This window comes from Oculina patagonica, chromosome 10 (genome assembly GCF_052425735.1).
Source record: "Oculina patagonica isolate OP01 chromosome 10, crgOcupat, whole genome shotgun sequence".
Classification (NCBI taxonomy): domain Eukaryota; kingdom Metazoa; phylum Cnidaria; class Anthozoa; order Scleractinia; family Oculinidae; genus Oculina; species Oculina patagonica.
Window position 1 is genome coordinate 22,325,012 of NC_135767.1, and position 137,475 is coordinate 22,462,486.

The 137,475-nt window shown below is 40.1% G+C and overlaps 5 protein-coding genes, 1 long non-coding RNA gene and 2 pseudogenes across 10 annotated transcripts in view; 2 read left to right on the forward strand and 6 right to left on the reverse strand.

Moving 5' to 3' along the window:
- Window positions 1-40,026, reverse strand: part of LOC144628871 (uncharacterized) — a 76,294-nt gene extending 36,268 nt beyond the window's left edge. The window contains exons 1-3 of one of the 3 annotated variants that reach the window (XM_078486975.1): window positions 39,560-40,026; window positions 638-791; window positions 1-188 (exon numbers count right to left, since the gene is read on the reverse strand). The exon at window positions 1-188 is cut by the window's left edge and continues 288 nt beyond it. In XM_078486975.1, coding sequence (XP_078343101.1) covers window positions 1-188; window positions 638-791; window positions 39,560-40,018 — 801 coding nt within the window. In that variant the 5' untranslated portion in view covers window positions 40,019-40,026. Of the gene's footprint in view, window positions 189-637; window positions 792-1,445; window positions 1,879-37,363; window positions 37,840-38,394; window positions 38,549-39,559 lie in introns of those variants that run through there. The other 2 variants (XM_078486976.1, XM_078486977.1) reach the window with 2 other exon arrangements.
- Window positions 4,647-17,067, forward strand: LOC144628899 (transmembrane protein adipocyte-associated 1 homolog). 2 transcript variants are annotated; one of them, XR_013566297.1, is made up of 11 exons: window positions 4,647-5,037; window positions 6,245-6,380; window positions 6,863-6,961; window positions 7,302-7,374; window positions 7,874-7,956; window positions 8,687-8,809; window positions 9,495-9,555; window positions 10,081-10,183; window positions 11,066-11,149; window positions 15,033-16,974; window positions 17,018-17,067. XR_013566297.1 is itself a non-coding variant. In XM_078487015.1 (10 exons), exons 1-10 carry the CDS (start codon window positions 4,919-4,921, stop codon window positions 15,148-15,150), a joined length of 999 nt encoding a protein of 332 aa, XP_078343141.1. In that variant the 5' UTR covers window positions 4,647-4,918; the 3' UTR covers window positions 15,151-17,067. The 2 variants fall into 2 exon arrangements, 1 of the variants encoding a protein (XP_078343141.1); XM_078487015.1 differs by having other exon boundaries at window positions 15,033-17,067.
- On the reverse strand, window positions 31,603-34,711 carry LOC144628887 (protein bark beetle-like). The gene is given in 6 exon segments (XM_078486998.1): window positions 31,603-32,069; window positions 32,564-32,594; window positions 32,596-32,749; window positions 32,751-32,830; window positions 32,832-32,959; window positions 32,962-34,711. Coding segments are annotated over 6 exon segments (2,319 nt in total). The 5' UTR covers window positions 34,616-34,711; the 3' UTR covers window positions 31,603-31,797.
- A 7,211-nt stretch (window positions 40,027-47,237) lies between the features above and the next one.
- On the forward strand, window positions 47,238-56,476 carry LOC144628900 (transmembrane protein adipocyte-associated 1 homolog). Its single transcript, XM_078487016.1, has 10 exons — window positions 47,238-47,581; window positions 49,609-49,744; window positions 50,971-51,069; window positions 51,401-51,473; window positions 51,871-51,953; window positions 53,028-53,150; window positions 53,773-53,833; window positions 54,744-54,846; window positions 55,469-55,552; window positions 56,310-56,476. The coding sequence occupies exons 1-10, from the start codon at window positions 47,463-47,465 to the stop codon at window positions 56,425-56,427; spliced, it is 999 nt and encodes a 332-aa protein (XP_078343142.1). The 5' UTR covers window positions 47,238-47,462; the 3' UTR covers window positions 56,428-56,476.
- Window positions 56,477-59,393: 2,917 nt separating this feature from the next.
- On the reverse strand, window positions 59,394-83,496 carry LOC144667352 (protein bark beetle-like; annotated as a pseudogene). Its single transcript, XR_013573302.1, has 15 exons — window positions 83,487-83,496; window positions 82,085-82,563; window positions 81,465-81,588; window positions 80,424-80,926; window positions 79,225-79,474; window positions 75,559-78,357; window positions 72,412-75,080; window positions 71,582-71,725; window positions 66,396-66,554; window positions 65,164-65,370; window positions 64,020-64,847; window positions 63,743-63,837; window positions 62,204-62,320; window positions 61,983-62,097; window positions 59,394-59,674 (listed from the first exon to the last, which is right to left on the reverse strand). The product of XR_013573302.1 is annotated as a protein bark beetle-like (transcript).
- Window positions 60,454-61,479, reverse strand: LOC144628924 (uncharacterized). The gene is made up of 2 exons (XR_013566300.1): window positions 61,317-61,479; window positions 60,454-60,956 (listed from the first exon to the last, which is right to left on the reverse strand). It is a non-coding gene; the product is annotated as an uncharacterized LOC144628924 (long non-coding RNA).
- A 6,267-nt stretch (window positions 83,497-89,763) lies between the features above and the next one.
- On the reverse strand, window positions 89,764-119,218 carry LOC144667354 (protein bark beetle-like; annotated as a pseudogene).
- Window positions 119,219-122,813: 3,595 nt separating this feature from the next.
- Window positions 122,814-137,475, reverse strand: part of LOC144667355 (uncharacterized) — a 19,585-nt gene continuing 4,923 nt past the window's right edge. Inside the window, exons 5-28 of the mRNA XM_078528740.1 lie at window positions 137,343-137,416; window positions 136,605-136,796; window positions 136,172-136,356; window positions 135,278-135,419; window positions 135,004-135,102; window positions 133,953-134,112; window positions 133,280-133,541; window positions 131,988-132,015; window positions 131,526-131,731; window positions 130,973-131,115; window positions 130,546-130,689; window positions 130,214-130,409; window positions 129,679-129,827; window positions 129,062-129,256; window positions 128,811-128,968; window positions 127,994-128,111; window positions 127,305-127,394; window positions 127,037-127,132; window positions 126,660-126,749; window positions 126,327-126,479; window positions 125,876-126,128; window positions 125,530-125,699; window positions 123,972-124,844; window positions 122,814-123,136 (exon numbers count right to left, since the gene is read on the reverse strand). Of these exons, the coding sequence (XP_078384866.1) occupies window positions 122,814-123,136; window positions 123,972-124,844; window positions 125,530-125,699; window positions 125,876-126,128; window positions 126,327-126,479; window positions 126,660-126,749; window positions 127,037-127,132; window positions 127,305-127,394; window positions 127,994-128,111; window positions 128,811-128,968; window positions 129,062-129,256; window positions 129,679-129,827; window positions 130,214-130,409; window positions 130,546-130,689; window positions 130,973-131,115; window positions 131,526-131,731; window positions 131,988-132,015; window positions 133,280-133,541; window positions 133,953-134,112; window positions 135,004-135,102; window positions 135,278-135,419; window positions 136,172-136,356; window positions 136,605-136,796; window positions 137,343-137,416 (4,499 nt within the window). The remainder of the gene's footprint in view (window positions 123,137-123,971; window positions 124,845-125,529; window positions 125,700-125,875; window positions 126,129-126,326; window positions 126,480-126,659; window positions 126,750-127,036; window positions 127,133-127,304; window positions 127,395-127,993; window positions 128,112-128,810; window positions 128,969-129,061; window positions 129,257-129,678; window positions 129,828-130,213; window positions 130,410-130,545; window positions 130,690-130,972; window positions 131,116-131,525; window positions 131,732-131,987; window positions 132,016-133,279; window positions 133,542-133,952; window positions 134,113-135,003; window positions 135,103-135,277; window positions 135,420-136,171; window positions 136,357-136,604; window positions 136,797-137,342; window positions 137,417-137,475) is intronic.

The following is a 137,475-nucleotide window of genomic DNA, read 5'->3' on the forward strand; positions in this document are numbered from 1 at the left end:
TACTGTCACGTGGTCAAGTGTGGGCAGAAAGTTGTTGCCCTTTATCGCTTCATAGGCCTGGGATACGTCCACGTACTGAAGAGATGAAGTCTTTTTTGAACTGGAAAAGTCGACCCCCTTCCAGAAGACTTTGCTTGAGAGCAACTTTGCGAGACTGTGACATTCTATTCCAATATCCCTCCGGTGATCTGAATGATAGGAAAGAGAGAGAAATTAGCACAGCGTATTAAGAACAAAACAATAATACCGTGTTCTATATCACATAGAGCTTTGTTCGTGCTGTACTGCGAGAATCAAACTGATTTAGGTTAGTTTGGTTGACCAGACATCAAAAACTCGGTTGAAACTTAACATTTGGTTTCATCAAGCTTTTCCAATCCACCGTAAAAAAAAGATGGCGGCTTTACATTTTACCACAATACCTTGCGAACCTAACACAGCCAATAGGTTCATAGAAAGCCATATTTTTTTTCTACACAGTACGTTCAAACAAATTGAATTGAATTGCATTTTTGACATGAGTTTAGAGGGGATAAATATAATTGTCGGGCATCAGAATATTTAATTAATAGTTTTATTTTGCCAGTAGACTCCTGTTCTGACTAATTATTAGTCACCTCCTCTCGGTTTGACTTACCGCAATTCTCGACTCCGATTCCCGGATGTTTGCACAATAGTAAACTCTTCTCAGTCCCCTTGCAGTCCACCTCGTCCAACCAAGTAGGCCCGGTTCCCCCGCCGTGTGTGTAGAACCTTTTGGCTCCCAGAAAACCCAGCTGTCTGCAAGCAACCTGTGTTTAACGAAAACAAAATGAGCAAAGCCGTCTTAAGTGGGAAAATGTACCCCCCCCCCCCCCCCCCAACCATCGTATCTTCACTTCTCTCCGCATTTTGGTTGTGGTCGACGCTACAAATTTAATTCTACATTGTGGCTTTGATACGCTCGAAAAGAGGTAAGGTGAAGAATGTCATAACACATTTTGTTTAACGCTTAAAGGAGTAATATAGCAACGTACTTCAATTCCAAGAGGAATGGCAGAGTAGGTGGGGGTGGGGGTGGGGGGTGGACATTCTCCCACCTTGTACGATTGTGGGGGCGTGGCGGTTAGCCCTTCGATGCACCACATATGTAACTTGCAAAATAATGACTCGTAAGCGAGGATGCCAACATACAAATTCCTCTACTGGTCTTAGTACCTTTGTTCCCCGGGCTTTGTTCTTATAGAACTGTTGAAAAGATTCGATTGCATCTGCAACACAGCTCCCAGTATTTGTGATATGTGCCTTGGTTGAATTTTCTAACGAGTTCCGAATTGACTTTAACTTAAAAGTCGATTAGTATTGTATACATCATTGATCCATTTTCTTTTTCTCTTAACCTTCATGTTTGATATTGCATTATAATTGTAAGGAGAAATTAGACAGGAATCACGCATTCCACTTACCTGGGCATCTTTTATGTCAAACGAATCACGGCACACAGTCCCCCATTTTCCTCTTACAAAAATCTCCAACCGACCAACGCGGTAATTTTTTCCGCCGCTAAGACGAATTCCATCATTGTACGGCGCTGTAACGTTCAAATCGTCCACATTCACTGATGTATTCGTTGGTATTTTGCTAAAGACGATTCTGCCAAGCGAGTTTCCTTTCGCTTGCAGGGAACCTTTCACTTGCAAAGCAACTCCAGCTTTAAAATGCAATTGGACACCTGGTTGTATAGTTAGAGTGGCGTTCTCAGCCACAACAAGGTCTTGAGATACGACATAAGCTGATCCGTTTAGTGTTAGAGTCGTATCGACTGTGATATCTCCTCCGAGACTTGCGCTTTCGATGCGTTGCATGACAAGTAGCAACAGAAGCAGGTAAATAATTCTACGTATCACTGGTAAATAATTTTCCATCTCTGAGAAATAAGCTGTGGATCCTGAAAAGGAGGATATTTTTTTTAGCGCTGTCTTATTAAATCAGTGATGGTCTCTCCTGGTTAAAGTTTCTAAAGAATGTAAGAAGTGTGTATTCTTGTGAGTTACTTTACGTCAGTGAACCAAGCTGTTACACAACTTGTGTTGACATAAGTTAGCTCTTTTGTTGACAAAGTAAATAAACATTGCAAGCTTTTGTTCTGACATTACAGTACATGTGTGTTTTTAATTTAATGTGAGTGTTAAGTAGCTTTAGGTCAAACGGCGGACGGGAGGGGGGGGGGGGGTGGGGGGTGTACGGTACTCCTATTCTTTGATGCTCTAACAGTAAGGTTGTTGAGTGCAACCCTGGCGCGCGAGTGTGATTTTGGATTTCTCGCCAGTTTATTAGTTTATTAATGTATAACTAAGGGTATCTATTCGACAGTTAATTTCAGCAAGACACCTTGTCACATATGCCACATTTAGTTCACATGTTTTAAAATTGTTTACATTGTGGAGGGGCATTAATTCCCCTGTTCCAGTGATAATACTCTTCTTAAAAATTAAACACTAAGAGTAAAAAATAAAAAATCAGGGCAGACGGCAACGTACAAACGTGACGAGAAACAGAAGATCGCATAGTGGATATAACTGAATGATAAGGTTAAATATAAACCAAGCAAGCCCAAGTGATGCGCGAAGAGTCGAGTGCGGATCTGCAATAGTTATAGTGTAATTGGTTTATATCATACAGCAAACCCCGACTCCAAATGAAGGGGCAAGTACCTCCTCACAACCTCGAAATATCACTGCCCTTGCACTGTGCATTTGGCAGCATTCACCTGATGAACGATCGTAAATACTTCTAAGAATCGGTTGATCTGAGCTTGAATTTCTGGTTAAAATTAAGAACATAAGTTATACTGAAGAATAATACTCACCAGGCACGATTTCTACAAACAGTGTCCGTCCACGATCTAATTAACTACATCTAAACACTTTATAGTAAAACGTGTTTAAACAATGTCTTCTCCTGACCTTTGGTTGTAAGGTCACGGTATTATGTAATGATATTTGTCTAAGAAGCCGTTTCTGACGTCATAGATGCCAGAACAGTCAAGGACCCGTTTGCTGTAACGTTGCACGCTTCGTAGCACCTTTCATCTCAATTGTTTAAATTATAATTGCACAACCTCTTCTAAACATGAATTAATATAAAGATCTCAATTAAAACCATGGATAGTTACTATCCATGTTAAAACAGACCGCATTTTGACAACACTTACAAGAATCGTTTGCCAAGATTCCAGCACGAAAAGCGGCCTTAATGAGCTTAAATTTCTGTGCTGTTATTCTTAATAAATTATATTGCAGGCAGTTCCGTTTTTTAACAAACGTAGAAAGGGAGCATTGGCAGCCAATAGTAGTTTGGATGTTCGATAAAACACTTCAGATCTCGGCCACATCGGTATAAGGTCAGCGGCTCCTTCTTTTTCCATTAGAACCTTATCATAATTAGGAACGCATTGATTTTATAACAAGTAATAAACTTGAGTTTTATGACTTATGCCCAGAAAAGCGCGGGGCAATTTAACGGCCTTGAAGTTCAGTACGACACGGTATTAAAATTAGCGACGACAACTGACAGTTGGGCGAAGTGTGACAAGATAAAATGTATACAAGTGTAAAAAGAAAAAATAACTGATAAACTTTTATAAAAATCTTGTACTTACAGGAAAGATCGCATTAAAAACTTGTAACCTTTGACTTTTCCGTATTTTTTGTTCAGGTTATTAAACACGGAACAACCTTTGTGTTTCGGAACCCCCACTGCATACTCTATAGTTCAAGTTTGAAGTGATAAAATGTTACTAAATAAAAACAGAAAAAAAGAAAAAACTGAAGAAATCAAAACTCGACCATTAAACTTACTAATTTTGATGTTCAGATGATGTACAAAACTCACTTTCAGTCCGGTTCAAACCCAAGGTCTATCCTCTTCCATGCCGTCAGTTTAGAATGCAATGACCGCCCTCACTCAAATTTTCCAGTTCAGAAATGTTTCATTGTCTAGCAACAACGCGGAATGTTTGTGTTTTTGCCACCTAACTCACGTATTCAACAAATCCTCTCTTTCACGTGTAAACTGATCTACTCGGAAATGACGTTTGTTTTGCCATTAAGAGGAAAACTAGGAAGTATATCAAATATATAGGAAATTAGGGATATATTAAACAGACAATAATTGGTCCTATTAGTACAAGCTCCTCTTGTCCTACAATACCGCAAACAAAGAAAGATTAAAATCCACTTTATAAGACTCCCTCTACCAACTATGCTTGGGCCTTAGAATGACACTTATAGGTAGGTTTATATCCAGGTTTCTCCCCAAATAAACACCAATACTTCTATCGCCAGGCGGAACTGCATGATTTTCAAGCATAACATTTCATTTAGGCCAATAGACCAATTTCGATATATTAAAATTCAGCCTAAAACAATAGACCTCATTACGAGGCTCCGGGACCCAACTATAGAGTTTGTGGGGTTTATTCCCCGGAGCCTCGTAGTGATGTCTATTGTTTTAGGCTGAATTTTAATATATCGAAATTGGTCTATTCAGTCCAATTTTTATTCGACTTAAATTGCAAAATGCCTAAAATTCCTCGGCCTCATGATATCAACTAGTTCCCAGGTTCCACTCCTGCAAATCTTGCCCGTCCACCCGTGAAGACTTGGAACGAATCACGCGATCAAAACATGACCCGGCAATTCGAGAACAGTCGATCGATGCCTTCGAAAACATCTCGATTTCTTGGTAAATCATGTTCCTGAGCTTTCCAAATGCAGTGATGGCTTAAAAGAAATTGTAATCGAAATGTTTCCAAGAGATCTGAGGGGTTTGGCATGGTTGTATGACTCGATCTTAGCGCGTTTTTACAGCCTTTTGTTCACGATGGCCGATCTGTAAACAAACATTGAAGGATTTCCAAGATCGCTAAGTGATTGAAATGATGTTTGATCCAGCTTCCACCTATTTTCCTCGTAATGCATCAACGACGGGCGTTCCAGCGGACGACATTGTTCCAAACTTCTGCCAAAGGATATTATATGGGACGATAAACGACAGGTAAGAATTATAGACAAAACTGCGAGTAATCAACTGAGCTGCCGAAACTTGCAGCGAGTAAAGACAGTAAAGCTGCCTGCTTCCTTGCTTATCGTACATTGAATTCGTAATTGTTGTTGTTTATTCCTCTGCCGTTCCAAGCTAACAAAAAGGACGAGAAAAATATAGGGTACATTGAACGAGATTCAAACAGAGAATAGACAGCAAGCATGACAATAAAAGGTGATTGCATCAGACAGTCCTATCGTACGAAAATCGCTCATTGGCAACTTACTATGTAAACAACAAAGTGAAAGTTTATAGCCGGAAGTCCGTCCGCAGTATCCATAGTTAGTTAACTATGCAGTATCAGAGTATTCCGTAACAGAATCGATCGCTCAGATATCTTCAGTATTGGATACTTAAAACTCTCGGTAAGTGAAGCTGTATCAATCAATGTGATATATCTTCAGTAAACGAAACCTGGAATGGGAGCCTGAAGCAAAGACAAGTTTACATAAAATATTCTGTTTGTGTAGATGTAGGTGACACCCTCCTCGGTTGATTAGCAGTGAGCCAAGGGGGCTGCAGGCTCTCTGTTGTGCTTGTATTTGTTAAAAATTACAATCAACCATCTGTCAAGAGTTTGTTGTGGTTGTGAGGCAAGGTTGCTACCTTGCTGAAACATTTGTGCCCCCTCCCCCCCTCCCTACTGAAATTTCTAGTTCTGCCCCTGACATGTCAACCCTTGTCACTATTAAGGCCGATCTACATGGTATGATTTTGTTGCATGCGACAAGCTTACGACATGCCTACGACAGTCGTAAACGAGTTGTAGGTTTGATTTACACGACACAATTTGTGTTGTAGGCCTGTTGTGAGGGTAGCAAAGGGCGTGTTGTCATCCCATTTCACGCACAAATATTAACCAAATTCACGTGTCAGGTATACTTGAAACAGCAGAATTCACGAATCCCGTGCCTTTTCTAGCTATTTTCACGCGTCACGGTCTAATTTTTGGCCTGTTATCACGCGTCACGTTTTAATTTTTGGCCTTTTCACGCGTCACACATAAACCCTTTGCTACCCTCTGTTGTAAGCATGTCGCATGCGACAAAATCATACAATGAAGATCAGCCTCTATATATACCCTTCCCTCCTCCAATGCAAGATATAGCCCAGAGTCAAAACACAAATAACTGTGTAATAAAAATGCTTTTCTCTACAGTGCCATCAGGATTTTCGATGTTATTCTCGTTATTCCAAACTTCCTCTTCCTGATGTTCCTCATGTACAGACTTGGAATGAATCATGTACGACTTTACAAAATAAGATGTCCTATTGTGAAGACTGTTTATTTCATGGTATGTATGCATGTATAAATGACAGAGTCGGTTGCATTGATAAACCAGGGTTTTCAAAATGATTTAAAGTAGCAGGAGATTATTTTGATAGTAGACGGCACCGGGGACCAGAGGCCCCCATTATGTGGGGGTATGGGAGCTCCCGACAACCTGTTCCCATTATGATATGGGTGCTTATATAGCGTATTTACAAAGCTCGTGATCAATGCGCTTCACAATTCGAATCTATGGGATGAGACCGGACATCAGCATATAAGGCGCCTATGGCAGCCGCTATCCGTCCATGTATATGATCTCACCCCACCACCCAACCCATGGAATAGAACAGACCACAACACCGGGAACTTCATGCCCTACTCATTCCACAGGTTAGGGTCTGGATCTGCCAGTGAATGGTGTTATGACCAAATTTATGCTGCAACCAACTTGACTTTATTATTATATTTAATATATGTTGTGTATTTGTTTGTTTCTACTTGTAGGTATTCTTTGTTTGCATTGTTGGTATAGTGAGGTGTTTTGTCTCAATGCTTTTGACATCCATCTTAAATCAACACCACAAGGACTCTCTGCCAACAAAGGTACCAGAACTCTCCATTTTTTTTAATATGTACATTTAATATATACAGTGGAACCTCGATTTACAGAACCTCTATATAATGAAGTCCGCGACATAACGAACAACTTTTTTCGTCCCAGTAATAGCAAAATGTATGGAAAAGAACCTATTAAATATAATGAAACCTCGATATAACAAACACATTTGCCAGTCCCTTGGCCCTTTGTTAGCAGTTTTAATCTTTTTTTTTTTGGCTTGTAAATATCAGTGTCTTTAAAATTACATATTGATCTGATAAAATTATAGCTTCTTCTGAAGCTACATGTATTTAAGTATTTTCTATTTTATTTTACTTTTTCCAGATTTTGTGGCTAGTTTTGGGTTGCTGCTTGTTAGGTGTGGAATTGAGTGTTATAATATTTGGAGTCTGGGCAGGTATGTTGGCAGTGATCTTGCAGTGCGACAAACCTCTTGAGTATAAATCAAGGCTGTATGTTAATTTGTTCTATAAAAGCGGAGCTCCCAGTGGCCCAAAGGGCTGCAGAACAGAGCCCCATACCCATAAAAAATTAAAAGACCCAATATTGCTTTTGGTTTAAGGTTATGGTAAACGTCAGCTTACATATTTGATATTGGACACTGATCCATGTCATGGTCAATTGACAGCTGTCAAAACAAGGTATCCACTGACCAGTATCACATGACCATATCGCAGACTCACATATAGAACTTATCAAGGTCGAATGTTTTTTTTTAATTTACTGCTGAATAAGTAAGGGTTTACATTGGATCACGGGCTCAAGTGGTATCATGTTTTATTCTGTTATCAGTCATTCAATTCAAATTTACGAAAAGGGTGAAGTAAATAACTGGGGAGCCCTGCTTTTAGGCTTGACTAAATCTATTAAATATATTTTGCCTTTATTCACTACAGGTAACATGCAAGATGGCAGACAAGGTGTAAGAAGGGTCCTGTGTGTAGCGTCAATATGTGCCATAGCATATTCATCAGCACAGGTTTGTTTGTCATTGTCAGTGATCTTGACATGGTGACAACGAGTTGACCCCATTTGCCGTCATAATCACCATCATCATCATCATTGCAATTAACCCCAGTCATTACATCTTCATTGTCATCTGATCATCATCACCATCTCATCATCTCTCACCATCATCATCTTTTCATTGTTAATAAATCAAACACAAGATACAGTGTTTCATCACTTCTCCAAACACTGATAAGAAATAAGGAACTTCAAGTGTTGGATATGTGATGAAACACTGTCTCAAGTGTGTTGAATAAAACTGGGGAGAAAATGAAGAGATCAGTAGTATTGCTAACATCTACCCTCAGTTACTCCTTTCATTGGGTGGGGGGGGGGGGGGGGTTGAATGGTCCTTCAAAAAAATGCATGTCTGACAAAATTTTAGCCCTCTCAGAGTCTAATTTTATCTTGCAAGGCTAAAAAGATCTCCAGCTCACAGAAAAGATTTCAATCTCGGCATCTCACAGTTTCTCATTTACTATTCGTCAACCCTTTCATTCCAAAGACTGTGATAAAAGAAAAATAATCATCAAAAAGGGATTTTGTCTGTTAATGTTGGTAAACAAGGGGTTTCTTGTTATTTTGTTAAAGGTTATTCAGCTTTCCATTTATGCAAGACATGGTTGAGAACTAGAAGAGAAGCCTTATTCTCTAAATTACACTAAATGTTAAAAAATATTCCGCTTTGCCCCATTTTTTAGGCCACCCTTGAGTTTGTCAGATGTCCAGGAGTTAATGGCCGAATTTATGGCAAAGCAAAATATGATTTATATGGACATGGTGGATTGCTGTTTATGTCATCAACCTCACTGTTTTTGGCTATGGTAAGTAAGCCACGCTCTATGCACTTTAGGAAATGTGGGTCAGGTGCACTTTTTTCCCTGAAAGGTGCCAATTACATGGCCAAAAGTATGGATCCCCAGTGAATTTATAATACCGCGCCTCAAAAGCACAGAAGATGCTCAAAGGTGGAGTTGAAGAGATCTGGGAATATAAAACGCTCTTAGCTAGCAACTGTCAATTAACCAAGGAAGTAAAGTATAATTAAGTAAAATAACAATACAGTCATGCAATATTTTAATGTGGTACTTCCAAAAGCGTTTGATCTCAGTTCCCTTCATCCCCACTGTTTTCTGTGCCTTTGAGGCGGGATAATTAAATGGGGACGAAGAGTTTAATTTTACCTAGTCTCCCACGCAGTTGTTCTTTGGGGCGATCGTGTTAAACTCCCCTATTAGAACGACTGCGTGGGAGGCTACGTTTTACCTGAACTGTTTCTTCGTTTCCGCCATTTTGAATGAATCCGGTGCGCGCGACGCAAAAAGAGGTCTGGGACCAATTATTTCTTCAAATGCTATCCCATGGGAACTTTCGTCAGAACGCGGAAATAAACAATCCCCATAAGTATTGAAGTCCCCAAAGGCGCCTGGATAGTCGAAATCTTGAACTTGTGTTTCGTTGAAGAGCTTCTTGATTTCTCTTTAAATTGTCGATATTTTGTTTTTCAAGGTTTATTTCGTCATCGTAATCTTGCCTTGCACGAAGTTAAGAGAATGTTGTATCATACCAGGTAAGCTGGGTTGTCATTTGTTATGTGTAAAATAATAACTAGCAAATATAAAAAAAATAATCATAGGACAAGACTTTACGACACTACCAAAGATTGACAAAGAACTGGCAGAAAAATTTCCCCCGGGACGACTTGAAGATATTCTGACCGAAACTATGCCCTCACAGTTTCTACTAAAAGGATGCCGCAATTGAAAAGAAGCCTTTTTTTCCCAAAAAAATATCATTTTCAAGTGCGCACGTTAACCTGCTACTAAAAAGTTTATAAATGACAAAGAAACATTTGTGCGAATCGTGCCCGCGGCTCAATTTTATGTTCGCTTTCTAATTCTCCCAAAGTTTTTCCAGGCGCTTAGCCAACGTAGCAGGCGCCGTAGTTTCGAGCGCGCGTATGGGCAACGCAAAAGGCGTGAGGGGGCAACTGTGGCGCGCGTTTAAGCATGTAATTACATTTTATTGTTGAGTTTTTTGTTTCTATGTTTGTCTTTTTTTAATTACAATGTATGTGAACAAATTCTTGTTTCAGCGAGGAAGTCGTTTTACGTGTACTGTGCGGTTCTGTGCGTTGTCAACCTACTCCAGGGCTGTGCAAGCCTTTTGCTGTATACAAGTGTTACAGAAAGTTTGTGGTAGGTAGAACACAGGTGACCAGAGCGTATAATAAGAGTTTGTTTTTACAGTATTTAAAATTTAGCGTACTATGAGAGTACGTAATCTGGAATTGAGTTTCCTTTGAAAAGCCACAACAAACTTTAAAAATTTACCTTAAGCTATTTTTTTTTTGTCTTTCGAGTTCTTCCTAATGCCATGCGCGCGATTTTTGTTTCAACACATCTAAAGGCCGTGACAAACGATGACACATTGTTACAGACAAATTGTTACTCGTGACGTTTCTTGGGAAAGTAAACACGCGGGACACAAAAATATGTTTTGTTTCCATGCTGTGCAAACCAGGAAACATTTCAGTGTTGGGGATACAAAATGTTTCTGCAAAAAACAGAAACATTATTTTTTGTCGTGTCTCGGACACAAACTGGTGTTGCGCGCGCGGCTAAACAGGGAAATATTTGTGCCCACAACAATAATGTGTCCTTGTTTGCAAACAGCGGTCAAACGCAGCCCGCGTGTGCAGTTACTGTGCAATTCCCGCCAAAATTATCCATACAAAGTCTTAAATTTTCCGAAAACTTTCGCATAAAAGCCAAAAGTTAACGCCGTTCCTGGAAAGTTAAGATTTATACGCCGATTATGGATTGGAAATTCGATAATTCATCTCCACTGAGTGTCCCAGCTTGAACTGTTCTTTCACCGTACTATTTCTTTTCATTTCTTGCAAAAGTTTGCCCACTGCGTTTGACCGCTGTGTGCCTTGTTTGGCAGGGCCTTAAGAATACATTAAACTAGTTCCTTGATGCTTGGTGGGGCGTTTGTAATCAAACAGTTATTTGTAGTACACACCATTCCCTTATTTTTTTCGATTTTCCAACCTTATATCTTCTTTTTCATTGCAGCCTTTTGGATTTCACCATGTTCGTGTATTACACTCTCTTTGGACCCATGGTGTATTGGACATTTTTAAAGGATTTCTTTAAAACGTAAGCGCTCTTTTCTGACTCTTTTTAAGCCTAGCAGGATAATTGGGCTAGCCTCCCCTCATGACTGATAAACGATTCAAAACTAGCAAAATTCTTCCGATCTAGAAGACAAACAGTTCGTTTTGCGGAAATTTTGTTGGGTTTTATTTTAAAGCTTCGTAGTTATGGACTGAAGAGCAAATCAACCTTTTTTTTTTTTTTGTCTCATTTACTAAACCCAGGTTAAAGTAAATGATGTGACATGAACGGAAAAATTAAAGAATCATTTTGAAGGAAACTGAAAAACATTACAAACAAAACCAACAAACAAGATTTTCTCGGGAGCGCGGTACTAGACTGCGAATACAGAATACAGCCGCCTCAAGGGCGGATCCAGGGGGGGTGGATTGGGTGGCTAGCCACCCCCCTTGATCCACCAGAAAAATAAAAATAAACATATTAAAATAGAAAATAAGGACAATGTCCATCCACCTTTCATAGTCAGGCGGCCGTTCAAAGTTAAGGAAGGCCATTTTTCCAAAATAGGAGATTTTCAAAAGGCCTGTTTTATGGACTTCTGACTTAATGTAACAAAACATGTGTGTATAATTTTAAAAAAATTAGATTCATTTTAACTTTCAAGAGTTGTTTTAGCCTTGCTGGAATGATTTTCTTCTCCATTTACATCTTTTTTAGCGAGTTTTCGTACTGTTTTTTCGCATTGAAGCGATTTCAAAAGCAAGCAAAGTCGCCAAAGTTGTTCCCAGGCCACTTTGCCAAGGGCTAAAAATTTTCACGCACGTGGGTGAGCAAAAAACGCATATCTGTTCTTTCCTGTAAGTTCCTGGCTTGTCAACTTTAAATTTTAATCACTGTTCATTTCATAAAGAGTAGACGTTCTCTCCGAAATATAACTCAAGGTAAGTTGAAGAAAGAATATTTTGCCAAATTATCAAGGAAAAACAGTGTTTTAATAACTTAATTGACAGCTGTATAAAGCTGCTCAGAATCGCGGAAATCACGTCTAAGAGGCTTCAACTTTTCAAAATTTTCTGAGGGGGGCATGCCCCCAGACCCCCTAGGGGGAAGGAGCCTTTGGCTTCACTAAATATGGGCCACAGACCCAAAATGAGTTGCACTCCACTTTCAACAAGCAGCTATTTCAAAAAGAAATAGTGTTTCGTTTCCAGATTGCGGAAGGGTGAGAATAGTGTAACACTTGAGGAGATAGGTTTGTGGTTTACTTTAATTTAGAGAAGGTCCTAGTGTATGTTGAATTTGCCGAATTTATGCACGAGTGAAGAATGAAAAGAAGAACTCCATATTCAGTAGTAACTTAAATTCTCATTTAACACCTACTGTCCATTTTATGTAAAGGAGACATAAACTACGTCCTGCTGCAGTTTGGCTTTCAAGAGTTCAAGTAACACATAAATGTTTCTCTTTATAGAAATAGCATGTGTCTTTCTCTTCAAATTAAGTTAAGTGAAGGCAGCTTGCCTTTATCGTTTTTACTCATCCAGTGAAAATTAAAAGGTTTTTTTTATTTCTGCAGAACACTTTTTGCTTAAAAATGGCACCAGATAGCATAACTTTGAATGTTACATGAGTGGAAAAATAACTTACAGAAAATATTTAAATACATTCCTATCAATGTGGGGAAACATCGGCAAACCACAATAGTAAAATGCAAGATCGGAGTAATGCAATTAATTTAAATGGTTTATTTTTTGAAACAAACAATCCTAAAATAAATCAGTTCCATAAATAAAGTGTTCTGTGACTTCTGATTTCTGGTGAAATGCTTAATCGTAGATGAAATTATAACCTTTTGACAAAAAGCTTGAGGTATATACTTCTCTGAGTTGATCACATGCTCAAATAAAATAAATGCCAAATTCAAGACAAACCAAAACCCTGGTCGACAAGAACAGAGATTGAAGAGATAAGCACGCTGTTTCGAAGCCATTTCTTCAAAATCAAATGCCTGTTGTTACTTTACAAAGACACGTAAACAACCAGGGCAAATTAATGTAAAAAGCTATAATACACAGATTTTTAACCGGGATTTTTAATTAAGCAAAATTCAAGTTTAAAGAAAGTTTTATGTTATATATAGTCATACTAGGATTGTATTTTGCTCGATCCGCGCTGCACGCTCTCCCGGCAAATATAAAATTATCTCCACAGAATAAGACACAGCCAAGTTTCTTCTGTTGTCAGTGTAACAGCCTTGCATTGGTAACACTGATAATAACGATTTGCATTTTTGTCGATACTGTGGAGTTTCGATCAGACCGCTATGGCTTTGAATCATCCAAATAATGTTTATATCATTAATTTAATCTCAGAAATCTGCTCCAGCAGTTGCAACGGTAGTTAATGTTGAGCGTTACATCAACTAAGGAGACGAATTTAGTTCGACACGGCAGTTGCACACCTTGCTGTACGATACTGTCCATACAAAATTTAAATTTGAACAGAACTCGACTGTCTTCTTTTTCGTTCTCAACTTTCCGTGCAGACTCGAATGTTTTTGCGACGCACGTGACACTAATCACGCAATTCCGGGTACATCCACGCGAGAACCCACGCAATTTTGTGTGTATTCGCGCTGTTTGTGACGTCGAAGATGCCGTGAATTTTCCTGTACAAATAGAATAGGGCAATCTCCCACATTTATACATTCCTCTGTTACATGAAGTGAAATTACCTTTGTAACTCACCTGCAAATATGCACTTCTCTTTGTAGCGCACTTAAGCTCTACCGTGCGAGCAAACACGAGATACGCCAAGTCATCCCGTTTTTCTTTGTGCTTGCAAACACTGCAGGTTGGTGGAAATCTACTTCCGTTTCAGAATAATATTTTAACGCTCCGAGAGCTTTCTCTAGTTCTCTTACAATACATCGCTTTAATCAAACTTAAAACCATTGCAGTCGTTAGATATTTCTGTTTGCAACGAATCTTAATATTTTTGGTCATGCTGAGGAATATATTTCCGATATTTGAAGAACATGTTTTTACGAAATTAATTGCCATCGGTCATACGTATTTACTTTGTGGTTACGACCGTTCTTGTGATTCGATAGCAGCCCCCCGTGCGAGCAAACACGACAAGTCATCCCGTTTTTGTTTGCGCTTGCAAACACTGATTGGTGTAAATTTACTTCCGTTTCAGAAAATCGCTAGAATGTTTACTTAACAATTAAACGCTACGAGAGCTTTCTCTAGTTTTCTTACAATACATCGCTTTAATCAAACTTAAAACCATTGCAGTCGTCAGATATTTCTGTTTGCAACGAATCGCAATACTTTTTGATCATGCTGAGAAATATCTTTCCGATATTTGAAGAACATGTTTTTACGAAATTAATTGCCTTCGGTCAAACGTATTTACTTTGTGGTTACGACCGTTCTTCTGATTGGATAGTAGCCCCCACTGTGTAAATAGTTCACATCGAAGCCAAAATAATACCGTATCGTTTCTGAGGAAACGAAACAAAAAACTGCCTAAAAGCCCGAAACCCCCCACCCCCCCCCCCCCCCAGCATAAAAAGCAAACCGGGGCTTGAACAATAAAATTATAGTAAACAAAAATATTGATAAACAGCCACCCCCCTTTGAGAAATCCTGGATCCGCCCCTGCGCCTCCCCCGCTTCGACGGGCTTGTTGTGTTCGGAGCGCGGAGAGGCGGCTGTATTCGCAGGCTAGCGCGGTAGTGGCTCGCTATGCAGATCAAACGTCGCGAGATTTAATTCCTCAGTTCATCAAGTTGAACCCCAACCAACACCAATAAATTTGTAAGAATTCTAAATTACCCCCAGTAATTTCTATCATTGCTGCATATAGTTGGGGTATACATGCATTACTGAGATTTTTTTATTTATTTTTTTTTTCACAGCACGGATTTGTATCCAGTACTGAGAGTAGGTAACGATCATCCACATTACTCGTACTCATACCTCCCGACTGAAGATGGCGGAGTGGAGTCTGAATCCGATCATGAAGAATACGCATAACTTGAATGTAGCCAACACGGCAGTTTTTAGAATTTACCCGATACAGTCGGCTCGATTTGAGTCAGAAAATCAGCCCAATTTTCGATTCGCGTCGATTCTCATTCACGCAATTCAAATCAGGACAAGAAAATCAGGCCGACAAATCGTACTCCCAGAAAGTATGGGCTGCTTACTTGACTGGGAATTATCAAAATTTAGAAAACTTAAAACTTTTCTGTGTTATTAGAGTGGTTTTTAAGGTTGTTATGAAACCAAAACCAGTTTGTTTACTGTTGTCCGTCAATCTATACCGTAAAATTCCGGTTATAATCCCAGGGCTTATACAACTTCGAAAGGGGTTTTGGGTGGGTTTATATAAGCGGAGGGGCTTATTTCCGGGAAGGCTTTTAGCCCACTTTAGCACTGTCAACGGGCAGAGGGGGGTTTATATCCTGGAGGGCTTATACTGATCGGATGTACTTTTTTGTTTCCAAGTAGATGGGCCTATACCCGGGGGGGCGCTTAAGCGGGGGGAGGGGATTATAACCGAAATTTTACGGTATACGAATTTGTACAGTTGAATCCCGGTAACTCGAACCTCCCGCTAACTCGAACCTTTCTCAATTCCCCTCCAGGTCATTTTCTTATAGTTTTACCCTCAACAACTCGAACTCCCGATAACTCGAACCTTTTTCGATCTCCCTTGAAGGTTCGAGTTATCGGGATTCAACTGTATACAAAATTTTTACCGTTATTTTTACCTTTATTTTTATTGATAATTATACTTTATAACCGAAATTTTACGGTATACGAATTTGTAGACAAAATTTTTACCTTTATTTTTACTTTATTTTTATTGTTTATTATACTTCGAATACAAGGTTGATGAATTGCAGTTCAATTAAGATAATTTATTATGAAAACATTATTAGCTGCATAAACCTTTTCGTTGTTAACTAAGGCCAATGCGACGTTTCGCGCGAAATTTAGAATGTATTTCACACGATAAATGTTAGGGTTACCGAATGTTCATTGTACGTAACCGTGTTAACACCTAATTTTAGAAATGTTGACCTTGTAAAAAGCATAAACCATGAACGATAAGACCGAATGGCATTCTGGGTAGACAGCTGAGTAACACCGTAGAATTCCGGTTATAAGCCCTGGGCTTATACAACTTCGTAAGGGGTTTTGGGTGGGCTTACAAGCGGAAGGGCTTATATCCGGGAGGGCTTATAAGCGAAATGAAAAAATCGTTTCGAAAAGAGCCACGGGAGTGTTAATCGAAATACAGTTGAATCCCGGTAACTCGAACCCTCAGTAACTCGAACCTCCCGCTAACTCGAACCTTTCTCAATTCCCCTCCAGGTCATTTTCTTATAGTTTTACTCTCAACAACTCGAACTCCCGATAACTCGAACCTTTTTCGATCTCCCTTGAAGGTTCGAGTTATCGGGATTCAACTGTACGTTTTAAGTTAAAAACGCATAATAAAGCAACATTTAGCCATGTTCAGTTCTGTCATCCGGTAAAGGGGGGCTTATATCCGGCGGGGCTTATAATTGGATGTATTTTTTTTGTTGTTTCCAGGTAAATGGGCTTATAACCGGGGGGGGGGGGGGCTTATAACCGGAATTTTACGGTATTTTTTGGGACCTCAAGAGCATGATTTATGCAACCTGTAGTATCAAAGTGTTTATTCTGTCACATGTAGGGATTATTTTTCCGATATCGCAGTAAACAATTGGGCTGCATCCTTCATGGTTTATGCTTTTCACGGGTCAACTTTAAGTAATATAAACTGTGAACCAATCAGGGTTCACGTACGTTATACGTACTGTAGATGTTTTTGATGCTGGGTTTGTAAATACGCTTTATTTTACTAGAGGTTTATTGTAATTGCTTCTAAATAAATCAAATAAAGACATACTGAAAGTCTTCTTTGTCGCTGTTAGTAGGGAAAATCTTTGCCTCGTGGAATCCCCTTCTCGAAAACTTAAATGTACCGTAGCTATCATTTCGTTTTCGTTTCCTCTTTAGCCCGAGTATCAGGCCTTCCTGAGGGTCGGGCGGAGGGGGGAAGGGAAGAGAGGACGCTTCTTCCTTTTCGCTCTTTTCCTTTAGAAAAGTCTGATACTAATGAAGCCCTGTTTTTTTTAGGCTTCTTTTCCCGAATTGCCTAAATCGGTGGGCACACGGTGGGGATAGTACATGAAAGGATCAGATCTCGGTTATGTACAGAACTGGACTTGAGCAGTTGTGAAAGAAAAGCTCGAAAAACTAAAGCTAAAAAACTAAAAAATAAGAAACCTTTCTAAAAACTCTTCTTTGGGCATACATTACGAACTGGCAAAATGACCAGCTCACAGTCGGCTTGTTAACTCAGTTCGTGGGAGCACTGCACCGGTGTCGGGAGGTCATGGGTTCGAATCCCGTTCAAACCTGATTTTTTTTTCGCAACTGCTTAATAATATTGCGTACACTCGAACTGCGATCATAGGTAGACTTTTTCTGCTTCGTCAGGAGGCATCATTTAGAGAGCTGTTTGGAACTTGCCTGGTAAGACCCTTTCTCAGGGGCACCTTTCTGTCGCTCCAACGTTTTCCTCGCCGAATTTTTTTCCACAGTTTCGCCTTTCCCTAACCCCTACTAACTGCCACTAGGTCTCCGAGGATGGTAAAAGTCAATCAAGTACCAAAGTTTAAAAAGTACAGTTATCTTTTCAGCATTCGCTTTATTTCTTGTGGCAGGATTGTTGGTCACATTGAAAAGTATTCCCATGAGTTGTAGTTGTTTACCTGAGTATAGTCGTTTCTGCTTTCAGTTAAAGCGTGTTTAGCCTTATTATTATTTAACTCATCATTATCTTAGGGCCTGTTTACATGATTCCGGAATGACTTTCATTCCGGAACGAAACTCGGAATGAAGTTCGTTCTGCGTTTACATGACAGAGTCGACCAGTTCAATCAAAGTGCATTTTCAGATCAAAACAAGATGGCGCATGTTTGGCGCAAACATGTTTTTGAGGCCATTAACGGCCGTATCTGCAATTGTAACACGTAATTTGATCATAGAGCTGCTTCTTTGGGCTAAACAGTAAATGCTATTACGTTTGTTTGCTCTGAATTCAAACTGTGAAGTCCGTATGCGGTTTCATTAGTTGGGATTTCAACTCAGAATGAAATTCGTTGTGTTTACATGATACCAGAATGAAATTTCATTCCAGAACAAAACTTTCACTACGGAATGAAAATCGGAATGAACTCATTCCGGAATGACTTGACTTTCGTCTCGGTATCATGTAAACAAATACAGAGATATATGGGGATGGAATGAACTCGTTCCGGAATGAAAGTCATTCCCGAATCATGTAAAGAGGCCCTTAATCTATCTATGCTATTCTGCCATATTAAGAGTTAACACGAGGTTTTCCTTTTCAATGCCGTCCTGGTCTCCACTCAAGCCGTTCTTCAAATCTTTCATTTCCAAGTCTTCACCCTTTAAAGTGGAGGGACGGGAGTCCGCGACACTTCCGGTCATTACTGCGAGGCGAGAATCCCGTATGGGCGGAGCCTGATGGGCGGTAGCCAGATTAACTTTGTGTCTCCACTTCCGAGACAGGATGACGAGTACAAGAAGAACAAGGATTAAGACAAAGATCCCGCCAATTGAAATTCCCATGATAATCATAGGTTTCTTGTACCAGCTCTCCGTGGGCACAGAAACTGGAACCTCTTCGGTTGTGCTGCTCGTTTTGTCTGCAAGACAGAAAATGGCAGTGTTATAAGATCACATGTTTCGTAAGTTGGCTGCTGACCAGGTAATGATTGTTTTACACATTGGATCTTGGGCTCGAGTCATCTAATTTGTTTTTTTTTTCCCCTGTGTATGGTCAGTACATTCAGTTTTAAATAAAGTGAAATGTAAAGAACCGGTAGCACCGCTAAGTCTAAGTATATATGTCTATATGTGGCGCTTCACAGCGGTCAAACGCAGCGCGCGTGCGCAGTTCATGTGTAATTGCCGCCAAAATTTTCCATACAAAGTCTTAAATTTTTCGTAAACTTTTGCTTTAAAGCCAAAAGTTAACGCCGTCCCTGGAAAGTTAAGGTTTATACGCCGCTTATGGATTGAAAATTTGATAATTCATCTACACTGAGTGTCCCAGCTTGAACTGTTCTTTCACCGTACTATTTTTTTTTAACAATTTCTTGCAAAAGTTTGCCCACTTTCGAGTCAAAAGTTCGAAGCGGCGTAAACCGGACGTGACGTCAATTTCTGCGTTTGACCGCTGTGAAATGTGGCGCCAATGCAGTCACCGTTCACAGCGGTCAAACGCAAAAATTGACGTCACATCCGGTCTTTGCCGCCTCAAACTTTTGACTCGAAAGTGGGTAAACTTTTGCAAGAAATTGTTAAAGAAATAGTACGGTGAAAGAACAGTTCAAGCTGGGACACTCAGTGGAGATGAATTATCAAATTTCCAATCCATAAGCGGCGTATAAACCTTAACTTTCCAGGGACGGCGTTAACTTTTGGCTTTAAAGCGAAAGTTTTCGGAAAATTTAAGACTTTGTATGGAAAATTTTGGCGGCAATAAACACATAAACTGCGCACGCGCGCTGCGTTTGACAGCTGTGTGCAGTCACCGTTGTGAAAACAGCTATTTGGACAGCGGGTAACTGTAAAAGGCAAAATATGGCAATCAAACCTTTAGGAAAAAGAATCACAAAACACCCGCTATAAGAATCGCTTATTGTTCGTTCCATTAAAAATGTATACTCTTCGATGTTCTACTGAGCTACCATAAATAATTATAAGGAATGCAACATGATTTTTTTGCGTTCACCGCCTGTGTGGCCGGCTCATTCCGTTTTGGACTGTGTTCATCGCCGACCGGTTAGCTCAGTTGGTAGAGCGCCGGACTGCCATGCGGGAGGTGTCATGTTCGACTCTTAGACCGGACCAACACTCAGGGTCTTAAAATAATTGAGAAGAACGTGCTGCCTTTGTAATTACATCTGCAAATGGTTAGGCGTTCTAGTCTTCTCGGATAAGGACGATAAACCGTAGGTCCCGTCTCCTGCATCTTCAGTGTTACAATCAATAGTAAGAAGTAGGACACGAAATTCCCGGTGTTGTGGTCTGTTTCTATTCTATGGGTTGGGTGGTGTGATGAGATCATATGTACATGGACGGATAGCGGCTGCCAAAGGCGCCTGATATGCTGATGTCCGGTCTCATCCAATAAAATTGTAACTGGGAAGCGCATTGAGCTTTGTAAATGCGCTATATAAGCACCTATATCATTCATTCATTCATTCATTTTACTTACTAGTTGTCGTGCAGACGAAAGGATACAGACTGTTGCATGGAACAAGGAATTGAATTCCGCTGTGTGTCATCACGGTACAATGCTGGCTAGTCTTCGCCCCACCATTTTGCTCTTCCTGTCCAAGTAATAGATAAGTTTTAGTTGGTTTCCTCTACATAACTAAGCGTAATACAATAAATAATGACATTTTATAATATACAAACACATACCAAGTCGGCTGCAGTGGAAACCCATATAGGTACAGGAGGATTTCCATCTGGTCTTGATGACTTTACTGCCAGGTTAATAAATGCCATATCATCTGGCATAGACGGCGATGCCACATGTCCTCCGTAGTACTTTAGATACAAGTGAAATACAGAATTTAAATGATTCTTCTGCGTAATATACCACAAGCCAATTATGTGCAAATGTGTATGCGTTCAGTTAAAGGGACTGTGTCACGAGTTTTAGCCAAATTTAGGCCTTGGAAATGACCATCATTTTCTGTGAAATATAAACACTACCTCTAACAACATTAAGGGAACATTTCAATAACACAGCAAATTCAAAAAGGTACGGATGGCCAAAAATGACGAAGATTGAAACGGATTGCGATATGGGATTTTGAAATATTGTTGGGCTGAACAGTTTTCAAAGTTAAACTCGTTTGCTTGTAATTTGAATTTATAACTCCCGGGTGATAAAGTTGGTGGCAGTGAAGTTATGATTTTGTCATTTAGATCCATAGAAGTAATCTCTTTGCAAACCTTAAGTTTCATAGCGCGTATTTGGCAAATCGTAATAAAATAAACCGTGACATAGTCAGCCGTGACATAGTCCCTTTAAAGGTCATTCTCACCTAAAAGAAATCATCTTGGTTGATGTTAGTCCGAAGCACAAACTTAAATTTGATCAGCTTAGGAGAATTGATTACTAATATTGGCTTTAATTCTGCCTCTTATTTGAGGCAAGCGTGGGCCGAGTGGTTTCGGGTGCTGGTGCTGTAATCCGGAGGTGCCCGGTTCAAAACCTCCACCCTGCCACTAGCTGGATTTGTTTCTCGGTAGTCTCGAGTTCAAATCCTCGGTCACGCTTTGTATATAGCTATTTGGTCTTCAGTCTGGCTCTGCCAGTTGCGATATGTAGCCATGTTATGTTCATTTAAAATATTTTTTTCTTCTGTTTCAGTGGCATGCCTGTAAACTAGCTATCTCGAAGCTAAGGGCCTCTATTAAACAACATTTGCATTTAGCCACCTTCAACATTTTCCTCATTTCCTGCCCCAACAAAATGTGAATGTCAAAGTGATATTTTTAATGGAACATCACGGGAGCATGTGCAGGTACTCCAAACATAGCATTCACATGGTGCCATTCAGTTTCTTTTCGGCCTATCTGACTAGGAGCCTTTTCCATTCGTGTGGAAAAATCGGTGAGAAGTTGCCGGCAAAGGTAACTTAGTAACATTTTTTTAACAAGGACACTTGTACGGGACAGGTGTGTGCCATTTAAAATACTTGCCAGTGGAAAGGATCCTTCCATTTTTTTTTTTGCCATCTTAACAGCCGAGTATTTAATGAGAAGTATGGAAATAGTGTTCCGGCCTCAAGAGTCCTCATGGGCCCGATGAGGATAAGTAAGTAAGTAATGGTAATAGTGCGAAAAAGCATTCCGGTAAAAAAGGAAAAAAGAGAAAGACCTTGGTAGGTATTCTTTTTTTTAGAAATGTCCCAGTGCGTCTGAAACCACTGACTCAGTGAACTACAAACCTGGCAATAATCCTTTGCTTCCTTAAACGTCCTACTTCCACCTCTAAACACAAAGCAGATTGACTCTACATTCAGCCAGTCAGCAGGACAGCCAACTAAAAATATAGAAGTAAGATTGATTGGTCAGTTGTAAATCAACTCATCAATTCTGGGCCGTTTGACTACGACTGTACCTAGAAGTCCCGGCCCTATGCCCACTTAGGGCTTTGGCCATAAGTCAGTTCCTAGAAGTTAAATGGCAATCGTCAAGTTTCTTTCTATTCTCTGTTGTACTTACTGGATAAAATGTTTTTAGGCGGCAACTTTCTGAAAGGTTTATATTCCACACTAGCCAGTGTGTAATCATCCTCTTTCTCGTAAATTCGCGAAATAACTGAAGACTCGTTTCCTACTCCCCACCAGTTTAATGTTGCATCAATCGGATCAAAAATGGCTTGCTTCGTGGAACTAAACTCATAAACATTGGACGGATTCTTGAAGTTATTTCTGCGGTATTTCATTGGTCCGTTGGACTTGATGGTCACACCGAAGTTCTGTCCAAGACCTTTGTTGAGATAAAAAGTGTTTAATTCACACTTCTGCTCTTTAAAGAATGTGCTGGAAAAGTTATACTCGATGGAGTGCAACCCTGAATTGTTGTAGAAGAAATTATTTACTATCTCGCTTTGCACCTCAGAAAGTTTAATGACACTTCCCTGAGCAAGGTTACTTCCAAACGTATTGTTTACGATGTAAACGAAGCTGTTATTACGTTTCAACTCTTCGCTCTTTTCTAGAAGTATTGTTCCATTTGCATTATTGGAGAACGTGTTGCCGTATATCAAACTTCTTGGTAAGCTTGTTCCGTCGCTTCGCCCTAACTGCGCTTGAATTCCACCTAAGCGATTTCCAGAGATGAAGTTGTTGGCGAGCGTGAAATTGTTGTCCTGTATATCCATTAAAATAGCACTCTTTTGAGGCTCGTTTGAGGGAGAAGCACGCGTGTCAGTGATTTTACAACGCTCGGTGGTGAAGCTTGGTCGTGCATCGCTTCCATCGGACACAGAAGTGTAGCTTATCGCTTGATGGATGTTGTTACTGAAAACACTGTTGGAAATTCGGTGTTCTGCAGAAAAAAATGAGATTTAGAATAAATACTTGTCAAGGACGAAATGACAAATAAAGAGACAGTGAGTAAATATAAAGAAAGCACAAACTTTAAGAAAGCAGCAGCAGTTGTATGTAGTTATGTTGAACTAAAGTTTTGGAACAAGGTAGTTACGCCTTACTTTGTAGCTTTCCCTCCAATGAACTACTAACTGGGAAGCTGAACGTATGACAGTAACAGTACTCTGTTAGAGAAAATTTGCTGTTTGTAGCTAACGAGAAACACAAAAGAGGCAGCGGATAGATTCAAAGGTATACCGTGCATAGAAGATAGTTTACCTTTATGAGTACAGCGTCTTAATTCTAAATTGTCGATATTCACATAGTTTCCGGACCAAAAACTTGTCCATTTTTCGTATTCTCCTTCCAACAGCAGTCTGTACTCATCAACATCACTGGGAAGGTCAACAACAACTTTCCTCCAACTCCAACTCCAACTCGATACTTTGATGTTTTTTGCTTCCCAGGTTAACTTTTGTTCAATGTTAGGATGTCTCCCTATGAAAAAGGAAAGAACAATAAAAAAGACATCCATATGTTCTTTGAATTTTCTTTCCATATTTAAGTTCTGTCGCCCCATTACCAAATGTGCTTAAAATGGCTTCTCAGTAATACTGAGAATTATTAAAAACTAGCAATGGTATATTGCATTTCCTGTGTTTTGAACTTTTAAGCAGACAATGGTATATGAGCTCATGTACCATTGACCACAAATACCGTAAACTTCCGGTTATAAGCCCCCCCGCTTATAAGCCCCCCCGGTTATAGGCCCATCTACCTGGAAACAAAAAAATACATCCGATTATAAGCCCCCCCGGATATAAGCCCCCCTCTACAGGATGACAGTACTGAACAGGGCTAAATGTTGCTTTATTATGCGTTTTTAACTTAAAAACGTATTTCAGTCAACACTCCCGTGACACTTTTCGAAACGATTTTTTCATTCCGCTTATAAGCCCTCCCGGATATAAGCCCCTCCGCTTATAGGCCCACCCAAAACCCCTTACGAAGTTGTATAAGCCCAGGGCTTATAACCGGAATTCTACGGTATGGGAGCTTAAACGCGTCAACGAAAACAGCCGGGGAGCTTAAATATTGCAATTCTTTGGGCGTTTTTAATAAAACAATTTTTCCACTCGAGCTTGTTGGATATGAGATCGTTATAGCCAACGTTGGCTACATACCATCTCATATCCAACGCGCGCTCGTGAGATAATTGTTAAATATCCTAAGGGCGATCTATCTGCACGCAGACTTTAAGGACTTTTAAAAGCCCTAGAGTCTAGCTCCTACGTAAAAACATTCACTGCGTGTCCAGGCGTTCTATTTCTACTTTACGTACTGAGTGAAGTTGGATCATAAATTGTATTTGCTCGCCGTCCCCTGCGGGTTTCAATGCAAAACTATAAGTATTAAAAATTGACTAACCTGTTTGTATGAAAAGTGACAGTCTTGCTCTTCCTTGATTTCGATAAAAGAACACCACGGAGCATAACTTGGACTGTTTTGTGATACGAGGACTGATGATTGCAGCGCGTCCATCCACTCTTTGCCAGTAGTTTTCGTTACCGATGTAAAGCTGCTTTCCTGAAATAAAAAAAAAATATAAGATTCTCAGACTCATTAATAATTCATGACGTTATAAGCTAACCAGAGCGCCCCATTCGGGTCAGGTGGATGAGTTGGAAACTCAAAAAAAAAACTCAGTTGAAAATCACTAGTGTTTCATCACGTTTTCATCACTAGTGATAAAATTGTTCTTAATCTACATAGTCAGGGAGGCAAGCGTGGCCGAGTGGTTTAGGGCGCTTGTGTTGTAAACTGGAGGTCCCCAGTTCAAGACCTGCCCTTGCCACTAGCTGAATCAAAGCTGAATCAAAAACCCTATTGACCACATATTTTTATATCTGGTAAACTTCGGTAATGCTCTCTCTACGCAAATTTCTTCTTCCTCGATTGTTTTCGGGAAGCAAAACCTTCCTTCGGCCATGGCAAAAACAATATGTAAATCCAATCAAGTTCACAACGCTTTTGGAATACAAATTTGGTGCAACGCGAAACTATCGGATAATTTAGAAAAAGAAACAAAAGCTCACAAATACAATGAATGCCGACTGAATACAACAAAACACGCATACAAGGCATGTTAAAGAAAAATGGGAAAAAATACAACACTGCATAATTTTGTATTGTTTCTTTAGAGAAGTCATTTCAAAAACTCGCGCATCGTGTTTCATCACGATTTCCAAACACTCGAAAACAAATGAAAGCACTCGGCTGAAGCGGCCTCGTGCTTCCATTTGTTTTCTCGTGTTTGGAAATCGTGATGAAACACTCGCACTCGTTTTTAAATTATTACTTCTGCGAAAATAGAATATACGGCAATGTTCATATTGCAGCGGTTGCAGACTGTCAAAGAAACCCACAAATTTCTACTGCCAGAACAAAATCGAACAAAAGCTTAGTAGCAAAAGTAGTTCTGGGTAATACTGATGCACCATGAGATAATTTGTATCGCTTCGATCGTCTCCCTCTGTGGCAGTAGTCATATAATCGTTCGCGATCGCTGCGGTCTGCGACCGATCAACCGGATAGAACACGGGCGATCGAAGCGATCGCGATCGCCCCGATCGTCGCAGACGTCTCTGTAATGTTCTCATATGATCGCCCCTATCGCAAGCAAACTTTTTGAAGCGACAGAGGCGACAGAGACGATCGGGGCGATAATATGAGAACCAGCCTTTAATGCATGGAATGCTACTAATCAGACCATTGTCACTATCTCTAAATGTCCAATCAGACTCAATCCAAGCCAAACTATTTGCGTGACATCGCATATTTTATTTAAGTCTAATTTCAAAAGGCGAATATAAGAATGCGACAATTTGATTGGTCAAGAATCTTTGGGTTATGTCGTTATATTCACCTCGCTTGGAGGTGAATAAAACAATTCAGGGCTTGGTTACTAAGCCACGCCAACTTTGCCATCCAGGCAAGTAAACATGGCGGCATTTGATGAATGAAATTTTCGTTCATTCGAAAGAAATCGCGTCAAGTCCGGAGAATTCAAAACAGTTGGAAGTTTTAAAATGTCTATCAAGGCTTTTGAACCGAAAATATTTTCAAGAGATGGTTCTCAAGGCATTAGAATTGGTACTAAGGAAGTTGGTTTCGCACGCGGTGACAAGAAGCTCAGTGGCAGATTAATTGACAAAAAAATTACTCAGTTCTCTTCAGATCAGAGCTACTCGACTCATTTTAAGACGATTTACACAATTGTCTAGAAGTCGCCAACGATTAAACAAAGGTACTAGATATCTGTCTTTTTTGTAGTGTTTGTTTTGTTTCGTTTTATTGCTTAAACTAAAGTGTAAATTCTGCTGATGTACAATCGGTGAATTAATCTTGTTTACACGCATTCAAGCGAGCATTTGTGTTTGTTTTGTTTCCGTGTTTTAGTTCTTTAGTTCTTAGCCTCCCAAGCCGAAGGAGCTGCAAGTAGAGGGGAGCAAGGCGAGCTGTATAGGATAACAAGGGAACTCTCTAGAAAATGTTAGGGAGAATGCGATGCTGTGAAAGACAAGGATGGGAAGAGAATCACAATCGAAGATAAACAGCTACAAAGATGGGCAAAGCACTTTAGAGAGGTCCTTAATAGACCAGATCCAGCAGAGCGGGCTTGTATAGCACAGCCCTTAGGAGACAAATTGAATATCGATTGTTCTCTACCAACAAAGAATGAGATTTTAAAAGCAATCAAGAGTCTGAAGATCAACAAGGCGCCTGAAATAGATAACATAACAGCAGAAGTACTGAAAACTGACATCCGCTTTGCAACAGATTGGTTATACGACTTATTCCAAAAAATCTGAAATGCCGAGACCATACCTGAAGATTGGTGCAGGGGACTGATCGTTAAACTCCCCAAGAAGGGGGATAGGACACAATGCACGAACTTGTGAGGAGTAACACTCCTTTCGGTACCAAGCAAGATCTTCTGTAAAATCATTCATATGAGACTCAGTGATGCCATAGACACCATCTTAAGAAAAGAGCAGGCAGGCTTTAGACCAGGGGTAGGATGCATAGACCACATTTTCACGCTCCGGAATATCTTTGAGCAGTGTATGGAGTGGAACACCAAGGTACACGTGAATTTCATAGACCTGCAAAAGGCCTTTGATAGCATTCACAGAGACACCTTATGGAATATCCTGCTAGCCTATGGGTGCCCAGGGAAGATTGTCAGCATCATCAAACTTTTCTACAATAATTTCACTTGTAGTGTTATCCATAAGAAGAAGCTAACAGACTGGTTCAGTTTCAAAATCGGGGTGCGCCAAGGTTGCGTCTTCCCATGTTATTCTTAGTAGCCATTGACTGGATAATGCGCAAGACAATAGGCAACAAAAGACGGGGCATCAGATGGACACTGACGTCTTTGCTGGAAGATCTAGACTTTGCCGATGATGTGGCGCTAGTGTCTTCTACTAGAGATCAATTACAGCGAAAAACATCAGACCTCTCGGTAGCTGCCAAACAACTGGGCTTGAACAACAGCAGGAATAAGACCAAGACAATGCAGCTTTCAGATACACCATTACCAGTGGAATTGGAGAACGAAGATTTGGTGGTAGTAGAGGAATTTACCTACCTGGGAAGTGTTATGAGCAAAAGCAATGCCACGGTAAAGGACATTTCCAACCGTCTACAGAAGGCCAAATCATCATTTTTCCAACTGAATAAAGTATGGAGGTCGCCAAACATCAGTGAAAAAACCAAGATAAAGATCTATAACAGCAATGCCTTGTCATTGAGTACTACTGTATGGTGCAGAATGCTGAAAGGGTTACCCAAAGAGACAGCCAGAGACTATCAGGTTTCCACACTTCATGCCTGAGAAAGATATGCAGGATATACTGTCCCCAGAAGATCACAAACAAGGAACTCTATCAAAGGACAGGACAACGGGACATCACCATGGTAATAAAACAAAGAAGATGGAGGTGGCTTGGGCATGTTATCAGGAAAGGCCGAGATAGCATAACACGAACTGCATTAAGATGAACACCGGATAGTGGAAGAAGGAAGAAATTACGTCCACGAGAGACTTGGAGGAGGACGATCAAGGCAGAAATGAAAACAGCAGGGAAGACGTGGAAAGAACTTGAGAAGGCAGCCATGGAAAGGGAGCAATGGAAATCTCTGGTCTCAGCCTTATGTGCCTCCTAGGCGCGAAGAGGATTATGTTATGTGTTTAGTTCTTTATTTTATAGTTCTTGATATTCACCTTTGAAAATTAGATTAAAACAATTATTCGCCTCAAACTCAGTGAATCTCGGCGACTAGTCGGGGACTAGTCGCCGAGATTCACTTCGCCTTCGGCAAATAATTGTTAAATATTAATCTTAAGCGAACCTTTTTCTGACAGTTTATTCTTTTCATTTGTTAAAATGGAAAATAGCGTCATGACGACTCCAAAACGTCGTTCGTTTTTATTTTTACATGCTTGAGAATCTCAGTTACCATAATTATTGACGTACCATATGAGTAGTCCGACGTCTGTGAATTACTATATGTAATTTTCCATGTTGTTGTGACGCCAAGTCCATTGATTGACATGTTGGCGAATGTCTGCCAGCCACAAAAACCTGCCTGGAATGTACATGGCATATCTGCCGAGCAACAAAAAAGGGTTAGTAAATAGTAAAGATGGTAAATTTTAACAATGACACGAGCATGGGACAAAGAAAAAATCTGAGTCCCCGACGGGAATCGAACCCATGGCCTTCCAGATACCATTAATGGGCGCTCTAACCAACTGAGCTACGAGAAACTCGTGGTGAGCATTGTTGAACAATTCATCTTCATTAAAAAGGGGTCAGTAATGTAAGTTCTACGTTCTATCACAACGACACTCTGTAGTATAAAATTGGACATTGTTTCACCGAGAAAAGTGGGTTCGATTATTGTTTGAAATCAAAAGGAGCATTAAAAATATAAAGGAACTCACCACTAATATTTACGTCTTCGACCTGAATGACCACTTTAGAATTCACATCACCACTCCACTTTAGCAGAATTATATCACTTGGTATGTATAACTGTTTACGCACGAGAGCTGTTATGTCTTTACTTGACTTGCCCACGATCGAGTTGGAATTCGTACTGCGGCTGGAGTCAAAGACCATTAGCATCTGTGAACCCTTGAAGAATAACAGAGTGAACTTGATTCCTTGCCCTTTGGGAACGGTTAGAACTTTTTTACATTTTACCTGTGCCATTGTGTTCTGCAGCATCGGGATGTCAAAAAAAAGAATTGTTTGATTCTGAACATTAACAACCTTTTCTTTATTGCATAGAAATACTCGTCCATAGAAGACTCGAGGGACACTTTCCTCACTTGGTTCTTCAAAGGAAATGCCTCGTTGGTTCCTTGACGATTCAGAACTCTCCAGTAGAATGCTGCGTCGTGTTTGTACAATGCTTATTCCAGTTTCTCCAGTGTTAACAAATGTGCTGCTATTCAGATGTACATCAGTTCTTGGAAAGTGAATTCGTAAGCCACCGAAAGTACAGTTCCTTATAACGATGGATTCAATCCTTGGTATATTTGTTATTGCTTCTATTGCTGGGACAGCCATTCCATGGCGATTGCCACAGTGTGAAAACTCAACGTGATGCAATACCGATTGAGTTTGGGACGCGTTCACTTCTTTGGAGGATATAAAACGAATACTTCCCCAGGGCACACCTTGACATTTTACTGCTGATAAAGTACTGCTATAGTTAAACGCTCGCTGCTCATTGGGGCATTCATGTAAAAATGTTTCGCTGCCACTGCAACGAAATTCCATCAGCCAAGTCCCATTAAGATTCCTAGTAAGTCTTTTCGCGTTACTTTTGACAGCAACTGGTGGGCCATATCCAAGCTGTCTACAGACGACTTCAGTGGTGTTCCATGCGAGCATGTTGCTAGAAGCAGAGACTGCTTTCCAAGACTTTTCATGAAACACTTCCGCTCTCCCCTCCCATGGCAAGTCCCCATCTACAAGTCGCACAGGTAAACTTGAATCTTTGTTACTCCCTGTTGGCTCCTTGACTGTGAATTTAACTGGCTTTGCAGACGTTCCGTGAGCTTGGAGCGCTCCGGCGACAAGAATGCTCATTCCAGGGCTTACCTTGACCGTGACTCCTGCTTCTATGGTTAGCGTGACGTTGTCCAGTACTGCCAAATCTGACATCACGCTGTATGGACTGTGAGGGGATTTAAGTGTTACGGACTCGAATAATCGCCCTGAAAGAACGCTTCCATGTTGCTTGAAATCGTGTTGTTTGACTGCAGTTAAAGTTGGGTCATCATCTCTTAGCAGGAATGGCCAATCATCGGCGATAGCAAAGTCGTAATTGTCATCAAAATCCGATATCCTGTCACGCACTTCACTTGCGATCGCTGTGCCCCACCAGTTGTGTGACACGTTCACAATGTCACGCGAAGATATAGCCGGGACCCGAACACAAAGTTCCCTGAGGTATTTGGAGTTATTAAACTTGTTAAAGCGGAACTTTGTTTCTTTGTGATACAGGATGCCTGAAAGAACTATCATGCACGAATCTTCTGAAACTAAGGACTGTGTTGACGATATGAGGGATGTTTCTGGATAAAGTGTTGTTACTGAAATGTAAGTTCTTTATTCTGAATCGATGGGCGGATGACCATGCACCACTTGGAGCAGTAAGACACTCCCTGCTCTGTTTTGCGCGAAAGTGTTGTTCATGAACTTAGCGCGTTGGTCCAAACGAAGGGCTTCTATTAAGCTCTTACTTCCGCAATCGTTGTCATTAAACACGTTGTCTGCTATGGAAATGGGGACGTAAGCAGCTGTACCTTCAAGAAGCACACAGCGTCCTGAATTGTACTCGAAGTCGTTGTCTTTGATGATTAAGTTATTTGCTTCCCTGTCGAATGTTTATCACTGCTTTATCTGGGCACTGATTGGCTAAGAACTTGTTGCCACTGACAACCACAGCCGGTCTATACTGTGAGCCTGAGAGGGAAGCAGTCCCAGAAGCGATAACAGAAAAGCCTTGATTTTTGTTAAAAGTGTTATTCAGGAATATCCAAGAAGTCCTGTCAGTTCCAGCCAGGATTTCAACAGTAGGCCCATGGTTGCGAAAGAAGATGTTCGACTCGAACTGTAAGGTGAGAGGTTCGTTTCTATACCCATTGTTATAACACCATATGGCTCCCTTCTTGTTCCAAGCGAACGTACTGGCAGTGACGAACAAGCTTAGAGACATACCCCTATATTGGCCCTGGATATAGAGACCCCGGTCTCCACTGTTTGTGATACTGGTGTTTACAATGCGGATGGTGCTCTTGGTGCCGGTGTGAATATACATGCCCTGAAGAAGTGATGCGTTGATGGCACAGTTCTCAATTGTAAATTCCTTGGAGCCTAAGTGCATAGGACTTATTACAATTCCTTGCTTGTTCTGTTCTAGATTTATTGAGGTGATCTTGACGGACATTGATACCACGCGGCGCAAGTTTTATTCCGAATTCCTTGGAGTTGGTAATGTCCGTGTCAGTAATGCTAAGAGATTTTAACAAGTTTCCTCCAATCAGGACACCGCCTTTGAGGCTGTTGGTAATCTTAGATCGAGCTATGTTGATCTCTCCTCCAAGGTAATGAACTTGCTCACTCTCTATTAAAAATGGAAAAAAAAGACAACTCAATGTAAATGTAAATAGTCGAAGATCCTTTCCGATCATTAAGAAGTGTACCTAGTTATGTCTTTCTATTTGGCCTTGATACGATGTTCCTAAGGTAAACGAAGGAATTCTGGCAAGAAGGGTGATGTCGTAAATTAGGTAGCATATATCTAATTTATAAAAAGTGGCCACTTGCGAAGCATTCCGATCGGCTAAATTCTGTTTCATTTACGATGGAAAATCCCTGTCATGGAAAGCCACAAACATACGATCAAAACTGCAGTCTCTCGCAGGTTGGGTCATAGCCTAGTTGGAAGCAAGGGCTGCACGAACAGATAAACAGGAATGAAATATGCGGGGAGGAATTTGGTGCACGACGGTGTACCAATTAAAGATGAAGTCGGGGCTTCAATGGGTAGACATTGTTTGCATTTGTTAAGATTAAAAGAGATATATGAAAGGAATAAATCAACAAATAATGACTAACCTTTTACTGTATACACCAGGAAGTTGATTGCGAGATTCCATGCTGTAGCGCTTGTAGAGATCAAACACAACCGACGATTTGTTCGAGTTAAAGACAGGACGATCCTGCCACGGTAAGGACTCGATCTTCCATGGAGAACCAACTGATGTATTAGCACCATCGTACACGTGCAAGAAATGGGAGTAATGATACGAATGAGGTATAATACAGATCCTGAATGACGAGTTTGTAACCGGGCTCTGTCTCTATTATATGCTGACACCTCAGTGTTGAAGCTATATTCCAGTCTCTCTAAAGTAAAGTGGAATACTTTGTTGGCCAATAGGAACGTTTTGTTCTCTGAGCAGGCGTGGAAGGTCTTGTAGACATCTGGGCTCGACAATACAGCAGAGAAGAAGTATTTAGTTTATCCCAGGTACTCTCGAAGTAAACAAAACCATTGACGTCGTTTCTTGTCAAGTTTGCGTCTGTTAGTGTTAGGGAAGGAGAGCGTGACAGAACTCCGTGGGATTTAGTGTGTGATATGATAGAGTGGGGCATCAAGGACTGGTTGTGAAACAAGCTCTGATATACCACTTGTACGCCAATACCCACTGAATTGTTTATGAATACGTTACTTATATTATGATGGAAGAAATCAACTTTGAAAGCTGCACCAGGAATTTGGATATCAGTACGATATGCAAACCCAGCATCGTGTATTTCCAGGTGATGTAACGAACTTTTATGGTTTGACATTGCCAGATGAAGCCCGACCCAGTAGTAATGCTGACAGTAGACTTGCACAGTATATCCCCGACAGGTAGGTCCGTAACTCCAGGTATTAGCACTGCAATTCATTATATCGCTATCAATGTTCCCATCGCAGACAACGTTGTGGACGAAGCCAGGCTCTTGTGCAGAAGGAGAATGTATTCTGTACTGGTAATAGTACAGATCGAGTTGTTGGCAAATTATTCGTCCTTCGTTTGTGAACGATCTTCCGTAAGGCAAACACATCGGCCACCATGTATCGTTGACCAAAAACTCCACTCTTCCTTCCCAGGGTCCAGTTCCTCTACCTAGACGGAATCCTCCTTGATGTTGCTTCTTCACAAATCTCACTTTTTCATTTTCAGTTCCATCGACAATAAGTTTACCTTGTACAACCATGGCTGACCTGGAAGGAAACTCTAACGTGACATTTTTCGGTATGACCAACGACCCATTGGTCAGGATAATGATGTCATCTCGAACTTCGTAAGGTGAGTCAGCGCTTGACAAGGCCAGTGATCTATCTACGATTCCACCAATACTTGCACCTCTCAGAAAGCAGGATGGTCTTGGTACACTGATACCTATTGCACTTGTCTTGTTTGCTGAAAGAAGGTACGGTAAGAAATCCACTGGAGATAATTGAACCCTGTGTTGAAAGTCAAAAATTCTGTCCACGATTTCGCATTCTTTTGTTGTTCCCCACCAATTAAATTTAGCGTCAACAACTCGCCGGTGATCATGACGCAATGTGGAGAGCTGGAAAGCGAAGTCTGAGTTTTCCAAAATGTTTTCGCGCAAAGTGAAACTACCTTCTTTAAGAACAATAACTGCACGAGTTGTCGAGCGTCGAAAGAAAGCTGGAAAAAGGTCTTTTGTGGCAACTTCGTTGTCTTCAAAGGTATTATTTGTCATGATAGCAGAACGCGTTTCAGGGAACGAACTGTAGTCAATGTAAAGAATGTTTTCAGCGCGGTTCTTCGTGAAGACGTTTTTGTCTATTTTCACGTTAACAGGGTTACTTTTGTAGTTTGCACCACAGTTGTTGTTGTCGATCAAAGTCATTACTTTATCCGTGTTGTTCATGAACGTGTTTGATTCAATAACCGCTTCTAGGCCAAGAAAACCGGTGCAGAAAATGTAAAATGCATTAACTTTGTTCTCTTCAAAATTGTTGTTCCTCACGATAGTCTCTACTCTTCTCGGTTTCAAAGACGACGAGCTCCAGGTGCAAGAGTCTGGAGACAAGAAGATGCCTCCTTTGTTGTTTCGCATAATCTGGTTCTTCGTTATTGCCATGGTAACGTTAACCGCTGACTCGCTCCAGTACTGGCACTCAGGGCCTAGCTTGACTCCGTATTGAGTATTGCCGGTTATTGTGCTCTCTTCCAGACCAAAGTGCGTGAATTGATGTCTTGGTGGGGCGTTCCAGTGGGGACTTCTGACATCGAACAAGCTTATACCATACCTCAAATTGGATTTTGCCGTGCAATTAAAGAACTGATGAACTCCCGCCTGGTTTGATATGCAGCAACCGTCTTCTTTGTTGTTTGACAAGTTAGAAAATCTGTAGTTGGACGACACTTTGCCATCGTAAATCTTAACCCCACTGTGTGTGTTCAAAACTGCAGTGATGTTTCGGAATTCAACCTCACCGACACCATTAGTGATTGCAAATCCGTTGTAAGCGTTTTTAGTGAACGCGGAGTCCGTAACGTTGCTATTAAGAGCAGTGCGCCGAAGATACAATCCATTGTAAACATTTCCTTTGGTAGACAGTCCGTGAAGATTACATGACAAGAAACTGCTGTCCAAGATTCCAAGACCGTTGGCGCTGTTGTTAATGAAGTGGGTATCGGTGGCTGTTATTGTTCCAGAGATACGTTCAGCAGTCATACCTTCTCCTTTATTTCGAAAGACATAAGTTGTGGAAATAGTTGTCTTTCCCGTAAAGTCTTTTAAGGTGATGCCTTTCCCTCGATTATCATTAAATGTGCAGTTGGAGATCTCGAGAGAGGAAACATCTAAAAAATAACAATCATGATTAACGTTACAAATATCGCGCACTTACTTCTTTTTTTTTGTGGGGTCGTTTTTTGAGACTTTCTATAAAAAGAATGAACTTTGCCTTTATCTCCCATTGACGATCAAAAGTGCGCGGTCAACAAGCTGCGATTTGACAAGAGCTAACATATCTACCTGTCAAAGGAGCAAAACTCTCTCAACTCTCTCTTGCTAATTTGAGCCCCGGGACAGGGGAAAAGAAGATTTTCGACACCATTCGGGAAACCCTTTCCCTACCAAAACATGCGATTTTCCGTACCCTAAAAACAGAAAAAGCAGATACCCTAGTTCGAAGCAGATCCTATCCAAGAGCTTTGGTTTGTGTTTACATTTGAAAAGGGCTCCAAATTCTCGATGATAATTAAATTGAACATGATACAATAGTTTCTTTCGAGAATTCTTTCTTTAGTATGCTTCAGGGATTTCAGCTGACTCAGATGCAGTGCCAGTGCACTATAGTGTTGGCGCAATTGGTGGCCCAATTCGTACGAGTGTTTACACTTTCCTCATCTTGCGTTTGATCAGTTGCAGAATTTCGGAGTAGCTTGGAAGTGATCACGGTGTTTAATCTTCAATCGCAGGAAAACTATAAAAAGTTACGCAACAATGTATTTGTAAACTGTACAATGGGATACCCGTATTTACTCGAATATTAATTTTTTATCGCGGTGCTTATTCGAGGGCGGCGCTTATTTGAGGGCGGCGCTTATTTATAATTGGGACGCCACAAAGAACAACTCTTTAACAGTAATTAAAAATAGCGTGTTTTCATTGTCAGTATTCGTCTCTTGTTGAAGAGAGAATTGGCGCTAGCTGTCCTGGCAAAGCTCGCGGCCTTCATGATCACAACTACGTATGGTAAGAATGTTGGGTAAAAAAACTAATGCGCGAGCAGTAAAAGAATCCCTTTGAACTGCAAAACATCGCTTTTTATGGAAAGAAATGTCCAAGTTTGTTTTGGTGTTGCACAATAGTGCTGTTTTTATTAAAACGGAATTTCTCGAATAAGCGTCGCATCGGGACTGCAGCGCTTATTCGGGGGCGGCGCTTATTAACTTTTTTGTCCCAAATGCGGCGCTTATTCGAGGGCGGCGCTTATTCGACTAAATACGGTAGAGGATTAAAATTCAATACAACGGATTGTTTTGAAAATTGCGACTGGACAATGCAAAACTTATCCGAAGCGCGTTCTTCCTACCTTGATCGTCCGTGATAAGGAATATCAGTCTGGCATCTTTGCTCCCCGCACTGAATCGAAATCTTATGTAGAGTTCGTGACCAGAGCTTGAGGATGGCGTGACAGCCTGATTGGCACCTGTCCACTGGTTCACAAGCGTGACTTCAGTGTCGTTTTTAGTGTTTCCGTCGTGGACGTGAAGCTCAAACTTTTCACCGGTCAAGGATTGATAATGCACGGACAAATGGCGCCCTGGCTGAGTTCTAATGATCTATGGAATAAAAGTTAGAATTGACTTTCTATTAACTAAACAACGATAAAAGTCATTATTTTGCAAAGTATAAAATTTTTAAATCAGTCGAAGTGTACCTTTAAGTTATAGTTAACCTTATGCAGAAAAACGCAGAAAAACACCAGACAGGTAATAAAAAAACAAATCCATTGTCAAGATTCGGAAAGACAGCTCTCAGGGATACTTGAAAAATTGAGGCTAAACTTTTCAAGATGAGCACTTTCGTGACGTAACGCTAACATAACCCTCTTTGCCAACTAAAGATCGCCTCAAATGATGCCCTTTTAAATGCGGAAGCCGTGGCTTAAAAATGGATCATGTTTAGTGGTTAGTGCATATAGTTCAAAACGACTGTCGACATGCCTTGATCTTACGAATACTTCTGAAGTGGTTAAAAGAAAAAAACTTTTTTGGTGCGGGGTGGGAGGAGGTTATTTCTGAGGGAGGCATCCTGTCACACTTTGCGGGGGGATATAAAATGAAACAGCGCTAGTTTACACAACAAAGGTCTTACCTTGGCGCATTCAACATTCGTTCTTGCTTTACCAAATGCTTGAAAAATGATTGGAAATGTGATAGCATTCACATCTACAGTGCAAAAATCCACGGGATCAGGCACTACTTCGCTATATGATAACCCGTCTCCGCTTGTTGTGTTATCCACTGCTGTGTTCTCAATCTTAATTGCCTTTGATCTGCCTTTTATCCGGATGCCCGCAAATCGGTTGTCTCTCACACTGCTATCACTAATGGTCAGCGGAGAACTTATGTTGTCGGACGTCACTCCATATACAGAGCTCTTTACTGTCACGTGGTCAAGATTGGGCAGGTAGTTGCTGCCCTTTATCGCTTCGTAAGCCTGAGATATGTCCACGTATTGAAGAGATGAAGACTTTTTTGAACTGGAAAAGTCGATCCCCTTCCAGTAAACTTTGGTTGAGAGCAACTTTGCCAGACTGTGACATTCTATTCCAATATCCCTCCGGTGATCTAAAAAATAGGAAAGAGAGATATTTTAGCACAGCGTACTCACTCAGAACAAAACAATAATATCGTGTTCTATGTCACAATGAATTGAACTTTCATTGCGGTTGGTTGCATGAGCTTTGTCGTGCTCTACTGCGAAAATCAGACTGTTTTAGATTAGTTTAAGTTTGGTTGACCAGCATTTTTAGCCAGCATCAAAAACTCGGTTGAAACTTAACATTTGGTTTCATCGTGCTTTTCCTATCCACCGTAAAAAAAGATGGCGGCTTTACATTTTACCACGATACCTTGCGAACCTAACACAGCCAATAGGATAATCGAAAGCCATATTTTTTCTTCAAAGTACATTCAAACAAATCAACTTAAAACATTATTTCTCAATAGAAAAAGAAGATGGTCGAAAAAGTGAGACCCACGGCATTTTCGCTGCCAGATCTCAAAAAGTCTCATTGACATGAGTATAGAGGGAATAGGCATCAGAACATTTATAAGTTTTATCTTGCCAGTAGACTCCTGTTCTTACTAATTATAAGTCACCTCCTTTCCTGTTTGACTCACCGCAATTCTCAACTCCGATTCCCGGATGTTTGCACATTAGTAAACTCTTCTCAGTCCCCTTGCAGTCCACTTCGTCCAACCAAGTAGGCCCTGTTCCCCCGCCATGTGTGTAGAACGTTTTGGCTCCCAGAAAACCGAGCTGTCTGCAGGCAACCTGTGTTCAATGAAAACAAAATGAGCATAGCCGTCAAAACAACAAATCTACACCGAGGGGAGGGGGTTCATTTGCCCGCCTGATATGATAATGGGGGGCTTGTGTTAGCCCTCGTTCACCAAATTTGTGTAACCTGCAAAATTAATTAACCGTTGGCACGGATGTCAGCATACAAATTCCCCTTACTGATCTCGGCACTTTAGTTCTTACAGCAGTGCTAAGGAGTATTTGTAAAATGTGTCTTTGTTTAATTTTATACGTTTCTAAATGACATTAATTAAAAATGTAAAACTAAATGCAAGGCTGCCAGATCGGGAAAGCTAAAAAGGCTATTAAATTTCAAAAACTAACCTTCTTCAGGGGCTGCAAAAAGCTAAGTAATTACATATTTTTATAAGCGTTAAGTCAAATTTTGTAACCCTCTATTAATTTCCATTTTAACTTAGCTTTTTTGCGTGAGTTTCTTTAGGTCAGTTTTGTCTAACCGAAATATTTGGCAACAAAATTAGCCTTTTTTGCTGTCCGATCAGCCTTACATTTGGTTTTACGTTTAATTCAATACATCCTCGGAGACCCAGGGGCGGTAAGTGGGGCGAAACGAAGGAATAAACCGGGCAGAAATCGTAGCGACGAAAGTTTTCAAGAACGGCACGAAGTGCCCCATCCTCGGAGACCCAGGGGCAGTTAGTGGGGCGAAACGGAGGAATAAACCGGGCAGAAATCGTAGCGACGAAAGTTTTCAAGAACGATTTCTGCCCGGTTTATTCCTTCGTTTCGCCCCACTAACTGCCCCTGGGTCTCCGAGGATGATCTACGCCAAGATCCGGCATCACTTCGCTGCCGTTTGTGCAAGTGGGCCTTACATTATTCAAGAGGTAATATTATTAAATTTAAACGTGGATCAATACTGTATACCTCATTGATCCATTCTCTATTTCTCTTAACCTTCATGTTTGATATTGCAATCTAATTGTAAGGAGAAATTAGACACGAATCACGCATTCCACTCACCTGAGCATCTTTTATGTCAAACGAATCACGGCACACAGTTCCCCATTGTCCTCTTACAAAAATCTCCAGCCGACCAACACGGTAATTTTTCCCGCCGCTAAGACGAATTCCATCATTGTAAGGTGCTGTGACGTTCAGATCGTCCACATTCACTGATAGGTTCGTTGGTATTTTGCTGAAGACGATTCTGCCATGCGAGTTTCCTTTCGCTTGCAGGGAACCTTTAACTTGCAAAGCAACTCCAGCTTTAAAGTGCAATTTGACTCCAGGCTGTATAGTTAGAGTGGCGTTCTCAGCTACAACAAGGTCTTGAGATACGACATAAGCTGATCCGTTTAGTGTTAGAGTCGTATCGACTGTGATATCTCCTCCGAGACTTGCGCTTTCGACGCGTTGCATGACAAGTAGCAACAGAAGCAGGTAAATAATTCTACGTATCACTGGTGGATAATTTTCCATCACTGAGAAATAAGCTGTGGACCGCGAAAAAAAAGATAATATCGTTAGCGTTGTCTTATCAGATCAGTGATGGTCCCTTCTGGTTAAAGTGTCTAAAGAATGTAAGAAGTGTGTATTCTTATACGTTTCTTTACGTCAGTGACCCAAGCTGTTACACAACTTGTGTTGACATAAGTTAGCTCTTTTGTTGAAAAAGTAAACAAACATTTCAAGTTTTTGTTCTGACATTACAGTACATGTGTGCTTTTAATTTAATGTTTATCCGAAGACGGGTGTTAAGTAGCTTTAGGTCGAACGGCGGAGGGGAGGGGGGTGTACGGTACTCCTATTTTTTAATGCTCTAACAGAAGGGCTGTCGAGTGCAACCCTAGCGAGTGTGATTTTGGATTTTTCGTCAGTTTATTAGTTTATTAATGTATATTTAGGGTATCTATTCGCCAGAGAAATTTCAGCAAGACAACTTGTCACATGTCATATTTAGTTCACATGTTTTGAAATTGTTTACATTCGCTGTTTTCACCGTTCCCATAATACATCTTGTTTACCCCCCAAAATTTTTGCATAAGCATTGTTTTCAATTTCTCTTGGGATTTACAATGACGTACAATCGTCCCAAGAGAAATTGAAAACAATGCTTATGTAAAAATTTTGGGGGGTAAACAAGATGTATTATGGGATCGTGAAAAAAGCGAATTGTGGAGGGGCATTCATTCCCCTGTTCCAGAGATAATACCCTTATAAAAAGTTAAGAGTGTGTCCGTGAGAGAACAGGGCAGAACCAGGCAACAGGTGATACAGCTCAAATCACCGATTTCGCCCAAACTTAGCATAAATGTTGGGTATGGTGAGCTATTCACTGTGGCAAAACACCAGCTCAAAATATTTTATTCCCTTCAAGTTATGACACCTTTTGCAAAAATAGTCATTTTTCACTAATTTATGCATATTTAATTAGCTGACTTTGATTGACCAGTTCCACAAGAAAAATAGACTTCTGAAAATAAAATTCACTGCATTATATTCTGTGGTTATTAGGCTTTAAGTACAATAATTCACTTCAACCGTCCGATTTGATTTCTTCTCCTCAAACGGTCTTTTGGAAGGTACACATTTCGTACTGTTGGAAATAGCCTTTAACTAGTGCCCAATATCTCCCATGAGCAACACCTTATATACATTATTCTTACATGGGTAATGAAATCCATCATTAAACTTCACAAAAATGCCACAAAATCTTTGGGGACTTCAATATTTTATTCGTACTGAGGAGCTAAACACACGTGACTTAACGATTTCTTGCTGTTTCATCAAAATTCACCGAAACACAGAAGCCATTTATTTGCCTCAATTTGGCACAAAATCGGTACGAAATAGCTAATCAAGCATACATCTATCGATAACAATCAAAATATTGGCGAAGAAAAGGCAGTTTGGGCATTTTTCGGAGCGTTTTCAGAGCCATATAATTCGGCAATGTTGTGATAGCAAATGTAAAAATAGCAGCGAAAGATTTTCTTCACAAGTTCGCTCAATTCAACATTTAGGCACATCAAAGTTAGGAAACAAGAAAGTAATACTACATACATGCCACTTATCGACACTCAGATGCTTTCTTTTGAAGAATTTGTTCTTCCTCGCTGCACTTCGATCCTTCGATCGATCTCAATTGACATGTACTGTTGCTTTGAGGCGCGCTGAACTTAGCCAATGCATCGTGGTTCATTCTTCGTGAAACGTGTAAACAGGTTGTCAATAAAGTCATTTAAAGAGCTGTTCAAAGTTCATGGAAGGACACTTCTCTCAGCCAGTTTGCATGAAATAAATGTAACTGGAAAATAAACAGCGGCCATCTTGAATTTCTACCTTTGAGCCTGCCGTTTCAGTCAGCGGTACGGCCGTTCTAGTCAGGTACGTTATGTATGGGGAACTATTATGTCCCCAATATAGTAATTAACTCTATACTCTACTTGCTCTACTGCTTGATACTATACTCTACTTGCTTCATGTACCCTACTCGCTTGATGTATTCATTTGCTTTTCCTCCGCGAATGTTCGTTTTCAGGTAGAATGCGTTTGTGATGAAAATGAGAATATTTTAAATTTGGCGTAGGGAAAAAATTTCCTCCGCTACAGCTTGATGTGTATACCGCAATGTGATGCTGAACGAACTCTATGGTGCTTACCATTTGTTCGAGAGAACCGGTTGGAATGACCACTGAAAAATGGAAAGGCTTCTTTCCAAAATTAGCAAACCAACCGAAATAGATGTCGCTTACCATTTGTAGCTCAGTTTCCTGTTATTTTTTTTTCCGTTGGTGGGAGACCTGATGCATGGGAGACTAGAACTGGGAACTGAACCTTGCAAATAGTAAGAAAATTTCTGATGTTCCGTCAATTTCCAAAGAGATTCTCCGGAAAAAATACTGTTCCATTTGACTTTCACCGAAACAGAGTTCTTGATTTTTCAGGGTGCCACCCTGAAGAAGGCAGTATTGCCGAAACGTCGGAGCAGTTTTATACCGCCATTTAGCGTCATTTTGGAACACAAACAATTATTTTGATTTGGTTGCCGTGCATGCCAACCGTTGAACAGAAAAATCAAGAACTCTGTTTGCAAGGAATTTCCGGGGTTTTCGGTTGAATGGTTCGCATTTCGGAAAGTCAACGGGCGCTTTCCATTCGACCAAAAATTTCGGGAATTTCGAAACAAGAGCGAATGGTACAGAAATTTCCTGGGAAAGTTTCGAGAAAATCCGGAAAGTGTTGACTTTCCGAAATACGAACCATTCAACTCAAAATCCCGGAAATTCTAGGAGCAAAATCAAATGGAACTGAAAGTTCCCGGAAATTGTTTTCGAAAATTTTGGTCTACCCGAGTGCGAGGTTGTCCTGTTTTCCGGAAATTTTGGAAAAACAACCATTTTATACTCAGCCCAAGTTCCTTCGGCAGAAAATTTAGCGATTTGTGCAGCAGAAAGCAGCTACATGTGCTTAGAAAGCATTCTTGAAACTCCAAATAAAAAATTAAGGTTAACTCGTTTTTTTTTTCGTTGTTTTCTTGCAGGCGGCAGCAAAGAAATGTACAAATATTTATAACACGCGTTCAGGCTACGCCATTGTTTTGCTCATTAAACTTTTTGAGTTGGCGACGTTTTCGTTGCTTGTGTGGCTTTTGAAAGGTCCCTGTATTCGTGGCCACGATGTTATTAATGGCGTTTCTTCAGTGCTCGGAATGCTTTTTATTAATCGGGCGGGGCCTGGGCCCGATTCATAATCTGTGTCAGATTTTGTCGTTTTTTTGTCGGTAAATCGTTCCAGAACCTCGCGGCCCACGAAGAATGAACCACGATGCATTGGCTAAGTTCAGCGCGCCTCAAAGCAACAGTACATGTCAATTGAGATCGATCGAAGGATCGAAGTGCAGCGAGGAAGAACAAATTCTTCAAAAGAAAGCATCTGAGTGTCGATAAGTGGCATGTATGTAGTATTACTTTCTTGTTTCCTAACTTTGATGTGCCTAAATGTTGAATTGAGCGAACTTGTGAAGAAAATCTTTCGCTGCTATTTTTACATTTGCTATCACAACATTGCCGAATTATATGGCTCTGAAAACGCTCCGAAAAATGCCCAAACTGCCTTTTCTTCGCCAATATTTTGATTGTTATCGATAGATGTATGCTTGATTAGCTATTTCGTACCGATTTTGTGCCAAATTGAGGCAAATAAATGGCTTCTGTGTTTCGGTGAATTTTGATGAAATAGCAAGAAATCGTTAAGTCACGTGTGTTTAGCTCCTCAGTACGAATAAAATATTGAAGTCCCCAAAGATTTTGTGGCATTTTTGTGAAGTTTAATGATGGATTTCATTACCCATGTAAGAATAATGTATATAAGGTGTTGCTCATGGGAGATATTGGGCACTAGTTAAAGGCTACTTCCAACAGTACGAAATGTGTACCTTCCAAAAGACCGTTTGAGGAGAAGAAATCAAATCGGACGGTTGAAGTGAATTATTGTACTTAAAGCCTAATAACCACAGAATATAATGCAGTGAATTTTATTTTCAGAAGTCTATATTTCTTGTGGAACTGGTCAATCAAAGTCAGCTAATTAAATATGCATAAATTAGTGAAAAATGACCATTTTTGCAAAAGGTGCCATAACTTGAAGGGAATAAAATATTTTGAGCTGATGTTTTGCCACAGTGAATAGCTCATCATACCCAACATTTATGCTAAGTTTGGGCGAAATCGGTGATTTGAGCTGTATCACATGTTGCCTGGTCCTCTTATGGACACACTCTTAAAAACTAAGGGTAAAGAATTTAAAAACTCAGGGCAGAAGCTTGATGAGGAAGAAAAGAATGCATGGCAGATATAACTCATTGTACTGAATAATATGGTTGAATATAAACCAAGTGTGCGCGTCGAGTCGATTCCGGATGTGCAGTAGTTATATGGCAAATCATTGAAATACAGTAAAATGAGGTCGGTTCATGAGTTATCATGCAGCAAGCCCCAACTCCAAATGAAGGGGCAAGTACTCGGAACAACACTACCCTTGCATTGGTAGCATTTGACCGATTAATGATATAATGCATTAATGCGGTAGAAACTCTAATTCAGTTTATCTAAGCTTGAATTTCCGGTTAAAATTACAAACTGAAGTTAGGGCCGAATCGCACTAGCGGACAAATTTTGTAACAAATGGTAGATTTCATCATTAATGAGTCACTTGTTGCAGAACACAAGTGCGATTACGTTTTTCGAGACCTACAACTTGTCCAACATTTTAGGAAAACAAAGAAGCAGCTGTCTTATGATTGGTCCGCGTTGCACGCGCGATACATTTTGTCAAACAATTGCAAAAACAAGTGCGTACGACTTGTTGGACAAGGGCAAATTTTGTCAAAACGGACAAATCATCAAAGGGGCCGAAGTCCTGCCTCGAGGCAGGACATTTCATGACAAGTCGCATTCCCATGCCCTCGTAATGCCAGATAACAATACGTTGTTGATTGGCTATTGTGTTTGGCCCAAACTGGACCTAATAACAACACGCACACCAAAATGTTTGCGATAGTATGCACCGTGATGTGGCTCTCACTATCATAATTCAGCCGCAAAATCTTTCCGCGATAGGCAAGGCATGTTTATAAGCGAAGTATTTGCCCAATGTAAGAATGAGAAAAGAAAAAGTTATCTTGAGACGACTCATTATTCCACTGCATGAGAACACGCGTGCTCTAAATGCAAATTTTTTAAGAATTTTTTTACCGCGTGGTACTGCATATTAAATGTTTGCCCAAGACGGCCGTGCTGAGAAATGTACAGGGATGCCAGAAGCACGTGCAAAGCTATTGTACTAATAATTTCACCTTTTGTCCTCTTCAAGATGTCTCTGACTTGTCGCGACAATTTTGTTTTTGTCAAAAATGTCATGACATTTAAAACTTGTCCGCTAGTGCGATTCGGCCCTTATACTGAGCAATTCCAAAGGTCTTTTAACATACTCACCGGGCACGGTTTCTACAAACAACGTCCCTCCATGATCTAATTAACTACATCTAAACAGTCTTTATAGTGAAACGTGTTTAACAATTGTTTTCTCCTGACCTTTGGTTGTAAGGTCACGGTATTAATATATACCTTAAGGTATTAATGATATTTGTCTAAGAAGTCATTTCTGACGTCATAAATGCCACAACAGTCAAGGACCCGTTTGCTGTAACGTTGCACGCTTCGCAGCACCTTTCATCACGATTGCACAACCTCTTCTAGATATAAGAAGATTCCAATTGAAACAGACCGCGTCCGGACGACACTTACAAGAATCGTTTGCAAAGATTTCAGCCTGAAAAGCGACCTAATTAAATGCGAATTTTTTGTGCTGTTTTTCTTAGAAATTTATATTGCAGGCAGTTCCGTTTTTTGACAATCGTGAAAGGAAAAATCTTGCAAGCCAACAGTAAATTTCAACAAGTCATAGTATTGTAGCTTTTTAAAAAAAAATTATCATGTACTTCTCAAGATGCAGTTTTGAAAAAAAAATTGCGACAGTATCGGTATGATGTTTCCAAAGCCTGATCAAAAAGACAGTAGATCTCGGCTGTATAAAGCCCGGGGTACAAAGTCGTCGGCTATCCCTTCTCTTTTCATTGGAACCTTCAGTACTTTTATGACTTTTGCCCGGGAAAGCGCAGGGAAAGCGCGGGGAAATTTAACCCTCAAAGTTCGGTACCCCAGTATTAGAATTCGCGAAGACAATTACAGCTGGGCGAAGTGTGACAAGATAAAATGTTTACAAGTGTAAAAAGGAAAAGAAAACCTTAAGCTTTTTAAAAACCTTGTTACTAACAGTAAAAATCGCATTAAAAACTTGTAACCTTTGACTTTTCCATATTTTGTTCAGGTTAACACGGGACACCTTTGTGTTTCGGTACCCCCACTGAATGTTTTACAATTTAAGTTTAAAATGATAAAATGTTACTATACAAAACAGAAAAAAAACCAGAGAGAACCAAACTCGATAAACTTACTAATTTTGATGCACTATATAGTCCCTCTGGTTCAAACGCGAGAACTATTCTCTTGCATACCGTCAGTTCAGAATGAAATGGCCGCCCTCACTTTTTCAGTTCGGAAATGTTTCATTATTTAGCAATTAACGCGGAATTTTTGTGTTTAGCCACCTGAGGCACGTACTCAACAAATCCTCTCTTTCGCGTGTAAACTGACCCACTCGGAAATGACGATTGTTTTGCCATTAAGAGGAAAACTAGGAAGTATATCAAATATAGCGGAAATTAGGGATATATTAAACAGACAATAAATGGTCCTATTAGTACAAGCTCCTCTTGTCCTACAATACCGCAAACAAAGAAAGATTTTATAAAATCCACTTTATAACACTTGGGCCTATCTTTAGAGTGACACTTATACTGTAACCAGGAAGGTTTATATCCGGGTTCTCCCCAAATAGATACCAATACTTCTATCGCCACGCGGAACTGCATGATTTTCAAACATAACATTACATTTAGGCCAATTTAATTCAGTCCAATTTTTTATTCGACTTTGCAAAATGCCTCTTACATTCCTCGGCCTTATGATATCAACTAGTTCCCAGGATCCACACCTGCAAAACTTGCCCGTCTACCCGTGAAGACTTGGAACTAGTCACGCGATCAAAACATGACCCGGCAATTCGAGAACAGTCGATCGATGCCTTCGAAAACATCTCGATTTCTTGGTAAATCATGTTCCTGAACTTTCCAAATGCAGTGATGGCCTAAAAGGAATTGTAAACGAAATGTTTCCAAGAGATCTGAGCGGTTCGGCATGGTCGTACGACTCGATCTTAGCGCGTTTTTACAGCCTTTTGTTCACGATGGCCGATCTGTAAACAAACATTGAAGGATTTCCAAGATCGCGAAGTGATTGAAATGATGTTTGATCCAGCTTCCACCTATTTTCCTCGTAATGCATCAACGACGGCCGTTCCAGCGGACGATATTGTTCCAAACTTCTGCCAAAGGATATTGTATGGGACGATTAACAACAGGTAAGATTTATAGACAAAACTGCGATTCAACTTAGCTGCCGAAGCTTGCATCGAGTAAAGACAGTAAAGCTGCCTGCTTCCTTGCTTATCGTAATTGTTGTTGTTTATTCCTCTGCCGTTCCAAGCTAACAAAAAGGACGAGAAAAATGTAGGGTACATTGAACGAGATTCGAACAGAGAATAGACAGCAAGCATGACAATAAAAGGTGATTGCCTCAGACAGTCCTATCGTACGAAAATCGCTCTATGGCAACTTACTATGTAAACAACAAAGTGAAAGTTTATAGCCGGAAGTCCGTCCGCAGTATCCATAGTTAGTTAACTATGCAGCATCAGAGTATTCCGTAACAGAATCGATCGCTCAGCAGGGGCGGATCCAGGATTTTTCAAAGGGGGGTGGCTGTTTACCAAAATTTTTGTTTACTATATTGTTCAAGCCCCGTTTGTTTTTTATGGGGGAGGGGGGGGGTTTCGGGCTTTCAGGCATTTTTTTGAAAGTGGGTGTGCAGATGATTTTGGGTCTGAGGCCCACATGTAATGGAGGCGAAGGCTCCATCCCCCTAGGGGGGTCTGGGGGCATGCCCCCCTCAGAAAATTTTGAAAAGCTGAAGCCTCTTAGACGTGATTTCCGCGATTCTGAGCAGCTTTATACAGCTGTCAATGTAAGTTATTAAACCACTGTTTTTCCTTGATAATTTGGCAAAATATTCTTTCTTTAACTTACCTTGAGTTATATTTTGGAGAAAAAGTCTAGTTCTTATGAAATGAACAGTGATTGAAATTTAAACTTGACAGGCCAGGAACTTACAGGAAAGAACAGATATGCGTTTTTTTGCTCACCCACGTGCGTGAAAATTTTTAGCCCTTGGCAAAGTGGCCTAGGGACAACTTTGGCGACTTTGCTTGCTTGTGAAATCGCTTCGATGCGAAAAAAAGCGGTACGAAAACTTGTTAAAAAAAGATGTAAATGGAGAAAAAAAATCATTCCAGCAAGGCTAAAACAACTCTTGAAAGTTTAAAGGAATCTAACTTTTTAAAATTATACACACATGTTTTGTTACATTAAGCCAGAAGTTCGTAAAACAGGCTGTCGAAAATCTCCTATTTTGGAGAAATGGCCTTTCTTAACTTTGAACGGCCACCTGACTATGAAAGGTGGATGGACATTGTCCTTATTTTCTATTTTAATATGTTTATTTTCATTTTTCTGGTGGATCAAGGGGGGTGGCTAGCCACCCAATCCACCCCCCCTGGATGCGCCCCTGCGCTCAGATATCTTCAGTATTGGATACTTAAAACTCTCAAGGTTAAGGAAAGGTGTATGACGCTTTATGCCACGATGATACATGAACGCTTTAAACGGTCTTTTGTCACAAACACAGCCTGAGGGAAGAGAGGGTAGCAATTATTCATTCAAGACTGCTCAGGCAGGGGGGTGGGGATGTTAGTTAGCTTAGCATTGAACGTGTAATGTACCCGGTAAGTGAAGCTGTATCAATCAATGTGATATCTTCAGTAAACGAAACCTGGAATGGGAGCCTGAAGCAAAGACAAGTTTACATAAAATAGTCTGTGTGTAGATGTAGGTGACACCCTCCTCGGTTGATTAGCAGTGAGCCAAGGGGGCTGCAGGCTCTCTGTTTTGCTTGTATTTGTTAAAAATTACAATCAACCATCTGTCAAGAGTTTGTTGTGGTTGTGAGGCAAGGTTGCTACCTTGCTGAGACGTTTGTGCCCCCTCCCCCCCCCCCTTACTGAAATTTCTAGTTCTGCCCCTGACATGTCAACCCTTGTCACTATTAAGGCCGATCTACACGGTATGATTTTGTCGCATGCGACAAGCTTACGACATGCCTACGACAGTCGTAGATGAGTTGTAGGTTTGACACAATTTGTGTTGTAGGCATGCGACAAAATCATACCATGAAGATCAGCCTCTATATATATACCCTTCCCTCCTCCAATGCCAAATATAGCCCAGAGTCAAAACACAAATAGCTGTGTAATAAAAATGCTTTTCTCTACAGTGCCATCAGGATTTTCGATGTTATTCTCGTTATACCAAACTTCCTCTTCCTGATGTTCCTCATGTACAGACTTGGAATGAATCATGTACGACTTTACAAAATAAGATGTCCTATTGTGAAGACTGTTTATTTCATGGTAGGTGCATGTATAAATGACAGAGTCGGTTGCATTGATAAACCAGGGTTTTCAAAATGATTTAAAGTAGCAGGAGATTATTTTGATAGTAGACGGCACCGGGGACCAGAGGCCCCCATCATGTGGGGGTATGGGGACTGAACAGGCCCAACAGCGAGGTACGGGGGCAGTGCCCTTGTTGGGGATCCAGGAGGCGAAGCCCTCGTGAGAAAAATGGATTTTGCGGTTTTCACACTAGCTGAAATTCCCTCTCCTCAAAGCAGTTTTATCAGTTATATACATGTAAGTCCCACTTTCTCCAATATCATGCTCAGAACTGACCTACTAGCATTCGGAGTAGCCGGCTCAGTATTCAGAATAGCTAGTGAAATGCCCTAGTTACTGGCAACCCTGATAAACAGTGATATAGGACATTTTAAAATGGAGACATTTAGGGGCAAGTGACCACCTTCTCACAGGCCAGGTACCAAAATAATCTGGTGTTTCCTTTAAAGATCTCTATGGGTGCTCCTCGGCCTGCTCTGGTCCCTTAAGAAACTTTTAAAGAGGGCCAATCATCATAAAATATCTAGCCCAATAACTGATAATTTAAAACAATTTATCTATTTTTGTGGTACATTTAATTGCAGTGGTGTCAATATTTTTAATAATTTACTTTTTTTGTAATGGGTGTACACACATATATACATACATGTACATAGACTTTATTTAAGTGTCGGGGTATTTAGCTAAATAGCTAATTGGGGACACTAAAATAAATAAATTATACAAATATAAAATATAAAAATACTAATTATTAATTATATAAATAGATATACAAATATAAAAATACTAATATTATATAAATAGACAAAAAAGCCCCCCCCCCCCAACCCCCTTAGTTCAGGGGGGGTCTGACCCTTCCGTTTCCTGTACCTTTTTCTCCTGCTTCCTTTTTCCATAGTTGTTCTTTCCTCTTTGACCTATTTCTTTTGCACAATATAACAAAGTGTGGTGATTTTTTTTTCAATTCATCCCTGTTCGCACCACCTTGGGGATCTTGTTTCTTTTCTCCCGCCTTCCACCCATTTTCTCGCGAGCTCCCGACAACCTGTGGAATTCCCATTCCACAGGTTAGGGTCTGGATCCGCCAGTGAATGGTGTTATGACCAAATTTATGCTGCAACCAACTTCACTTTATTATTATATTTAATATATGTTGTGTATTTGTTTCTTTCTACTTGTAGGTATTCTTTGTTTGCATTGTTGGTATAGTGAGGTGTTTTGTCTCAATGCTTTTGACATCCATCTTAAATCAACACCACAAGGACTCTCTGCCAACAAAGGTACTCTCCATTTTTTTTTAATATGTACATTTAATATATACAGTGTACCTCGATTTACCCAACCTCTATATAATGAAGTCCTCGACATAACGAACAATATTTTTCGTCCCAGTAATAGCAAAATGTATGGAAAAGAACCTAAATATAATGAAACCTCGATATAACAAACACATTTTGCCAGTCCTTTGGCCCTTTGTTAGCAGTTGTTATTATTTTTTTTTTGCTTGTAAATATCAGTGTCTTTAAAATTACATATTAATCTGATAAAATTATAGCTTCTTCTGAAGCTACACGTATTTAAATATTTTCTATTTTATTTTACTTTTTCCAGATTTTGTGGCTAGTTTTGGGTTGCTGCTTGTTAGGTGTGGAATTGAGTGTGATAATATTTGGAGTTTGGGCAGGTATGAAATGTTGGCAGTGATCCTGCAGTGCGACAAACCTCCTGAGTATAAATAAGGCCTTGCCAGGGGGTGGGGGAGGGGGGTCCGTGTCGCTTGACTAAATTTAAAAATCTGCCATGTTGCTGTTTTATCAAACTTCGCGTCGCTGTCAGTAGTAAAATTGAAGGAAAATTATTTGTCCTTGTCGGAATTTAAGTTTTTCCAAAAGGGTTGTCGTTTAATTGTCGCGATTTTCTTTTATGTGCTGTCACTACTTTTTGTCCATGTCGCTTGTCGGAATTTACCCTGTCAGGGCCGTATAAATCAAGGCTGTATGTTATAGTCATCCTGTAATTTAAAAAAAGAAATGTGATTAAGTGACAAATGCTATAATATATTTTGCTTTTATTCACCACAGGTAACATGCAAGATGGCAGAAAAGGTGTAAAAAGGGTCCTGTGTCTAGCGTCAATATGTGCTATAGCATATTCATCAGCACAGGTTTGTTTCTTGTGTTGATCTTGACATGGTTACGACGAGTTAACCCCATTTGCCATCATAATCACCATCATCATCATCATCATTGCCACTGCCATTAACCCCAGTCATTACATACTACTTATTAACCGAGAGTGAGGTCATTACAGGGGAATCTCAGACCGAGGCCTTGATGTATTGACCGAGCGATAGCGAGGTCAATACATCAAGGTCAAGGTCTGAGATTCCCCTGTAATGACCGAACGGACGAGGTTAATAAGTTATTTATTATATGGCCTTTAAGCACTATTCAAAAGAAGAGTATAATCAAGGGAAAAAACACTGGAGGTAAAACTTGCTCTCGCTCTCTGTGGCTCTCTTCGTCGCTCATACTAAAGAAGTATCGGTATGCTTATATTTTTCTTTAAGTTATTGAAAAGACAGTTATATTTTGTCGGCATTTTTTGTTGTTTTTGCCCCCTCGCTAGTAGCTTTTAACTCACAACTCAAAAAACCGTTGAGCCGAGAAAAATTTTCATAATGCCCGGTCATTACAAGAAAATAATGCCCGCTCAGCAGCCAATCAGAGCGCGCGTACTATTGTAGCCATATAATAAACCCACATTGTCATCGCCGTCATTATCATCATCATCGTCATCTCATCATCTCTCACCATCATCATCTTTTTCAATGTTAATGAATCAAACACAATTAAAAAGATACAGTGTTTCATCACTTTTTCAAACACTGCTAAGAGAGAAGGAACTTCAAGTTCTGGAAATGTGATGAAACATTGTCTTGCGTGTTTGTTAACCTTCTGAGTTAAACTCAAACTAGAGAGAAAACGGAGAAAACATAAGTATTGCTAACATTCTACTGTCAGTTACTCCTTTCATTTCAAAGCAAGTGATATAGACAGCAAGAGAAAAATCAAAAAGGGAAGTTTGTCAGTAAATGCAGGTGAACAAGGGATTTTTTGATCAATATAATTATTGATAAAGGTTATTCAGTTTACTATTCCTGCAGCACACAACTAAAGGCTTCATGCTCTAAATTACACTAATTAAAACACATTTTCTTTTTTACCCATTTGTTTAGGCCACCCTTGAGTTTGTCAGATGTCCAGGAATTAATGGCCGAATTTATGGTAAAGCAAAATATGATTTATATGGACATGGTGGATTGCTGTTCATGTCATCGACCTCACTGTTTTTGGCTATGGTAAGTAAGCCACAATCTATATGCACTTTAGGGGATGTAGTTCAGGTGCACTTTTTTCCCCTGAAAGGTGCCAATAACACGGCCTTTTGTAAGGATCCCCAATAAAATTCCGCGCCTCAAAAGCACAGAAGACGCTCAAAGGTGGAGTTGAAGAGAACTGGGAAATTATATATTAAAAACGCTCTTAGCTAGCAACTGTCAATAATTTAAGCAAGGGAGCAAAGTAACAAAAAGTAAAATAACAATACATGCAATATTTCAATGTGGTTCTTCCAAAAGCGTTTGATCCCAGTACCCTTCATCCCCACCGTTTTCTGTGCCTTTGAGGCGGGATAATTAAATCTACTGGGGACCCTCGAGAAGAGTTTGATTTCACCTGAACTTTTTCTTCCTTTCCGCCATTTTGAATAAATCCGGTGCGCGCGTGGACAAAGAAGTCTGGGACCAATTATTTCTTCAAATGCTATCCCATGGGAACTTTCGTCAGAATGCGGTTCAAATAAACAATCCCCATTAGTATTGAAGTACCCCAAAGGCGCCTGGATAGTTGAAATCTTGAACTTTTGTTTTGTTGAAGAGCTTCTTAATTTCTCTTTAATTTGTCGATATTTTGTTTTTCAAGGTTTATTTCGTCATCGTCATATTGCCTTGCACGAAGTTAAGAGAATGTTGCATTATACCAGGTAAGCTGGGCTGAAATTTGTTATGTGCAAAATAATAACTAGCAAATAGTAACGAACTTTCTTCCAAAAAATAATTATAGGACAAAAGATTATGCGACACTACCAAAGATTGACAAAGAACTGACAGGAAAGATTCCCCCGGGAAGACTTGAAGATATTCTGTCCCAAACTATGCACTGACAGTTCCTACTAGAATGCCTCGATTAAGGCACTGTTTACACGGACACGGTTTCATTTGTAACCGCATCGCTTTCGATGCGGTTACGCCTATCGTTTACACGGCGCCGATCGAGACCACTACTGAAACCGGGTCGTTTTGAAAACGCAGTCAAAAGTGGAGCGTTTTCAAAACGATACGGTTTCGTTGGACGTGTAAACGGTCAAAAACGACGAAACCGCATCGATTTGAAACCGGCAACGTATTTTGGCACAAATTGGCTGGCTCACGAAGGGTAAACATGGTGAAACACGCATAGAAAGCAGCGCTTGCTTATACAATCACATTCGAAAACAGTCGGAAAATGGTTAAATAGGTTCCGTGTAAACACTTCGAAACCGTGTCGTTTTCGATGCGGTTTCGAGGTCATGAAACCGTGTTGATTGATAACCGTGTCCGTGTAAACGTAGCCTTAAAAAGAAGCCTAATTTATTTTCCAAAACTATCATTTTCAAGTGCGCTCGTCAACCTGCTATTCAAAAGTTTATAAATGACGAAGAAACATTTGTGCGAATCGTGCCCGCGGCTCAATTTTACGTTCGCTTTCTAATTCTCCCAATGTTTTTCCAGGCGCTTGTTCTGATCAAGCTATCCAACTGCGGCTTAAGCCTGTGTAATTACATTTCCCTGTTGAGCTGTCTGTTTCTAAGATTGTTATTTTTTTTAATGTATGTGAATAAATTCTTGTTTCAGCGAGGAAGTCGTTTTACGTGTACTGTGCGGTTCTGTGCGTTGTCAATCTACTCCAGGGCTGTGCAAGCCTTTTGCTGTATGCAAGTGTTACAGAAAGTTTGTGGTAGGTAGAACACAGGCGACTAAAGCGTACAATAAGAGATTGTATGTACAGTATTAAAAACAGAGCGTACTATGAGAGTTGAAAATATTCCTTGTTTCCTTTCAAAAGCTACAACAAAGCTTAAAACCTTACCTGGAGCTCTTTTTGTCTTTCGAGTGCTTCTGAAAGCCATGCGCGCGATTTTTGTTTCAACACATCTTAAAGTCCGTGACAAAGGACATGTCAAAGGAAAACACACTGTTCCGGACAAATTGTTACTCGTGACGTTTCTTTGGTAAGTAAACAAGCGGGACACAAAAATATGTTTTGTTTCCACGCTGTGCAAACCAGGAAACATTGCGGTGTTGCGGATGCAAAATGTTTCTGCAAAAACCAGAAACATTTGTCGTGTCGTGGGCACAGACTGGTGTCTTAAACAAATGATACACGCACGGCTAAACGAGGAAACATTTGTGCCCACAACAATAATTAATGTGTCCTCGTTTGGCAGGGCCTTTTAAGAATACATTAAACTAGTTCCTTGATGCTTGGTGGGGCGTTTGTAATTAGACAGTTATTTGAAGTACACACCATCCCCTTATTTTTTTGATTTTCCAACCTTATATCTTCTTTTTCATTGCAGCCTTTTGGATTTCACCATGTTTGTTTATTACACTCTCTTTGGCCCCATGGTGTATTGGACATTTTTGAAGGATTTCTTTAAAACGTAAGCGCTTTCTTCTTATCTCTTTCTTAAAGCCTAGCTTGATCATTGGGCTAGCCAGTTATTATTTTTGTAGTTATGGATTGGTAAGCAAATTCACATTTTCTTACGATTAGGAATTAAATAAAATGATACGAACGGAAAAATCAAAGATTTATTTTGAAGGAAATTGCCAAACATGCAGAACAGCACTATACACATTTGACTCAAAACAAACAAACAACAAACAAAACACGATTTTCACCCGTGTGCGGCACTGTCTCCCTGCGCACTGGGGCTCACTTTGTAGAGAAAATGTTGCAAGTTCATAAAGCTAAACCCCAACCAAACGCACGTCTTATTTATAATTTTTAAAGCAGTTTTCAATTGAGTGTCGTAAAACCAAAACCTAAGTAATTACTCTGGCCAATCACAAAGGACACAGACAATCCAGTGAACCAATCAAGACTCGAAGCAAATACCTGTAGCTGGCACGAAGCGCGGGAAAACGTGCGCGAGCGAGTCACGATTGTTTTTGGTTTTAGTTCTGATTGGCTGAGAAAGTGGCGCGAGATTTTAAAGCCAATCACTAAGCGTAGTAATGCAAACCAAAGCAAACGCAATTTACTTTCGACACTCAAGTGAAAACCGGTCTAAGAATGCTTTATTGCCTCAGTTGAATTATTTCTATCATTGCTTCATTTAGTTACGGTTACAGTAAGATTAAAAGATTAAATTTCAAGTCTTCCTGAGATTTTTTTATTTATTTTTTTTTTTACAGCACGGATTTGTATCCAGTACTGAGAGTAGGTAATGATCATCCACATTACTCGTACTCATACCTCCCGACTGAAGATGGCGGAGTGGAGTCTGAATCCGATCATGAAGAATACGCATGACTGTAGCCTACACGACAGCTTTTAGAATTTACCCGCTATAAAGACAGTCGGCTCGGCAAGGAAAATCGGGCCGACAAATCGTACTCCCAGAAAGTATGGACTGCTTACTTGACTGGGAATAGTCAAAATTTGGAAAACTTAAAAACCTTTCTGTGTTATTAGAGTGGTTTTCAAGTTTGCTATGAAACCAAAACCAGTTTGTTTACTGTTGTCCGTCAATCGATACCGTAAAATTCCGGTTATAAGCCCTGGGCTTATACAACCTCGAAAGGGGGTCTTGGGTGGGCTTATTTCCGGGAGGGCTCATAAGCCTAATAAAAAAAAACGTTTCAAAACGAGCCACGGGAGTGTTGATTGAAATACGTTTTTAAGGTTAAAACGCATAATAAAGCAACATCTAACCCATTTGAGAACTGTCAACCGGCAGAGGGGGGCTTTTATCCGGGGGGGGGGGGGTTATAATTGGATGTATTTTTTTAAATAATAAAGATGGTAAATTTTAAGCTCGGTAATAAATAATGAAGATGAGATGTTCAACACGACACGAGCATGGTACAAAGAAAAATTCTGAGTCATTCATTCTGTATTTTTTTTGTTTCCAGGTAGATTGGCCTAAAACCGAGGGGGGGGGGGGGGGCTTATAACCGGAATTTTACGGTATATGAATTTGTAAATAAGAATTGAAAGAAGTGACCATCGTCACCAAAAGATATGCTTCTTATTGGTAATAAAGCCAGTATAAGAAAATTTTACCTTTATTTTGTTGACATGCTATACGAATTGGAATTCAATTAAATAATTTATTACAAATTGTACTTCGATTACAAAGTTGACAAGTTTCAGTTCAATTTAGATAATTTATTATTAATACATTATTAGCTGTATAAAGCTTAGCCATTGTTAACTAGGGCCTAGTACGTTAAGCGCGAAATTTAAATATCTTTCACACGATAAATTTTAGGGTTACCGAATGTTACTGGACGTAACCGTGTTTATATAAATTCATGTAATTTAAACTGTAGAACCAATCACATTTCGTTTTACGTACTGTAGCTTTTTTATGCTAGATTTGTAAATACGCTTAATTTTACTAGAGTTTTATTGTAATTGCTTGTAAATAAATCAAATTAAGACTTCCTGGAAGTCTTCTTTGTCGCTGTAAGTAGGGAAAATCTTTGGCTCGTGGAATCCCCTTCTCGAAAACTTAAATGTACCGTAGCTGTCATTTCGTTTTCGTTTCCTCTTTAGCCCGAGTATCAGGCCTTCCAGAGGGTCGGGGGAGGGGGGAAGGGAAGAAAGGACGCTTCTTCCTTTTCGCTCTTCCCCTTTAGAAAAGTCTGATACTCATGCAGGCTATTTCCTCTTTGAAGCCCTGTTGTTTTTTAGGCTTTTTCCCCCCAATTGCTTAAATGATTAGTGGGCTCACGGTGAGGATCGTACATGAAAGGATCATTGCAGTTATGCACAGAACTCGGCTTGAGCAGTAGTGAAAGAAAAAAAGGAAAAAATAAAGCTAAAGAACAAAAAAGAAACTTAACTAGAAAATCTTCTTTGGCTATAAATTACGAACTTGCAAAATGACCAGCTCCCAGTTGGCTTGTTTACTCAGTTCGCGAGAGCACTGCACCGGTGTCGGGAGGTCACGGGTTCGAATCCCGTGCGAAACTGCTTAATAATGTTGCGTACATAACTGTGATCATAGGAAGACTTTTTCTGCTTCGTCAGGAGGCATCATTCAGAGAGCTGTTTGGAACTGTCCTGGTAAGACTCTTTCCCCAGGGGCACCTTTCTGTCGCTCCAACTTTTCTTCGCCGAATTTTTTTCCCACAGTTTCGCCTTTCCCTTGCCCCCACTAACTGCCATTAGGTCTCCGAGGATGGTAAAAGTCAATCAAGTAACAAAGTTTAAAAAAGTACAGTTATCTTTTCAGCATTCGCGTTTTTTCTTGTGACAGGATTGTCGGTCACTTTGAAAAGTACCGTAAAATTCCGGTTATAAGTCCTGGGCTTATACAACTTCGTAAGGGGTTTTGGGTGGGCTTATAAGCGTAGGGGCTTATATCCGGGATGGCTTATAAGCGGAATAAAAAAACGTTTCGAAACGAGCCACGGGAGTGTTGATCGAAATACGTTTTTACGTTAAAAACGCATAAAAAGGCAACAAAGCAAGCCCTGTTCAGCACTGTCATCCGGCAGAGGGGGGCTTATATACGGGGGGGGGGGGGGCTTATAATCGAATGTATTTTTTTTTGTTTTCAAGTAGATGGGCCTATAACCGGAGGGGCTTATAAGCGGGAGGGCTTATAACCGGAATTTGACGGTATTCCCATGAGTTGTAGTTGTTTACCTGAGTATAGTCGTTTCTTCTCTCGGTTAAAGCGTGTTTAGCCTCATTACTATTTAACTCATCGTTACCTTAGGGCCTGTTTACATGATTCCGGAATGACTTTCATTCCGGAACGAAACTCGTTCCAGAATGAAGTTCGTTTTGCATTCACATGACAGAGTCGACCAGTTCAACCAAAGTGCATTTTCAGATCAAAACAAGATGGCGCATGTTTCACGCAAACATGTTTTTACGCCCATTAAATAGCCGTATCTGCAATTTTAACGAGTAATTTGACCATAGAGCTGTTCTTTGGGCTAAACAGTAAATGCTATTAGTTTTTTTCGCTCTGAATTCAAACTGTGTATATGCGGTTTCATTTGTTGCGATTTCATCTCAGAACGAAATTCGTTCTGTGTTTACATGATACCAGAATGAAATTTCATTCCAGAACGAAACTTTCACTCCGGAATGAAAACCGGAATGAACTCATTCCGGAATGACTTGACTTTCGTCTCGGTATCATGTAAACAGATACAGAGATATATGGGGATGGAATGAACTCGTTCCGGAATGAAAGTCATTCCCGAATCATGTAAACAGGCCCTTAATCTATCTATGCTATTCTGCCATATTAAGAGTTAACACGAGGTTTTCCTTTTCAATGCCGTCCTGGTCTCCACCCAAGCCTTTTTCAAATCTTTCATTTCCAAGTCTTCACTCTTTAAAGTGGAGGGACGGGAGTCCGCGACACTTCCGGTCATTACTGCGAGGCGAGAATGCCGGATGACGAGTACAAGGAGAACAAGGATTAAGACAAAAAACCCGCCAATTGAAATTCCCATGATAATCATAGGTGTCTTGTACCAGCTCTCCGTGGGCACAGAAACTGGAACCTCTTCGGTTGTGCTGCTCGTTTTGTCTGCAAGACAGAAAATGGCAGTGTTATAAGATCGCATGTTTCTTAAGTTGGCTGCTGACCAGGTAATGATTGTTTTACATTGGATCATGGGCTCGAGTCATCTTATTTGTTTTTTCCCTGTGTATGGTCAGTACATTCAGTTTTAAATAAAGGGAAAAGTAAATAACCGGTAGCACCGCTTTGAGGCCTGGCTAAGTCTAAGTATATAAGTCTATATGTGGCGCCAATGCAGTCACCGTTGTGAAAACAGCTATTTGGACAGCGGGTAACTGTAAAAGGCAAAATATGGCAATCAAACCTTTAGAATAAAGAATTACAAAGCACCCACTATAAAATCTGGCTTGTTACAAGATATAAGAATCGCTTATTGTTCGTTCCAAGGAATGCAACATGATTTTTTTCCGTTCACCGCCTGCGTGGCCGGCTCATTCCCTTTTGGACATCGGCCACGCAGGTAACTGAGTTCATCGGCGACCGGTTAGCAACACCGCGGCAGAACGCACTGCGCATGGGTGGAAAATTAACATCCGGTCAGTTTTGTATTTCCGGTTGACTATGCAATCCAGTCGCGTAAATACAAAATTCCCGTCGTGCGAAATTTAAACACAAAACTTAAGAAATAGCAAAGAAACTTAAGGAAAAGAATGGTCTCTTTCAAAAGTTTATTTATTTTTGTAGCTTCATACTTTTGCACCATGGGGTTTCCTGCTTGCACCAACATTGAAAATGATGCTTGAAGTTTGCAGGTCGCTAGCGCTCGACAGTCGACAGCGGCAATTCGTTTTCACGGTTTCTATTACTTTTCCCGCTTTAAATTGCTCGCAAATAAAAGGGCGACAAATGAGAAAGAAAACTACGTAAAACCAAAATAAAGAACCACTGAACTTTCAGGTTTAGGCGAGTTAGATAATTCTTGCCTTCACTGAGAAAAAAGTCACAAAACAAGAAAGAAAACAACATTTGCTCAGTGTTTGCATGCTTGGTTCAACAAGAATGAATTGAGTCTTCGAGCGATACTCCCGTACTACCTGGAGTTTTTGCTGGATTGAAAGCTGTTAGCCGAGAAGCTAAACAAGTTTATAATGTGTTTTCATTCAAGACAAAGGCAATTTGATTTCTTAATCCTCCTCACAAGGTCGAATATATTCGTCTACTTGGCGGATGTTTTCCACATTTCCAGTCCGTGTGGCTGCCTCACGCGCGAACACGAAACTTGCAGATTCACACATGGCGTTCAATTTACCAAACTTTCAGACTATCGTACCGGTTCTCTCTCTTCAATCTGAAAGGAAAAGCAGAATCATAGACTTGTTGTACAACTTGCTTTAAACCAAAAACCGAATAATTAAAAATCGAAACTCACTGCCGGGTGTAATCAAACTGAGTTTTTATACCTCTGAACGAAAAACAAACACGAATAAGCGACTGCGTGCTCTTATTTTCCAAAAGTTTTAGGATAAATAAATGTAGAACTGAAAATAATCCAAGCTATGAATTTAGTCAAAGTTAATCGATTAGGTGAAACTGGCAAGTAAAACTCCGCCTTACCGCCTTGTGTGAAAGATAAGCTTAAATTTAAGCGTATTAAAGCTCATCTACTGCTCAAATTCAGAATCAAAACCTTAGTGAATCCACGACTTACCTTTTTTTAATCTATCGAGTATTGTTTCGGTCATATTTAGCTTGTAATACACGACGACAGCAGATTAAAACACCGCAATTCACGAAGCAAAACAACTAAACGTAGGCAATGATTGACCTTGAACGGAAAGCGTGACGAGTGTCGACGAGTGAAGCCCGTTGAGTGACTGCAAAGGCGACCGGAAGGACGACCGGAAGTGCTAAATTCAGCACATGCGTAGACGTTCTGCCGCGGTGTCCCGGTTAGCACAGTTGGTAGAGCGCCGGACTGCCGTGCGGGAGGTCTCGGGTTCGACTCCCAGACAGGACCAACACTCAGGGTCTTAAAATAATTGAGGAGAACGTGCTGCCTTTGTAATTACATCTGCAAATGGTTAGGCGTTCTAGTCTTCTCGGATAAGGACGATAAACCGTAGGCCCCGTCTCCTGCATCTTCAGTGTTACAATCAATAGTAAGAAGTAGGACACGAAATTCCCGGTGTTGGGGTCTGTTTCTATTCTAAGGGTTGGGTGGTGTGATGAGATCATATGTACATGGACGGATAGCGGCTGCCAAAGGCGCCTGATATGCTGATGTCCGGTCTCATCCAATAAAATTGTAACTGTGAAGCGTATTGAGCTTTGTAAATGCGCTATATAAGCACCTTCATTCATTCATTTTACTTACTAGTTGTCGTGCAGACAAAAGGATACAGACTGTTGCATGGAACAAGGTATTGAATTTCGCTGTGTGTCATCACGGTACATTGCTGGCCTGTCTGCTCCCCAACATTTTGCCTTTCCTGTCCAAGTAATAGATACGTTTTAGTTGGTTTCCTCTACATAACTAAGCGTAATACAATAAATAATGACATTTTATAATATAGCAACACATACCAAGTCGGCTGCAGTTGAACCCCATATAGGTACAGGAGGATTTCCATCTGGTCTTGATGACTTTATTGCCATGTTAATAAATTTCATATCATCTGGTATAGACGGCGATGCCACATGTCCTCCGTAGTACTTTGGATTCAAGTGAAATACAGAAGTCAAATGATTCGTCTGCGTAATATACAACAAGCCAATTATGTGCACATGTGTATGCGTTCAGTTAAAGGGACTGTGTCACGGGTTTTAGCCAAATTTAGGCCTTGGAAATGACCATCATTTTCTGTGAAATATAAACACTACCTCTAACAACATTAAGGGAACATTCCTATAACACAGCAAATGCAAAAAAAAGGTACGGATGGCCAAAAATGACGAAGATTGAAACGGATTGCGACATGGGATTTTGAAATATTGTTGGGCTGAACAGTTTTTAAAGTCAAACTCGTTTGCTTGTAATTTTAATTTATAACTCCCGGGTGACAAACTTGGTGGCAGTGAAGTTATGATTTTGTCATTTAGATCCATAGAAGTAATCTCTTTGCAAACCTTAAGTTTCATAGCGCGTATTTGGCAAAACGTAATAAAATAAACCTATCTCAGCCGTGACATAGTCCCTTTAAACTTCGTTCTCATCTGAAAGAAATCATCTTGGTTTCTATTGGTTGAAGTTAGTCCGAAGCACAAACTTAAATTTGCTCAGCTTAGGAGAATTGATTACTAATATTGGCTTTATTTCTGCCTCTTATTTGAGGCAAGCATGGGCCGAGTGGTTTCGGGTGCTGGTGCTGTAATCCGGAGGTGCCTGGTTCAAAACCTCCACCCTGCCACTAGCTGGATTTGTTTCTCGGTAGTCCCGAGTTCAAATCCTCGGTCACGCTTTGTATATAGCCATTTGGTCTTCAGTCTGGCTCTGCCAGTTGGGATATGTAACCATGTTATGTTCATTTAAAATATTTGTTTCTTCTGTTTCAGTGGCATGCCTGTAAACTAGCTATCTCGAAGCTAAGTGCATGACCACTAATAAACAACATTTACATTTAGCCACCTTCAACATTTTCCTCATTTCCTGCCCCAACAAAATGTGAATGTCAAAGTGATATTTTAAATGGACCATTACGGGAGCATGTGCAGATACTCCAAACATAGCATCAACATGGTGCCATTCAGTTTCTTTTCGGCCTATCTGACTAGGAGCCCTTTCCATTCGTGTGGAAAAATCAGTGAGAAGTTGCCGGCAAAGGTAACTTAGTAACATTTTTCAACAAGTACAATGGTACGGGACAGGTGTGTGCCATCTAAAAAACTTGCCAGTGGAAAGGATCCTTCCATTTTATTTGCCATCTTAACAGCCGAGTATTTAATGAGAAGTATGGTAATAGTGTTCCGGCCTCAAGAGTCCTCATGGGCCCGATGAGGATAAGTAAGTAAGTAATGGTAATAGTGTGAAAAAGCAATCCGGTAAAAAAGAAAAAAGAGAAAGACCTTGGTAGGTATTCTTTTTTTTTTAGAAATGTCCCTGTGCGTCTGAAACCACTGGCTCAGTGAACTACATACCTGGCAGTAATCCTTTGCTTCCTTAAACGTCCTACTTCCACCTCTGAACACAAAGCAGATTGACTCTACATTCAGCCAGTCAGCAGGACAGCCAACTAAAAATATAGAAGTAAGATTGATTGGTCAGTTGTAAATCAACTCATCAATTCTGGGCCATTTGACTACGACTGTACCTAGAAGTACCGGCCCTATGCCCACTTAGGGCTTTGGCCATTAGTCAGTTCCTTGAAGTTAAATGGCAATCGTCAATTTTCTTTTTATTCTCTGTTCTACTTACTGGATAAAATGTTTTCAGGCGGCAACTTTCTGAAAGGTTTATATTCCACACTAGCTAGTGTGTAATCATCCTCTTTCTCGTAAATTCGCGAACTAACTGAAGACTCGTTTCCTACTCCCCACCAGTTTAATGTTGCATCAATCGGATCAAAAATGGCTTGCTTCGTGGAACTAAACTCATAAACATTGGACGGATTCTTCAAGTTATTTCTGCGGTATTTCATTGGTCCGTTGGACTTGATGGTCACACCGAAGTTCTGTCCAAGACCTTTGTTGAGATATAAAGTGTTTAATTCACACTTCTGCTCTTTAAAGAATGTGCTGGAAAAGTTATACTCGATGGAGTGCAACCCTGAGTTGTTGTAGAAGAAATTATTTACGATCTCGCTTTGCACCTCAGAAAGTTTAATGACACTTCCCTGACCCAGGTTACTTCCAAACGTATTGTTTACGATGTAAACAAAGCTGTTATTACGTTTCAACTCTTCACTCTTTTCTAGAAGTATTGTTCCATTTGCATTATTCGAGAACGTGTTGCCGTATATCAAACTTCTTGGTAAGCTTGTTCCGTCGCTTTGCCCTAACTTCGCTTGAATTCCACCTAAGCGATTTCCAGAGATGAAGTTGTTGGCGAGCGTGAAATGGTTGTCCTGGATATCCATTAAAATAGCACTCTTTTGAGGCACGTTTGAGGGAGAAGCATGCGTGTCAGTGATTTTACAACGCTCGGTGGTGAAGCTTGGTCGTACATCGCTTCCATCAGACACAGAAGTGTAGCTTATTGCTTGATGGATGTTGTCACTGAAAACACTGTTGAAAATGCGGTGTTCTGCAGAAAAAAGTGAGACCTAGATAAAATACTTGTCAAGGACGAAATGACAAATAAAGAGACAGTGAGTCAGTATAAAGAAAGCACAAACTTTAAGAAAGCAGCAGCAGTTGTATGTAGTTATGTTGAACTAAAGTTTTGGAACAAGGTAGTTACGCCTTACTAGCTTTCCCTCCAATAAACTACTAACTGGGACGCTGAACGTATGACAGTAACAGTACTCTGTTAGAGGAAATTTGCTGTTTGTAGCTAACGAGAAACACAAAAGAGGCAGCGGATAGATTCATAGATATACTGTGCATAGAAGATAGTTTACCTTTATGAGTACAGCGTCTTAATTCTAAATTGTCGATATTCACATAGTTTCCGAACCAAAAACTTGTCCATTTTTCGTATTCTCCTTCCAACAGCAGTCTGTACTCATCAACATCACTGGGAAGGTCAACAACAACTTTCCTCCAACTCGATCCTTTGATGTTTTTTGCTTCCCAGGTTAACTTTTGTTCAATGTTAGGATATCTTCCTATGAAAAAGGAAAAAACAATAAAAAAGACATGCATGTGTTCTTTGAATTTTCTTTCCATGTTTGAGTTCTGTCGCCCCATTACCAAATGTGCTTAAAATGGCTTCTCAGTAATACTGAGAATTATTATAAACTAGCAATGGTATATTGCATTTCCTGTGTTTTGAATTTTTAAGCAGGCAATGGTATATGAGCTCATGTACCATTGACGACAAATATGGGAACCTAAACGCGTCAACGAAAACAGCTGGGGAGCTCAAATATTGCAATCCTTTGGGCGTTTTCAATAAAACAATTTTTCCACTCGCGCTTGTTGGATATAAGATCGTTATAGCCAACTCGGCGCTACGCGCCTCGTTGGCTATCTACCATCTCATATCCAACGCGCGCTCGTGGAATAATTGTTAAATATCCTAAGGGTGATCTGCCTGCACGCAGACTTTAAGGACTTTTAAAAGCCCGGATATCAAGCATCTGACGGAAAATTTATTTTTAACAGATTTCTGAGTCTAGCTCCTAAGTAAAAACATTCACTGCGTGTCCAGGCGTTATATTTCTACTTTACGTACTGAGTGAAGTTGGATCATAAATTGTATTTGCCCGCCGTCCCCTGCGGGTTTCAATGCAAAACGATAAGTAAAATAGGCCTACTCTGGGACCCAAAATCGCCTAAAGTCGCCCCAAATCGCCTAAGGTTGCCCAAAATCGCCACAGTCGCCCAAAGTCGCCTAAAGTCGCCCAGGGTCGCTCTAAGTCGCTTTAAATAGTATAGATATTTTCTGTAACAATGCTTTATGGTGTACCATGATGATTCCCATGTACATGTATACCACAACTGTACTTAAGTCGGTCACCTAAAATTGCCTAAAGTCGCTCAAAATCGCCTAAAGTCGCCCCAAATCGCCTTAAATCGCCCCAAATCGCCCGTAATTTTGCACAAAATAAGCTAAAATCGCCTAGTCGCCTTAAGTCGCCCAAAGTTACGGCGACTTTGGGTCCCAGAGTAGGCCTTAAAATTGACTAACCTGTTTGTATGAAAAGTGACAGTCTTGCTTTTCCTCGATTTCGATAAAAGAATACCACGGAGCATAACTTGGACTGTTTTGTGATACGAGGACTGATGATTGCAGCGCGTCCATCCACTCTTTGCCAGTAGTTTTCGTTACCGACGTAAAGCTGCTTTCCTGTAATGAAAAAAAAAAGAATATAAGATTCTCAAACTCATTAATAATTCATGACGTTATTAGCTAACCAGAGCGCCCCATTCGGGTCAGGTGGATGAGTTGGAAACTCAATGAAACACCACTTGAAAATCACTAGTGTTTCATCACGTTTTCATCACTAGTGTTTCATCACGTTTTCATCACTAGTGTTTCATCCCGTTTTCATCACTAGTGATATCTAGCGGAGCTCCCAGCGGCCCGAAGGGCCGCAGAGCGGAGCCCCATACCCATAGAAAATTAACAGAGCCCATGCATTTGGTTTTTCATGGTCATCATGGCTAGCGGCATGGCTCGCGGGCGCGTGCGACGACGACGACGCCCCAAAATGGCGGCCATACTCCAGAAAATCGGTTTAAGGTTATGGATAACGCCAGCTTACATCTTTGATATTGGACATCTATGTCATGGTCAATTGACAGCTGTCAAAACAAGGTATCCGCTGACCAGTATTACATGACCATATCGCGGGCTCACATATAGAACTCATCGAGGCCGAATGTTTTTTTGAACTTTACCGCTGACCAAACAATGGTTTACATTGGATCGCGGGCTCAAGTGCTATATTTCTTCTATTATTGGTCAGTAAATTGGGAGCTCAGCTTTTAGGCTTGGCTTAATCTATTTAATAAAATTGTTCTTAATCTGCATATTCAGGGAGGCAAGCGTGGCCGAGTGGTTTAGGGCGCTTGTGTTGTAATCTTGAGGTCCCCAGTATAAGACCTGCCCTTGCCACTAGCTGAATTTGTTGAATCAAAAACCCGGTTGTCCCAGAGTTCAAATCCTCGAACACGCTTTGTACACAGCCAACTGGTCTGCCTCCTGCCTGTTTTGGGATGTTTAATTTTGTTATGTTCATTTAAAAATATTTGTTATCCTCTGTTTCACGCTTTGGCATGCCTGTAAACTAGGCTATCTCGAAAGAGATATAGAAGCTCAAAGTGCAATGAATGCCACTGAATACAACAAAACACGCAACAGGCGAAAGAAAAAGGGAAAAAATACAACACAGCATAATTTTGTATTGTTTCTTAAGAGAAGTCATTTAAAATACTCGTGCATCGTGTTTCATCACGATTTCCAAACACTCGAAAACAGATGAAAGCACTCGGCTGAAGCGGCCTCGTGCTTTCATTTGTTTTCTCGTGTTTGGAAATCGTGATGAAACACTCGCACTCGTTTTTGAAATTAGTACTTCTGCGATTCTGCTGTAAATAGAATATACGGCAATGTTCATATTGCAGCGGTTGCAGACTGTCAAAGAAACCCACAAATTTCTACTGCCAGAACAAAATCGAACAAAAGCTCAAAGTGCAGGAGAAAAAAACACCTATTGTTAACCAACAGTGTGTCGTATACAAATTTCAATGTAACTTGTGCGATGCAAGTTATGTAGGATATACACTGAAGCATCTGCACCAGCGCGTGGGCGAACACAACAACAAATCATCTTCCATTGGCAAGCACTATAGAGACAAACACTGTATTGTCCCAAAAGAACTTGACCGTGAAACAGTTTCATGTCCTCAAGAAGTGCAAGAATAAGTTTGATTGTTTAAGGCTGGTTCCGTATGATCGCCCCGATCGTATCTGTCGCTTCTGTCGTTTGCAAATCGAGGCGACGAAGCGATTGGAAGCGATCAGAGGGTTGTATATGATCGCCCCGATCGTCTGGTATATGCAAAATAGGGTTATCAAACAAGATAATATTCATGATCTTTTCTTTGTTCCCGCATATGAATATTCGATTTTATTCCGATCGACGCACGTGTGTTTTTCAAAACTCTGATATCGCTTATGGCAGCCTTCGATGCAAAGGCAAACCTCCTGGCCTCCTATCTTCTCGTTTTTTGCCGTTTTACGGCGAAGAAGCAAAAGGGAGGCCAAACTGAAACGTAGTTGTGGGTAATACTGATGCACCATGGGACAATTTGGATCGCTTCGATCGTCTCCCTCTGTGGCAGTAGTTCTCATATAATCGTTCGCGATCGCTGCGGTCTGCAACCGATCAACCGGATAGAACACGGGCGATCGAAGCGATCGCGATCGCCCCGATCGTCGCAGACGTCTCTGTAATGTTCTCATATGATCGCCCCGATCGCAAGCAAACTTTTTGAAGCGACAGAGGCGACAGAGACGATCGGGGCGATAATATGAGAACCAGCCTTTAGTGCATGGAATGCTACTAATCAGACCATTGTCACTATCTCTAAATGTCCAATCAGACTCAATCCAAGCCAAACTATTTGCGTGACATCGCATATTTTATTTAAGTCTAATTTCAAAAGGTGAATATAAGAATGCGACAATTTGATTGGTCAAGAATCTTTGGGTTATGTCGTTATATTCACCTCGCTTGGAGGTGAATAAAACAATTCAGGGCTTGGTTACTAAGCCACGCCAACTTTGCCATCCAGGCAAGTAAACATGGCGGCATTTGATGAATAACAAATTTCGTTCATTCGAAAGAAATCGCGTCAAGTCCGGAGAATTCAAAACAGTTGGAAGTTTGAAAATGGCTATCAAGGCTTTTGAACCGAAAATATTTTCAAGAGATGGTTCTCAAGGCATTAGAATTGGTGCTAAGGACGTTGGTTTCGCACGCGGTGACAAGAAGCTCAGTGGCAGATTAATTGACAAAAAAATTACTCAGTTCTCTTCAGATCAGAGCTACTCGACTCATTTTAAGACGATTTACACAATTGTCTAGAAGTCGCCAACGATTAAACAAAGGTACTAGATATCTGTATTTTTCGTAGTGTTTGTTTTGTTTCGTTTTATTGCTTAAACTAAAGTGTAAATTCTGCTGATGTACAATCGGTGAATTAATATTGTTTTCACGCATTCAAGCGAGCATTTGTGTTTGTTTTGTTTCCGTGTTTTAGTTCTTTAGTTCTTAGCCTCCCAAGCCGAAGGAGCTGCAAGTAGAGGGGAGCAAGGCGAGCTGTATAGGATAACAAGGGAACTCTCTAGAAAATGTTAGGGAGAATGCGATGCTGTGAAAGACAAGGATGGGAAGAGAATCACGATCGAAGATTAACAGCTACAAAGATGGGCAAAGCACTTTAGAGAGGTCCTTAATAGACCAGATCCAGCAGAGCGGGCTTGTATAGCACAGCCCTTAGGAGACAAATTGAATATCGATTGTTCTCCACCAACAAAGAATGAGATTTTAAAAGCAATCAAGAGTCTGAAGAACAACAAGGCGCCTGGAATAGATAACATAACAGCAGAAGTACTGAAAACTGACATCCGCTTTGCAACAGATTGGTTATACGACTTATTCCAAAAAATCTGGAATGCCGAGACCATACCTGAAGACTGGTGCAGGGGACTGATCGTTAAATTCCCCAAGAAGGGGGATAGGACACAATGCACGAACTGGCGAGGAGTAACACTCCTTTCGGTACCAAGCAAGATCTTCTGTAAAATCATTCATATGAGACTCAGTGATGCCATAGACACCATCTTAAGAAAAGAGCAGGCAGGCTTTAGACCAGGGGTAGGATGCATAGACCACATTTTCACGCTCCGGAATATCTTTGAGCAGTGTATGGAGTGGAACACCAAGGTACACGTGAATTTTCATAGACCTGGAAAAGGCCTTTGATAGCATTCACAGAGACACCTTATGGAATATCCTGCTAGCCTATGGGTGCCCAGGGAAGATTGTCAGCATCATCAAACTTTTCTACAACAATTTCACTTGTAGTGTTATCCATAAGAAGAAGCTAACAGACTGGTTCAGTTTCAAGAATCGGGGTGCGCCAAGGTTGCGTCTTGTCTCCCATGTTATTCTTAGTAGCCATTGACTGGATAATGCGCAAGACAATAGGCAACAAAAGACGGGGCATCAGATGGACACGGACGTCTTTGCTGGAAGATCTAGACTTTGCCGATGATGTGGCGCTAGTGTCTTCTACTAGAGATCAATTACAGCGAAAAACATCAGACCTCTCGGTAGCTGCCAAACAACTGGGCTTGAACATCAGCAGGAATAAGACCAAGACAATGCAGCTTTCAGATACACCATTACCAGTGGAATTGGAGAATGAAGATTTGGTGGTAGTAGAGGAATTTACCTACCTGGGAAGTGTTATGAGCAAAAGCAATGCCACGGTAAAGGACATTTCCAACCGTCTACAGAAGGCCAAATCATCATTTTTCCAACTGAATAAAGTATGGAGGTCGCCAAACATCAGTGAAAAAAACAAGATAAAGATCTATAACAGCAATGCCTTGTCATTGAGTACTAATGTATGGTGCAGAATGCTGAAAGGGTTACCCAAAGAGACAGCCAGAGACTATCAGGTTTCCACACTTCATGCCTGAGAAAGATATGCAGGATATACTGTCCCCAGAAGATCACAAACAAGGAACTCTATCAAAGGACAGGACAACGGGACATCACCATGGTAATAAAGCAAAGAAGATGGAGGTGGCTTGGGCATGTTATCAGGAAAGGCCGAGATAGCATAACACGAACTGCATTAAGATGGACACCGGATAGTGGAAGAAGGAAGAAATTACGTCCACGAGAGACTTGGAGGAGGACGATCAAGGCAGAAATGAAAACAGCAGGGAAGACGTGGAAAGAACTTGAGAAGGCAGCCATGGAAAGGGAGCAATGGAAATCTCTGGTCTCAGCCTTATGTGCCTCCTAGGCGCGAAGAGGATTATGTTATGTGTTTAGTTCTTTATTTTATAGTTCTTGATATTCACCTCTGAAAATTAGATTAAAACAATTATTCGCCTCAAACTCAGTGAATCTCGGCGAATATTCCCCTCGACTTCGTCTGGGTGAATAGTCGCCGAGATTCACTTCGCCTTCGGCAAATAATTGTTAAATATTAATCTTAAGCGAACCATTTTCTGACAGTTTATTCTTTTCATTTTTTAAAATGGAAAATAGCGTCATGACGACTCCAAAACGTCGTTCGTTTTTATTTTTACATGCTTGAGAATCTCAGTTACCATAATTATTGACGTACCTTCTCCGGAGAGATATGAGTAGTCCGGCGTATGTGAATTACTACTATGAATTTTCCATGTTGTTGTGACGCCAAGTCCATTGATTGACATATTGGCGAATGTCTGCCAGCCACAAAAACCTGCCTGGAATGTACATGGCATATCTGCCGAGCAACAAAAAAGGGTTAGTAAATAGTAAAGATGGTAAATTTTAATCTCGCTAATTAATAATGAAGATGAAGTGTTCAACAATGACACGAGCATGGGACAAAGAAAAAATCTGAGTCCCCGACGGGAATCGAACCCATGGCCTTCCAGATACCATTAATGGGCGCTCTAACCAACTGAGCTACGAGAGACTCGTGGTGAGCTGGGTCATCGTGGTGAGCTGGGTCAAGTCCAGTCAAATATTTTATTTTTTTTTTTTTTTAATTTTTTTTTTTTTTTTTTTTTTTTTTTTTTTAATTTTTTTTAATATTTTTTTTTTTGTTTTTTTTTTTTTTTTTTTTTTTTTTTATTGTATTATAAATGAAAAAAAAAATAATAAAAATAGCAATAAAAATATTTTTTTTTTTTTTTTTTTTTTTTTTTTTTTTTTTTTTTTTTTTTTTTTTTTTTTTTTTTTTTTTTTTTTTTTTTTTTTTTTTTTTTTATAATAAAAAATCTCAAAATAATAAAAAAAAAAATAATTTTTTTTTCCGGTCTCATTGTTGAACAATTCATCTTCATTAAAAAAGGGTCGTAAGTAATCTACTATCACAACGATGCTCTTAGTATTAAATTGGACATTGCTTCACCGAGAAAAACGAAGAAACATAAAACCGCAGACACTATGAACAAAAGAACTCACCATTAATATTTACGTCTTCCACCTGCATGACCACTTGAGAATTTACATCACCACTCCACTGTACCAAAATTACATCACTTGGTATGTATAAATTTTTACGCACGAGAGCTGTCATGTATAATATGTGGCTTGCCCACGATCAAGTGGGCATGCGCACTGCTGCTAGAGTCAAAGACCCTTAGCATCTGTGAACCCTTGAAGAATAACAGAGTGAACTTGATTCCTTGGCCTTTGGGAACGGTTAGAACTTTCTTACAATTTACCTGCGCCATTGTGTTCTGCAGTCTCGGGATGCCAAAATAAAGAATTGTTTGATTCTTAACATTAACAACATGTTCCTTATTGCATAGAAATACTCGTCCAAAGACGACACGAGGGACACTTTCCTCACTTGCTTCTTCAAAGGAAATGCCTCGTTGGTTCCATGATGATTCAGAACTCTCCACCAGAATGCTGCGTCGTGTTTGTACAAAGCTTATTCCAGTCTCTCCAGTGTTAACAAATGTGCTGTTATTCAGATGTACATCAGTTCCTGGAAAGTAAATTCGTAAGCCACCGGAAGTACAGTTTCTTATAACGATGGATTCCATCCTTGGTGTATTTGTTACCGCTTCTATTGCTGGGACAGCCATTCCATGGCGATTGCCACAGTGTGAAAACTCCACGTGATCCAATACCGATTGCGTTTGGGATGCGTTCACATCTCTGGAGGATATAAAACGCAAATTTCCCCAGGGCACACCTTGACATTTTACTGCTGATAAAGTACTGTTGTAGTTGAACGCTTGCTGCTCATTGGGGCATTCATGTAAAAATGTTTCACTGCCATTGCAACGAAATTCCATCATCCACGTCCCATTAAGATTCCGAGTGAGTACTTCTGCGTTGCTTTTGACAGCAATTGGTGGACCATATCCAAGCTGTCTACAGACGACTTCAGTGGTGTTCCATATGAAAATGTTGCTAGAAGCAAAGACTTGTTTCCAAGAATTGTCATGAAACACTTCTGCTCTCCCCTCCCATGGAAAATCCCCATCCACAAGTCGCACAGGTAGACTTGAATGTTTATTACTATCCGTGGGCTCCTTGACTGTGAATTTAACTGGCTTGGCGGACGTTCCGTGAGCTTGGAGCGCTCCGGCGACAAGTATACTCATTCCAGGGCTTACCTTGACCGTGACTCCTGCTTCTATGGTTAGCGTGACGTTGTCTAGTACGGTCAAATCTGACGTCACGCTGTATGGGCTATGAGGGGATTTAAGTGTTACAGACTCAGTCAATCTTCCTGAAAGAACGCTTCCATTTTGCTTTAAATCGTGTTGTTTGACTGCAGTTAAAGTTGGGTCATCATCACTTAGCAGGAAAGGCCAATCATCGGCAAAAGCAAAGTCGTAATTGTCATCAAAATCCGATATCCTGTCACGCACTTCACTTGCGATCGCTGTACCCCACCAGTTGTGTGATACGTTCACAATGTCACGCGAAGAAATTGCAGGAAGCCGAACACAAAGTTCCCTCAGGTATTTGGAATTATTGAATTTGTTAAAGTGGAACTTTGTTTCTTGGTAATACAGGATGCCTGAAAGAACCACCATGCATGAATCTCCTGGAGTTGACGATTGTGAAGAGTATTGAGGAATGTTTTTGGATAAAGTGTTGTTACAAAAGATGAACTCTTTATTCTGAATCGATGGGCGGATGCCATGTAACATTTGAAGCAGTAAAACACTCCCTGCTTTGTTTTGCGCGAAAGTGTTATTCGTGAACAAAACACCTTGTCCCAAGGCAAGCGCTTCTATTACGCTCTTATTACCGCAATCGTTCTCCTTAAACACGTTATCTGTTACAGAAATGGGAACATAAGCGGCTGTATATTTAAGAAGCATACAGCGTCCTGAATTAAACTCGAAATCATTGTTTTTGATGATTAAGTTATGTGTTATGTGTGCCGAATGTTTATCACTGCGTTATCTGGGCACTGATTGGCCAAGAACAGGTTGCCAAAGACAACCACCGAGGAGGAAATAGTTCCAAGAGTGATGACAGAAAAGCCTTGATTTTCGTTAAAAGTGTTATTCAGGAATACCCAGGTAGTCCATAGAGACAGGATTTCAACAGTAGGCCCTTGGTTTCGAAGAAAGGTGTTCGACTCGAACTTAAAGATGTGAGGTACGTTTCTGTACCCGTAATGTCTATCAAGGTATACGGCTCCCTTCTTGTTCCAAGCGAACGTACTGGCAGTGACGAACAAGCTTAGAGACGTTTTCTTATATATGCCTTGGATATAGAGACCCCGGTCACCACTTTTTGTGATACTCGTGTTTACAATGCGGATTGTACTGTTGGTGCCGGTGTGAATATACATGCCCTGAAGAAGTGATCCGTTGATGGCACAGTTCTCAATCGTAAATTCCTGGGAGCCTAAGTGATGGGACTTATTAAAATTCCTTGCTTGTTCTCTTCAAGATTTATTGAGGTGAACTTGACAACATCGATACCAGGCGGCGCAAGTTTTATTCCGAATTCCTTGGAGTTTGTAATGTCCGTGTCAGTAATGCTAAGAGATTTTAACATGTTTCCTCCAATCAAGACACCTCCCTTCTGACTGTTTATTATCTTAGATCGAGCAATGTTGATCTCTCCTCCGAGGTAATGAAGTTGCTCACTCTCTATTACAGATGGACAGAAAAAAAGACATACGAGGTAAACATACGTTAACTTTTCCAATCTTTTCCAATTCTTTTCCAATCAAGACTCGTTAGGTGTTTTTTTGGCTAATGTTTCTGCTGGTAAAAGAAGGGAGATACTGAAAAGAACATGAATTTGTGAATTAGTGGATTTTGTATTTTGAGAAAATGAGGACGTGTGAGGCATTTTAGTCATATTGGTTCTACGATGGAAAATGAATAAAAAATGCCACAGACATTCGCAGGCCAGACAGGAGCTCACAGGGATTCCTTCATAATAGATTGTTGGAATAAAGCTCCAAAAACAGGAATGTAGTTATGCGGAAATTTTGTGCAAGATGGTTTCGCGATCCCAGATGAAGTCGGGGCTTCAAAGCATACACATTGTTTGCGAAATTTGTTACAGATTAACGAAAGGTAAGATTAACGAAAGGTAAGAAAACAACAAATAATGACTAACCTTTCACAGTATACACCAAGAAGTCGATAGCAGAAGAATACCCAGAGTGACTCTTATAAAAATCAAACACAATAGATGATTTGGTCGAGTTGAAGACAGGACGATCCTCCGACGACTCAGACTCAATCTTCCATGGCGAGCCAGCTGATGTATTAACACCATCATACACGTGAACGTAACCGTAGTAACGGTAAAAACTGTACGGAAAGTAAAGAGCCTGAATGACGAGTTTGTAACCGGGTTCTGTCTCCATTACATGCTGGCACCTGTACTGCAAGCTAATTTCCAATGTCTCGAAAGTAAAGTGGAATACCTTTTTAGCCAATAGAAATGTTTTGTTCATTGAGCAGGCGCGAAACGTTTTGTACACATCTGGGCTGGCCATTTCGGCAGTGAAGGTTCTAAGTTTATACCAGGTACTTCTAAGTTTATACCAGGTACCTTCGAAGTAAACAAAACCATTGCCATCGTTTCTTGTCAAGTTTACGTCTGCTAGTGTAAGGGAGGGAGACCATGACAGAACACCGTGAGAATTTGTGTGTGATATGATAGAGTGTGGCATCAACGACTGGTTATGAAACACGCTCTGGTATACCACTTCCACGCCAATACCCACTGAATTATTTATAAAAATGTTTCCTATACTATGGTGGTAGAAATCAACTTTGAGAGCTGCACCAGGAATTTGGATATCACTGCGATATGCAAACCCAGCATCGTGGATTTCCAGGTGATGCAACGAGCTTTTATGGTTTGACATTGTCAGATGAAGTCCAGCCCAGTTGTACTGCTGACAGTAAACTTGCACAGTATATCCCTGACAGGTAGGTCCATAACTCCAGGTATTAGCACTGCAATTCATTATATCGCTATCAATGAACCCATCACAGATAACGTTGTGGACGAAGCCAGGCTCCTGTGCAGCGGAAGACTGCATGCTGTTGTTGTAAAAGTAAAAATCTAGTTGCTGGCAAATAATTTTCGCTTCGTTGGTGAACGATCTCCTGTAAGGCAAACACATTGGCCACCATGTTTCGTTGACCAAAAACTCCACTCTTCCTTCCCAGGGTCCAGTTCCTCCACCTAGACGGAATCCTCCTTGGTGTTGCTTCTTTACAAATCTCACTTTTTCATTTTCAGTTCCATCTACATGAAGCGTTCCTTGTACTACCATAGCTGACCTGGAAGGAAACTGTAGCGTCACATTTTTCGGTATGACCAACGACCCATTGATCAGGATAATGATGTCATCTCGAACTTCGTAAGGTGAGTCAGCGCTTGATAAGGCTAGAGGTCTATCCACTATTCCACCAATACTTGAACCTCTCAGGAAGCAGGATGGTCTTGGCACGCTGGAATCAATTGCTTTTGTCTTGTTTTTGGAAAGAAGGTATGGAAAGAAATCAACTGGAGAGAGGTGAACCCTGTGTTGAAAGTCAAAGATTCTGTCTACGATTTCACATTCCTTTGTTGTTCCCCACCAATTGAGTTTTGCGTCAATAGCTCGTCGGTACTCATGCCGCAATGTAGAGATCTGGAATGCAAAGCCGGAGTTTTCCAAAATGTTTTCGCGCAAGGTAAAGGTGCCTTCCTTTAGAACGATAACTGCACGAGTTGTCGAGCGTCGGAAAAAGTTTGGAAAAAGGTCTTTCGTTACAACTTCGTTGTCCTCGAAGGTATTGTTTTTCACGACAGCAGAACGCGTTTCAGGGAACGAGCTATAGTCGATAAACAAAACATTTTCTGCGCAGTTCTTTGTAAAAATGTTTTTATCTAGTTTCACGCTAACGGGGTTACTTTTGAAGTTTGCACCACAGTTTCTGTCGTCGATCAAGGTCAGCACTTTATCCGTGTTGTTCGTGAACGTGTTTGCTTCAATTACCGCATCTAAGCCAAGAAAACCTGTGCAGTAGACGTAAAATGCATTACCTTTATTCTCTTCAAAATGGTTGTTTGTTACGATAGTCTCCACTCTTCTCGGTTTCAATGAGTACGAGCTCCAGGAGCAGGAGTCTGGAGACAAGAAGATGCCTCCTTTGTTGTTTCGCACAATCTGGTTCTTCGTTATTGCTATTGTAACGTTGACGACTGACTCGCTCCAGTACTGACATTCGGGTCCAAGCTTGACTCCATATTGAATATTTTCAGTTATAATGCTCTCTTCCAAACTAAAGCGCGTGAATTGGTGTCTTGGTGGCGCGTTCCAGTGGGTACTTTTGACATCGAACAAGCTTATACCATGCCTCGAATTGGATTTTGCGGTGCAATTAAAGAACTGATGAGCTCCCGCCTGGTTTGATATGCAGCAACCGTCTTCTTTGTTGTTTGACAAATTAGAAAATCTGTAGTTGGACGACACTTTGCCATCATAAATCTTAACCCCATTGTGTGCGTTCAAAACAGCAGTGATGTTTCGGAATTCGACCTCTCCGGCACCATTACTGATTGCAAATCCGTTGTGAGCATTTTTAGTGAACGTCGAGTCCGATACGTTACTTTTAAAAGCGGTGCGCCGAAGATACAACCCATTGTAAACATTTCCTTTGGCAGACAGTCCGTGAAGATTACATGACAAGAAACTGCTGTCCAAGATACCAAGACCGTTGGCGCTGTTGTTAACGAAGTGAGTATTGGTGGCTGTTATTGTTCCAGAGATACGTTCAGCAGTCATACCTTCTCCTTTATTCCGAAAGACAGTAGTTGTGGAAATAGTCGTCTTTCCTGTAAAGTCTTTTAAGGTGATGCCTTTCCCTCGATTATCACTAAATGTGCAGTTGGAGATCTTGATAGAGGAAACATCTAAAAAAGAAACAATCATGATTAACTTTACAAATATCGGGCACTCATTTCTTTACTTTTGTAGGATCGTTTTTGATACTTTTCTTCAAAAAAATGAGCTTTGCCTTCATCATTCATTGACTATCAAAAGTGCGCGGTCAACACGCTGCGACTTGACAAGAGCTAATATTTTCTACCTGTCAAAACTACCTGTCGAAACGGTCTCAACTCTCTATGTTGCCAATTTGAGTTTCGGGACAGAGGAGTAGAAGTTTCCGACACGTGTCTGGAAACCCTTACCCTACGAAACATGCGATTTTCCGTACCCTATTCCAGACCAGACCCTAAAAATAGATACCCTAGTTTGAACCAGAATGAGATCCTAGCCAGGAGCTTTAGTGTGTGTAAACATTTAAAAAAAGGCTTCAAACTCCTGATCATAAGTTAATTGTACTTCTCAAAGATGAATAAGAATAATTAAAGTAGTTTCTTTAAATAATTCAATCTTAATTCTTACCAAACCGGTTGGAAAACCATATCCTTTGCGTCGCACATGCCTTTTTAGCTTGTAGGGGATGGGGAACCCCCCCCCCCCCGAGGTTTGAGCTGACTCAAATTCATTGGTAGGCCATTCTAGAGTTGGTGCAGTTGGCGGTTCAACGCGTACAAGAATTTACACTTTCCTCAAGTTGATGTTTGATCAGTTGACAGAATTTTCGGAGTAGCTTGGAAGTGATCAGAGGGTTCAATCTTAAATCGCAGGGGAACTATAAAAATTTGTGCAAAGATGTGCTTTTCACTGTACATTAGGACAGATGATTAAAATTCAGTGTTATAAATAGATCACTGAGACTGTGCAAAAGCTATTTTAAAGCGCACTCTTTCTACCTTGATCGTTCGTGATAAGGAATTTCAGTCTGGCGTCTTGGCTCCCCGCACTGAATCGAAACCTTATGTAGAGTTCGTGACCAGAGCTTGAGGATGGCGTGACAGCCTGATTGACGCCTGTCCACTGGTTTACAATTGTCAGTTCAGTTTCGTTTTTCGTGCTTCCGTCGTGGACATGAAGCTCAAACTTGTCACCAGTCATCGACTGATAATGCACGGACAAATGGCGCCCTGGCTGAGTTCTAATGATCTGTTGAATAAAAGTTAGAATTGACTTTAAAGGAGCTACTATACACCGATAAGAGCCATTATTTTGCAATGTTTATAGATCGAAGTGCACCTTAAAAATATGCAGAAAAACACCAAACAGGTGTTAACGAACCAAATACAATGTCAAGATTCGCAAAGACTCTGGGATCCTTGGAAAAATTGAGGCTAAACTTTTCAAGATGAGCACTTTCGAGAGTGATAAATGATCGTCGCAGTGAATTTCCAATTTTAGCAATTGGAATAAAGAAGCCTGAAAAAAAAATTCAGGGCTTCAACGGGATTGAAGCCGCACCGGCTTCAACGGGATTGAAGCCGTTTTCAACCGGTTTCAACCGGCTCAGCCGCTTCAACGTTGAGCCCTGATTTTTTTTTTTTTTTTTTTTTTTTTTTATTTTTTATTTTTTTTTTTTTTTTTATTTTTTTTATTTTTTTTATTTTTTTTCAGGCTTCTTTATTCCATTGCTTAAATTGGAAATTCACTGCGACGATCATTATCACTCTCATATACATCCGCAGTTCTATATGAATCATTTCATATACATTACATCATGAGCACTTTCGTGACGTAACGCTGACACAACCTTGGCGATGAGTTTTCAAAATGGCGGTCTCGTACGCCGCCATCTTGAAGGCGGAGTAGACCCTGGGAACGAGGTTGACGCTAACATAACCCTCTTTGCCACCTAAAGATCGCCTCGAATGATGCCCTTTTAAAATTTTTAAAAGCCGTTGCTTAAAAATGGATCATGTTCAGTGGTTAGTGTATATAGTTCTAAACGACTGTCGCCATCTCTGATCATTCATATACTTCTGAAGGGGTTAAAAATTTGTTTGGGAGGGGGGAGGTTATTTCTGAGGGAGGAATCATGCCACCCTTTGCGGGGGGATATAAAATGAAATAGCCCTAGTTTACACAACAAAGGTCTTACCTTGGCGCATTCAACATTCGTTCTTGCTTTACCAAATGCTTGAAAAATGATTGGAAATGTAATAGCATTCACATCTACAGAACAAAAATCCACCTGATCAGGCACTACTTCGCTATATGAAAACCCGTCTCCGCTTGTTGTGTTATACACTGCCGTGTTCTCAATCTTAATTGCCTTTGATTTGCCTTTTATCCGGATGCCCGCGAATCGGTTGTCTCTCACACTGCTATCACTGATGGTCAGCGGAGAACTTATGTTGTCAGACGTCACTCCATATACGGAGCTTTTTACTGTCACGTGGTCAAGGACGGGAAGATAGTTGTTGCCCTTTATCGCTTCGTAGGCTTGAAACACGTCCACGTATTGAAGAGATGAAGGTTTTGTTGATCCGGAAAAGTCGACCCCCTTCCAGTACACTTTGCTTGAGAGCAACTTTGCCAGACTGTGACATTCTATTCCAATATCCCGCCGGTGGTCTGAATAAAAGGAAAACGAGAGATATTAGCACAGCGTACACACGAGATACATTTTAAAAACAATGTTATCGTGTTCTATGTTCTCAAAAAGTCAACCTTTTATGTGGTTTGTTGCATGAGCTTTGTCGTGTTCTACTGCGAGAATCACACTGTTTTAGATTAGTTTGTATGACAGCATCTACGAATCGGTTAAAACTCGCTAAACAGTTGGTTTGATCAAGCTTTTCCAATTGAACGCCCTGCCGATCTTTTTTTCTTTCTTGAAACTCCTTAGCAATTTTTCACAGTCCATTCAAACAAATCGACTCAAAACAGTATTTCTCAATAGAAGAAAGATGGTCGGAAAAGTGACACCTAAGGGCGTTTGCTGCCAGATCTCTAAAGTCTCATTGATATGAATATACAAATTCGACCTAAGAAGGGAATGAACTAATGATAAAAGCGATCGAAATCGGAATATTTAAGAATGTGTTATCTTGCAAATAGACTCCTATTCTTACTAGTTATTTGTCCCCTCCTTCCTTGTTTGACTTACCGCAATTCTCGACTCCGATTCCCGGATGTTTGCACGCCAGTAAACTCTTCTCAGTCCCCTTGCAGTCCACCTCGTCCAACCAAGTAGGCCCGGTTCCCCCACCATGTGTATAGAACGTTTTCGCTCCCAGAAAACCCAGCTGTCTGCAAGCAACCTGTGTTCATTAAAAATAAAATGAGCATAGCCTTCAAACAACAAATCTACACCACACCAGTCTGATCTTAAGTGCGAACATGTACCCCCCTCCCCCCCCCCCCTCCTCCTCTCCCCCGATCCCACAAATTCTCCATGGAGGTTTTTATACGTTCGAAAAGAGGTACGAAGCAGAACGTCATAATAAAGTTTGTTTGTTTTCAGGTTTTTAACAACAACGTAAACCCAACAGGAGGTTGGGAGAGCGGGGAAAATGGGGGGGGGGGGGGTGGCTGCATCTCCCACCTTGTACGATTGTGGGGGGGGGGGGTGTTAGTCTTAGGTACGCCCCTTTCTGTAACTTGCAAAATTAATAAACCCATAACCCAGATGTCAACATACAAATTCGTCTTACTCGTCTCCGAACTTTATTTCTTATAGAGCTATTGAGAAGATTCGATGTAATAGTTACACAGTTCCCCTTAGGCTTATTTGTGTTCAGTGCGCATTCCACTCACCTGAGCATCTTTTATGTCAAACGAATCATTGCACACAGTTCCCCACTGTCCTCTTACAAAAAGCTCCAGCCGACCTTCTCGGTAATTTTTCCCGCCGCTAAGACAAATTCCATCATCGTAAGGCGCTGTGACGTTCAAATCGTCCACATTCACTGATGTATTCGTTGGTATTTTGCTAAAGACGATTCTTCCTAGCGAGTTTCCTTTCGCTTGCAGGGAACCTTTCACTTGCAAAGCAACTCCAGCTTTAAAGTGCAATTGGACTCCGGGTTGTATAGTTAGAGTGGCGTTCTCAGCTACAACAAGGTCTTGAGATACGACATAAGCTGATCCGTTCACTGTTAGAGTGGTATCGACTGTGATATCTCCTCCGAGACTTGCGCTTTCGACGCGTTGTATGACAAGTAGCAACAGAAGCAGATAAATAAATCTACGTATCACTGGTGAATAATTCTCCATCTCTGTGAAATAAGCTAACCCTGAGAAAGAAAATAAGTTTTTTTCTTCATTATTCGCGCAGTTTTTACAGTAAGTGTAGGCCCACAATTTGCATTTACATAATTAACCCTCGGACGTACAAGCAAACTCACACCCCCACCATCGTACAAGGGGGGGGGGGGGGTGGATGGAACCACTCCCCGGAGTTTTCGTTATATTAAGACATAGCGAAATTATTTTGGACTGAGAAGAAAGCCCTTAGCTTACTCTACAAGATGACATAATTTTAATTGGCTGTGACGTCATATGACGTCACGTGACGTCATTAGAGCCGCCATCTTGGATCCGCCATCTTGGATTTAAACATTTTCTTTGAAAGTCAGAAAATAACGAAAATTGATGCAAAATCAAGGCAAAATACTTATGGAATGTAAAAATAAACAAATCTTGCACTACTGTTTTAAAAAACGGGAAAAAATCAAGAAAAATTGTAAAAATGACAATTTTTGGCAAGACCTGCTTGTATTTTTGACGTTGCCATGGCAACGTCAAATACCATGGACACATGGTTGACATATCAAAATTTCCGCAAAGGATGAATGAACAGCTACTGAAAGTTTCAGCATTGTAGAATAAATCGTTTTTTCAAAATTTGGAAAAAACCTTATGGGGGGGTGGCATCCACCCCCCCCCCCCCTTGTACGTCCGAGGGTTAAGCCACCCCTTGGGATTTTCTCTTTTCTAAAATATAAAATTTCATACTGAGAAAAAAAAGAACTGTAAAACTTAACTTGCGAGAATAGTCTCTTTCGCAGGTTTTCTGCTCGCTTACGGTTTACCTAACAAAAGATCGAGGATTCCCCCAAGGAAAACAGAAAGAAATCATTTTTTTAGAAAATATCTCGCTAGAAGGTTTCTTGGCGACGAAATTGACGAAAATGTGTAAGTAAGAACGATTAACTACGATTAACCATCGGTCTACTAAAGATTTTTCCAATAAATTTTATATAAAATAAGAATATTAAGAATGTTCTTTGTTTACTCAAGATTAATCGAGGTTAATCGTGAAATTTCAAAAGACAACGTGAACTGGGAAATTAATTTGCATCTCGACTTCACATGTTTTTATTTATTTTTTTTTTTATTATTATTTTTTTCGATTGACAGACCTCTTGTGTGTGTTCTTGATATTAGGTTTCGTCGAAGCGAACAAGTTTAATGTTATTTTGTTCAAAAGTAGGTTGTTTACAGTTTGAGTATCTTAACAATACCAGTTAATCAGTGGCGCGCGTAAGGTAAGCGTGATTTTATTTTCAGCTTTGTTATCGACTTTTCTATTGTTTATACTTGTGACTTTCTGGACAAAGAAAGGTTCAGTGAGTATTTCATTTATTGCGTTTATTTTTTTCGATTGACAGACCTCTTGTGTGTGTTGTTGATATTAGGTTTCGTCGAAGCGAACAAGTTTAATGTTAACATAAAGTTAAGTGTGCCACGCACCATAATTTTATTTTGTTCAAAAGTAAGTTGTTTACAGTTTAAGTTTCTTAACAATACCAGTTAATCCGGTGGCCCGCGCAAGGTAAGTGTGATTTTTTTCAGCTTTGTTTCTCTGTTGATGAAAAAGAACTAAAAGAGACGTCAGGGTATTAATTTTATACGTTAGCGAAACGACCTACAGCTCGTTAGCGAAACGACTTTAGACGTTAGCGAATCGACCTAACTCGTTAGCGAACTGGTCGTTAGCGAAACAACTCGTAGGCGAAACAACCGCAATTCATATAAACACCTCTTCAAACCTTATATTTATTAGTGCACTCAACAAATCCACATAATAGCGGAACAAATTAATTTACCAGTTCACGTTGTCTTCGGCTTCGCCGTCGTGATTTCCGAACAGTATTTCTTTGGAGTACCCCAGAGGACGTTTTGAAGTGGAACGCGTTTGCTTTCTAGGAGAGGGCATAGGCAGTAGTTTTGACCAATTTCAGCGAAAATTGCATAAATTGTCCAAGTAAGTGGTACAGATCATAGTAAATCGGCAAATTTTCGACCTAATTTGGTATTCCAGCTAGTTTTAAAAGAACTATTAGCGAACTGATCGGACTCAAATTAAGCCAGACTATAGCTCGAAGACTGTTCCATCGAGGACCGAAAGCTCTGATAAAAGCGATTCGAGCAAATATATTTTTTCGGCTGCATTCCAGAGGCAGTACCCGATTCTCCGATGTGGAAGTTGCACGCCTTGTGTAAATATTTGTATTCAGTACACGAGTCGAAAACTTAAACTCCCAGAACTGCTCTCGCGCGGTACAAATCGCCAAGAAAGCGGCATAAAACAAACCTAAACAATGCGAAAATGTTTCGCAGTCGTAAAAGCAGATTTTAGAAAACTTAAATATTTATAATAGCAATAAGTGAAGAAATTTGAATATTCATATGGGCATGCTGTGACCTCACAAACATAGGATGGTTAGCCTGTGCAAGAAGTAACAAGAATTCGAGCAGTCACGCGCGCTTGTCGCGCTTTATCCAACTGCGTTGGGACATGTCACAAAGTATTTTACATTCCATAAACAGGCGTTTGGGTATGAATTGGGCAGTAAACACGTAAACTTTCAGTACAACGGAAAACACTGCAAGTAGTTGCACGGAACAGCCATGGGTTCGCCGGTTTCCGTTGTTGTCGCAGAAATTGTGGTACAAAACCTCGAGGAACGCGCCCTTGCAACTTGACCGCAAACGATACCGCTTTGGTTACGCTACGTTGACGATACTTTTACCGCCGTGCACAAAGACGAGATTGACAATTTTCACGAACACCTCAACGAACAGAACGACGACATTCAGTTTACCAGAGGGATCGAAGAAAACGGAAAAAATTATTTTCTAGACTGTCTGGTAAGCCGTGACAACAACGAACAACGAACTACAGTGTACAGAAAACCAATGCTTACTGACAGATTACTGGACGAAACATCCTACAACCCGACTTCCCACAGGGCTACGACTATCAAGACTTTGACAAGACGAGCGCAACTAGTTTGCGATACAGCCGATAGTTTATCTGACGAAAACAAATACCTTGACCGCGTTTTCCACAAGAACACCTACAACACTATTAGACGAAACACTCACCGAACTACTGAAACTACCGAAACTGATAGAAACACGACATTTGTTACTACAGCGACTATACCCTACATCAAAGGCACTTCTGGCACTTATGCGCGGATTCTACAACCCTACAATATCCGTGTAGCTCACAAACCTATAAACGGCGTTACGACATTTACTTACTATCCTTAAAGACAGGGGCGAACCTAACGACAGACAGGGAGCAATTTATAAGATCAAATGCTCCGACTGCCAGGCCTCCTACATCGTAGAGACCGGTAGAAACCTGACCACGAGACTGACTGAACACAAACGAGCGACGAGAAATGGTGATGTCAACAATCACATTTCTGAACACCATCGACTTACTAACCACAAATCGACTGGGACTCTGCTGAATGCTTCACCTAGAGTACTAACTATTTTCAACGACTCTGGAAAGCTGGTACACAAACTTAGAACAAACGCCTCTAAACAGATGTCAACAACTACCGGCACCTTACAAACGACTTATTCACGACTTTAACAGAACCGACAAACGGACCGCTAACAGAACGACTTAATTTGACTTACAATAGACGGAACAGAACGACTTAATTTGACTAACAATAGACGGATCGAAACTAACCAATTACTGTAAACAAACTTTACACGAGTCTAACATCATCGTTTGACAACAACTTTTCACTTGACTCTGAAGATGACTTCCGCTCAGGTTGTCGAAACGTCAGTCACCAACAACAGTTCTTCTCAGAACTACTCTCACCCGGACGATCATACATTACGACCAACAAGTAAACTGTCGCTAATTTTCAACGGGTATTCATATAGAACAAGATAATATTATCTTGTATAGAAGTAGTTTAGTGATGTCGTCGCAGCAAGAACAAACTGGGCCTTGGTTGATATTGGGTTTATTGAAAGTCCTTTTCGCTACATTACTGCACGTTTCTCACAAAATTTGCATCTAAAGAGCAGACCTGCTAACAAAATTAGTTTGTTTCTGTATTCCTTTGCTGCAATCATACAATATTGAATGGGGGGAGGGGAGTATTTTAGCAGAGTGTGATGAAATTTAAAAAACTAAAAGCGAAGTCAATGTGTCAACTACTTTTGTCTAAGCTTAGAGGAACACTAAAAATGTGCAAATCACAGAAAATTTAACAAAAGTCACATTCCAAATGTCCTTATAAATACTCACCGAGCGGAACGTTTACCAGGTTTTATCAGCAACGACTCTCTATGATCCACCGATCAACAAGTTAACTGTCGCTACTTTTCAGCGGGTCTTCATCGAGAACAAGAGAATATTCTCTTGTATAGAAGTAGTTTAGGGATGTCGTCGAAGCAAGAACAAACTGGGCCTTGGTTGATATTATTACTTACTACTTATCCTCATCGGGCCCATGAGGACTCTTGAGGCCGGTTGGTTGATATTGGGTTTATTGAAATTCCTTTTCGCTACATTGCTGCACGTTTCTATCTTGAAATTTGCATCTAAAGAGCAGACCTGCTAACTCTCACGATTCTGCCTTGAGTATAGAGATTTTTAATCTTTATACAAGACGCCCAATCTCACGGTTTTTTGGGAAAATCATTCTTGAATAAAATATTACCTTGTAATGGAATTCTAGTGCCATAAAGTGATAAACTAATAAAACTAACACTGTACTATTACAGTTTGTACCATACTGTCTGTTTTGCACTTCTGTTTATGCGTTTTTTGCTTATTGCTTAGTTCCAAGGCTTCTGTTAGAAATTTTATGCAGACGTTAAGTTAACCATTAACCGAACGTCAATTCCATGTTGAAAAAAGGTTTTGTCCAATCTTGATTGGAAAAAAATTAAGAATCCCACTACTTTTTGTGAATCTCCATATTTTTTTCATGAGTCTCTAGATTTTCCTTTATCAGGGGTTGGCAGTTCTGAAAGAAACCAAAAGATTCACATTTAATGCTGACTCGGAAAATGCGGTTTGAGTTTTGGCGTTTGGTGTTAGAGGTTGTGACAGTTTTAAGGTTGAGGTAAATAAAAACAAAAGAACCCTTGGGAATGTTGCCCAATATGGCTGTCGCTGAATTTCATTGATGCTTATATAAGATTGTTTTTCAGACGGCGGAAAAATATTTTTTTCCAACATGAAAGATAAGGATTGTTTCGTATATGAATAGCATTTATACGTGGGATAGCGGAAATTCCAGCCCATGACTGAGCAAGTAAATTACGTGAAAATCTACTTTCTGCCGTCGAAATTATAACCTCAAACGTGACGTCAAGCACTAGACACTTGCCGTTCGCGGTTAACATGTGTCTAATTACTTCGAGTGCTTTCACCTTTCATCAAGATTGGTCTAAGTACACATATTATAAATTTCCAATTCAGGATTCCAAAAACGTGAAAGTTCAGGAATGTCGCAAGTCAGGAGCGCATTTATGGGCTCCTGCTCAAGTCTAAAAAAAAAAAACCGTTTGCAATTTTTGTTGGTTCCATCCACTCCCCCTTTTAACTACGGTGAGGGTATGAATTTGCTTGTACGTCCGAGGGTCAACTGGGGAATGGGGTCTTGGGGTGGTTCAATACCGTAAAATTCCGATTATAAGCCCTCCCGCTTATAAGCCCCCCCCCCTCCCCGGTTATAGGCTCATCTATCTGGAAACAAAAAAATACGTCCGATTATAAGCCCTCCCGGATATAAGCCCCCATCTGCCGGATGACAGTGCTGAACACTGCTAAATGTTGCTTTATTATGCGTTTTTTACTTAAAAACGTATTTCGTTTAACACTACCATGGCTCATTTCAAAACGTTATTTTTATTCCGCTTATAAGCCCTCCCGGATATAAGCTCCTCCGTGTATAAACTCACCCAAAACCCCTTATGAACTCATATAAGCCCAGGGCTTATAACCGGAATTTTACGGTATGCAAGCAGGTGAAAATATGTTCTCTTTAGGTTGAGTGCAAACTATCAAGGGCGCGAATGACCAAGGAGCAGCTCGCACAGGCGCTTATCGATTGTGCTAGTAAAACAAGCATAGTATGCTTCTACTTAGTGGTGAAAAATAAAATCGATAGAGTGTTTTTGTTTTGGAACTATCGATCTGATAGTTGCTCTTTGCAAATTTGATGACCTTAAAACTAGCATAAAATGATATTAGCCCTCGAAGCTTCGCTTCTCGGGGTAACATTTGTTTTAAGAACATCACATTTCCGCGGGGCAACTATCAGCCGATAGTTCCTTGACAGAAACACTCTATTGTTTAAATATAATTTGATACTGGATAAATGACGAGCGAAACTGTACATTTGTCATAGATTTCGACGTATGAATTGTTTAGTTATCAACTTTATTCTTACAGTTAACTGTAGGGCTTTACATTATATGTGAATAATGTTAAAATGCAATTGCTATTAGTAATTTTATTTATGATACCGAGTACCAAAGTTAACCCATTGGCACCGGTTCGGGTCACAAATGGCCGTGACGAACGTTGCCCTGTGCATGTGTTCCACTTTTGACGGCATTATCTTTGACCAAAATAAGATATCATTCGACTCAATCTCTGCAGGAGGAAAAGATCTTTCCAATGAATCCGAGATTAGAGTGATTGGGTCAATTGAGCTTGAAATACCCACAAAAATGCTTAGAAATTTGAATAAAAAAACTCGGCGGAAAATTTCCTCACAGGCAAGAATTTTTTGATTGGATGCTGCTTTCTCGGGATTTCTTGAACTACAAGAAAGGCCAACAACTGCAGCAAAAGTGGAAGAAAAGAAAAAAAAAAGAAAATCGAAAAACAAATAAAAAAAACGAAACCTAAGCCAAACTTTGACTTTTATGCATGACCGAGCAGAAATGTCATAAAATGTGATGCTAGCGGCAAGAAAGGTATACCCTCATGTTCCTAATGCCGTTTCCAGTAGTTTGGAGTACATAAATCTCATACCAGTTATCTTTTCAGCTTTCGCTTTATTTTTAGTGGCAAGATTAATATTGTCTGTCACTTTAGAAAGTATTTTCCATAAATTGTAGTTGTTTACCTCAGTATAGTCGTTTTTTGCTTTCAGTTAAAGCGTGTTCAGCCTCATTAGTATCTAGCTCATAATTATCTTAATCCATTTATGCTATGCTGCCATATTGAGAGGTAACACGAGCTTTTCCTTTTCGATGTCTTTCTGGTCTCCACGCAAGACGGTTTTCAAATCTTCCATTTCCAAGTCTTCAACGACGCCACCCTCTGAAGTGGAGGGACGGGAGTCCGCGACACTTCCGGTCACTGCTGCGAGGCTAGAATCCCGTATGGGCGGAGCCTGATGGGCGACAGTCACATTAGCTTTGCGTCTCCACTTCCGAAACAGGATGGCGAGTACAATAAGAACAAGGGAAAAGACGAAGAACCCGCCAATGGAAATTCCCATGATGATCAAAGGTTTCTTGTACCAGCTCTTCGTGGGCACAGAAACTGGAACCTCAGTTGTGGTGCTCGTTTTGTCTGCAAGACAGTAAATGGCAGTGTTATAAGATCAGATGTTTTTTAAGTTGGCCGCTGACCAGGTAATGCTTGTTTTACATTGGATCTTGGGCTCGAGTCATCTAATTTGTTTTTTTTTTTCCTGTGTATGGTCAGTACATTAAGTTGCTATTTAAATAAAAGGCAAAGTAAATAACTGGTAGCACCCCTCTTTGAGGCCTGGCTAGGTCTAGGTCTAAGTATATAAGTCTATATGTGGCGCCAATACAGTGAAACAGCTGGACGGCGGATAACTGTAAAAGGCAAAATATGCCAATCAAACCTTTAGGATAAAGAATTACAAATTATTTTAGGATAAAGAAAGTGAAAGTTAATACCCTTTTTAAGGCCCAAAACCGAAAAAAGACACCCTATTCAAGGAGAGGAGAAGCGTTCCGTGACGACCCAAATTACGGCCAACCGCGCACGGCAAAACACAAATCTTTATAAAAATCACTTTACTACTACTTGAACGGTTAGTTCAGTTTTAAGATCCTTTTTTCGTTTTTTCGAATTTAGGTACCCTATCTAAGGATCACACCGGGAACACAATGCCAAAGGAGCAAAAATGATACCCTATTTAGGACCGAGAACCTCAAAAACCATACCCTATCCCGCGGCACATACCTATATAGCCCATATGTGAGTCCCCCTCCCCCGGATCGCATATTACTTACTAGTTGTTGTGCAGACGAAAGGATAAAGACTGTTGCATGGAACAAGGTATTGAATTCCGTTGTGTGCCATCACGGTACATTGCTGGCCCGTCTGCTTCCCACCTTTTTGTTCTTCCTGTCCAAGTAATAGATAATTTTTAGTTGCTTTACTCTACATAACTTAGCGTAATACAATAAATAATGACATTTTATAATATGAAAACACATACCAAGTCGGCTGCAGTTGAAACCCATATAGGCACAGGAGGACTTCCATCGGGTCTTAATGACTTTATTGCCAGGTTAATAAATTCCATATCAGCTAGTATAGACGGCGATGCCACATGTCCTCCGTAGTACTTTAGATAAAAGTGAAATACAGAAGTCAAATGATTAATCTGCGTAAAATTACAACAAGCCAATTATGTTCACATGCGTATGCGTTCAGTTAAAGATCATTTTCATCTGAAAGAAATCATCTTGGCTGAGGTTAGTCCCAAGCACAAGCTTAAATTTGCTCAGCTCAGCAGATTTGATTACTATATTTGCTTTATCTCTGTGGCTACCTTCAACATTTTCCTCATTGCCTGCCCCAACAAAATGTGAATGTCAAAGTGATATTTTTAATGGACCATTACGGGAGCATGTGCAGGTACTCCAAACATAGCATCCACATGGTGCCATTCAGTTTCTTTTCGGCCTATCTGACTAGGAGCCCTTTCCATTCGTGTGGAAAAATCGGTGAGAAGTTGCCGGCAAAGGTAACTTAGTAACATTTTTCAACAAGCACAATGGTACGGGACAGGTGTGTGCCATTTAAAAAACTTGCCAATGGAAAGGATCCTTCCATTTTATTTGCCATCTTAACAGCCGAGTATTTAATGAGAAGTATGGTAATAGTGTTCCGGCCTCAAGAGTCCTCATGGGCCCGATGAGGATAAGTAAGTAAGTAATGGTAATAGTGCGAAAAATAAAGCATTCCTGCAGAAAAGGAAAAAAGAGAAAGACCTTGGTAGGTATTCTTTTTTTTTTAGAAATGTCCCAGTGCGTCTGAAACCACTGGCTCAGTGAACTACAAACCTGGCAGTAATCCCTTGCTTCTTTAAACGTTCTACTTCCACCTCTAAACACAAAGCAGATTGACTCTACATTCAGCCAGTCAGCAGGACAGCCAACTAAAAATAAACAAGAAAGATTGATTAGTCAGTTGAAAATCAACTCGTCAATTCTGGGCCATGTAACTTTGACTGTACTTCGAAATTAAATAGCAATCGTCAAGTTTCTTTCTATTCTCTGTTGTACTTACTGGATAAAATGTTTTTAGGCGGCAACTTCCTGAAAGGTTTATATTCCACAGTGGACAGGGTGTAATTATCCTCTTTCTCGTAAATTCGCGAACCAACTGAAGACTCGTTTCCTACTCCCCACCAGTTTAGTGTTGCATCAATCGGGTCAGAGACTGCTTGGGTTGTTGAACTGAACTCGTAAAGATTGGACGGATTCTTTAAGTTATTTCTGTGGTATTCCATCGGTCCGTTGGACTTGATGGTCACACCGTAGTTCTGTCCACTGAGACCTTTGTTCAGATAGAAAGTGTTCAATTCACACTTCTGTTCTTTAAACCGAGCGCTGGAAAAGTCGTACTCGATGGAGTGCAACCCTGAGTTGTTGTAGAAGAAATTGTTTATGATCTCGCTTTGTACCTCAGAAAGTTTAATGGTGCTACCTCGACCCAGGTTACTTCCAAAGGCATTGTTCACAATGTAAACAAAGCTGTAATTGCGTTTCAAATCTTTCCTCTCTTCTACGAGTATTGTTCCATTTGCATTACCGGAGAACGTGTTGCCGTATATTAAGCCTCTTGGCAAGCTTGTTCCGTCGCTTCGCCCTAACTGCGCTTGAATTCCACCTAAGCGATTTCCAGAGATGAAGTTGTTGGCGAGTGTGAAATTGCTGTCCTGGATTTCTACAAAAATGGCGGCTTTTTTAGGCACGTTTGAGGGAGAAACAGGCGTGTCAGTGATTTTACAACGCTCGGTGGTGAAATGAGGCCGTACATCGCTTCCATCGGCCACCGAAGAGTAGCTTATCCCTTGATGGATGTTCTCACGGAAAACACTGTTGGAAATTCGGTGTTCTCCTGAAGAAAAAAATCGCTAGATCTTAAAAAACATTCTTGTCAAGAACGAATTGACAAATAATGAAACAGCGACTGAGTCAATACTTAAAAGAAGCATAAACGGAAAGAAAGAAAGCACTATGTAAGTAATTATATAAAATTGTACGTTTTGGCACAAGCCAGTTAAGTCTTGCTATCCTTTCCCCATGTGTTGTTCGTCCTTCGTATTCGAAGATGACCATAAGACATCTAGATTCTTTTAACTGGAAAGCTTAAGAGTGACTTTTACGATCGGCCAAGCAAAAATTTGATTTCATGGCAGAAATTGACAAATCGATTTTCTTCATTTTTTGCTCATTAATAGCTTTAAGATAGATAACAAACCTGATGTAGTTTGTTTCCCTTAGAAGTCTTCTAATTTTAAGAAAAGAAAGAAAATCGATTTCGGTGGTCGAAGTCACAAATTTCCTAACGTTTAAACCTGAAATTAGCTATTATGAACACTCATCGCGTTCGCTTACAAAACCGCGCAGAGAAATTTGGTCACTTCCTATCAACATAAAAACTCTTTTTCTTTCGCTAGAATATAATTTCAGGGCTTTAGCGCAACTCTTCCAACTGAAAAAAATGAACTGACGAGGAATGCTTTTTACGATAACAAAAATTTGAATGAAATAGTAATTTTCAACGGCAGTATTTAGCATAGATAGATAGATAATTTATTAGCGTGAAATAAGCTTAGCTCTACCGCTAGTTTACAGTTATTTCACGAAATTAAAAACTAAAATCTAAATTAATTAAAATATATACTATATAAAAATGCTAGCTACTATAGATAATATAATAAATATGATTAAAAAATTAAAAAATTAAAACATCCTTAATTGATTAACATCGCTATAAAAAGTCCTAAGAAATAAAAGTTACAATTTAAAACGTTAAATTTCGAATGTTGCGTATAAAATCCTTGGTGCCAGCTAGGCGGCGTACGTTCTCGGGAAGTGCGTTCCATTGTTTTGCAGCGTAATAACTGAAACGTTTAAGGCCGTATTTGGTACTATTCGCCTTAGGTAATGTCGAGACATTTGCACCTCGCAAATTGTAATAACTTCTTCTGATATTTATGGGACCTTCAATTTTTACCGGCGCTCTACCCTGAAAACAGCTGTTTATGGTAATTAACATGTCCTGTATCCTACGGGTTTCTTAAAGGAGAAGTTCACTCTAGAATGGCCATTTATTTTCTTTACGCCAATAAAAAGTTTACACAAAGATATGTCATTCTCCAAAATTTCAGCCTCCAACGTTCGCTATAACCCTACGAAATCTTTCCCGAAACTCGACAACTGGACGCCGCCATCTTGGAGCTGGTAATGTATGCGTGACGTCAAAGAGCTCAGCCTGAAGTTTGGCGGGAATCTTTTAATAGTCAAAACGCCTTGTTTTTTTGTATTTTTGGAGCTCTGTTTGAGCAAAATGGAGATTCACAAACAGGCATTTTGACAAACAAAAGCCACTACGAAGAAACGATGAGTTTCGAGTATTTAAATTTTACCGCCAAACTTCAGACTGAGCTCGTTGACGTCACGCATATATTACCAGCTCCAAGATGGCGGCGTTCAGTTGTCGAGTTTTGGGAAAGATTTCGTAGGGTTATAGCGCACTTTGGAGGCTGAAATTTTGGCGAATAACATTTCTTTATATAAACTGTTTATTGGCGTAGAGCAAATAAATGGCCATTCTGGAGTGAACTTCTCCTTTAAGGTCGCGCGGGACCCTTGCTCATTAATAAATTCATTAGCCAAATTTCTTGACGGAGTGCTATCTTGTAAAGCTTTAATTCACTACATTTTGAACATTGATTCCTCTAAAATTTAACAAGGATATTCGGGGATGATGGAATTACATCATGATTGTCCTTATACTGAGAGGTGATCGTTGTCTGTGATGTTACAAGCCCTTAAAAGTTTAACTGCAGATAATGCGATTTTGTGTCCAAGTTTTCAGCTAGCACAGCGCACCGAATTAAATGATTATATAGCCTAGTGATAAATCATAACCCCTTTTGTGCTATGGCTAGAACGAAATTTTCGATTTCAAAAACTGCTACAAGTTAATGGCTTCTAAGAGAGCAAAAATGTGAAATCTAAACTTTGAAACGTGCTATCTTCATTTTGAGAAGGAAATTTAAAAATTCGCTCTAGTCATAGCACAATAGAGTACATCAAGTTTATGTTCCTCGCGAATCAACTCTTGAAATTCTATATCGGCGGAGAAAACTTGGACACAAAATTGCAGGTTTAGAGGCTTCCGAAGACCTTCCGAATCAATGTTTACAACAACGTGTGATATAATTATTCAAAGCTGTGAATCTAATTATGATAATTCCCTATGTTCCAGCGCACGTGGCACAAAGCTGAGAACAATTACTAGTAATTACTTGTACAAAAGAGTTTAAAAACAAACATTCTCATGAATATTTCGTTTGTTGTCGGCTTCAGTCGTCCGGCAGTTCGTGCATACTCTTTAAATAAATACATACTAATGACTGCAAGGGTCCTGCGCGACCTTAAGTATTGTTAAGACCTATCCACTCTAACAAAGTCTGATAAGATGTAAAATTATCTTTATAAATTAATCTAAGTGCACGCTCGTTAACTTTTTCTAGCATGTTAGCGTTTCTGGTCCCGCATTGGTGCCAGACTTGGCTGCAATAAGTAAAATAAAGGAAAATAAAGGCGCGGTAGAGTGCTTCTTTGGTCTTACAAGGTAGAATATATTTAAGCCTATTCAGGGCATTCACTTGTCCTCCTACTTTACGATAAATATCCGCGATGTGGGCATCAAACTTGAGCCTGTTATCTAGTGTAACACCTAATAATTTGATTTCTTTTGAAATGGGAATTCGTTTATCCACACATTTAATCGGTTTATATCATAAGCATGTGGTATAACCCCAGGGGGGTACTTGCAGTATCCATGACGGGGAGTCCAACGTATTTTTTTGGGTTGAAAATTTACACCCTTGGTATTTTTTTGGGTCAAGAGATCTGTCATTTATTTTTTTAGGTCTTAAAGTCTGTTTTATTGAATAAATCAGTATCAAGGTGCTAGGTCTTGTACTTTTTGGGGTAGAAAATTTTGATGCCAGGTATTTTTTTGGATGAAAAATCTCAGGCTCATGTATTTTTTTTTGTTTCGTTTCCTCAGAAACGATACGGTATTATTTTGGCTTCGATGTGAACTATTTACACAGTGGGGGCTACTATCCAATCAGAAGAACGGTCGTAACCACAAAGTAAATACGTTTGACCGAAGGCAATTAATTTCGTAAAAACATGTTCTTCAAATATCGGAAACATATTCCTCAGCTTGATCAAAAAATATTGAGATTCGTTGCAAACAGAAATATCTGACGACTGCAATCGTTTTAAGTTTGATTAAAGCGTTGTATTGTAAGAAAACTAGAGAAAGCTCTCGTAGCGTTTAATTGTTAAGTAAACATTCTAGCGATTTTCTGAAACGGAAGTAAATTTCCACCAATCAGTGTTTGCAAGCGCAAACAAAAACGGGATGACTTGTCGTGTTTGCTCGCACGGGGCGCTGCTATTCAATCACAAGAACGGTCTTAACCACATAGTAAATACGTATGACCGATGGCAATTAATTTCGTGAAAACATGTTCTTCAAATATCGGAAATATATTCTTCAGCATGACCAAAAATATTGAGATTCGTTGCAAACAGAAATATCTAACGACTGCAATGGTTTTAAGTTTGATTAAAGCGATGTATTGTAAGAAAACTAGAGAAAGCTCTCGTAGCGTTTAATATTATTCTGAAACGGAAGTAAATTTCCACCAACCAGTGTTTGCAAGCGCAAAGAAAAACGGGATGACTTGGCGTATCTCATGTTTGCTCGCACGGTAGAGCTTAAGTGCGCTACAAAGAGAAGTGCATATTTGCAGGTGAGTCACAAAGTTAATTTCACTTCATGTAACAGAGGAATGTATAAATGTGGGAGATTGCCCTATTCTATTTGTACAGGAAAATTCACGGCATCTTCGACGTCACAAACAGCGCGAATACACGCAAAATTGCGTGGGTTCTCGCGTGGATGTACCCGGAATTGCGTGATCAGTGTCACGTCCGTCGCAAAAACATTCGAGTCTGCACGGAAAGTTGAGAACGAAAAAGAAGACAGCCAAGTTCTGTTCAAAGTTTAAATTTTGTATGGACAGTATCGTATAGCAAGGTGTGCAACTGCCGTGTCGAACTAAATTCGTCTCCTTAGTTGACGTAACGCTCAACATTAACTACCGCTGCAACTGCTGGAGCAGATTTCTGAGATTAAATTAATGATATAAACATCATTTGGATTATTCAAAGCCATCGCAGTCTGATCGAAACTCCACAGTATCGCCAAAAATGCAAATCGTTATTATCAGTGTTACCAATGCAAGGCTGTTACACTGACAACAGAAGCAACTTGGCTGTGTCTTGTTCTGTGGAGATAATTTTATATTTGCCGGGAGAGCGTGCAACGCGGATCGAGCAAAATACAATCCCGGTATGACTATATATATCATATAACATAAAACTTTCTTTAAACTTGAATTTTGCTTAATTAAAAATCCCGGTTAAAAATCTGTGTATGGTAGCTTTTTACATTAATTTGCCCTGGTTGTTTACGTGTCTTTGTAAAGTAACAACAGGCATTTGATTTTGAAGAAATGGCTTCGAAACAGTGTGCTTATCTCTGTTCTTGTCGACCAGGGTTTTGGTTTGCCTTGAATTTGGCATTTATTTGATTTGAGCATGTGATCAACTCAGAGAAGTATATACCTCAAGCTTTTTGTCAAAAGGTAATAATTTCATCTACGATTAAAGTGTTGTTTTGCATTTTATCAGAGATCAGTAGTCACAAAACACTTTATTTATGGAACTGATTTATTTTAGGATTGTTTGTTTCAAAAAATAAACCATTTTAATTAATTGCATTACTCTGATCTTGCATTTTACTCTTGTGGTTTGATGTTTCCCCACATTGATAGGAATATATGTAAATATTTTCTGTAAGTTATTTTTCCATTCATGTAACATTCAAAGTTATGCTATCAGGTGCCATTTCTAAGCAAAAAGTGTTCTGCAGAAATAAAAAATTATTTTAATTTTCACTCGATGAGTAAAAACGATTAAGGCAAGCTCCCTTCACTTAACTTAATTTGGAGAGAAAGACACATGCTATTTCTATAAAGAGAAATATTTATGTGTTACTTGAACTCTTGAAAGCCAAACTGCAGCAGGAGGTAGTTTATGTCTCCTTTACATAAAATGGACAGTAGGTGTTAAATGGGAATTTAAGTTACTACTGAATATGAAGTTCTTCTTTTCATTCTTCACTCGTGCATGAATAGGCCTTATTCGTATTCCCCGACGGCCCTGGGACGAGAGCCTTCTAAACATGAATGCGAGGCTAATGCGGGGTACTTTGCTCGAAATTGCAAAGAAACATATGGAAAATTGCGACTAAGTTGCCGAAAAACCTTAAAAATTATAAACGCTTTGAGGATCTTGAGCTAGGAGGTGATCTGCAGGCTAGAGGGATACCAGTGTCAATCAGAAAAATTAGAAGATCTGGTAGAACTGACCGAGAAGACTAACAAATTCCTTGAAGTAGTTGAATCGGGGTAGTGCAAGTCAGTCATCGAGTCGCAAGGTAATAACCCTAATCTGTTAATATTTGTTTTGATTGTACATCCGACTTGCCAGAGGCAATAGACTTAACTTGGAGAGATTTGTATTGCTATTATTAAAAAAAAAAGTAAGAATAAATGTCTGAAGGCATGCTGCGTATTGACTTCATATTTTGATCGGCATATTAGCAAAAACAACTGAACGAAATAATGGTGCATTAATTATTTACAAATTCGTTTGCTGTTAAATGCTCTCATTGTTTAGTTAAAAGAATAGCTTTTAACTCCACTGAACTGATTTCTTTCACACTCTGACTGCTATTTTTCTGTGCTGCTGCGAAACGTCTTTAAGAGAAATAGTAAATTTAATTTATGTTCTCGAACGCCGGTTCATTTAGCAAACTGGCAAAATCACAAGATCTAAACTTCCAAATTCCTTTCGCCCCTAAATCATCGAATGGTTCGAATAAAAGATAATTTTCTCAGCTCAGTCAAGTGAGGATATCTATAATTTAATGATCATTTAATATTCTTCCACGAAAATAGTCTGAAGCAGAACTGGATGTTTCAAATTAAAATCTCGCACGCACATTAAGATCGGAAAACTCACTAAATTACAAAGCAATTTACAAATTCGTTTTGGAGCTAACTACACACAATTTTTGAGTAAAAGGCTAGATTTTCATTTGGCTCAGGTGATGCTGTTAATCGTTTCACGCTCATTTCATGGTCTTCAGTGAAAAAAGTTATCACAGCGCTAGCTTTTGTTTACGTTTGTTACTGAGATATGTGCGTGATCAAATTTAATTTAGCAAGTTCCCTCTTCTGAACGCCTTAAACCTACCCCTAAAAACCTACTTAAATAGCAATATAAATATCCTCAAGGAAGTTTAATTCCTCGCTTAAGTCGGATATACACTGAAAATAAACAGATTAGCTGGAAACATAACCTGGTGTTGAAGTTTACTTCGCAAGTATTGCTGACTCGAAACCGTTCCCGACGATTCAGTGTAAATTTGTTAGCCTTCTTGGTCAGTTTTACCAGATCTTCTAATTTTTCTGATTGACACTGGTATCCCTCTAGCCTGCAGATCACCTCCTAGCTCAAGATCCTCAAAGCGTTTATAATTTTTAAGGTTTTTCGGCAACTTAGTCGCAATTTTCCATATGTTTCTTTGCAATTTCGAGCAAAGTACCCCGCATGAGCCTCGCATTCATGTTCAGAAGGCTCTCGTCCCAGGGCCGTCGGGGAATACGAATAAGGCCTATTCGGCAAATTCAACATACACTAGGACCTTCTCCAAATTAAAGTAAACCACAAACCCATCTCTCCTTAAGTGTTACACTATTCTCACCCTTCCGCAATCTGGAAACGAAACACTATTTCTTTTTGAAATAGCTGCTTGTTGAGTTCGCAATGTGAAGCTGCGTCGGACTCCCCCGTCATGTATTCTGCAAGTACTCTCCCCCCCCCCCCCCCCTGGGGGTATAACAGCATGTGGTATAACATTAATTTTTTTTCAATTCTCACTCAAACATGCATACAGATATTCTTATTAAACATACCTGAGAATTGGCTTGGGTTATTGGAAAGATTTTCACTTAGAGGGCATCAAACTTCGGCAAATTTTCACAGCATGACCGTAAACTGTTGAAATACTTCTAATTGCCAAACGCCAAGATAATGAATGTTTTAACCCCAAATGCTCGTCTTCCCTTCTTGTTGCCGAATGTTCCATTGTAAAATTCCCTTTTCAACGAAAGAGTGAGATAAAAAAGCCAACCTGGGTCAATTTAGGTCCATTTTGATCGCAAAACATCTTCGCCATTTTGCCACAAGATAAGATTTGTGACTAACGTGACATAATACACGTGACATGAAACACGATATTGTGACGTAAGTGAGTCTGCGCAGTAAGAGCTCTGGGGTCGAGAATGTCACGGAGTTAAAATAACGCAAAACAATTCTCCAGCACCGCCAACGCAGTTTGAGGAAGCAAATTGATCGTTCTGGAGTTCTGTACACACTTTCGTCAAGAGAAAAGAACCACGATAAAGGAAAATTGCTAAGGATGAAGATGCAAAAGGAATTTCGATTCGCTCTTAACAGTTGCTTTGTTGTATTTTGGAGCCAAGAAATGTTTAGCTGTAAGACAGGCTATTTTGATCGATATCACAACATTTTGTGGGACTACGATGCATTGGTAAAGAGGCTGCCTTCAACAACCCAAGCCAATTCTCAGGTATGTCTTAGATAAACATTTACATGTGTGTTTAAACGACAATTGAGAAAATTTGGAGTTATACCACATATTAAATAATTCCGTTGAAAACTGCCGTTTAATTCGACTTTCTAGTATCGTGAAAAGTATTCCCCACTTTTTTAATTATTTCAGTTCGAAGAGTTTTGCTTAAGCCCTGAAATTATATTTTAGCGAATGGAAAAGAGTTTCTCTGTTGATAGAAAGCATCCGAAGTTTTCAATGTGGCTTTGTTTGTGAACGCGACGAGAGTTAACGATAGCGAATTTCGGATTGAAAATTGTGTCACTTTGAGGCTCCGATCACGAAAACTGACTTTGTTTTTTTTTTCTCGAAATTAGAAGACTTCTGGGGGGGGGGAACAAAATACATCAGGTTTCTTATCTACCTAAAAGCTATTAATGAGCAAAAAAATGAAGAAATTTAATTTGATTTTTCAATTTTCCGCCACTGCAATCGCGGTTTTTATTTAAAGTCCTTCTTAAAGTGTGAGAGGACCTGCAGTATCTTTAGATGAACAGCCCAAGGACGAGCTTTGATAAATGTGCTGTTGGTGGCTAAAGGGATCTGATTCTTTATTGGTAAAATTATTCCTTGGTCGTAATGAAGGTTATATATAGGACTGTAACACGTAGAACAAAGAAAGAGCGGATGAATTCTTAAGTAAACCGTGCGTAGAAAAACAGAATGAGTGGAAATAGTTTACCTTTATGAGTACAGCGTCTTAATTCTAAATTGTCGATGTTCACATAGTTTCTGAGCCAATACTTTATGTACATTGCCGACTTGTTGTATTTGCCTTCAAACAGCAGTCTATACTCATCAACATCATTGGGAAGGTCAATAACAACTTTCCTCCAAATCCATACTTCGATGTTTTTTGCTTCCCATGTTAACTTTTGTTCAATGTTAGGATGTCTCCCTATGTAAAAAACAAAGAACAACATATATAAATTAAAAAATGTCTATGCGATCTTTGAATAATCTTGCCATGTTTGAGTACTTGTCGCCTCGTTCAAAGGATTTAAACAGTTAAGTATACCAAACTCGCTGAAAATGGCTTCACAGTAAATATCCAAAGGGTGATCGGCCTGCACGCAGACTTTAGTATTTAAGCCCGGATACCAAGCATCTGAGCCCATTTCTGAGCCCAGCTCCTGAGTAGAACACATTCATAGCGTAGCCAGAAGGCGTTTCGTCGAGCTCCGGCGTTATATTTCAACTCTACGTTCGGGATGAAGTTGGATCATAAATTGTATTAGTCTGCCGTCCCCTGCGGGTTTCAATACAAAATGATAAGTACAATTGACTAACCTGTTTGTATGTAGAGTGACAGTCCTGCTCTTCCTTGTTTACCCACGCGATAAAAAAACACTATGGAACATAACTGGGACAGTTTTGTGATACGAGGACTGAGGATTGCAGCGCGTCCAGCCTTTGTCCAGTGATGCCAGACATTGTTCGTTACCGATATAAAGCTGCTTTCCTGAAATGAAAAAAAAAAAAGAATCTAAGATTATGGGATTCCACTGTAAATAGAATACACAGCAATATTCATATTGCACCGGTGGTTGACTTTTAAAAGAAATCACGTGCACAAATTTCACTTTATTGCCAGATATATTTTCGTGTGAATCTCAGTAACCATAATTACTGACGTACCTTCTTCGGAGTGATATGAGTAGTCCGTTGCGTATTGCGGCCATGAATAACTTTTTTTAATTTTCCATGTTCTCGTGACGTTGACGGACATGTTAGTGAATGTCTGCCAGCCGCAAAAACCTGCCTGGAATGTACATGGCATATCTGCCGAGCAACAACAAAAGAGTCGATTGTAATAATCGATCTTAGTACAGGACTCGAATAATCATTTTTCCTTGAATAATCAATATTCCAGTATATTCAAGATCAACTGATGAGCCGGCCTCATAGGATAATAATCATACATCAAATAATCTATTATCTCACACCCCATCCAAGCTGAACGAACCAAACTGACAAACACGAGAGGACGCGATCAAATCAAGAAAGTGGTGCCAACGCAAGCGAACAGATCCACTCGAGCAGAAGAGCGCGACAGCGAGCCCCACACCCCAGCCAGCCGACGGACAGAGAGGGACACGACCGCCAGGGCGCCGGGAAGCGGGGACCGGCGGGGACCGACCCTCGACACCACGGGACCCGGCTCTAGCGACGGCGAGCCCCCCCTCCGGAAATATCCGGTTGTCCTGTAGTAGAAACTCAGCTGTATTCTATTGGAAATCCGCGAATCTGATTGGTTCTCCCACTGTTTTCTATTCGCCGATAGAAAACAGTCGCGCGCGAGCGTAGCTCTTTAAGCGGTAGATTTTCTTTATTTTTGTCTTCAAAGTGCATAATATTGTAGGTTTTGGACTGCAATCCTTTAGAGTTTCTACTAAAACAATTAGACTACTCGCCCTCGTCTCATATGAGCGATAGTCAACTCGGCTGCGCCTCGTTGACTATTTGCTCATAGAAAACACGGGCTCGTAGTCTAATTGTTAAATAGTCGTCAGGGGCAAAACTTTTCCGTTTGCCTACATTCCCAGTCTTTAACATCAGATCACTTGAGAGAGAAAAGCAGAGAAAGCACAAGAAAGTGCAAAATTAAATTCGCTATAAAATGGTCGTTGTTTCACTGTGAGATCTAAAGGAGCATCAAACAGCAGACATAATGAACCAAGGTACTCACCATCAATATTGACGTCTTCAACCTGAAATACCACTTTAGAACTCACATCACCACTCCACTGCACTAAAATTGCATTACTTGGTATGAATAACTCTTTAAGCACAAGAGCTGTTATTTCTTCATTCGACTTTTCCACGATCAAGTGGGTATTCGCAGCCTTGGTGGAGTCAAAGACCTTCAGCGTCTGTGAACCCTTGAAGAATAACAGAGTCAACTTGATTCCTTGGCCCTTGGGTACAGTTAAAACTTTTTCGCAATGTTCCTGTGCCATTGTGTTCTGAAATCTCGGGATGTCGAAATAAAGAAGTGTTTGATTCTTAACATTAGCAACCCGTTCCATATTGCATAAAAGTACCCGTCCATAGTACACTTGAGGGACATTCTCCACACTTGGTTCTTCAAAGGAAATGCCTCGTTGGTTTCTTGATGATTCAGAACTCTACCACCAGAACACTGCGTTGTGTTTGTAGAAAGCTTATACCAGCATCTCCAGTGTTGACAAATGTGCTATTATTCAGAAGAACATCAGCTCCTGGGAAATGAATTCGTAAGCCCCCGGAAGTAGCAGTTTCTTATTGCGATGGATTCCATCCTTGGTGTATTTGTTACTGCTTCTATTGCTGGGACAGCCTTTCCGTGTCGATTGCCACAGTGTGAAAACTCAACATGATGCAATACTGATTGCGTTTGGGGCGCGTTTACATCTCTGGGGGATATAAAACGCACATTTCCCCAGGGCACACCTTGACATTTCACTACTGCTAAAGTACTGCTGTAGTTGAACGTTCGCTGCTCATTGGGGCATTCATGTAGAAATGTTTCGTTTCCATTGCAGCGAAATTTCATTAGCCACGTCGCATTAAGATTCCGAGTAAGCACTTCTGCGTTGCCCTTAACAACAATTGGTGGGCCATATCCAAGCTGTCTACAGACTACTTCACTGGTGTTCCATATGTGAATGTTGCTCGAAGCAGAGACTGGCTTCCAAGAATTGTCATGGAACACTTCTGGCCTCCCCTCCCATGGAAAATCCCCATCGACAAGTCGTACAGGTAGACTTGAATCTTTATTACTACCGATAGGTTCCTTGACTGCGAATGTAACTGGTTTGGTAGACGTTCCGTGAGCTTGGAGCGCTCCAGCAACAAGTATGCTCATTCCAGGGCTTATCCTTGACCGTGACACCTGCTTCTATGGTTAGCCTGACGTTTTCTAGCACGGTTAAATCTGAAGTCACACTGTACGGACTATGAGACGTTTTGAGTGTTATAGACTCGAATAATCGCCCTGAAAGTACACTTCCTTGTTGTTTGAAATCGTATTGTTCGACTGCAGTTAAAGTTGGGCCATCATCGCTTAAAAGAAACGGCCACTCATCAGCGATGGCAAAGTCATAATTGTCATCAGAATCCGATATCCTGTCACGCACTTCACTCCCTATCGCTGTGCCCCACCAGTTATGTTTCGCATTCACGATGTCACGCGCAGAAATAGCGGGAACAAGAACACAAAGTTCCTTCAGGTATTTGGAGTTATTGAATTTGTTCAAGCGGAGCTCGGCTTCCTTGTGATACAGCACGCCTGAAAGAACTACCACGCATGAATCTCCAGCGGATGGCGAATAAGAAGAGTTGTGAGGAATGTTTTTGGACAAAGTGTTGTTATAAAAGGTAAACTCTTTATTCTGAGACGATGAACGGATGTCTTGTACCACTTGAAGAAGTACAACAGTCCCTGCTCTGTTTTGCGTGAAAGTGTTATTCGTAAACTTAGTGTCTTGGCCCAAGCAAAGCCCATCTATCACGCTCTTCTTTCCGCAATCGTTCTCATTGAACACGTTGTCTGCCATGGAAATGGTGCCATAAGCGGCTGTACCATCAAGAAGCACACAGCTTCCTGAATTGAACTCGAAATCGTTGTCATTTATGATAAAGGTATTCGCTTCTTTTTGAATGTCTGTAGCTATTACTGCCTTATCTGGGCAATAATTGGCTAAGAACTTGTTGCCACTGACAACCAAAGTTGGTTTATAGTACGCGCCTGAGAGTGAAGCAGTTCTAAGAGCGATAACGGAATCGCCTCGATTTTCGTTAAAAGTGTTATTCAGGAATACCCACGTGGTCCTTTCAGTTTCAGCCATGATTTCAACAGTAGTTCCTTGGTTGCGAAAGAAGATGTTCGATTCGAACTGTAAGGTGACAGGTACAGTTCTTCCATGAGTCCTAAAACAGAATACGGCTCCCTTCTTGTTCCAAGCGAATGTACTGCCAGTGACGAACAAGCTTAGAGACATTTCCCTATAGTAGCCTTCGATATATAGACCCCGGTCTTCACCGTTTGTAATACTTGAGTTTACAATGCGGATTGTGCTTTTGGTACCGGGGTGAATGTAAATGCCCTCGAAAACGCGATCCGTTGATGACACAGTTCTCAATGGTAAATTCTTTGGAGCCCGAGTACATCTTTTTAATTGAAATACCCTGCCTGTTCATTTCTAGATTTACTGAAGTGATCTTGACGACCTCGATACCACGCGGCGAAAGTCTGATTCCGAATTCGCCAAGAGTTGGTAGTATCCGTGTCAGTAATGGTAAGAGATTTCAGCAAGTTTCCTCCAATTAGGACACCTCCTTTGTGGCTGTCGATAATCTTAGCATCGAGCTATGTTGATCTCTCCACCGACGTAGTTAAGTTGCTCATTCTCTATAAAAGATGGAAAATAATTTTTCTTTAAAAAAGGCAAAAATACGTTAGCTTTTCCAAGACTCCATAATTGTGCAAAAGACACTTTTTCTTTAGACTTGTTGAGGTGCTCGTTTGGCAAATGCAAGCGCTGGCAAAGGAGGGTAATGTTTAAAAGAATAAATAACTTGAGAAAACGACGACGTGCGAGTTATTCTAATAATCTCAGTTTGCGTTAAAAACTGAAAAAAAAACGCCACGGACAGCCGCATGTTAGGCGATCACAGGGTCCCTTGATAAATGATTATATGGAAGCAAAGGCTAAAAACACACAAATGGACTCATGTGAAGAATTTCATGCAAGATTGTGTCACTAATCCCATTTGGAGTCGGGGCTTCAAAAATATACCTGTTATTTTTCTGGCAAATAATTGTCACAGTTTAACAAAATGAAAAGAAAACCAAAAAATTACTGACTAACCTTTCACTGTATACACCAAGAAGTTGATAGCAAGATTCCTATGGTACATGTAGCGATTATAGAAATCAAACACAACGGATGATTTGGTCGAGTTGAGGATAGGACGATCCTTCCACGGTAAAGATTCCATCTTCCATGGTGAACTAACTGATATGTTAGCACCATCAAACACGTGCAAGAAACCATAGAAACTGTGCGAAGAGGCATAATACAGAACCTGAATGACTAGTTTGTAACCGGGTTCTGTCTCCATAACATGCTGACACCTGAACTGCGAAGTATATTCCAACGTCTCTAAAGTGAAGTGAAACACTTTGTTGGCCAATAGAATCGTTTTGTTCCTTGAGCAGACGCGGAAAGTTTTGTACACATCTGGGCTGGCCATTTTGGCAGTTAAACGTGTTAAGTTTATCCCAGGTAGATTCATAGACAAAACCATTGCCGTCGTTTCTTGTGAAGTTTGCGTCTGTAAGCGTAAGGGAAGGTGATCGTGAGAGAACACCGTGGGATTTTGTGTGTGATACAAAAGAGTGCGGTATCACGGAATAGTTGTGAAACAAGCTCTGATATACCACTTGAACGCCAATACCCACTGAATTGTTAATGAATACGTTACTTATATTATGATGGTACAAATCGACTTTGAGAGCTGCACCAGGAATTTGGATATCACTACGATAAGCAAACCCAGCATCCTGGATTTCCAGGTGATGCAACGAGCTTTTATGGTTTGACATTGTCAGATGAAGTCCGGCCCAGTTGTACTCCTGACTGTAAACGGACTAACACAGTATACCCCTGACAGGTACGGTCCATAACCCCAGGTATTAGCACTGCAATTCATTAAATCACCATCCAATGTTACCATCGCAGTCAACGTTGTGGACAAAACCAGGTTCCTGCTCCAAGAGAAGATATGTTCAGCAGTCTGTAGCGGTAGTAGTCAAGATCGAGTTGCTGGCAAATGATTTGTCGCTTCATTGGTGGGCGATCTCTGGTAAGGCAAGCACATCGGCCACCATGTATCATTGACCAAAAATTCCACTCTACCCTCCCACGGTCCAGCTCCTCCTCCTAAACGGAATCCTTCTTGATGTTGCTTCTTTACAAATTTCACTTTTTGATTTTCAGTTCCATCTACATGAAGCGTTCCTTGTACAACCATAGCTGACCTGGAAGGAAACTGAAGCGTCACGTTCTTCGGTATGACCAACGACCCATTGGTAAGGATAATGACGTCATCTCTAACTTCGTAAGGCGAGCCAGCGCTTGACAAGGCCAGTGGTCTATCCACTATTCCACCAATACTTGAACCTCTCAGAAAGCAGGATGTTCTTGGATCACTAGAGTCAATTGCATTTGTCTTGTTTGCGGAAAGAAGGTATGGAAAGAAATCCACTGGAGACAATTGAACCCTGTGTTGGAAGTCAAAGATTCTGTCCACGATTTCACATTCCTCTTGTTGTTCCCCACCAGTTGAATTTAGCGTCAATATCTCGTCGGTGATCATGACGTAGAGTAGAGAGCTGGAAAGCGAAGTCCGGAGTTTTCCAAAATGTTATCGCGCAAGGTAAAACTACCTTCTTTAAGAACAATAACTGCACGAGATGTCAAGCGTCGAAAAAAGTTTGGAAAAAGGTCTTTTGTGGCGGCTTTATTGTCTTGGAAAGTATTGTTTCTTACGGCAGCAAAACGCGTTTCTGGGAAGCAAACGAAGTCGATAAACAAAACGTGTTCAGCACGGTTCTTTATGAAAATGTTTTTATCTATTTCCACGTTAACGGGGTTACTTTTGTAGTTTGCAAAACAGAAGTTGCGGTCGACGAAAGTCAGAACTTTATCTGTGTTGTTCTTGAACGTGTTTGCTTCAATTACCGCATCTAAGCCAAGAAAACCTGTGCAGTATACGTAGAATGCATTACCTTTGTTTTTCTCCAAATGGTTGTTTGTCACGATAGTCTTCACTCTTCTCGGTTTCAGCCTTGAGTTAGTGCACCAGTATGGAGACAAGAAGATGCCTCCTTTGATGTTTTGCACAATCTGATTCTTGTTGATTGCCAAGGTAACGTTGACCGCTGACTCGCTCCAGTACTGGCATTCAGGGCCAAGCTTGACTCCATATTGAGTATTGTCAGTTATTGTGCACTCTTCCAAACTAAAGTGCGTGAATTGATATTTTGGTAGCTTGTTCCAGTTGAAACGTCTTACGTCAACCAAACTAATACCGTGCCTCAAATTAGAATTTGCGGTGCAATTGAAGAACACGTGAGTTCCAGTCTGGTTTGATATGCAACAACCATCTTCTATGTTGTTTGACAAATTAGAAAGACTGAAGTTAGATGACACTTTGCCATCATAAATCTTAACCCCACTGTGTGTGTTCATAACTGCAGTGATTTTTCGGAATTCAACCTCGCCAGCACTATTAGTGAGTGCAAATCCGTTTTCCGTGTTGTTTTCGAATGCCGAGTCCGAAAAGTCGCCTTTAAGAGCAACATCCTGGAGATACAACCCATTGCGTTCATTTCCTTTGAAAGACAGTTCACAAAGATTACATAACAAGATACTGCTGTCTAAAATTTCAAGACCATTTGCGCCGTTGTTAATAAAATGACTATCGGTAGCTGTTAACATTCCGTAAATTTGCTGAACAGTCATGCCTTCACCTTCATTGCGAAAGACAGCAGTTGAGGAAATCTTTGTCTTTCCTATGATGCCTTTAAGGAGTACGCCGTTTCCATGGTTATCGTTAAATGTGCAGTTGGATATCACGACAGAGGAAATATCTGAAAAGAGAAATGGCCACTTTCGACTTAGCTTAACCTTGGTGGCTAAAATTGAGGAATAATACTACTTTAAAAGAGAGCCCAATGTTTTGTTTGTACTTGTGCCAGTCCAAGTGACCAGAAACCCATTTTCCCATTAAAAAAATTGCCCAAATCCCAGTTCCCATTTTACCCTTTCAGGGCCCTCCTTCAATACTTACTGGCCATTGACAGTTCATGTGAGTTGACACAGCTGCCTCTCAATCCACTGAAATCTTTTCGTAACCTAACAAACAAGTTCTATATACAAATAGAAATTAGATTACGCGCTCGAAAATTGGTGTCCAAACGTCTGCCTTCGTCCACCCACAGAGGTGTTTGATCCAGCGATATTTTTTTTAATGCTAGCCTTTACATAAATTTAGATAGTGTAATATCTTAGAATAGACCATTTGCATTATGACGTAAAAGCGCAAAGACTTCTGGTAGTTGTAGTTAAGTTCGCGGGAAAACACCATTTCTGCCTTATGATTGGCTGAGGGCAGCCATGCGCGAAGGAGGACTTCCAGGACTTTTATTTTGATCTGAAGTTGTGTTGCGAAGTTTACGCTCTCGTCGCTTCGAAATTTGTGTATACATTTATTTTTTCAGTTACCTGTCAAAAATATAGAAAACAGGATGATAGCTTTGAAATGAAATTTGACTGAGTTCTGTGTTTTAACCAAGACAGACAAATGTTGTTCGTGTTCAAGTTTAATATGTACGTTGTGTGGCGGAGTTGACTTGGTAGAAATTCATTTATCGCGGCCGACAACTTCTCTTTGTAAATAATTTTAGCCTAATATCACAGCTTCACAAAATCGCGCACTGGAAACAGATTGCTTGAAAGGACGAGTCTAGGATATAACTAAATTTGTGTGGAATCAAGTGAAAGCAAGGCAAGCCATTGACTTTGTTCATCATCTATTTTCAGACGTTCAACAAACGATCGCTTCCATTGATCGTAGGTGAATTAATTCTTCACTGAAAAGCTTAGAAAATTTACCATATATTATGATTGCTCGGCGGGACGGTCAGTTTGATTTATTTTTACAGTGAGACAGAGAAACGAGTCAAATAATTTTCCTCGTTCAATGGAGCTTCATCGATGAATCATGAAGGGTCAATCATAAAGGATTTTCAAGCTGATCAATCAAAACTTTCCCGTGCAGGTGAAAACAGATTATTTGTTTTTTTATCTTAAAATTGTATTTCTTTTTTCGTCAAATTAGAACTGTAATTGCAATATTCTTTAACAAAGACGTTTTCTTGTTTTTGTGCTGGAAATGTCAACTCGTCGAGTAGCAGTTGTGGTTTCAATCCGAGCGAGGGCCGTGCGAGCAAATATAATTTTATTTCCATAATCTTGTTGATGAACGATTACTTGTGAGACTCGAAAGGTGAGCCTCAAAGATTTTTAATTTACGAGTGTATATAGACATCATGTACTGTACTCCCCCATGTTTAGAAAGGGTAAAATATTGCGTCTTCGTATATTATTTGAAAATACCTGGCAACAGGCGGTGTTGGACACGACTCGCAAAGCATGCCGGAAGAAATTTTCATTTGCACTTATTATCGTCTGATCGCCGATCTGTAAACATCTCCTCGCGGTGCGAAGATATTCCAATGCTGAAAGAAATATCGGAGGAAATCCATATCCAATCTTTCGCGAGCCTAGTAGCACCTATAGATGATCATAGATGCGTATTGCTGGATTCATAAAGGCGGCAAAATTGAAGGGGCTAAAATTGAACTTATCTTTGGCGCTTTGTTTTTCAGAAATGTCGAGTTATGTATGAAGTACGTCGATGTACTGCTGGCCAACGCAGTTCGCCGTGTCGTGGTTTTTGATGAATTTTCGCTGGGTTATTTTACTTGGAGGGCTTAACGGCCGTTTTGATATATATGCCGAGTATCGGCCAAACAAAATGATGATATAAACACTTAAAATTCGTCTTCTTGAATAGATAGGTGGAACACATGCATATTTCTCGTTCTTCGAGCGAGTTGCGCGAAGGATAAGTGCAACATATGTATATTTATCGTTCTTAAAGCGTGCTGCGCGAAGGATAAGTGGAGTACATGCATATTTTCATTTGTTAAAGCATGTTGCGCGAAGGATAAGTGGAATACGTGTATATTTCTCGTTCTTAAAGAGGGTGCGCGAAGTATAAGTGGAATACATGCAAATTTCTCGTTCTTACTAAAGGGTGTTGAGCGAAGCCGTTAGTGTAATACAATGTGTATTTATCATTCATAAAGCATGTTGAGCGAAGGATAATCATTCGTCGACTGCGGGAGCACTATAGTTCAACTGCCTGTGGCTAGGCAATCGCTCCGACTTGCCGAATATCAGCCAAACAAAACGATGATATAAACACTACAATAACAAAAATGGCAAGTGAACATTAAAATATAAATACAACCAACAGGAGTACCAATTTAAGCCCTTGTCCTGTTAGAACATCGACAGAAATCACACCATCAACTCCCGCAAAATGCCGCGAAATGGAAGAGAACTGAGTGACATATCAAGGAAAAAACCCAAACTTCAAGTCCAAATTTGACCGTTAAAACGGCGGGGCCCGCCAGGGCCCACCGTACTTTTCTTAAAGTTCAACTATCGAACTTAAGTTCTATGCAAAAATAATCTACAGTACTGATCCTTGTTTGTCAAGAAATGAGCAAATGTTCATCGACGTCGAATGCTTGCGCCAAACAACCCTTTACCATATAGCATGATTTCAATCGACTAGTTTTGAGAGAAAAATCGCTTCCCTTAATTCAGAACTTGACAGATGACTGGCTTAGGTATTATTCTTCCAGCTCCAATAAAATAATCCGTAACAGCCGTTAAAGTCTCGCCGGAATCGCACGAAAAAGATGAGACCTTCTTATAATCCCGCGACAAAATTGTCCGCCATTGCTTCCACCAAGGTGACAAATGATTGGTCGAAAAATGTCACGTGAACCGTGTCCAACACCGCCTGACCTGGCAAGCAAAAGTTTTAGGAATTTAATTTAATAACCGCGCGACTGAGACTCGACTGGGAAACACTCGTTGAAACTTCACTACAAAACGCAACCAGCAAATATACAAATTCTCGCATAACTTTTTTTTCATTTTAATAGACTTGGTTTTAAATTGAGAGGTTGCTTTTTGCCCTTTAAATGAAGCCACAGGGACGTCTTCTTCGGTGAGAGTAATTTTCTTTACCTCCATCACGATTTTCTTGGGCTAGCGGGCTTGATGACAATTCAAAATTTCCCGCGAACTTAACTACAACTACCAGAAGTCTTTGCGTATTTACGTCATAATGGAAATGGTCTATTCACAGAATAAGATAAGATAAGATAAGATAACTTTATTTATACACGGTTTTTCCATCAGTCAAATTAAGTTACTGGACTATCTACCTATCTAACTAACTACAAAAATTTAATAACAACAAATTCAAAATAACAAAAGAAAAGTCTGCTTTTCATGGAGGCCGTGTCTAAAATTTACTTAAAATTTAGATATTACTTTAAACTGTGCCGACTTAATTTAGATTTGAAATCGGCCAGTGAAGATGCTCGTCTTAGGTCTACAGGTAAGTTGTTCCACAACTGAGCTCCGCTGTACGAAAAACTTTTCTTGAGATAATCAGTTCGAGGTTGTGGAAGGACTAATTTGTTTTCGGTATTCCTTAAACGCTAAGCATTAACATCGTCACGATATACGAATCTTGATCTCAGATAATCAGGAGTCATACCGTGTAATGTTTTATACATTAGGATAGACTTCTGTTCCAATCTTTGATAATAGAGTCTTCGCCACCCCAGTGTCCGGAACAAATCATCTAAATTACTATCATAGCTCGCAGACATTAGGGTACGAGCTGCGCGGTTTTGAAGCCTTTGCAGTTTTTCAGCAAGGCCCTTGTTACAGCTTCCCCACACTACGTTGCAATAATCAAATTGTGGTTGAATAAGGCTATTATAAACTTTAATTAAAATATTAAATGGAGTGAGATGCCGAATTCGTTTAATTGCACCAATGGCACAAGCTATCTTCTTAGAAATGTTTTCAATATGACACTCCCAGTTTATATTTTGATCAACATAAACTCCGAGGGATTTAGCGGATGTTACTTGTTCTATTGCGTTCTCATTTATAGTAAGAGAGGGACTTTCCGTTCTCATTTATAGTAAGAGAGGGACTTTAAGTGCAGCTAGATAACCGTACACAGTGTAACAACACTGTGACTGTGTAAAATCTACCTGTATTACTATTTTTTTCTTCCTACCTTGATCGTCTGTGATAAGGAATTTCAGCCTGGCATCTTTTCTGCCCGCACTGAATCGAAACCTTATGTAGAGTTCGTGACCAGAGCTTGAGGATGGCGTGACAGCCTGATTGACACCTGTCCGTTCGGTCAATGACGTGAGCATCGTCGCATTGCTTGTGGTACCGTCGAATACCTCCAACTCAAACTTGTCACCAGTCATGGACTGATAATACACGGTTAAACGGCTTCCTGGCTGAGTTCTTATAATCTGTTAAAAAAAAAAAACGTTTAGAAGCAAACAATAAGACAATATTAACATAAATATTATGCAGTGGACTCCGAGAGAACATCCCCAGGTGAGAGAGTCGGAAATGCTCTTCGTCTGTAGCATAAAGTGGCTCGGAGTATTGCGACTCCTCATGGATGGTTGCCCCAACATTTTTTTGGTACTCATTTATACTCCTGGATGGAGAGAGGCACTGGGAACTTAAAAGTCTTGCCCAAGAACACATTCGATGACAAATAAAGTTTAAGTACATATTATGTAGACCTTGTAACACAACAACCGCGGTCAGGGCTCAAACACAGACTGTTCGATCCGGAGTCCAGCGCACTACTCGTTAGGCCACAGCGTCTCAGCCTCTTCTTCGACTAAAGCTCTTATCTGTGTGTCTGTTTGAAATGGTATACTTAATGGGTAAAAAAAAATTGAGCCACGCTAAGAGAAGTCTTTTCTTTGAAGGGCGTCTCCACCCCTTTCTGATTGGAGTCCCCCTCCCCCGGGTAAACTGCCACGAACAATGAATCGTTGGCGCAACCATACAAAGCAAGGGGTAACCGGCAGCGATGGAGTAGCAATACCTCTTGTTCAGGTTAGGAAAAATTACCGGTACCTTATACTTTTTAAAACAGCTCAACGTCTTACCTTGGCGCAGTCGACATTCGTTCTTGCCTTACCCAACGCTTCAAACAAGACTGGAAATGTAGTGACATTCACATCCGAAGAACAAAAATCCACAGGATCAGGCACTGCTTCGCAATATGAAAACCCGTCTCCATATGTTGTGTTATCTACTGCTGTGTTCTCAATTTTAATTGCCTTCGATCTGCCTTTCATCTGGATGCCAGCTACTAGGCTGTCTTTGATACTGCTATTACTGATGGTCAGTGGGGAACTTATGTTGTCGGACGTCACTCCATAAACAGAGCTTTTTACTGTCACGTGGTCAAGATCAGGAAGATAGTTGCTTCCTTTTATCGCTTCGTAGGCCTGAGATATGTCCACGTACTGAAGAGGTGGGGGCTTTGTTGTTTCGGAAAAGTCGATTCCTTTCCAGTAGACTTTACTTGACAGCAACTTTGCGAGAGTGTGACATTCTATTCCAATATCCCTCCGGTGATCTGAATGAGAGGGAAAAAGAGATTAATCAAAATTCAGACTGTTTTAGGTTAGTTCGGTTGACCAGTATTCTAACCAGCATTGAAACGCGGTTGACATTAAAGCTTTTCCAATTGAACGCTCTGCAAAATCTTTTTTTTTTTAACTCCTAAGCTACATTTCATAGTTCATTTAAACAAATCAACAGAAAAACATAGAAACAATAAGTCAATACAAAAAGAAGAAGGTCGAAAAATTAACACTAAAGTTTAAATTGCATTTTCGCTGCCAGCTCTCCAAAATAAGCCTGTGTTCAGACATCTCCTTCCGGCGCAGGAAAGAAATATGAAATGCCTTCACGCAGCCTATCCAAAGGGTTTTGGGAAATAAAACCTTCGTTTTTCAATTACTGATAGCCATTAAATTTGTATCCTAACATTATTTGTACATTGTCGAGCAGACAAATGAAGAACACTAATAAAACCTCAAGTGTTATGCAAGTACGTGTTAAAGCAAATGGCAAACTACTACTGGTTTGGCAAAATAAGATTGACTTTGCGACGTCCCGTTAGCCATAACGATCAGTGGAATGTGAAAAAAAAATACGAGAACTGTTGAAAAACACTTTTTTCTACTACCGAAATTTGTATGGTTTATGCAAGTGGAAATTTAACTGATTTTTTCGGTTTTCAACGCGTACAGTTAAGTTTTTCCGTTTTCGATGGAAGTACTATTGTCTGGGTTGCTTTCCTATATCAGTGACGCCGATTACGAATTAACAAATATAGAAGCCTCGACTGTGCTCTGTTCTGTTGTAAAGCACGCAGGAAGCGGCTAGAGCACGAAAGAAGTGTAGGGTGAAACGCGAGCCGTAGGCGAGTGTTTCTCCCTACTTCTTGAGTGCTCTAGCCGCTTCCTAAGTGCTTTACAACAGAACAGAGCACAGTCGAGGCTTCTTTATTTGTTTTATAATTAAGAAATTCATTAATTTCCCCACGAATTCGCGCAATTATTTTCAAAACAAACATTTTTCAAGCGAATAGAAGTGGCGTCAGCGTACATCTGTACTCTGATAAAGTACGCAACAATTAGCCAATCACAAAACTTGTTAGAATGGTTAAAAGAATTTGATTGGTTGAATAAGACATCAGCTGTCAACAGCTGTCAAACCATCAAGTTTGAAACCATCAAAGTTCAGAAATCCACAAGCTGAAAACGTCAAGTGGAATCCGAATTTTAACACGAGCCCTTGAAGTTCTTAGGACTTTTAGTACAACACAGGATAGAAAAGTAGACTGTTCAGTGAAAACCGGCTGAATTCTGGCCCATGAAAACTTGCACGTTGTTAACTTGACAACTAGAAAAACAAACTGCTCAAAGCTTGTGGCTGGTACTTCACAAAATGCTGCCGTCCGGCGTGTTTCGCGAATCATTTACAACCATCGGATTCAAGGGAAAAATTAGAGTCGGCTGCTGTGATTGCTGTGGCCTTCCATTCATTGCACTGTTAAGGATATAGGAACAGGATTGTCTTCCTGAATTGCATTGGAGATTTTTAATTTCTGGACGTCTGCTTCTGGAATGACAGGTAAACTTGTGTTCGATGTTTTCTTTGTTTTCGCGCTTGTTCAATTTTTTCTAACTTTGCAGCAGCTTGTTTGAAGCTTGAAATTCAACCCCTTTTGCAATAAAAATTCCTAGGTTTAGGGGTGAATTGTTTAGGTGTCTTCTCGATAGCGTTGCGAAATCCAAGAAGCGATGACCTCGAGTTAAGTTCACCGTCTTTTGTTCGAGCTTCGGCGTAGAATTTACCGAGGTTGTTGTCTAGCTTCTTTGTTGGTCATTTTGTGAAGGCTTTTGGCAATTTTTCTTTCACGGCACCAAGCTGTTGAAAACGCCAGAAAAAATTATTCATTATGTGATAAGTCTGAGTTGTGTGTGTATTCGCTAGCTAATTTAGTTTTCTGTTTTTGAATTGCTGTTTGTTTGTTTTGTTTTTTACACGAAAATGTAGCTGTGCGTGTTTTATCTAAAATTCCGTACTTAAATAATGTGAAACTCATATTCAAAAACTCAGATAGCCCATTTTGTACTATCTTTCGTGTTTTTCGTTTCTGCTTTTGTTATAATGTCTTCAATTTCGGCCTTGAGTTGTTTACAAATTTTTGGTTGGTTGTTTTGTTGTTAAGCTTACTTTCCGGCTCGGTGTTTTTTTCCGTAACTTGTACCGAAATTTCACTTTCTATCGCCGTGCAATTTGTGCTGTTAGGAACAGGACGTTTTAAATTAACTGACGCTAAAAGCTCGTTTTCATTCTCGTTTTTCCAGGTCAAAGAAGAAGTCAGGGTCAAGACAAAACCCGAAAAAGACGTTCGGGAATAGTGGTCGGCCATATTGGGTCGATGGCGTGACATTTCCTCCGTACATCTGGACTCTGATAAAGTACACTGTTTCAGCCAATCAGAGCGCGCGTTACATGAAAACTTAATTATAATTAATAGTAACTAGAATAACTAAGTTTTATCTTGCCAATAGTCCTCTGCTCTTACTTATTATTAGTCACCTCCTTTCCTGTTTGACTTACCGCAATTCTCGACTCCGATTCCCGGATGTTTGCACAAAAGTAAACTCTTCTCAGTCCCCTTGCAGTCCACCTCGTCCAACCAAGTAGGCCCAGTTCCCCCGCCGTGTGTGTAGAACCTTTTGGCTCCCAGAAAACCCAGCTGTCTGCAAGCAACCTTTTTTCATTGAAAACAAAACAAGCATAGCATTCAAACAACAAATTCATATCTCACTAGTCTAATGGGGCTTTCGTTTTACAAAGGGAGGGGGAACGATGGCCTAAGTGTTAGTGGACTGGTCTCCAGACGGAGCGGACTGTGTTCGAGCTCTAGCTGAGGTCATTGTGTTTTGTTCTTAAGCAAGGTACTTTACACTCATAGTGCTTCTCTCCACTCAGGTGTGTAAATGGGCTCCGGTGCATTTAATGCTGGGGATTACCCTGCAATAGACTAGTAGAGCATCTAGGAGGTAATATAAATACTTCTAGTCGCTTCATGCTACTAAAGCCAGGCAATAAGCTCTGACCTGATGCGCCACTAGGCTCGAACGCAGACGTCAAGTTCACCTTACTTAAGTGGGAACATGAACGAACCCCTACCCACCCAATCATATCCTTCATCTTTCCACATTTTATGATTTTAGGGGGTGGGGGGTTAGATTATTAGGTCTCCACATTTATGCAACTTGCTTAATTAATATCACGTATGCGCGGATGTCAACATACAGATTTGTGTTACTAGTCCCTGTACTTTATTTGTTTTGGGCCAATTGAGAATATTCGTTTGTATCAGTACCGCAGTGTGCTCTGGTTTAATTTTTCTAAGGAGTTCCTAAATGACTTTAATTAAAAAGTCAATCATGGCTGTTTACCTCATTGATCTATTCTCTTTTTCTCATAATCGGCATATTTGACATTGTATTAAGATTGTAAGGAGAAATTAGACACGAATCACGCATTCCAATCACCTGAGCATCTTTTATGTCAAATGAATCACGGCACACAGTTCCCCACTGTCCTCTTAGAAAAATCTCCAGCCGACCTTCTCGGTAATTTTTCCCGTCGCTAAGACGAATTCCATCATTGTAATAAGGCGCTGTGACGTTCAAATCGTCCACATCCACAGATATGTTCTTTGGTATCTTGCTGAAGACGATTCTTTGGCGCGAGTTTCCTTTCGCTTGCAGGGAACCTTTAACTTTTAAGGCAATCCCAACATCAAAGTGCAATCGGACTCCTGGCTGTATAGTTAGAGTGGCGTTTTCAGTTACAACAAGGTCTTGAGATACGACATAAGCTGATCCGTTCACTGTTAGAGTCGTATTGACTGTGATATCTCCTCCGAGACTTGCGCTTTCGACGCGTTGCATGACAAGTACCAACGGCAGTAGCAGATACATTATTCCACGTAACACTGGTGAATAATTTCCCATCTCTAGAAAATAAGCTAACATTGAAAAGGGAAATAAGTTTCTTTTTTTCATTAAATTATTAAATAAATCTGTGATGAACCTGTGGCCCTCTATTTTACAAGATCTAAAGGCTAGAGATAATTTAAAAAGAATTGTTTTAAGACAAGATTTGAAAATAATAATGGAGCTTATTTTTTTTCAAGCTAGCCGGGAGCGCATTCCAAGTGTAAGCGCAGATACTGGACTGAAAATCCTGTCACCAAAAGACAACGGAAACGTGCCTGAATTTATAGAGCGCAGTGACAAGCGTGCATGTTTTCTTACATTAATTAAATCATTAACATAAGCTAGCGCAATGCCAATAATAATAATAATAATAATAATAATAATAATAATAATAATAATCGATATTTTAACAGGGTGACCCCTTCAGTCGCAGAACTGGTATCAACGGGGGCCCTGTTTAAAATAAAATAATTAAAAATAAAAGGGAGTATGTATTAAATATATATCTATCTATAAAAACTTACTATTTTAAAAAGATACCGCTAAATTGCTACAAAAGTTAATAAGTTTAAAAGAAGTAATAGTGTTCTCATAAAAATAAGTTAAATTACGAATTAAAATTGTTCTGAAAATAACCTAAGAATAAAAAGCAGAGATAGCTTGGAAACGTTCCTTTGGCTGCATAGTCTTAATGTTCGTCGGAAGACTATTAAGAGCCTTATAAGTTAAATGTAAAATTTTAAAATGAATTCTTTATCTAACTGGCAGCCAGTGTAATTCTTGTAAAACGGGCGTAATATAAAACGTCACGGTAACTGTTAAGGCCTGGATTAAACGGAGACGCAAGTTTTTAACTTGCGTCCACTTGCGTTTCCGTTTAGCCAGGACTTGCTTGCACTTGCGTTGACTTGCGATGACTTTATGAGACTTGCGTTGACATTGGTCGAGGTTCGATTTACACATATGCAAGTCAACGCAAGTTTTTCACGGTTTGTCCACCCAACGCGAGTTACTGCAAGTCTTGTTGTTTCCTTCTGGTACTGAATTGTAGCGCGCGCAGAAGCTTTGTAATGGCTGTTTTGAGCACTTGCGAGCAAACTTGCGAGACCGTTTGGTCCGCCAACGTAATTCTGTACACAAGTTCAACTTGCGACTTTTTGCGTCCACTCACGTTACCGTTTGGCCAGGGCTGTACTAATCACAGAACATTTGCACACCCCAAAGTTCCCTATAAATACTCACCGAGCACGACGCTTACCAACGACGACTCTCCATGAACTATTGAGGTCAATCAACAACTAAGCTGTCGCTAAATTGCAGCGCTATTTATATAGAGGTTGTTAAGTGATGTCATCAAAGCAAAAATAAACGGGCCTTCATTGATATTGAGTTAATTGAAATTCGTTTTGGCTGCATGTCTACACGCTTCTAATGTGAAAATTTATATTTGTTGACTTCCTTTCATCAAGTCTTTGCACATTTCATCGAGAGTGGTTTGGGTATATATATACCACAACCTCTTGTAAATGTTTCAAGTTTCCGAAACTTGCCGCTTCAATATTGGCAAAAACATGAAAGGAAACATGTCAATCGAGACTTCTTGTAGGTGGGATATTGGTTGACTTTTCCCATGTAAAGCAAATTTAAAAACTTAAACATTAATCTTTTTCGGCACTTATGAACACGATATTCTTTGACTGATCCGGTCAAGTATCAGACATGATTGTAGCTTAAAGTCGACGGTATGAATTTTGTTTTAATGTTTATTTTCTGTTTACAATTAAACATGATCACAGCAAAGATCGCATCAAAGACAAGTGGCATGTGACTTTTTAACGTCTTGTTCAGGATAGTGCTGAGTAACTTTTAAGGTCTTTTGACGCTCGGCAATTCAGAGTTACCAGGTTACCGAAGGATTTTATAGATAGAAATCCTAACCCTATTGTAAAAGCTAACCGCAAGCAACGCAAGCTAAAGTAGGCTAACCGGAGTGCTATTTAGGCCTACTGAAGTGCTAGTCAGGCTAACCGCAGTGCTAGTTAGGCTAACCGCAGTACTGTTTAGTCAGTAGTATTCTAGATGAACTGAGTGTCGCGTGCGGTGTCTCGCTATTGTCTCACTACATCAACTGCGTGCAGGATAGTTAGTCCCGATGTCAAAACAGCCGCCATCATGGATTCGCCACTGCGGATTTCAATTTTTTTCCCAAAACGTCAGAAAACGGCCCAAATTTACTTAAATTACTTAAAATCAATAAAACGGTGAAAATAAAACGTGACGCTACCTATTAAGATGCTCTTTCATAGTGATATAAAGCCAGTAGACGAAATTTGGAATATTCCCTTTATTTTTTTAGCATGCTATACGTGTTCGAATTCAATTAAAAACTTTATGATAAATTATTCTTCGATTACAGGGTTGATGAATATAATTGCAGTTCATTTTAGACAATTTATTATTAATACATTATTAGCATGCTATACGAGTTCGAATTCAATTAAAAATTTTATGATAAATTATACTTCGATTACAGGGTTGATGAATATAATTTGCAGTTCATTTTAGACAATTTATTATTAATACATTATTAGCTGTATAAAGCTTAGCCGTTGTTATCTTCGGCCAAGACAGTGAATTCGCCATATAGGCCATATTCCAACGATAAACCCCCTTAAGTTATTTTTAGACATGGTACGCAGTACTTCCGCGGATATAGACGCGCGTTGCGTAGATGTTCTCGCGAGTTTCCGTGGAGAATGCAAAGGCCAAAACATGGTGGTCGGTAGAGTGGGATAATTCTGGTTGTCCCCCATGAAAACGCGCGAGAACATCCAAGCAACGCGCGTTAACATTCGCGGAAGTACTGGGTACCATGTCTAAAAATAACTTTAGATGGATTACTTTTGGAATAAGGCCTGTATGGGGGATTCACTCTTTTACCTTTTATCCTCCCTTGCTACGGCCCAGTACGTTCATCGCGATATTTTGAGTATCTAACACACAATAAATTTTATGGTTACCAAATGTCACTGGACGTAACCGTGTTTATATAACTTCATGTACTATACACTGTAGAACCAATCAGGGCTCACGTATGTTATACATACTGTAGTATTTTTTGAACCTGCATTTGTAAATACGCTTAACTTTATTTTACTAGAGTTTTTTTGTAATTGCTTGTAAATAAATCAAATAAAAACTTACTGAAAGTATTTTCTTTAAAGTTGTTTGTAAGGAAAATCGAGATTTCAATGTAGTTTCTTCACAATTTTCTCTTTGCCTCATGGAATCTCTTTCTCAAAAACTTAAATGTACTGTGGTTGTCGTTTCGATTTCGTTTCCCCTTTATAGCCCTGTTTTTTTAGCCATCTTTTCCCCAATTGCTTTTCCGTGTTTGCGTTATATTGAAGTGTGACAGCAGAAACGAATACACTCAGGCTAACAAATTGGCTTCAAGTTTTATGCGTCTTTCCTCTTTCTACTCGCCCGCGATTCGTGGCTCTGTTATGAAGCTCATCTCTATTATTTAAAATTTTATCTAAATTCATCTATATAGCTATGAAATGCTACCATATTAAGACATAACACGAGGTTTTCCTTTTGAATGCCTTCCTGGTGTTGTTTCAACGCGAGACGTTTTTCAAATCTTCCATTTCCATGTCTTCAACGACGCCACCCTCTGAAGTGGAGGGACGGTAGTTCACGAAACTTCCGGGCATTGCTGCGAGGCGGGACGGAGCATGATAGTCGATGGCCACATTAATTTTGCGTTTCCACTTCCGGGACAGAATGGCAAGTATAAGGAGAATGAAGACGAAGAGAAAAAACCCGCCAATGGAAAATCCCATGATAATCATAGGTTTCTTGTACCAGTCCTTGGTGGGTGCAGAAGCTGGAAACTTTGTCGTATCCGCTTTGGTGGATACAGTTGAAGTGCTCTTGTCAGCTATAGGAAAATAAAAGGCGATGTTATATGTACTGACTAGGACATTTCTGATGTACAGTCGAACCTCCATGTGCGACTTTTTCTCCTTCGACCATCCCCTGTTAGCGACCACCTTTTCAAAATGCCAATTTATTCCTCTTGTCGAATCATTTCTATCGGAACCTACTGTAGCACAGGTATCGTAAGCGACTAACTGTCCATGGCGATTGCTAACAATTCGCATAACCCGACCTCGCTGCAAGCGCTTGTTGGGAAACGAGTTATGCTATATCCCAATTTGTTATCAGGCATAAGAACATTTTCTTATATCTGATGTTGGCGACTGATTAAGGTTCTTCTTGACACTTTCGGTATGATCTACTATCACAAATTGGAAACGTATTGGACGCAATAAAAATCCTTTTTTATGAGTTCAAGAGATATTCTCTTGATGAGTTACTAGATGTTTACCTAAAGAAGGAGGTTTTGGGTCTATGGATGCATTTGTGCACGGAGTAAGCCTCTGACTTCAAGGTTTGACCATAAATTTAGACCCCTTTCTGGCAATCGCCTTTGTTTTGTATAAGTGATATGGGAAACACGGCTTCATGCGCTCAGGAAACTAAGGCTCGCTGTCCAATTGTTGACCAGTGTCTTCACTGAGAAGATTGTTATGTGTGACTAAGAGAAAACAAGAACTTGAGCATTATAATTCATGTTGCAAGGTTAAAAGTAATGTATATTACAGTATACTAATAATAATTATTATTATTCTCCCAGAGGCAATAATTATTATTATTATTCTCCCAGAAGCCGATGATATTACAGATGTGTAAGGGTAAAGAAATAACAATACCTTCCGTATTCACTACTGTAGTAATCTCCCTCGGAGTTTTAGTAACTGCTGACTCAGCAAAAACATTCACCGTGACGTCAATTTGGCGGGAACACGATGGCGTGCCGAGATCACGTGCAATAATCACCAGCCGATACTCTTTCTCCTTTAGTTTGCCGACAACCATCAGCTCACCACTTTTTTCCCCCACTCTGAATGCTCCGTCAAGGTTGCTTGCGTATGACAAACTATACCTCACTTCTCCGTTGAGCCCACTGTCTTGATCAGTAGCGGAAACCACTGTCAGAAAAGTTCCCGGATGAGTATTCTGTGAGATGTTAAACCATTTTGTGTGAAGAGAGTTAAAAACAGGACAGTTATCATTCACGTCAACAATGTGAACATACATGAACACGAAGCTTGACTTGCGCGGAGTTCCATTGTCTGAAACCACGATCTTCAGCTTAAACAGACGTGGAGATGAACTCTCGTAATCCAAAGCCGACGACGTAAAGATTTCGCCCGAAACGCTATCGATTGTAAAAGCTGGGCTGGCGTCATTGCCGTCATCCAACAAAAACAAAAGCTGTGCATTTCGACCTGAGTCGGCATCGCTCGCTTGAACTCGGAGAATTTTCGTTCCGATTGGACTGTTTTCCAACATTGACGCATTGTAAAACGGAGCAGCAAAACTCGGAGCGTGTAGGTTTGGTTTAGCTGTCGTGTTACACGCCGCACCGTCATATCCCGGATAGCACTCACAAGTATTCGGTAAAATACAATCTCCTTTGTTAGAACAGTGATTGAGATCGGAACAGTCCGCCTCACTGCATGCTGGCCCATGCCACAGAGGATCGCAGGCGCATGTGTCATAACCAGTACAAACGCCATGTCCTACAAAAAAATGCATTTTTTGTGTGAATACATGATAGATATGCAGCAACAATAATTAATTCATACATTTGTCTTTGTTTTCTGCTTAATAAAACGATAGATGGGACTAAAACTAGCTAGAGCACTGCAAAGATACATGTCTGTCACGCGCTGAATTTATCTTTGGCAAAAGAAGACGTATTACCAAGAATTTCATTCTTATGAAGTTTTTTCTATAAATCCTTGTGTTATAACCTTGGTCGTTTTTGCGCGCGTAGAACAACCAATAAGACATACCAAACGGATCTCTAAAGAGCTACTTCATCAGAGTGGATTTTAAGGTGGAATTTCAGACGCGTCTTCTAGCGGAGATAGAACTGAACGCGCCGCGCATCTTTTGACCGCTCGGGCGATGTTAGGTAGAGGTAAAGTCCAAATAAACCCTCTAAATTCAATGGTCACACGACACATCTCGGCAATACGCAGGGAGATTTGATCCACTAAATTAATAGGGATACATGCGCGACGACATAAAACTATCAAAATACACAGACAAACCATGGAGATGTGTTATGTGACCGTTGCTTTCAGAGGGTTTATTGTTAAGTCCATGTTCGAGCCAAATGGCCTGTGAGGCCAGTGAAAACCTCGTGTTTCTGGGAATTAAACAACAAGGAGTATTTTACAATTGCTACAGTTTCTTTACCTGAACAATAGTTAACGCCTTCACAAGACGCGTTTAAACAGTCGATCCCAGTATACCCCACATCACATTTACAGAAGTCTGCTTCTAAGCACTGACCATGTCCAGAACAATTGTTTACCAAAAGGCATGAGGCAACGCTGCAATTGACACCGCTAAAGCCGGCAAAACATCTGGAATTTAAAAGTAACAAAAAATATGACAAACAAAGTTAGAGCTTCAACTGAAAGGTCCATTATGATGAGATCAGACGAGAAGAGACAAAAGGAAACGTGTCGAACCGAGAGAAGGTAAGGGGAGGCCAGCGGAGGCGAGACAACACGAGGCATCGTGAGGTGGTAAAGTTTACCTGCAAGTGAGATTCCCGCCTTTTTCTTGCATACAAACTCCATTTCCACTACAGTTTCCAAGACTCCCGCAATCTACTACGTCACTACAGTTGACACCTTGGAATCCTGGGTAGCACTGGCAAGTGTCACTTGATACGCACTCGCCCTGACCTGAACATTGGTTGACGCCTGCGCAATCAGGAAGAGCGCAGCTGACTCCAGTCCAGCCCGGTTCGCAGTTGCATTCGTAGAGAGCAACGCAGCGCCCATGACCTGAAAACAGTGTTCAGTTGAGAAATGTTCAGTAATTCTTCCTGCACATTTAAAGAAAAACTTGGGGATTATGCACTCTATGGGTTGTTGTTAACTTTTATGTCAGAACAACAACACATTTTAGTTACTTTAAATATGATCAAATGTATATATGTATGGAGATCTGTTAAGGAAAACTTGTCAAGGAAGGACTCCTACCAGAGCAATGGTCGAGAGATCCACAGGAGAACTGGGTACAGTCTGCACCAGTCCACTCCTTCTGACATTTACATACGTCATAGTCGATACAGATGCCTCGTCCAGAGCAGTCAGACACATTGGAACAAGTTGGAACAATGGTACAATCACGGCCTTGCGATATAATAATAAAGAAAGATAAATAAATTGAATGATGTACAGGACAATGGTCTCACTGCTATTTAGCTTCCAAGTGTTGAATAAAAGAAATACACCAAGTGAGCCGTGCTTTGATAAGTCCTTTTGAACGACAATTTCAAATAATTATGTCAGCAGCAGTTTGGAATAACCTACCAATGTATCCGTCATGACAGCGACATTGATCTGTCCTCTGACATATTCCGTGGGTGGGACTTGTGCAGTTGTTGACGTTGAAGCACGTGGCTACAATATAATATTCAACTTGATTAAAGAAACGGCAAGTGATGGTTTTTAAATGGATTTTTAAGTTATTGTAGTAAGAATGCGGGTATGTGTATGCAAGGTGTATGTGGTGTCAGCACAGAAAGTGCTGGGGACGACAACACAACGCGGCTAGGGATCAGAACCTGTTCCTGATGCTTTTGTTTTCGGTCTTTCGCACGCTGTTACAATTCTACCATTTTTGAACAGCTGTGTATAAGGTGAAAACTGTGAAGGGTACGCGGTCAGTGTTTATTCTTTGAACTCACCTTTCTGTTCACAAGTAACGCCTTCCCAGCCATCCTCACATTCACAAAATCCTTTCACACATTTCCCGTGCTCTGCTGAACAGTCTGTGCAGTTACCTGGGTAAAAGAAATATTGAAGACACGAAGCTGATATATGAACAAATTACAATATAGGTATATTTTGTTCCAAGGTTATAATACTTGTTAAGAATTGTATAAAAGTGATACTTATCCTTCTGGTTTTCTGTGATGCATGTATACATTATATTTTACATTCAATACTACCTACCAAATTCACAACTGTCACCGGACCAACCAATCATACATTGACACGTGGAGTTGACACATCTTCCCTTCCCGGAACACTCATCCGGACAGTCTAAAAGCCAACAACCGAAAAATGAAATATATTTGCATAAAAAGGTGACTACACCGTACTTTAGTATAAACACTAAGGCATCTTAATTGCGTCTCTGCCTCCGGCAGTGATTGACTTTAAACTTGTGTAATTTTGTTCCCGTCATTGGCAATGTAGACGTCCACCACATACGAGCCAGAATGTTTTTAGCTGCTGTTTTTGTTTTTCTCTTAAATTTTGTTGTTGTTGTTGTTGTTGCAACAATACAATACAAATTTTATTTACAATTCCCAATCTCAATCTAAATTTCAAATCTGTAAACGGCATGTTATAGCCCTGGTCCAACTCTATCCTCGGGCCAAGTTTGGACTTATTCGGGGCATTTTGAAATTTCGGCGAAAATGGGCGTGACACCAGGGCCCAAATTTCGAAGAGCCATAACTTCGAGAAACTTTGATCGATTTCAAATCTGGAAACGGCATGTTATAGCCCGGATCCAACTCTATCAGCGAGCCACGTTTGGACTTTTGAGTGCTAATTACCTATTGTAATATTTAAAAATCAAATTGGAACAAGTTGTTTGTTGTTGTGTTGGTAGTGGCTTTGCTATTTGTACTCACCTTGCTTCAAAGTTTCTTGATCACTCAATGACGTGTCATTTGTGACGGCTACATCATAGATACAGCTTTTTAACATAGCATCTGTGAGTCCAAGTGACGAACATGCTGCAGTGGCTTTCTGCGATGTAATAGGCATACCAGATATTAAATTAGTAACTCGACTACAAAACTGCCTCTGCTTTGCTCTGATGAGTTGCATAAAAGATGTAAAAGAACGAAAAGTTTACAGGTAGTTTTCTTTGTTCTCAATCGCAACTCGGGAGATTTTTACAGATGGTAATTTCCAGCGAGTGCTTTGCGAGTATATAAAATAAATAAATAGATGCGAACGTGTTGCACCCCCACTGCGACTTACAGTGAGTGTTTTTGTTGCCAGTGTTGCGTTGTAAAGAGCAAGATAAATTGTCTCGCATAACATGGCCTTACTGACACGGTGCTATCCCGAGACTGCGTGACAATTGGAGGTTATCGCCTCACCCCCCCCCCCCCCCTCCCTCGCAGCATGCCACGCTGGCTATACCATCGCGAATCAATTGATTAATCAATCAATCATACTTTATTTAACGAGAGTAACACGTAATAGTTAAAAACCTAATAAATTTGTAGCCCTCAGAAATAAAGCAATAGTTAGAAATCTACTATAAACAATAATCTAATTAAAAATCTACTCAAAACCGAATTAAAATCGCAATGTAAAATTAAATCTAAAAGCTGAGCTAAAAGGTAAATTTCCCTACTTGTGCAATACAGTAAAACATTTTTTAAAATACAAATTAAAACTAGCAGTATATTAAAGGAGATACAACAAGTAACTTACCGCGATGATGACGTCACTGATACCCTCTAAAGAGTACACAGGAACAAAGTTAGGATCATTGTATGACGAGTCCATGACGTCATCACTGTGAAAGTTGGATGAATTCCACGACCATGTTCCTCGCAGGCCCGAGTTATTGTGAACAGCAGTTATACGCCCTAAAGAAGAAAGAACACAGTTCTTAATGTAAAAGCAATCTTGGAAACGGTTACATTTAAATCTTTAATTAGTAATATTAAAGCTCCACTTACAAGAATCAGCAAACGGAATAGGATCGTTATATTGCTGCCCATTAGGGCCCTTCAAGTCATTGGACGGGTCATTATCCATTACCCCACACAGCCCCTCTGTGTGGCCTTTAAACGCTGCTGTTGGTGTGAACAGCACATTCAGGTACTGGCGACCCATAACGTGACTGTGACGTACGTCGGTTGTGATTGTTAGGCCTGGAGAGAAATGAAAAGTTAACTTTAGAACGACCGGTATCGTTAGCATTGGATTATGGGTCCTTTGATGGCCATAGTCTTGGGAATGTCCTGAATTAAGGTGTGTTCCCTAACAACGTCGAATGTTGGGAACAGAATAGACAAGGCGCTAAACTGTATCTTCAGGGACCCAAGGGGCAGTTAGTAAGGACGAAATGAAGTAAACTCGGCAAAAATCGAAGCAACGAAAGTTTTCAAAAGGGGTTAAATGCGCCAAGGACGTCTCAACTGTGTGAACAGAAATTTACGGAGCTTGTTTCATCGTTGCAACATTTTACCTGAAAGTGATTGGAATAAAAAAAATACAAAAAAAGTTTCAGTAAGTGATTTCAAACGATATGACATAACTGCCCCATCAAATCTCATTAAGAATTCTCACAAACCTGACGCGTACTGTAATGATATGAGTACAATTCCTGTCTCGTCTGATTGCGAACTAAAAGTCTTCTGAATATCCATAACAACAGTTCCATTACTAAGCTTCATCTTCTGCCCGACATAAGCTGTTAAGTTAATCAGCCTTCCATCGATTCTGTAAAAACAAAAACAATCACAAACGGAAAAATAAGATAAAAAACAAACAGCGCACCACATGTTTATATAATTGCTACAATGTGGTTGATTCAGTTTTTTTTTTTCAGAACAGTGCAAAGTAGAACAGTGTTGTGTAGAAGTAGTTCTGAATCAGACCAACCACACAAGTGTTGCATATTTCAACTGTTATAAGTAAGAAAAGTGAAATATTAAGCTCCGCTAACTAAATTTATATATCTTATTATCTTAATCCGGAGATTTTTGGATGATTATTCCAAATTTCTGTTGTACTGAGTGAACAAATAACTGGTTCATTCGACATTTAAAAGTGAAGAATGTCAACTTTTTTAAATTACCAAGCAAAATAATGAGGATAATAATAACCTCAGTTTTGGAAATTCTTGATTGTCACTCGTGTTCACAGTCATGATTGCCAGCACACTTTGTCCCGCCTTTAAAGCCACACCTCCTGTCAGTGACGCTCGCTGGTAGGCAAAGAATCGGAACTGCATTCCAAAGTCATTGAAGAGAGATTTACAGCCCCAAAATTCTCCAATGCCGAAGTAATCATATTCGATTCCTGTAGAGGAAACACAGATGTTTATACCTCCGCACCACAAATCCCACTTGGTTCCCAAAAAAGCTGAAATCATTTTCTTTAAGCTATATTCAAAGTGAAGACTGAATTTCATTTTAAATAGAAGCAGACAGCTCACCGTCTAGTGTCTCTAGATGAGGATCGCCCCAGTTCCTCTGGGGCAGCCTTCTATCACAGCAAGTTCCAGTCCACCTGCCCGAGCAAGCACAGCGAGATCCGCAGTCGCTAGTAGCAACGGGCACGCCATTACCAGAACAGTCCGCTAAAATAAAATAACACAATTTATATTAAGGAAATTAACCTTTTTATGAAATTTACGGGGATTTCAAAAATTCGCGTCACCCTCTTTCGCGTTTATTTGCTTTATTGGGAATTTATTTTTCCTTCGATTCGCGTTAATTTAAGTCCCGTTAATTTCAAATACCTTAAATCACTGCATATGTAAAACAAAACTACGAAAACGATAACCTTGTTGCACTTGATTATAAAATAATTTTAAAGCCGCCTTTTTTATTTATTGTGATATATTTCGTTGCAAACCTCACCAGAACAAGGCTGTACGTCTGGTTGAGAACATCCTGGTCCTTTCCTTCCCACAACACAATTCGGGGGCTCACCACACGGTGGATGATCTGGACATTCGTAACGACTGTTTACAATAACAGGTTTCTTTCCATTCGGGCATTCCCTTAAAGTAAGGTACGATAATACGGTTGGTAAAAAATAGCTATAAAAAGCAAAAAGGGGAAAAATGCACAATGTATCTTCTTGCTAACTTTACAGGATGTTACCCTTTTCTATAAGAGTATTACATCAAATTGAAGCACTGTATATATTGTGTGTCAAGTTAGAGTAAAAGTCTGCGTTCGGGGCTTATGGTCGTCCAACAGACCGATGGTACTTTTCTCCAGGTTCCGAAACTTATCGGTTTAGTAAAGATTCTCGCCCAAACTTAAGAATGTAACGCAGTGACTCCTCCAAGGCTCGAACCTAGATCGCCCAGTCACAGTCCAGCGCGCTTACTAATGCCACTGCACTTCCTGGAACATATTGAGCAAACAATTCGTAAAAACGACATTAAAAAACTTTCAAACTTACGGAGGACAGTTACAGTTTCCAGTCTCATCAATAAATCCCTTTTTACCGTCAGCGCATTCACAAGGGGGAGGGGTGGGTGTAGGAGTTGGAGTAGCTGTAGGAGTGGGAGTAGGTGAAGTTGCAGTACTTCCGGTTGTACCAGTACTGGTTACCGTTGTACTTCCGGTTGTTGTCGGTGGTGGTGTTGTGGGACATCCACAGGCAGGCTGAAATGAAACAAGTAAAAAACATTGATGCACGGGCCATACGTCAACATTTTCATGATTGGAGTCAAACTCACAGATTTAATTATAGGAATTTGGTCCTTGTCTTAATTTAGTCGAGTTAAAATATATCAATATGGTGTAACTTGTTTGCCGGACTTCAAGTGTAAGATTAGCGGACAGTAAGAAGACCAAATGCTTAAAAAAATGCAAAGATGCAAATGCTAGCAAGTGCGAGGAATAAACAGAAAAGACTTACCTTGGAATTTCCACAAGGTAAGCAAGTACTGAAAACAGAACAAAAAACATTCGGCTGAGTATATTATAACAGAGTCCCAAATTTAACGTTCTGTTTGACTCTGCAACTCTTCAATTGATACTGAACTGTCAGATGATAAAGTTCAGATTTAAGTCTCGCCTGCTCAGTAAATAGAGGGTCCAGAAAATGGGGGAGAATAAATCCCATTTTCCAGACTATTGTTTTCCCCAATTTCCCCATTCCCAGTACCAGTTCCACTGTTTTTTTGTTTGTTATTCCCAATCCCAGTGACCCAAATACATTTACCCAGTTAACGTTTTACTTCTTCAGGCCCCTTTAAATAGGTGTTCCTCTTTACGCACTCGATCGATTCGCGAGTTCTGAGCCTCCTTTCACTTTCAAAAATTCTTTCCTTGTAAATTCTGTCAACATAAATGAAAAGCTTATCGCAATTCAATAATTTAGAAATAAGATCACATAGTTCAATTTTTTTTTACTATTGACACCTCAACCCAGTCAAAGTTTTTTGAGTAGTAGGCAAGATGGCTAGAGTAGTAGGCAGCAGAGGCCACAAGCTTGTTTGGACGCCGTCTTTTTTTAAATTAAATGTCATCAGCACGATAACATCCACTTACAGCAATATTTGTTGCTAAAATAATTATTTTGAGGTAGCATTGTGTTGTTTTTAAACAAAACATAGCTTATACCATTGCTATGGTAACGTGCTTTCTCAAGAATATTAATTCCACACTTTTGTTCAACAATGGTTTTTGGAGGCGACGTGGCTGAATAGTTTTGCTTGTTGGATTTTTGGCGTTGAATTATTTTAAGAAGTAAAATTATTTAGGCATTTGTATTTGAAATCTGATTCCTGGTTCAAATCGTTCGCCTTACTCTTGACCAACTGGTCAGACTCCCACTAGGGATATTCTTGAATCCTTCGAGTTTCTGTTCTATCTACAATATTATTTGTTTGTATCCAGTGTCTTCGGTTAGCAAAGATGGCGGATTCAAGATGGCGGCTCTAATGACTCACGTGACGTCATATGATCTTGTAGAGTAAGCTAAGGGCTTTCTTCTCAGTGCAAAATAATTTCGCTACGCTTTAATATAACGAAAACTCCGAGGAGGTGTTCCATCCACCCCCCCCCCCCCCTTGTACGATGGTTGGGGGGGTATGAGTTTGCTTTTACGTTTTATTTCTCCTAAGGGGGGATGTCTGTTTAATACAATTATTGATTAGCATTGAGAGTTGCAGTATACAGAATAGGTGCTGTCGATGTTAAACCAACCTTTTTTTGTCCCCAAACCCGTGCAGCTTAGCAGTCAAAGCTCCCAACTCATAATTCACTTTTCCGAAGCCAATCTCCACTTTCCCAACAAGTTCCAAAAAACCACCTTCAATGGATAACTCATTGGGTTTTCTGCTGTTCTTTTTCAGACATTCGTCGACGCAGGTTGCATAAGTGAGTTTTACTATGTAGGGAGCCTCAATGCTGAGTCGAAGAATTGAGTAATCACCGGTACTTGAGCTAATGCCATTATTGAGACCAACTGCAGTGGAGAGAAAATTAAAATATCTGCCGTCAATCCAGGTTTGTAGAACTCGAAAATAACATAAAACACAATACGACAACTGGCTTTTTTTTAAGTATAAACTGCTATCCACTCGCAGGTTCCTCGTGAAACTAAAGGGTTTTTTTAACAGTCAAGTGAGGTCTAAAGTGGTGTTTGGGGTGGGTGACCATCATAATACGAAGGATGGGGGGGAGATCCAGTCACACATGGCCTAAATAGCCCGAAGTGTTTTTGGACGCTTACTTCTTGCCCAAATGCGTGAATTTGTACTCTTCCGGGAATGTATTTTTTTCGTATTTCGGTTTTCATAGCTGTGTTTTTTGAAACTGTAGCCCAGAAGTTGCCCAGTTAAACAAGGAGACGACAAATACACAACGTGTTACTTACGGATTTTTTTGAACAATTTGTTGAACTTATTCACCATCTTTTTCAGAAATTTTGGCAGTGACGGTACCCTGAGTGTGACTCTAGGAGCGAATCGAGATTCCACTGATACTTCAAATTGAACGTTAGGCTGTTTTTTGACAATGCGACGTTCAATCTCGTACTGAAAACAAAACAAAATAATTACATCTTTGTCAGTTTTAAAGTGAATAAAGGTAATGGTGTGATTTGGGCGTGTTGGTTGGATTTAGTTACTATATTTCCTCGTAGCGCCTATTTCAAATGTTTGGTTTTTACTTCGCTGTCATTTTATATGATTGGACTATCTTTGCCAGTTTTATATCAATTGATTTTGGCAATACACCTAGAGCAATTTCGCTTTGTCTAACTTCATTAGTTGAAGCTCAACTGGAATAAGTCTCTTATAAATTTCCATGACGCTTACGTTGAGCTGTGTTATTATACATTTTTTAACATGACACTCATGACAACTTAAATAAAATGAGTATGATAAAGCAACTGACGAAATAACATCCATTTTATATAGCAGGAGACAGGAAAAGAGAGGCTCGGTAAACTTACTTCTCCCGCCAACGTATCCTCTCTCTCTGGGGCGGCGAGGCTCCCATATTTGGAATAAGTATAGGTATGTCCTGTGGGATTGGGTATGTTCTTTATTATGAGGTTATCAGACCTTAAAAGGGTGTTCCATGTGCGTCTTTTGGCTTAGTGATCCCTTGGGATCCTTAGGTAGGGTTATCGATTGAATGAATTACATTGCTTAAATGTCCAGCTAAACGAGAAAGTTTGGTCTGATAAAACTGATTACCTGTTAAACCTTCTATGCTACAGAAAAGAGTAAAAGAATGGCCCTTAAAAAGGTATCAATTTTCGATTTTTTGTCCTTGTAAAGGGTCAGAGATTACGATCGTTTGTGGCAAATGCCTATACTATTTTAATGGGAGTTCCCCCTCCTCTTCTTCGTCACTCTTTTCATTGATTTTTTATTTTTGTTTTGCATTTTATTCAGTTTACATTACTTTTCAGTACTCACATCAGGCTTGATGATCTGGCATCCACCAAACAGTGTGCAGGAGCCACCCATTCTTAACCGAGCTGAGCTCTTTAGTGTCGTGGTGACATAAGCCCTTCCCTGGTTAACCGTAACAGCAAAAACGACAGTGTAAAATGTGTGTACGTAAATAAAATAATTTTTTAAAACAACAAAAACAGGCAACAAAAACTGCTTTGTAGGCAAACATGCGCATAACTGTTTTGAGTTCACATATAGGTATCTGACTTTAAATTCTGACTAACAGAGGTCTTACCACAACATTCCCGGTTGTTTGGAAGTACAGATCGAAGAAGAAAGCACACGGAATGCACAAGAAATTGATACGGATGCAAAAAGTTCGTCCTAACTGAACTGGATCCACAATTGAACGCTTTTTGTGGAAATGATGTTGTTTACTATAAAGAGAAAAAAGACACGATCAACACTTTCACAAATTCCACTTCTACCATTACTACTTCCGCAACCACTAGAAGTGATCCACAGGAAGTTAGTCACATTAGTCGGCCACCTCTCTATTACGGACACTCTTCGATGTTCCAACAAAATTCTCATATACTTTCTTTAGAAAACTATAAAACGGACCCTCTCTAATACGGAGAACGGAAACTAAATCTCGGACCCAGCGAATAAATTCATATAAACTTAACCTTTTTATTACGGACACTTCGGTGATCAGGCGATGATAGTTTGTGTTCCTGATGCAATTTCATGTTTGTGGTTACAAAAACAACACTGTAACGCTTTATTTATCCTTGACGTTTTCGTATTTGTGCTTAGTACAGTGGTAATTTTTTACCCTGCAGAATTGCGTTGCAGAACATTTCGAGTAACTAAATACTTTAAGCTGTCAATGAAGTCAAAGTGGTGCCCTCTATAAAAAAGCACCTCTCTAATACGACCACTTTGCTCTGTCCCTTCGGTGCCCGTATTAGAGACGTTCAACTGTATATCATTTTTGGCAGAAGAAGAAAAAACACCCCTAGCGAGTATGTTACCTCTTTCCTAGATGTACGTTAAAAATGCATCCCTTTCTGAAGGTTTCATTTGAGTGAACCCAAGAGTAAGAAAAAGCCCCGGGCAATATATTAACCCCGACAATGACAAAAACATAAGTGACAAATCTTTAGTACTACACCGTAACGCTGACCTCGCTTCGATTCCTAATGTCACCTCAGCATCGTATGTTGCTTTACCAACCATCTCCAATCCAATTAATGCGTCTTTAGCTTTTAGGTTTCCGTTGTTATCACGTCTGGTAAACATGCCCATGGATATAATAAAGTCTGCATACATTGTGAACGTCTCCTTGATATTTATATAACCATTTCGAAGCTGGACACAAAATCAAACAAGTATGTAAATAAGTATGAAAGAAGCGCATTACTTTATAGCGAACAAGTCAGTCAGTCAGTCAGTCAATTAATCAGTCCGTTAGTTAGACAGACAATCAGCCAGTCAGGAGGTCAGTCACAGGGTGCGTCGCATTGCTTGTTGTCGGTCAGTTACTGACTGACACACTGGCCCTTAACTTCAATCTCCTTTTTTTCTCTTACTTGGGCATCGCTTGGGCAAGTACTCACCGATAACTTTGCTTCCGTTTGACGACTCTTACTAAATGTTATTTTCTTATTCAGGATGTCCCTCTTGTGCCTTCTGTGTTCCTTGTGTAGTTGGTCTAAACTTACGATGGTAACAGCTGTGCCGTTTAAAACAGACTGAACTTGAAGAACTTCAATCAGCATAAAGTCTTTAGTAACGTGTGATTTCACCACCTACAAAAAATTGGTAATGTTTAAGTCAGATGTAAGAAGGTCACTCCAATGCAAGTGACCGGAGTATTTTGTCCTTAAGTATATAAGGCACTGCAGGAACCTCCGACACAATGGTTTGTCTCAACCAATTGTTAAATTGTTAATATGTACCTCATGACTCTTAATTTGCCATCAAGGCTCGTTTACACTCTTTTCAAACATATGTTAACTTTGGAACGGTTTCGCCTGGTGTGAATATTCTTTTCATACTTGCATGCTGCTCTAAGAAATTGGGAATTTATTCCCAAGAAACCTTTAAGGTATACAGTTCAAACGCGAGACTTGGAGGTGAAACAAGAGCTAATTTTTTAAAGTACCTAAGCCACTTTTCGACCGCTTTTCGCGAGATGAAAGCCAGCTTACAGGAGTTCAGATTGGATCACAGTACTATTACACTGAGAAGAAGTGATTGGCTTGGTGCAACTACTTAGGAATTGTTATCGAAAAAGGATGAAGTAGTTTAATTCAATTGGATTTAGTAAAAATTAAAACAAGTTTCCTTTTTACCTTTGCAATAAAGGGATGACTTCTCCTTCCAATAATGGAATCATTAACTGATATCTGTTGTTGACCGTCAGGTTCTGATATTATCAAACCATAACTGTTATCGCCCCCGGTACAGATCACGTCATCATCAGAT

Coding starts and splice junctions, on each gene's coding strand:
- LOC144628899 (XM_078487015.1), top strand. CDS start 4,919: ATGATGTTTGATCCAGCTTCCACCTATTTTCCTCGTAATGCATCAACG. Junction 7,957..8,686: donor TAGCATATTCATCAGCACAG/GTTTGTTTGTCA, acceptor CCCATTTTTTAG/GCCACCCTTGAGTTTGTCAG. Junction 8,810..9,494: donor CCTCACTGTTTTTGGCTATG/GTAAGTAAGCCA, acceptor TTGTTTTTCAAG/GTTTATTTCGTCATCGTAAT.
- LOC144628900 (XM_078487016.1), top strand. CDS start 47,463: ATGATGTTTGATCCAGCTTCCACCTATTTTCCTCGTAATGCATCAACG. Junction 53,151..53,772: donor CCTCACTGTTTTTGGCTATG/GTAAGTAAGCCA, acceptor TTGTTTTTCAAG/GTTTATTTCGTCATCGTCAT. Junction 54,847..55,468: donor AGTGTTACAGAAAGTTTGTG/GTAGGTAGAACA, acceptor TTTTCATTGCAG/CCTTTTGGATTTCACCATGT.